Consider the following 144179-nt stretch of genomic DNA (forward strand, 5'->3'; position numbering starts at 1 on the left):
AGATCGACAGTGGCACCTTCTGTGAGCGGCACAGGTAAAGGTGTAAATAGTACTGATTCTTCCTACTTAAGTAGTTACTCAAGTACAAGTAAGTAATACATAAAACACTGAAGTACAAGTAAAAAGTAGCTCAATTAAATAGTACTCAAATTAAAAGTAACTAGTTACTTTCACCCTACATGTTTATTTTTGGTAATAAATCTTGCCACGGTTCCCTTGGGTATACAGTAAATATTTCATATATAAACTTAAGGCAGTGGCTATTCGTACGGTTGCCGTATCAATATACCGACATTCTATCCATATGCAGCACCCCTATTTGGCCAGTTTAGGTCATGTGATAGGTCACGTGACTAAGACTAAACCTAACCCTAACCCTAAAAATTGTTGCGATATTGGGTTATAACCTAACCATAACCCTAAGACGCTACGTACGTGTACTTCGGTAACCATACCAATAGCACCAGGGATTGTCCATACAAATAGACATTTTCTAAACTTAAAAAAGTAAGCAAAGTTTACCTTGCATTATGATACTGTCACAATTCCTGTGTTAAAATGCAAATATGTGCCCAGGGATCATCAGCCTCTCTCTCTTGTAGTGTTTTCTCTTCGGTCAACATAAGCAGCAAAAGGCTATAATTCTTCTTCTGGTGATGGTCTGAGAAAATAACCGTGCATTACGTTTAATCTGATTGGTCGGCTAATGATGTAATGCTTTTGATTGTTGTCTGGTCATGTCATTTTTAGTAGTTTCACAATTGTCAGTTGATCATTTTAAAACAAAAATAATAGTAATTGGGTGTAAAATGTAATAAATTACTGTACTTCTTTAAATAAGTACTTAAGTACAAGCAAAATGACTGATTTAAGTACCCATAATAGTAACTAAATTACACTAAAGTGAGTACTTGTAATTAGTTATTTTCACCTCTGGCAATTAATGACACTGTTAATTATAACATCCACTGATTATTGATGGAAAACCTTAATGATGTGGGGTATGGGGGCGAGGCAGGGGGTGATGTTTAATCAGATTACTGAGTGAATGTGACAGAGGCAGGGGGAGGACTAAGGGGAGGGGAGGGGAAGGGTGGGGGTGCCGGCGGTGACCCGGTGGGGGGTTTGAGCTGGAGATGCGCACGCTCCCACGTAGGACAGAGCAGCAGTGTCAGACACACAGCAGCAGACGTGGGATTCCCCAAATTTCCTTCTGGACAGAAGATTACGCACCAGGTTATGCTTCAAGATATTGAGAAAAACAGAGATACGTGTTGGATTTACCTCTGAAGCGCTTTGATTGGCGCCTTTGCAACTTTCAGATCAACCTTTTCACCCCCCCACCCCCCCACTATTTTACGCATCTTGCAGAAGTTGAATCCAACTTTTACGCACCATGGAAAGATTCCAGTGAAGCAGCCTGGGAGGGCGCAGACAGAGGATGATGTGACCCTGCGTAACTCCACAGACCACCTCCATCGCCCCCTTCTCCTCACACGCGTTCTCTCACACATACACGCGCGCGCGCACACACATACACACACGTGAAGCCGAGCGGAGCTGCGTGCCCGAGCCTCCTGCCAACATGACTGCGTCCAGTGGTTTGCCGGATACTTGTCAGCTGGGTTTGCGGAGCCGCATGGAGCCGGATCTGTGGAAGTAGGACTGGGTCCAGGCTGTCTGGGGGATTGGGCTCTTGGTAAGTCGCTGCGGTGAAGCCACCAGAGGCCACGATGTACGGCACTGTGGCCGCTTTCATTCACTGCTGCTGCGTCCTGCTGCTGGCCCGGGCAGACCAGTGGAGGCTCAAGGACTCAGCCAACTGCGAGTTACACAGGAAAGTAAGTTTCCACCGACTGTCACGGAATGTACATGTAGATACTCTGCAGTTTATAGAGTTGGTCAACATTCTATATGGACCACAGTAGGAAAATGATTTGATGTAAAGCCTGAAACCATTCAAAATCAATTTATGAACCTTATTTTTTTTATTTGTTTATTTTTTTTTTTAAATTCATTCAATCATATAATTTAACAAGTTTTCTCAATTTAGTTTATGTGAGAGATTTATTTTCACTTTTTTTTTTTTTTTTTTTTTTTTTTGGGGGGGATAAAAACAAACACGTCAACAATCTGTTGGACAATAACTACAAAAAACAGCAAGTGAGAACAATAATGTCTTTTATTTTTCAAGTTAAAACATTTTTTTGGGGGTTAAATTCAGAGAGAAGAAAGGTTTGTCTTCTTTTTCCATCTTGTTTTGACTGACTGTGTTTGTGCATCAGTGGTAAATATATATATATAAAAATGATAAACATGTTTTGTTGTTCAAGAGATAATAGTGATTAACACATTTTAATGGGTGCTGTCAGCTGGGATTGGTTCTAGTAAACCTTGTGCAGAATTAAAAAAAAAAAAAAAAAGTATGAAATGTAGTTTACAACCACTAAGAATAATCCCTTAATGATGTAAAACGACTTTGAGTCTCCAAAAAAGCACTATATAAGATTAATATTGTATTTATTATTATTATCATTATCATTCATCCAAGTCCACCAAAAATCTAAAGTTTTAATAAACTTTATGAGCTCAGGTTCAGCTATAGAGGAATAATCCTGCAATTTGTCTCATTATTCCAAGATTACATTACATAGTATTTCTGATTGTGATTCTGATTAGAGAGTATTATATATATATATACCCTACAAGCTTTAAACAGCAGTGGTACTGACAAATCTAAATGTGTTTGTTTGACTAATTGATGAATCCCTAATTGCTTTAGATCATCTTTGTGTATTGAGGAAGTGTTGTCAGCAGGTCTAACACATACAGATCTGTGTATGTATTGCGTATCTGTAAAACTCACACTTTGCCAAACTTCCTTTACAGTTTTCCTCGATTGTTAACACACATTTTCTGAAAGCGTACCTTACACTCTCAGAACTCTACACACAAATCCAAAATAACACACGCTGTGGGCAAAACCCCTCAATTCTCCTGCAAAATGAAACTTTACATTCAAAATAATGTAAATTTTTTTTTTTTTTCTCAAAATGGTATTTTGTTTTCAAATGACACACACGAACCATCATTCGAATAGACATTTATAAGAACCAGTTGAACACTGTTGTGCTCAATGCAAAACATTATGATGAATGGAAAACAGATCTTCTCCATTCATCAGAATGGCTTGGGCATTTTTTTTGTTCAGTGTTACACTAACTACAGACAGATTGTAAAATATTTGAGAATATTGTTTTCATACTCAGAACACACAAATAGACGATCAAATTTATTTAATTTTTCCCACAAAAACACTTTTCTCTGTACACCCCAACTAACACAAACTTGCACATACAAAACAAAATAATGAACTGTATACATTTACAGTTAAAAAAAAACAAAAAACTATGCTGCACCCTCTCTTCTATTTCGGTCTGGCCACAGCACCTCATTTACATCGCAAGCAATGTTGGTTCTGGCTCATGGTGCATTAGTTACTGTACGTGTTGTGGTCGTTGTGTCTCAAGCACCAGTAATTGTGTGTAAAAAAAAAAAAACTGTAATAATGTGTTTCCTTGATCCTTCTCTATACCTGCAGCACAACAGAAGTAGCTACACAGTCACTAGTATGTGTTTTCATTGTTTGGCACTTTGGTTCTAAGTGCTCCTTTAATAAGTCATTATCAGTCTATTAGCAGTCAGACTAATAAACAGAGGCTCACAGCTGCATGTAATGTACTGTGGATGGTATCCAACAAATAAGTGTGAACACCAGTATATATTTGCACAGTGTCAGAAAATGATGTTTCCTTTGGTGCTTTTGTTCTCAAGTAGTGGTCCGGGACCCAGATGTGGGTCGTTCACCTGTTTTCAGGGGGTCACAAACATGTGGGCTGAAAATTGAATAAGATCTCTTATTTTGGAAGGGATTTATTTATTGTTGTAGCTCAGTTTATTCTATTAACAATTGTTGCAATAAATGCAGTAATTTGGAAATTAGTTTTTACAAAGCACAATGTTTTAAAGTATTTCTAATTAAAGTTAATCAAAATGATTTTTATTAAGTCGGGCTAAATACTTTTGAATTTGGTCACTGGTGGTAGAAGCGGTGCATGTAACAAAGTGTCCTTGGGCAAGGCACTTAACTCTAAGGTGTGTGAATCTGAGAGTGTGGCTGATATTGTTAGTAGTGGTGTCCTGATCCGATATCGGATATTGGTCGGATATTAGCCTGAAAACGAATATCGGATTCAAATTTCCGGATTTTCCGATTTTTTTTTTAAAATTTTTTAAAATTTTTATTTAATCTTATTATTTTATAAAATAATTTTGTATTTATTTTGTTCAATTGTAGAATATTAGGTTCAAGGTTAAACTTATGTAACCAATTAGTTAATAATAAATGGGTCAGTTTTTCTCATACCTACTGTTGCTGACTATTGTTCTCTGGTTGAGTGACATCACTTGATCAAGCCTTTTTTAACATTCCACACTACAAAATAAGTAATTATTATTTTTTATTAAAGAAAAGAGAGCGGGAGAGGGAGAAAAAAAAATTATGATTCATGCTGATATCGGATCAATATCGGTATCGGCCGATACGCCATGCTGCAACATCAGTATCATATTGGAAATGAAAAAGTTGTATAGGGACATCCCTAATTGTTAATGGGAAAAAAGCCCCATACGTATAAATCAAGTCCATTTACCATTTACAAATAAATAATGATGGTGGGTGGGGCCCAAAGCCCCACCAGTTGAAGACTTTTCTTAACATCTGTGTTTGGTCTTTTCACTTTTTGGACTCTTAATTGAATCAAAATGGCTTAAATTATCTGAAACCCTTCTAATTTCCTCTGAATGTTCCTCTCTGTTCTCAGCAAACTGACCTGAACTCCTTCCTGTGGACCATAAAACGAGACCCACCCTCATATTTCTATGGTACAATCCACGTTCCCTACACACGAGTCTGGGACTTCATTCCTGAAAACTCCAAACAGGCCTTCCAGGAGAGCAACATTGTCTTTTTTGAGCTGGATCTGACGGACCCTTACACCATCTCTGCACTGACGAGCTGCCAGCTGCTTCCTCAGGGCGAGAACCTACAAGACGTCCTGCCCAGAGACATCTACCGGAGACTAAAAAGGCACCTTGAGTATGTAAAACTCATGATGCCTTCCTGGATGACCCCGGACCAAAGGGGAAAAGGACTCTATGCGGACTATCTCTTCAATGCCATTGCTGGGAACTGGGAGAGGAAGAGACCAGTTTGGGTGATGCTTATGGTGAACTCGCTCACCGAAGCAGACATAAAGACACGAGGCGTGCCGGTGCTGGACCTTTACCTCGCCCAGGAGGCGGAGAGGATGAGGAAGAGAACTGGTGCTGTTGAAAAGGTGGAGGAACAATGTCACCCCCTCAATGGTCTCAACTTCTCACAGGTGAGTCTGGAACTTTAGCGAATTAGCTCCACTGGATTGGCTGATTGACTGTTACACATGACCTTTTTATTGGCTAATTTAGTTTTTTAATTTCTTCCTTGTTTTAAAAGTTGAATGACAATGACCTACTCTATTTACCATTTGTCCTTTATGCATATTTTAATGCATTCATTTATTTCATTATGGCAGGTTATAAGACACATCTTCAATCCTCCAGTGCCGTTCATTTGCACACAGATGTATTTATATTCCTAATGGAAACTAGAGATAGACCGATATGGATATTTTAGGGCCGATGCCGATTTTTTTTCCCATCAGCCTTCGCCGATGACCAATACGGACTGCTGATTTTCTTGAGCCGATATTTGGAGCCGATACTACTTTTGCTTCCTCAATTTACATCAGAAAAATTACACAATCATGATAACAAATGGTACGAGTCTCAATTTGAAAAAAAGGAACATTTATTGAAATTAACAAAGGTGAGGTAGAACGACAACAAGTCAAAAATATTTAACAAATATTAAAAACAGGTGATGTAGAACAAGAACAAGTACAAAATATTTCTGGTCTCTGTAAATAATGCAGATCGGCGAACGCAGCAGCCTGCATCAACCGATACACATAAAAAAACGCAAAAATCGGCAGATAATATTGGCCGGCCGATGTATCGTCTAGAAAACACAGCTTTTGATTGTTTGGTTTTCTATCACTTTATTAACTTTAAAATGATGTGCTGATTCAGTGTTTAGCATAACTAGTTAGGGGTTTTTATTGCGTACAACCTTCTGGCAATAGTAACATTTACATTTTTTTTAGTAACAATACAAAGGATTGCACTCAAAAATGGAAGTGAAGAAAGTTAGCATTTTGGCAGATGTAAATAATGCGGATTGGCGAATGCAGCATCCTGCATCGACCAATGCCGATACACGTAAAAAACGCAAAAAACGGCCGATAACATCGGCCGGCCGATGTATCGGTCTATCACTAATGGAAACCAAGGTGATTCAATAATATGGAGTAAGGTTGCATCGTTTACTGATACTAGAAATATAGCGCAATATCACACCGTTAAAAAACAAACAATACAATGTGTTTTCAGTATTGACCCTTTATGATTGACAGTGTTTTAATCAGAGTGACTAAAGGCTGCACATCAGTAGCTGCGTTTTCAATTTCTCTTGGAAAAGCGCAAAATCTAAATAGCGCAATAAAAACTGGTAATGGACACGCCTGAATTTAAAAAAAAAAAAAAAACACTCAAATATTACTAAAACGTGTTTACACTTTCATGAGGTTTTTCAGACGTTTTGCAATGGAAACACTTTTTTTCCACAATCACACGTCACAGGACGTGACGTACCTGGTCACATGACTACTTCTCCCCGAGAAAACATGGCGCAGTACGTGTAAAAAGAACACTGAGACATTTCTTAGCATTATACAAAAAAAAAATTACTGCCACATTAGTTAAGTATCCTGTCGAATAGTTTTAGGTTTTGCCATGGTATTGTTTCAGTATCGGTACCAAGATACTTTTGGCAGGCATCGTATCCAGGTCATAATTTTGGTGTCGTGACAACACTAATATGGAGTAATTTACATGCAAATACAAATGTCATAGCTTAGACTTTAACCAAACATAGTTTTACATGAGTAGGGATTGTTTGAAACACTAAAGGAAGCTTCTGTTTTCTACAAGAAATTCCTTTAGATGATTTTATGATGCGTCATTAATTTTCCATCGAGGTACACAGGAGGGTCAGCATTTCATAATTACAGCTTGATTGCTTGGCAGGAATCAGCAATAGAACAGATTGAAATGAATTATGTGTAACTCCGAGTCCTATCCAAGAAAAGCACAGTTTGAACATCACAGGCCTAATTTTGATGATGTGCAGATTTGCTTTTGATTTTTTTTTTAGGGTGTGGTTAGATGTAACTTTGCTCTTATGACAGGTGGGGATTGCCAACATGTGTACTGTTTTAGCTCAATTTATGGGTGACTGTGGGGTCATCCTCTGATCAAGAGGTTGGAGGTTCAATCCCAGGGCTATACCTGTCTATGTGTGTAAGTGTTCTTGGGCTAGACACTGAACCCTAAGTTGCGACTGGTGTGTGGTGTCTGGATATTGGCCGACATGTCTGCGGTGTAAACGTATCTCAACGAATCTGAGCACTAACGTGTCTTCTAAGCAGAGGTTGAGACATTTCAAATCTACTGAACTTGATCTGCGTTATAAAGATCATTACCTAAATGTGGGAATAAAGCTAACCTGGCAAGAGCCAGATTGCCCTCCCTCTAACTTGAGTTCTCCACATCGATCTGGGTCTGTGTCTGGTGACTCCTTTCGCAACCAGGGATGGACATGAACAGAATGCTAGAAGCTGATAGGGCGAAGCCCCTGTCCACCATGATTTGTTTTAGCCAATCACACGGTAACAAATGATGTCATCATCGACATGCGCCGAAGAGACGCTGCTACAACAACAAGGCTCCGCTGGTGAAAACTTTCTCTTGGGATAGTAATGCTGCAGTCATTATGTTGTTGAGTGAATTTTGCCGTTTTTGTAACACATGTATGCGAGTTAAGAGCACGTTAACCATCCTCCTGCGTCGACATCTTTCTATTTTGATTCGGAGCTATGCTATCCCCGCAACTGCGCATGCGGCAGTTTTCATTCGGTGCTTCTGCTTTCGTCACACCCGGGATGTCCCGCCCTAAACCACGACACTGCCTCATGATTGGTTCTAACCTATTCGATTTGGATTCAAAAGGCAAAGGCGGGAAGAGTACGAGGCAAGGTTAGAACAAAGTAGCGCGCTCAAGAAATGATTATAGAGCTGTTTGAAGAGTGATGGAGACTCGCACAGAGCAGGTGAAGGATAGCAATGAGAAGAGAAACAGACTTTAAGCAGAGAAGCTGCTCTTCATCAATAACTTAAATATACTTTGTGTTTTCATTAGAGAACACATTTAATTTGACTATCTTTCAGCAGCTCAGTCAGTTATAGGCATGTACATTATTATTTAATGTATACATGAGTTAAACATTTTATTTAGTATTTTATTTTATATTTTGCATTGTTTATTTTTAATGTGTTCATTCTTTGAAGCGTTAATGTTAAATTATGCAATTGTAATGTCTTGTTTGTCCACAGTCACAGCCATTAATGTAATGGTGCTAATACTTGGCATAATCATTTATTTCAGTGTTTTGGGTTTTTTTTCAGCCTTCGTTTCCTCGTCTTTGGTTTCGGCCGACAATTTATGTATTAATGTTTGGTTTCCATATGACGAAATTATAGTTTAGTTTCTATTGGTCAATAAAAATATAAATATATATGATATAGTTTTGTTCAACATGTGTTTTTTAAAAAGCAGTCATAGTCCAGTTATTATCACTTAAACACATAAAGTCAATGAAAACTATGACAGAAACTTTTAGTCAACAAAATTAACATTGTTTTAATACAATTGCACTGACATCAATCTTGCCGCCTTGTGTCATGTGAACAGGGGCGATGCCAGACATTTTCTTTTGCAGGTGCTATGGGGTTGTACTTATGTTTTTAGTCTACAATTTGTTTTATTTATGTATTTATTCATTTTCAAATGATAGATAAATTCTAGTAGTCTAACATAAAAAAATCTCAATAAACCACAGAATTTTTGTGGGGGGTGCAATGGGTGTCCTAGGGGTGTCCTAGGGGTAGCTTCAGCACCCACTCGCCCCTGCCTGGCGCCGTCCATGCATGTGAACCCAAAAGACCAAACCATTGCAATGCCCCGGGTATGTTTGCAGGAACAAAAACCAATACGTACACTAATTTTAGTGCCAACGACAGACGTCAAATGCGGTGGTGCTACTTGATGCAGCTGGTGGATTTTTGCTTTACTTTCAATAGACCTACCCCGGGTAGAATAATTGCTTTAATCCCCTGTAATACACCAGCTGTGTGCAATATGTGTAGTACCAATGTCGAAGAGCAGACGTACATGTTTCTTTTTTTTTTTTTGCAACAGAGGCTGTTTCTCCTCTTTTTTTCCTCCACAGTTGAGGGTGGTGTGGTGTTAATAATCAGCTGTATAAACACTGACTCGCTTGCTACTCCACGTCCTTTGTTATTTAGGAAAAATGGATCGTAATGACTCAAGGCTTGAAATTGCCTAAAAAGGCACCTTGTTCCTCAGACTAGCGCACTTATGTCTCCCTGTCTGCCCGGCTGTCTGTCAGACGGTGCCCCTCGGTGACCCTTTCAGCATTACAAACATGTCTCAAAGGCAGCACTCACTATTAAATCATGTTGCATATTATTGAGGAATTTTTCCTCTCGCTGCCGAAGAGTTTAAAGGATTACATCTGACCATTTAGCCTAACACGCACAAGTGTAAAGTGTTGTTATTGTAGAGAAGGCCTTGTTGGCCTCTTGGACTACTGAGTGTCAGTGCAAACCACCCAGCTGCACTTTTATCACTGTTCTCTAGTGGAAGAAAGGAGGTAATAATGCCAGCAATCACATATTGAAGATTTCATCACTCAGACGCAAAATGTAACTAAAGAAACGACACCTGCATGCAGTGGCAGTAAAATAGGAATTTGTTTCTCTAGGAAGTTGTGAAATTCTGCACATTTTTGCTTTAAGCATTAATATTCCAAGTTCCAGGGTACACATTAACTCTCCCTATTTAGATGACATTACTGGCTATTAAAAATCGTACCAAACATGGTCATAAAACACGATTTTCTGCAATTATTCTTCTTTTCTTGTCCTGTCTTGTACTGTCCTGTTAAGTTCAGGGAGTGTTTAAGAAGTGCAGTCCACATGTTTGCATGTTTCATGAAACAAAGTTAATTAGTCACAGAATTGTTTGCTTTATTGTTGTAATCTGTGCTTTAAAATTTACATATATTTAAAGTTGAAATAAATCTGAAATTGTTTATTATGAAACAGATACATTTATTGCTTGTGTCAATAAATCGCAATCACAATATTGTGGAAAAATGATCGCAATTAGACTATTTTCCAAAATTGTTCAGCCCTATTTAATAGTCAACTATACTGTTAATAATTTTACATGTATATGCTTCAGATGATTACGTCACAATTACGTTAGCCGCACTGCTAGACCCTTTTAAAACACACTTCACATGAAGCTCTGCATTTATTTACAACCACATGATACTATGATGATACTACATGATTACTATTTGATCTGTTACATGTAGCGAGAGCTTTTTAACATGATTATAGGTGGAATTGGACATATTTTTCTGTTTGTCAAACTTTCTAAACATTCAATCATCCATTTTCCTGTCTAAAATACCATGTAAATGCGTAATATTGCCCCAAAACATGCATACAGTATGAGGCACAGGATGAAAAATAAAAACGGGCCAGATTGCTTTCTTGTCAGATTGATTTTTCCGTTTTAGAACGTGAATTCCATTTTTTCCGCCCATTTTCCGCAATCACAGAAAATCCGAGGCGTTATAATTCTTACACCTCTCCGTCGAAAAATTTCTGTGTTTTATAAAACTTTGTGAATTCCATTAAAATGGCTCCATCTGTTATGTGTCATTTATTCATAGTCTAGATTTAGTCAGAATAAAAGTTAACATACCAATGATGACAAAGTGATGGAAATCAACACCAGAAGTCTGTTTCCTTGGGCCAAACACAGAACTTTCCCACTGGAAGATTATCACCTCGCATGGCCGACAAGCCATTAGCTTAATCATTGGATAGTTTTTTTGTAGTTTAATCAGGAAAAAACATCTTCTTTTGCTGTTGCGTGGACTGACTGAGGTGCAACCCGTCCCTTAGAAAATTCTCCAGAGCTGCCAGAAGGCTCAGCAACTGACCTGAGAGTGTCCCCGAAACAACCCCTATCCAGATACCGCACCGACACATGCAGACAGCGCGGCACTCCATAATTTCCACATGCTTTTTCAATCTAATCAACAGCAGCTCCACGGATGCCTTCACCATGCTGGTAAAAGCCCGCCAGCTAAATATTGCTGCAAACCTCTTTCTCTTTTGGCGTCTTTGTTGTGTGTTTGAAAAGGGCAATTTCAATATAAGCCTTTTAGATCTACTCAACTGTAACCGGCCCAGATAGAGAGTGAGGAGTGACATCTACCCGTGCCAAAACAGCACTGCCGCCTAAGATACTATTCTTGAGTAAAAGAAATGTTTAATCAGTTGAAGCGTAGAGGGAAAGACTTGTATTTTTTCAATAGTCTTCGTTTTCACTGGCCATTTGATTCTGGTCTGGAACGACACAATTAAAATATTTCCTTCACTGAACAGTGAAAAGTTTCCTCTTCATGTCTTCCTTGGGAAAAACCAAGAACGCATTTCTATCTACCCACTTATTTCCCGCAGCTCGGATGTTTGTATTTATGGATACAGATAGATTTTGTGGGGATTTCTTGCTGTGGTGAATACAGACATCTTCTTCCCTATTGAAGCATAAACACAAACCCTTTGTACAGCTGATTGGATGAGCACATAGCGGACTGGATCCCTGTCTTTGTTTCTGATTTCCACACTGGAAAATTGGAGTGTTTTTTTTGAGGAGGGGGATTGTGAACTGAAATCTTGTCCTGAAGAAGTCTGAGGGAAATAAACCTTGCAATCATGCCTCATTTTATAACCTATAGAAGAAAAAAAAAAAAACTGTTTCAATGCTTCTTTTTAGATGTGGTTAGTCTTACATTATTTGATATCTTGGCAGACACATCATGAACTTTTGAAAGGCAATTCAGACAGTGGATCCAAGCCCGAAATCAATGTGAATAACGTTTAGCCGTGTATTGTATGTTGAACTTGTACGTTACGGACAGCAAACATGGGAAAAAAAATTGTCACTCTTTAAAAGGGACCGTAAGAAAAAAAAAAAAACCTTGAGAACTACTGTTCTAAACCAAGTTCTACAAAAAAAACAAAAAACTATAAGAAATGTTATAAAGCAAAGGAGTGGGAGATGTTTTATTAGCCAAAGTAAACAACTTAATAAAGCTGATAGAGTTTTATCCCAGACATCAAAACATTCAACAAGTCTATGTTGCAAATTCAGCCCCCGAAAACAACGTTTTTCTTCCACTCACAAGAGGCTATTGATAGGGATTAAGTCCATTTATCTCATTATTTCTAACCACAATTAATTATATATGCTTTTGTGTGTAATCTGGCTAAGCATGGCTGTTCTTATTCTTGCTCGGAGTGCCATTTCCTTTGATGAGCGGACCCGGGCCTGCCCATTACACTAAGTGAGCTTGTTGAGGACAACAATGGTTGCATGAACTCCAGCATTCTGTGACACTGCTGTTGGAAACCCATTGGGATGTTCCTGTCCTCAGAAGAGCAGAACTGCTAATGGAAGTGTTTTTTCCTCCTATCACTGGGAGTAATGGTGCGTGGTGAGGTATTGAATACAGGCCTCAGCTCACGTCTATGAGAGCAGAGAAGGAATGTTTGAAGTACATTCATTTCATTCATGACCAAGAAAACAAGGAGAGTTGAGCTCAATAGAAGGGCTATTAAGAAATGAAGGGATGACTCCATCTTTCTTTCATATCTCAATGTGAGCCTGAGACAACCGTTTAACTCTTGTGTTTGGGGTTTTCTCTTGACTAGAGGTTTAATTAGTGCGAAACAAAACCAATGTTTATAAATTGAAAATGTGGTTAAAAGGTTTTTCATGCCAATGAGAAAACTCAGCTCCGGTTATACTTTCTTTCTCCTTCATCTATCGCCATTGTTTACCTCTTCGGTAGTCCCTCTAGATTAGTAAAATAATCAACAAGCACAACAGTAACTGTCAAAAATGTTGTATTTTATAAGAGCATCTTAGTTCTTCTTGCATCTGACAGTTTTTTTGGTGGATTGTCGTCATAAAGATTTAAAGGTCCCATATCATGCTATTTTTCAGCCATCTCCATTTGTTCTTAGAACCCCAAAAACATAGTATTTGAGGTTTTTTTTTTTCCAGAGTTTTATCCTCTGAGAAGTCACTTTCTGAGCAACTCTACACAAACAGGCTGATTTGTGGCCCTACTTATGCATATTCATGAGTGGGCGTGTCTATAGACGGGACACTGACTTCCTCCTCCCCGCACGGTGACGTAGGGCCAGAGGACGGCCCGCCCTCCTCCCACCCACTCTGTAGCCGAGCTCATGCTGCTGTATGAACATGAGACAGAGCGTGTGGGCGGGGCGTACATACATAGCACTGCGCCGATGACGCTGAAATGCTCACCTTCGTGGGCGTGTCTGTTTACATGTTAATCATGACAGACAGCTTCCTGGAGGCGAGGCTTCTCCAAATTTGTCATCAAAGTGAGAACGCATCATTAAATTGGAGCGAGGTGTTTGGGCTATACCTGCAGTAAGAAAGGAGCAAAAAAACACTCTAACGATTGAGGAAATCAATGAAAAAAACACTTTGGGCATGTGTATGAAGCCCAAATAGCACTTTTATGATGTTTAAAGCACAGAAAAGTCAATTTAGCTTAACATGGGCCCTTTAAGAGAGGCCTCCAATGGTTGCTCACTTTTTATCAAGCCTCCTTGGCTGAAATGTTTGTTGGTTTAGTTAACTGCCTTTTCACACCTCTTTAAAATCAGAAATATTATTTACAAACTCGTTTGAGTTGCAAAGAAGCTGCATCTTCATTCACCAAGTGCAGCAAGTGGCTGACTGGGGGTCTACACAGCATAGAGGCACAGCCAAGATGGAGCTCTGCATGTGTTGAGGCCAATTTAAAACTGACTTTAGTGGACTACCTCTATAGTTGTTTATTTTTCCTCTCAATATGTATATGGTACTGTATTTGTCTTTATTTCAACAAAGATAACTCATTTAACATCTTGCCTACGTCATACTGCTATTGTTTTAGTCTTAGGAGAAAATGTCAAGTAGATATATAATATGCTGATGATTATTAGTCAACAAAATAATACTGATTATATCATCCTCTTTGTTTTGCTGAATGGTTATTGTAAAATATCGGCATTACTGATTATCCACTCACTAACTTAACTCTGTTTAACTACTCGTTTGGTGTAACATAGTGGGACGAGCCAGTTTTTTTTTTTTTTTTTTTTTTTTTTGGTAATTGTGTTGTCTATTCCTCAAAAATAGCTTGTTCCAAAATATTTAGTCTTAACATACTAACAGCTGCCAAATATGTCGGTTATGTAAACTCTATTAAAAATGTAAGTACGTAATGCAGACAGTACAATGGCCATTCTCATTTTCCAGCCCAGCCGGGTTGAGGCTTTGGCAAGCCGCCACTGATTTCCAAAGAGTTCATCCAAAAAGGAAAATCTCTTTCAATGCCCTTCGTAATGAGATTAGTTAGAAAACTGGGAAGGTTATTAACGAGTGCGTGTTTGTGTCTTTTGAATTGGGAGAAAACAAACCAAATGAAGCCCGTCTAAAGAAAAAAGTTCATAAAAGAAGCCTTAGCTACTCCAATTAGTGATTTTTTTTGTTTTTTTGTAGTTTTTATAGTATAAAACGATGGTTAGTAAAAGGAAGTGGTAAACCTGGAAAGAGTCTTTATTGAACTGGGACTGAGCCAGAAAAAAGTGGTATGTGATGTATTTTTTACACACATGCAAAACATCTAATATAAAACATAATATATGTTTTGAATATGTGACGTATAGGCGTTGTTAAAGGTTTTTCTTTACATTAGGACAGTCAAGGACACATTGATGTGTCTGCTTGCCTTTAACATGCTGTTTATAGTTCCATTGTCAGATTTCCAACTTGTGCTGCAGCCTGTTTGGTGTCACTGGTTTTATGTCACGCTGAGGTGCTTGATTTCATTCTAAATGTTGACCAAACAGTCCCATATTAGATGTCTGGTATTTCCTTAGAAACTATCTGTCCATCTGCCCGGATACGTGACACCGCAGACAGCGACAAGTGGCTCCTGTGGCTTTCCTATAACGCCTTTGTTCATCCAAAAACACCACTGTTAAACCACTGTTGTGTTTTTCTCTTTGGACAAACAACAGAATCCATTCATTGAAGCAAAAGAAGGTTTTTCTGCAGACATTTGAAAACTAAGGATGCTGAAAAAGTGAATACGAGGCAGCTGTGACGAAGTTTGAGGATATTTTTCTTTTTTTGTTTATCACAGTAGTATTGAGGGGTGGGAACCTCTGGGTACCTCACGATACGATACGCGATACAAAGCTCACGATAACGATTATCTCATGATATGACGATACTGCGATTATTGATATATTGGTCAGAAATCAAACATTAAATAGAAAAAGTGTCCTATGAACAGTGACACTATTTTAGTGCAACATTTCTGTAAATAAGTGTCAACATATCAATGTAAAGTATCTCCAATAGTGCTTTCTGTAAACAAAAAATAGGGTCGTTCTTACCAGTGACACCATAATAGTGCAATATTCCAGTAAACAATATATTGGTTCCTTCAACAAACAGTGATAACATTTCTGTGAAGACGTAACAGCACATTTTAGTAAAAAAGCAGAAAAAGTTTAGAAAAAATTTAAAATAAAATAAATAAAAATCGATACTTAGCACGAGCATATTGATAATCGATCGTGCGGAAAAATATTGCGATATATTGCCGTATCGAGATATCGTCACACTCCTAGTAGTAATCTTTGTCTCCTGAAAGATAAATAATTTATTTTTCATACAAAAATAGCTTTCCTGCTGCCATATGAATATGTGGAACAGTTTGTGTTGGTGTTTTCTTTTACTGAAAGCAGATTCAGCTGAATAATGTCCACTGTGAGCTAAGAAAAGAGCGTACATCCCTCAAAGCTTGCTAATACAGAGTTTGACTTATTTGAAGGACCGCCACGGGCTCTTCCTGGTTGTGTAACTCAAGCATGTGCTGCTCAAAACGGGGATTTCATTCTTTGTCTTTTTGACTTAACACAACATCATGAACATTAGATGCAAGCTCAGGATCAATCTTATGCCAACATTGCGCTGCAATTGTGCAAATATTTCAAAAAAAAAAAACCTTGGTAGATTATGCAAAGTTAAGCCTGAGAGCTTTAGAAACCTATTCCAAAGAAAACCTGCAGAAAATACCTCTGAACAATTCCATGGGTGTATCAGACAAGCTAAACCACATCTTGGAGAAAATCCAATAATAATGATTGTGGTAATTATGGTGTAATTTACCTAAAGTCTAATTTTATTGAAATTCTTTTATTCTGTGCAAAACCAAATGAAGGGTGGTGCTTTTTTTTGGCCAATATCACAAAGTAAACACTTACAATTATTACATTGAATTTATTTTATCTAATCAAAGATTTAATGACATGACTCCAGGGAAGAAAAAGCTGACCGTGCAGTTTGAAATATCAGACATCTCTTTGATTCAGCATGCAGTTTTCCACTCTCTGCTCCAACATCAGATCACATCTACTGCGAGGAACATTGGCAATTCATTTGTGACGCTGTTGACTCGCAGTGCACCGACAACTTAGTTTGAATAAGAAGAGCTCAGCACCTACAAATGACTTTAACACAAACTAACAGCGCCGTCTCCATAATTAAAGCAAATGGGAGTTATACATAAGGGCTTTAAGGGTCATTACAATGCTAATGTGTACTTGTTTATGGGGCTCATCACTTGCTTCATTGTTGTGTAAGACCCGGCGATCATTGTCTTTTTTGAGCTATGGCCAATCTGCATTCAGTTAGCACGTTAGCATGTGAGTGACCTCAATTCTCTAAATATAATACAGTTTACCACAAAGATTTTCTAAATAAATACGGGGAAATCTCTACACTATTTTTGCTTAAGAATAAGTGTTTGAAGTAATAGTTTAAAATTGTTTCATTGTTAATATATATTTATAACTTTTTGCTTTATTTTGACAATCAAATGAAAGATTTCTTCGTTTAACCTTCTCATTAGATTAAGTGAAAAAATAAATTTTTTATTTTATATCTCTGAAAGATAATAAATAGAAAAAGTGTCCTATGTACAGTGACACTATTTTAGTGCAACATTTCTGTAAATAAGTGTCAACATATCAATGTAAACAAATAAGTGTCTCCAATAGTGCTTTCTGTAAACAAAAAATAGGATCTTTCTTACCAGTGACACCATTATAGTGCAATATTCCAGTAAACAATATATTGGTTCCTTCAACAAACAGTGACAACATTTCTGTGAAGACCTATCTGCAATAAATTAAAAAAAATTAAAAAATCGATACTTAGGACGAGCATATCGATAATCGATCGTGCGGAAAAATATTGTGATATATTGCCGCATCGAGATATCGTCACACTCCTATTAGAAATTATTTACAAAATAATTATCCTCTCTATGCATTTTACCTTAAGCTAATTTCAGTTTAAATCACTTAAAGGAATTTTCTAATTTGATATAAAATAAAAAAAAAATACATCAACAAATTAAAAAGATTAATAACTCCAGTTAAACTAGTAAGTACGAAAGTGTGAAACCTTTTTAATGCAATGATTTTGTCACATTTCTTTTACTGCATTTAATGCTGGTAACAAGCCAACACTTTGACTCTGAAATCCCTTGAATTTCTGCAGAGCAGGCCATCAAAGTCATAAATAGGAAAATAAAACACAGTATTACTATTGTCGTTTCGTGTCAGTTTTGGAAATGCGATTGTGTGTGCTAAATGTAAATTTGCTTTTTAAAGTCATTCATGGCTCTTCACCTCCACTGTCTATTGTTCACTTGACGTACAAAGTGCCAGAACAACAAGGACTTCCTCTTGTTGGCAGTACTGCATCTTGTTGTGTAAAACCACTTTTGAGCCATCAGCTTTCTCATACATAGTCATAACAGACTGGAGCAAACTCCCAACTGAACTAAAGGCCACCACTAATTGTAGAGGTTTTTCCCATAGACAGACAAAAAAAATTAAATCTTGAGAATCCAAGCCTGCCAGCATTGACTCTTCCTCTTCCTTTTTAAGTGTATATGTTGAATGTTTGTGACCTCTTTTAAGTGTGATCCTTTTTTTAAATTTTGTGTCGCTTTTATTTTTATTTCTCCTTTGTCTGCTAAGACTGCAGATGGAAATGAGCGAGAACGCCCTAATCCAGTGAAATATTCTGTGTTTAACTTTTTCCGTGCATGGTCCGTACCAAACTAACTAATATACTAAACTAAACATTTGAGTACATTGAAGGGCGGATTAGCTAAGATCTGAAATTAAGGGTAGTAAACCTAAATCCTTTGGTGGCGCTGTTTCCTCACCTGCTGTGGGGAATTCATCAACATTGCGGCACATAAAGGTGCGCATATAGACGTGGTTGAGACCGCCCCATTTAAATGAAGGTGGAGAGGTGAGTGCACAGAAGCACAAAACGACATTTGAAGAAGTTCAATTGGAGGCTAACCCCTAAACATTTAATAATATAGAAAGCAAAATAAACAAATAAAAATGTTTGTTAAAAAAAACAAACAAAAAAACAACAACTTTAAAACCTCATGTTGTTTTTTCCCCCTAATTTAATGTGGGTACTCCGTCAGTTCTTCGTCTGTAACTTTGCTCTTAACAGACCATGAAAAACAGGCAGATTTGGACAGAAACCGTCCTATTGATCTGTTGATGTCATTGATCTGAGTTATCGCAGCGACACAGGCTGTCAATCATTCGATCGGCACCATTTGAAGATGATCCACTGATCATCATCCAGCAGGTCTGAGCTCCAGTGCAACGCTTGTCACGCGCACTCTCATTTGTGAGCATTGTGCCGTCACTGCGTAAATTGCGGAGCTGATTCTGGCCTGATGCCATCAACACGACACAAGAGTTTGACGGTCAAAACATGGCGAGAAAGACACAGGAGCTCCCTGGAGTGGTGCGTCCGGAGCGACATCCGTGGAGCTCCGTGCACAGCGTCCTCTCTGCACCACAGCCACACCAGACTCCACACGCGCTGCCACCTATAGCTAACTTGAGAAAATGGGTAGCACTTAACTTGAAGTTTTATTCACAAAGCTGACATTAGGCTGTCATTATTATGACACCTGTCATTAGCATGAACGAGGTGTCATTAAGTGTAGTTTGTTACCCTAAACCTTCATTATCCTAACTAGCGGTGTGCCAAAATATCGATACGATGATATATTGCAAAATCTTGTCTTGCCGTACGTTATCAATATACTGCCGTCAAATATCGATATTTAAAAAAAAAAAATTTATACTGCAACATACAAGACATGACAAACAATGTATATATATATACTGTATATATATGAAACAGAGATAATGCAGTACATACACAATACACTGAGACAATAAGTGAGGAGTGGATATTGAAATGGATTCAGTGCAGTCAGTAAATTCTGAACTTCTTCAGTGACACATATCGTAATGTACCGTGGATGATTTTTTTTTTGCAATGTATTGATTATTGCAGAATCGCTGCATCTTGATATTCTCGTTATCATGGACAAAATATCAGGACAGTATCGTATCGCAAGGTACCTGGCGATACCCAGCCCTGCTAACCCTAACCCCACTAGATCCCTCCACCTAACCAAAAAAATGCCAACATAGCTCCAAAGGTGTCATAATTTAACAAAAGGTGTCATAGCCTTCACGACACCTTATTCAGGCTAATGACAGATAATGAAAGCATAATGTCAGCTTTTTGTATTAAACTTTAAATAAAATGTGACCAGAAAATGTCCTGGATCATCTCAGCACAGCCACAACTCAGCAATTATTCAAAGTTTCATATATTTCTTTGCCAAAAAATTACACCTGTGAGAAAATATTTCCCATAAACAGACCGGCTGGTGTCCTGGTGCAGCCAGAACAACCTGGAGCTCAACGATTTAAAGACAGTGGAGATGATAGCAGACTTCAGGAAGAGCCCACCCCCCTCACCCTGGGAGACTCTGTGGAGTACTTCTGCTTCATGGGGACCTTCATCACCCAGGACCTCAAGTGGGAGCTGAACATCAGCTCCCTCATCAAAAAAGCTCAGCAGAGGATGTACTTCCTGCGGCAGCTGAAGAAGTTCAGTCTTCCAACAAAGATGATGGTGAACTTCTACAGCTCCATCATCCAGTCCATCCTCTGCTCCTCCATCACCACCTGGTACGCTGCAGCTACAGCCAAGGACAGACTGCAGCGTATCATCCACTCTGCAGAGAAGATCATCGGCTGCAATCTGCCCTCCCTCCAGGACCATGCAGGAAAGAATGTGGCGACCCCTCCCACCCCGGTCAGAAACTGTTTCAAACTCTCCTCTCCGGAAGGCGGTTTCAGTCCATCAGGACCAGAACCTCCAGACACAAAAACAGCTTCTTTCTCTCTGACATCAGCCTCATGAACACAGCCCCAGTCCTCCAATAACCCCCTCAGCTCCCCTACCACCATCACCACCTCCATAAAGACAATACTACCTGCAGCACTTGTATCCCTCACCCTTATGTCTTCTTCTTCTTCTTCTTCCTCTTCCTCTTCCTCTTCCTCTTCCTCTTCCTCTTCCTCCTCCTTCTTCTCCTCCTTCTTCTCCTCCTCCTCCTCCTCCTCAACTATGCCTGGCAAATACAATCCATTCTGATAATGTGGTTTGTATACCTTTCTATGTAACCTTATTGGTAGGACTGATTGATAATAGGAAGAACTCAAAGACAATGGTCTAATTAGTGACAGCTGGGAGACACAGGTGAAATGAGTAGCACTAATTAGCAGAGCTGGAAGCAGGAGCTGTGAGATGATAATGCAGAATATCACAGTCATGATAAATCAAACTGGCAAACAGGGTGTGTTGCTGTAGAGGGAATATTGTGCCTATTTGATGTATAGACTGGGCATGTCTGTTCCAGGAGCCCCCGTCTGAAAATGAATGGAATCTGTCTAGAGTGGTTCTACAGCACCGCAAAGAGACAGACTTTTTGTGTGCCGTGTGCTTAAACAGTAACTAAACCCCAACAATGCTTTTTTTTCTGCTTGTGTTTGAGGTAGTGTTGTGGATTGATCTGAGCACAGCTCATGACATTTTAGTCAAAGTATTTGAATTTGGCTTATTTTGTTGTAAAACTATAAGAGTGATGGCCCTGTATGGGTTGAAACCACCACTATGTGGATTCTGGAAACTGTGGTGAGTTGGTTGGATTGGGAAAATAGTGAATAGAGCTAAAGTGACTATTGAATAGGTAGGTAGTAGTGCTGTAGTCAACCAAGGAGATGGTTGGTCGATCAGGACTATGGCACGCGTAGCGGAGAAGTAATGGGCAGGTGCAGTGGGGCGACCATGGCTCAGGTGGTAGTGGGTCGTCTTCTGATCGAGAGGTTGGGGGTTCGATCCCAGTACCTGACTATGTGTCGAAGTGTCCTTGGGCAAGACACTGAACCCTAAGTTGCTCCCAATGGTCGACTAGCGCCTTGCATGGCAGTCCTGTCCCACTGGTGTGTGAATGTGAGAGTGATTGGGTGAATGAGCTGATGTGTAAAGCGCTTTGAGACTGCTTCAGTGTGGTGATAAAGCACTATATAAAATCAAGTCCATTTACCATTACCATTTACGAGGAGAAAGAAAAAGACACGTATTTTGTTTTGGCTTTTTGTGGTGCCGATTTGCTTTCAAACACAGACCATTTATGATATCAACACAGGTCCAACAGACATTAGGTATTTGTATCCGTGCCTGATCTGATACCGAGAATTAAAACCAATTTTTTTCTCATACAATTGACATATTTAGGTTTGTTTTTAGTGGTAAGCCTGCTTTTATTAATAAACTGTTCATATCAACATCAGATTAATTCATTCCCTCTCTGCTCTCCGCTTTGAACACTTTTTTTTTTTTTTTTTTTGCAGCCAGCACTCACGTACACTGCTGTTGCTGGACATAGAATCATGTTTAGACAATAAATAAATTATATTTGATATTTAATCCTTTAAACCTTTATGTGCATAACTGCATTGAAACTGATACGATTGCTGGTCGACCAATGAAAATCTTGGTCGACCAATAAGTCGACTAAACGAAAGTTGGCAGCCCAAGTAGTTATCATAGCAAAGATTGTTCTTTGGAGGTTTTATAGTATAGACTGGGCATGTCTGTTCCAGGAGCCCTGCCCATAATCATCCTTTTTTCCTCCATAGTGGTAGGTCAGCCAAATCTTGGAGTTTAGGTATTTGATTCGAGTTACGAAGCCCCAAAGGAGAGGCTCCTTTTATTTATATATATATATATGTTTGTATGTTGTGAGGCAGATGTGCTAGCTTATACATTGTATGTACTGTCTCGCTGGTTCAACTATAGTATACTGCAGGAAACCTTTGGTGTGGCAGACAAATTGGTTCCAATGTTCAAAAAAAGTACAATTTTCTTCCTTAAATTAAAGGGAAGTTTTGTTTCATACAACAGATGTCTGAGAAATGAGCTGAGTGTGCAACACTAGTTGATTTGTAAATGGGTACTGTAGTCATGTGATCTATAGTTTCCTTGAATGCATGTCAGGAAACTGGCAGAAACACCGGTGCCAACTCTTAACAGCCTGCAGTTGTGGACGGTAGATAAAATCTTTTCGGTAAAACACTCCTTTTGATTAATAGATGTTGCCATTTGGACGGCTGACAGATATTGGTCTGAACATTGCTAGAAATGTGATGGTCTACTGCTTTGACTTGTTTTGGATTCATAAAAAGAGAGAAAAGGAGATTCTGTATAAGCCTGTGGTGGGTGGTTGTGCTTGTGTGTGGTGTAGTTTTCTGTTTGAAGTCTGTATGCCTTCTCTAAGCACTGCAGGTACAGGCCCCATTGGAACAACAAGGCCAATTCCTCTTTGCAATGAAGGCATTTGGGTTTAAGATGGGTTTATCAACTTAGAACATATCAGTTTATTTATTAATCTACAACATTTTTAGGCGAACAAAGATAAAGGAACACATAGCCTTGTGAGCCTAAGCCATAACATTACATTGCAGAACCTTTGCTGCTTATCTTTTTATTTCTGTAATTCCATTCTGGAGTGATTTTTATTGTTCAGAGAGGGGTTTGCATCTGAGCTGGGAAATATAGACCAAAAATCATATCTCAATATTTTCTCCTTCAGTGGCCACGGAACATGATGTTTTTTTTTTTTTAAATTCGGAATTAGTTATTCCGAATTAAATCATTCGGAATTAAAGTGTTCTGCTTCGTGTTTACATGGAAATAAATTCCCGAAATGAGGTTTACATAGAAAACAGGTTTATTCAGTTGTAGATAATTCCGCTTTAGGTCTTGGGGTTGGGAAGGCTCTAATTGGACAAACACAAAACACCACACATGAGAACTGTTTTCACCTTTGTTTTGATTGTAGTTTTGAAGTAGCAGCTTGTGTAACACACCGTTTCAGTCTGTACCGCGGAGCGGAAGGGCGATAGGAGTTAATCACCAATAAAAATATTAGCTCCCTGGTAAAGATAGTAGCTCTAACAACAGGTAAAATGATAAACTGGTGATATTACAGCCTGTGAATGCAGTACGGGGACGCGTTTACTCCGCCTCCGGGTCCTAGTGCCAGCCGTCCGGTGAAGCCTGTTCCGTTTACCGAGGTCCGTGTGTGTTTAATAATTCCGTGTGTGTCCATGTGTCCATCCACTCTTTTCATTATATCCATGTCTTTTAAGGCTCTTATTAAATAGTCTAGGCTGGAGTCCAGGCCGCCGCCATCTTGGATTATGTCGTCACCAGTGCGTCGTCGCGCAAACGCAAAACGATCCGAATAAACTTAAAACGGCTTTAACCAAGTTAATTCCTCTTTCTTGTAAACACTTATCTAATTCGGAATTAAAAATGGAATAAACCAGCCACCTAATTCGGAATTAACTTTAATTCGGAATTAAATTAGCATTAGGAATTATGTGTTTGCAAGGTCAGGTTAAAGAAGAATGAACTTTTATTCCGCTTTAAAGAGGAATTAAATTTCCCATGTAAATGTGGCCAATGGCTCTGATCAATTTTTCTTTTTTTTTTTTTAGTGTCAAAATGGTTTATATTCTCCTCCCATAGTCTTTGTTGGTTTATCTTACTAGTTAAAACCTGGACAAGGCATGCAGAGCTATTTAATGTTTGAACAATCAACCTGGGCAATAACAAACACTGGTCAGTCACATGGTCCAACAGTTTTGCGCACTTGAAAAATGGGTGTGCGCTCAAACAAAAGGTGGTATGTTACAAGTTGTTTAACACGTCTAAGTGGAAAATACCTGGAAATAAAAGCTGAAATTCAGAACTCTTGTATGTTGATCTTTAACCAGAATGTATTCAGTAAAAAAAACCCACAAAAGAACTGGCCTTGCCCTTCTAATCCTTTTGGAGTGGACTTTATGTGTCAAACTCAAGGGCCGTGGGCCAAATCCGGCCCGCAGGAGAAAGTAAAAATTACAGAGAAAACAATGATTGCATAAATTACCAAATAATCCAGTTGTAGGTATCTCAAATTCACCAATTTAATGAAACGACAATAATTTTAGGGGCTTGCATTTTTCTTTTGTTTATATCACATTAAATGTATCTTATTTGCAAATTGTGGAAAAAAACTCTCAATATTTCCACAAATCTTGCAATTTCGCCCAAACAATTCCACAAAATTCCTCTAAATTACCTAAAATTTGGTAACAAAATCAGGAATTCGTTAAGTGAATTGAACTGATCCTGAAAACGAGGGAACAAAGTTAAAATTATTCTTTCTCCCCCACATCTATAATCTGTGGCCCACTTGAGATCGAACTGGTCCGTATTTGGTCCCTGAACTAAAATGAGTTTGACACCCCTGGTTTAGAGGTTCAATCGCCAACAAATGTTTTAAATATGAGTTGACTTAATAAAACCGACCGGAATTTAAGTCGGTTCCATTTTGTGTTTGTAAGCTATTTGTTATATTTGATATAATGTTATAACAAGACTAAATCGGAAGACGCTTATGTGCACAGGTCTAACATGTTGACATAGAACTGACTAATATAACATTTATACTGTGTTGACTTTAATTAACCTGTCTAAAGTTAGTGTGGGAGTAACCAGAGGTACTAATCAAAAGACAATCTGTTTTTGCATTTATAGAGTTAACGTTATAGTTTATAATAATCCTGTCTGGAGGAGTAACTATGTTTGAATGGTGATAGTTTATTTTATTTTTGCCCAGTTTCATCTGTTGGACAGAGGCTTTGAAAGTGTCCATTACAACTAGTTACAGTAGTATTTGGAATTTAATTTCCAACCATTGCACAAAGATATGGGTTGAAGATGGATAGGCTGCTATTTGAATTTAACTTTATGTTTTCTTCATCATTGCCTCTGTTCATTTTTCAAAACAACAGTTAATCGTCCTTTGCACAGATTAGGTTGCACACACGATACAGACATTTTGCTCAGATGTTGTGTAGACAACAAAGTTCTGTTTTGGCCTTTTCTTTCTGTTAAGGTCAAGGTTAAGCGTGCAGCATCTCCACTTTGTGTATGGAATAGTGGAATTAATTCAATCTGAGTGTTTATATGCATCCCAAGGTGAACGTACACAGTTGTTTGCTTGTACATGTGCGTGTCATGAGTTCTGTGTGCAAGCAATGCTTTGGTTGCCAGTGTCCGCTGGGCAGTTTCAGGGAATTGCAGATACAGTAAATGGAGCTACAGTATGTGGCTTCTTAATTCATGATGCACATTTTTGTCGGACTCCTGCAAAGTCAAAAATAGAATATTCGTTTTTGGCACTGCTGCTTTCTTAGTTTACTGAAACTGATACCATCATTCTGCTTGGCAAGGGATCTGAATAACAAAATCACGTTCATGTGTACTGCATTAATACAAGCAAAACAACAACTACTACTATCACTACCACTTTACTACCACTACTACTAATAATAATACTAATACTACTAATAATAATAATATTGCCCAATCTAGGGACACAATGACAATAATCAGCATGAAGTTGAATTTGACCAATCGAGCCGTAGGTTAGAATAAGTCCAGATTTACTTTTAGTAGTTTAAACAATAATAATAATAATAATATATAACTGGCACCACAAATCTCAACATTGTTGATCACTACCAAAATATTAATAAATCAATTAATAAATGAACAAGAGGACAAAATCTATAGTGTTGTTCATATCCAAATTATATCGACCAGACACTGAAATACTATTACAAGCTCACTTTTATTAGATAATTTGTTAGTCTAATGTATTTTCCTTTATTTAGGAGTTCTAACTTGAGCATATTGAATGATTTTTTTCCAAGAAAAGTTTGATCGGTAGACTTCTTGGTTGGTTTGGTTGGTTTAGCAAACATTTTGCTATTCAGGGCATTAAAGATAGTTGTGTTGCACGAGTACCAGTAATTCTCTTTTGCATCAATCTCTTAAAGAAAAAATGTTTGCTTTTCCAAATAAATGTTCTTTTCCAATGCTCCAACAAAAGTTGCATTTGTTTGTTGAATGTGTTCATATTTTAGAGTTGTATGTCTTTACTATGATTTAACTTCGAAGTACTGAGTCTTGTCCAAGCAATTTCAAGAATGTTTGAGTTTCAGCAGTCCATTAGTGACCTTTAGTGCATTGACCAATCAAGTGGTCAGTCTCAAATTTCATTGCGCTATTTGTTTTTTTAATGAATTGCTTTTCTGTCAAAAAACATTTCAATCATAAGTTATCAGCCAATAAAACGGTTTATTATAACAAATGTCCCGTAAATGTATAGAACTCGGTAGGTAATACATCATGGCTGACAAATGTGTGAAAAGTTACAGCAACGCTATAGTCTGGATTACAGGCGGTGATGACTCAGACGGCGGTGGCTGCATTACAAATTCTTTGCATGAATGTAGTAAATCTTGATCTAATTTACTCTTTCTGTTTTCGTGAACACACATGGAGTGACACACGCACACACAATGTGAATTCTCAGATGGTCAGTGTGTGTCTGCACTAAGTGCTCGCAGCTGCGCTGGTTTGAATCTCGGCATGACACAACTACACAGTGTTGTTCTTGACTCGTGCTGTTCCGAATTAACAGCACGCCTTCAGTCAACAGACAGTTGTTGAGATTGATGGCTGTTTTCCTTGTGGGTTACTGTGCCCTTTAAAGCTTACTGTTGTTTCTGGGTGAGTTGATGGTCTACATGGCTTGGTTGCTGCTGCGCTGATTAGTTTTGTATATGCATGAAAACCAAGAATAGACATTGGTAGTCATTTTTTATTAGAACTCAACAACAGTCTAGCAGAACGTATCTGGTTACATGAAATATCTGCCAAAATGCAAACTTTCTTCACTTCCATGTTTGAGTGCAACCCTTTGTATTGTTAGTGCTTCTATAAAAAAAATGTAATGCAATAAAAACCCCTAACTAGTTATGCTAAGCATTGAATCAGCACATCATTTTAAAGTTAATAAAGTGATAAAAAGCCAAACAATCAAAAGCTGTGTTTTCTAGTGATAGACCGATACATCGCATTTTTTACGTTTTTTACGTGTATCGGCATTGGCCGATGCGGGCTGCTGCGTTCGCCGATCCGCATTATTTACAGAGAGCAGAAATATTTTTTACTTGTTTTTGTTCGACATCACCTGTTATTAATATTTGTTAAATATATTTTCACCTGTTGTTGTTCTACCTCACCTTTGTTAATTTCAATAAATGTTCATTTAAAAAAAAAAATTGAGACTGGTACCATTTGTTATCATAATTGTGTAATTTTTATGATGTAAATTGAGGGAGCAAAAGTAGTATCGGCTCAACAAAAATTGGCAGTCCGTATCGGTCATCGGCTAAGGCTGATGGGGAAAAAATCAGTCTATCCCTAATGTTTTAATTACCCTTGGAAATGTGTAAAATCTATAAAAACGGGTCATGGAAACACCTGAATTTGGAAAAAAAGTTTTTACACTTTCATGAGGAGGAATTTCAGACCTTTCGATATTGAAATGTGTCACAAAAGCGCTATGGAAACATCTCTTCTGCAAATACACGTCACAGAACATGATGTACATGGTCACATGACGTGACGTACCTTGTCACGAGGGATGGGGATCGAAAACCGGTTCTTTCTGAGAACCGGTTCCCAGTAATCCAATTCCTAGGAATCGTTTGTTTGCTTGCCTGTCAATTCCGCTTATCGGTTCCTGTCACTTTGCAAATACGTGATAATGTCGCACGCAAGCAGTGTGTTGTTTAAACCATAGACTGGTGGCTCTGTATTACGGAGTCAGTGATGCTTTTTTAGCAGGTTAGACGGTGTTTCGGGTGGTTTAGGCGGTGTTTGAAGCTGCCAGGACGGAAGGGGGGCAGGCAGTGCACCTAATGAGCGATCCCCCCCCCCGGAAACATTTTCTCGTAAAAAAACACTCTGGTGACAGCGTTTCATGTCGATTCTGTCCAATTCCGCGTTCAACACAGTGAAATCCGTTTTGATTGGTTTATTCCATGATTCCGTCCATGATTCCGTTAACATGGACTTTATAGGGCCCTGCACAGTCCAAAGAGTGAATGAAGAAGTCCAACTATATAGACGCCTTCCTCCCATCCCAACCAAAGACAGCGCCACCCTCCGGTGGTGGATGAAGAGGGACACATTGCCAATGGTGTCAGCTTAAGCTGAGAAATATCTCTGTGTCCAAGCATCCTCGACACCATCTGAAAGAGTGTTCTCCACAGCTGGACACACCCTAAGTCTAGAACTATCTCGTATCCATCCTGACAAGGCAAACATGCCAATTTTTCTGCACACAAATTGTTTATCTACCACAGTTGATAAGTGCAGCTGTACTTTTAGTTATTATGTTGTTTTTTTTTTTTTTTTTACAGATGAATTATTTGTTTTATGTCGGAATTAGTTCTAGATCAAGTTGTTGAAGTTCAAAAAGAGCACTGTAAATATTCTCAAATGTTTGTAGCCAAAGTGTCATACATTACATATATTATTATCCACCAGGTAAGGCACCAGGTATATTACATATAATGTATATATGTAATATACATTACATATATTATATTATATTATTATCCAGTGAAAACAATCTATACTTGCCTTACCTGGTGGATTAAAAGAGAGCTGATATTTTTGCAGGAAATTAAAGAGACAAAGATAAGATAATAGAGTTAAAGGAAACAAATCCCTTTGTATTATTTAATTCCCTCACCCAATGAGAATCAATAAGTGAATCTGTAAGCAATCAAATCGATAAGCAGTATCGACAATGAAATCGGAATTGCTAAATTCTTATCAATTCCCATCCCTAGTTGTCACATGACCACTTATTTCAGAGAAAACATGGTGAAATACGTGTAGATAGAAGAAGACAAAGTGGCATTTTTTAGCATTATACTTAAAAATTATTACTGCCACATTAGACGTGAAACAACAAAGGAATATGGAGTGATAGAAGGACATTTGGAGCGTCCATCTTCCTGCAGCAAAGTCTCGCGGGATGAGATTTCATCGGAATTACGAGGCGCCAGCCCAAAACAACCTTCAATGGAAACGCATTCGAAGCACAATCATACTTTGTCGACATTTAGAAATATTGCTTTTATTTTGCAAAAATCTGGAGGTAAAGCTAGTGAACCAAGTAAGTTAGCTCTGGTAAATGATTGGTAGCTCACACTGGCTAAGGACTAATTCACATTGGGCAATGATAACAGCAGTGTAAGATTGCTAACATTTAGTAACTTAAGTCTGTCATAGTTAACACTATCATATGCTATGACAAACATACTGTATATGGTTTTTGTCAACTTCAGCTTTTATCAATCAGTGTTTTGTTTTCTTATTAGGTGCTATAAGTAAGAGGTTAAAGGTCATTCAGTTGATATAAAATTAGTCTTTAACTGAATGGTTTGTAGCCGACATTTACCTCGGCTCTAATAAAGAAAATAGTTTTCTTTATTAGTGTTGTAATGTCAGAAATGTACCGATATCTTCTTTCTACATAATAATTGTGCTAGGGATGTCCCGATGCAACTTTTTTTATTTCCCATATGATACGGATATTGCAGCCTTGCGTATCGGCCGATATTGATCCGATATCACCATGAATCATACATATTTCATTTTATTTTATTTAAAAAAGAATTGTGTTCTCTCTCTGTCTCTCTCTCTCTCTCTTTTCCTAAAAAAAAAAACAATAATTACTTATTTTATAGTGTGGAATGTTAGAAAAGGCTTGATCAAGTGATGTTCCTCAAACAAAGAACAATAGTCAGCAACAGTAGGTATGAGAAAAACTGCCTCATTTATTATTAACCACTTGGTTACATAATGTTTAACCTTCAACATAATATATAGAGTATTCTACAATTGAATGAAATAAATAAAAAATGAATTGAAAAAAATAAATAAATAAAATAAAATAAAAATTTCATCCGGTATTCGTTTTCAGGCTAATATCGGACCGATATCGGATCGGGACACCCCTAATATGTGCACAGATTGTCTGCTTTTATTTGCAGTGGATTAGTGCAGAACTCCTTAAATGCGAATGATGTAGTAATACATTAATATGGAGTTGCTGGTTAAAGAAAAGGACATTTCATGCCCGCAATCCTCAATACAACACACACACACACACACACACACACACACACACTTCTAGCCATTTGATTTGAAGCTGATTTCTTGTGACAGCCTAAATATTTGGCTGTGTTTGGGCACCAAGGTAGGGAGAAACCCTCAAGAATGTTTTTACAGGGCGAGAGAAAGCATGAGAAGGGGGAAGATGAGGAAGGATAGAGGTGGGTTGGGGAGTGGGAGTGGGAAATAAACATAGGGAACATGTAGGAAGACAAAAGGGTCTGTGTGTATTATTCTGCACATGTGTGCTCGAAAAAAATTATGCTCAAAAGTTACTCAAATCTAGAAAAGATTTTTTAAAGGTTTTTTACTTTTTATATGAGCATATATGACAATGACATATTGACCTTTTGGGGTATTACTCGGTTTTATCGGATATTGGAATTTTAAAATGTCCCTTCATACTGTACGTATGCATGTACTGATTTTTTACCTTTATTATATCTTCATTAGTTCTCATCCAGGACAATGAAGTTGAAATATCCTTATCTTGTGTTGAGCATAGATATTTTTTGCCCATACTGTTGCACTGCCATGTATTTTCCTACTATAACTGTACTAAAGGCTAATTCAACATTCAGACAAAAGTTAACCAAAGATGGCAATAATCATTGTTCCAACTCAAAATGAATAGTGTTGCATTGCTTTGTGTGCAAATACACAGAGATATTAGAAAATTAAGACTGCTGTGTATTATGGTTTGAATATTTGTCAGTTTATATAGAAATACAACATGAAATGAGTCAGTGTGGCGCTGGTTCCTATCAAAGGAGAGGCTAGATGGGCGATTCTTTCTTTGTCTTTCTTTATTTCTTTTAAGCAAAGGGACATAGGAGGGATTCCTGATTAGCTTAGCTGTTAGCATTCCAAACATAATCAAAGGGATCAAAAGTTAGCATGTAAAACATTTATTGCATTGATTTTAGCTCAGGGGACACATACCGAGCAGTTTAAGCTAAAGTTGGCTGTAGATCACGAAGGAAAGAGCAAATTCAACATAATTGTGCACTATTTTGCACAACATGTATGAATATGATAAATAAAGTATGTAAGGCCATGACAGTATCAAAGCAAAAAGTGACAGATATCAGTCGCTGCTAAATCTTAACCCAAATTTCCTTGATTTTGTGACCAATAGTCATCTAGAGGAACTTTGTGGGAATGTTTGTGAGAAATTAGGGGTGTCATGATTCGATATCGGTCCGAATATTAGCCTGAAAACAAATATCGGATTCAAATTTCCGTATTTATCGATATTTTATTTTTTTAATTCCTTTTTAATTTATTTTATTCAATTGTAGAATACTGTAGATATTATGTTGAAGCTAAAATGTATGTAACCAATTGGTTAAATGGGTCAGTTTTTCTCATACCTACTGTTGCTGACTACAAAATAAGTAATTATTTTTATTTTTTATTAAAGAAAAAAAAAGTATGGTTCATGCTGATATCGGGTCAATATCGGTATCGGCCGATACGCGAGGCTGCGATATCGGTATCATATTGGAAATGAAAAAGTTGTATCGGGACATCCTTATGAGAAACTGCAGGATTAAAAAAAATGTATGGTTATTTCAACAATTTGTGATGAAAAATGCCTGCCATCATGTGATATAAGCATGGAAAACTGTGAGCCCTTAAAATATTGTGGAGTGTCATTGAAATTGTCTATTCTAAGGTGATATGATATCTACAACTGAATTAGTTGGTAATTTACACAATGATTCATGTTTTTCCTGTTTTTTTTAAACTTTTTTTTGCGTGCTGCATTAAAGGCTTTAAAGGGCCACATTTGACCCGTGGGCTTTGAGTTTGACACAAGATTTATAGAATAACTAAATAGTACAGTCTGCACAAAGCTTCACAAAGCACTTTTAGTTTTTAAAGTTTGAAAGGTCAACCATGCAGTGAGTCAGCTTTCTACTATTTAGCATTATCATTGTTATTCAACCACAGATTTCTGGAAAAAAAAAAAAAAAAGGGAGATGATTCTTGAGGTTGTCTGGCCTAATAGGGAGCTAGTCTGAGTATGGGGAGGTCTTATGGTATCAAATGTTGCTTTTGTGCACTGTTCGAAGAAGAAGAAAAAAACTGCACCTTAACTTTCTCCATGTGTGATCAAATTGTTCCAGTTGACATTTATTGCTTGAGCTGTGTTACATCAAAAAGAGCAGAATGCATGAGATATATTGGTGATGGATTTCTTTATCACAGTTTTTGTCTGAAGGTTGATTCCTGTGTGGCATAGCTTCTGTTTTGTATCTACTAGTACAGTGCCCGTCAGAATTATGCATTCATATGGTGAGAGCTTAAGTAGAGTTGTCAGTTATTCGTTTGGTGTATTTTTCTGTAATGTATGTTTTTTGGAGTTAATGTGTATTATTGTATCTTTCTGATGTCTTTTTGTGCATTTTTTGTATAATTATTGTTTTTTGTTGCCTTTGTAGTGTGATTCTGGAGTCATTTTGTGTATTTTTGTATATTTTTTGGTGTAGTTTTGTGCATTTCTGTTGTCATTTTCTGTATAAATATTTAGTTTTGTGTATTTTGAGTCATTTTCATACTTTTTTTGTTGTTTGGTGTATTTTTCTGTAATATATGTTTTTTTGGAGTCATTTTGTGTGTTTTTGGAGCCTTTTTGTATATTATATATTATATTTTTGTGCATTTCTATTGTTGTTTTGTGTACTTTTTGGATAAATGTTTAGTTTTTGTTTTATTTTACTCATTTAGTATATTTAGATTTTTTATTATAAATACTGTGTGCGTGCGTGTGTGTCTACCTCCATCTCGTCCGTGGGTTATATCTCCCACAAGCACGCACGCACGGCGAATCCGTCGCAGGTTGTTGAGAGATAACAAAGAGACCTGGAAGTACCACGAAAAATAAATGTTTTGCCACACCAAAGTCGCAACTCTTTCTCTAAACGGCTCTGTCCGCGACCCGCGATTTAAAGGAAGTTTGGGATCACGGGAATAATTTTAAATAACCATGAATGATTAACTTAAATAACTTTTAGCAGTACAAAAATGTTTTTAATATTGACCTTTTTTTAAACCCAAACAAACTGCGACACAGTGATGTCATATGACCCGGAACCGGAAGTAGCGCGCTCATTACCACGCTCACTACCGAGTGGGAGCCGTAATCTTAAAATTAAAATGAATGTTTTGCAACACCAAATTACTTCAAAATAATGGATGCATACACGTGGTATTTGGAAGCCCTTGAAAAAGTTTCAGGTCAAACTCATATCGTGTCGGGGAGATATTTGCTCTACATGCACACACGCAGAGCTTTTTGCTTTATAGATAGATACATTTCCTCTGTTGTATTGGATTGAAAAACTAATAAAGCATTCATTACGGTTCCATCGGTGATGTCACAACATTTAGCATGCATGCATACGCACATTTGAGACTTAATGAACAAATACAAATAAAAGCACAAAGAAATCTTGGACAGGTAAACACACACGCATGCATGCATGCACACACAGACACGTGCAGTGAGGAGATCATTAGTGACCCGAGGAATGCAGAGGTCAAATCTTAAAAGACCTGGCTGATAGACGGGATGTGTAGGATCAAAGGAGAAAGCGCAGGAAAGATGGATGGAAAAAGAGGAAGGGAGGGAATATACAGGATCAAAGTGGGAGGAAAGGAGGAATTAAATATTGGGTTGATAAGTGTATGACTGAGGGTGAAGGTATTGGTAAAAGAGAGAAGTGAAAGAAAATGTGCTCGGGAAAGAGTTGGAATGAGGGGAAGTGAAGAGAGATGGGGTGGACAGGGAAAAGAAAAGAAAAGAGAGGCAGAGGAATGGAGTGTAGAAACAATACAGATAACTCAAAGTGACAGGTGTGTGCATTTGTGTTTAAATGGTAGGTTTCCAGCCAGAAAGTGAAAGCTTGTGCCGTGCTGAAAGATTTATGTGTGTGCGGGGACTGGGGAGCGTGTGTGAGGGGGGAGTTTTAGCTCATACCTGCTGAACAAAAGAGAACTCATTTTTGCTTTAATACTTATTGCGTACTATACACAAACGTGCTGATTTCTTTACAAATTCATGACAGTATGTGCATGTGGAATAATCAACTACGTAGTGTCTATATTGAGTAGGTTATATGATTTATTATTCCTCTATTGCTGTCACATTCATAGGGAGCATTTCATATCCTTCTTTGCTTGGCGTAGTTTCCCTTTCTGAAAGTTCTATATGGATACAAAGTTCTGTAGAGTTGTTGATTCTCATTTGAAAACACTTTTATTAACCAATTAAGGTGAATATTTTGTTGTAATTATAACGAATGATGAAGTTTTATGTTTTTGTTTGTCTGTAATTCTGTTTTGAAATAACAGTTTGAGTTTCCCTCCAAACGTGGCACTGTTGACTGTGATCTGAGAAATACTGTACCTGTAGGTAGGAATAGGGGATAAAAAGTGAGACTACAGGGTGGAAGAGAGGAAGAAAAGAAATAGAGAGTCAAGAAAAGAAAAAAAAATGGAAAAAAAAAACTGGACGAGCGCAAAAAAGTTAAATAACCTTTATTCAATAGCTAAAAGGGAGAGAATATGACAGAGGTAAGAAAAAAAAAAAGAAACAAAAGCATAATAGTAAACAACAGCACTAAAAGAGCACAAACTTCTGCCAAGCACCAAATTTTTTTTTTAATTTATTTATTTATTCAGTTTATTTCCGACATGGTTGCATTCACAGAAGTTTTGTTATTCTTTTTTTTTTTTTTTTTTTTTGTACATGCCGAAAAAGGAGACGAGAGAAGCAGTTTGCTTATCTAAGTCCCATCCCCTGATTTGTACACAGAAAATTTACATCAAAGCTTGTCTCTCTGGTCAAACAGTCTTAGGTTGTTCTGAACACAATTTCATATTTTTTTTTTTTTGTCCTTTTTTTGTCCTTTTTTATCCTCTTTTGCCAGTTATTGGCAGCTAACTGGTTCAGTGATTCTGATCATGGCACGATGATCAATCACATACTTTAAAGGCTTGTAAGAATTTTCTATCCCCATTAATAATATACAGTAGGTTCAAATGTATGGCCACCCCCATTCCTTTTTTTTTTTTTAATCACAACAAAATGCACAGTCTGGATTCCAGATCTGGTAAGTGAGGAACAAAACCAACATAACTAAGTCCAATTTAATAAATATTGATCAATTATGAACCGAGAGATGAGTTTCTGAAATTTTACCATTCATAAGAGACAAGGATTTTTTGATTTTTAAACCCGCATCCCATTCAAAATGTAATGGAATCATCAATGGCATATGGTTTATCTTTGGTCAAAATTAGTTCCTGTATGTACTTTTGATGTTGTAATGCAAATTAACAAATAGATAAACATCAGTTAAAATTAGGGGTGTCCCGATCCAATATCGAATATCGGTCCGATATCAGCCTGAAAACGAAAATCAGATATCTGTTAAAATTTCAGAATTTCCGATTTTTTTTTTTTTTTTTTTTCCCAATTCAGTTTTAATGGATTTTATTCAACTAGTACAATGCCCGTCGGAAGTATGCATTCATGTGTTTGAAGGTTGGATGTACAAAGAGGTGTACATACTCTGTACTCTGTAGTGTTATAAAAGGGTTTATTTGAAAAATAAAAAAGCGTGTGTGATTTCCCTGTTTTATTTGTATAAAACATATATATGATAAATGTGTTTGTTGTTTTTTTTTAATCATTTTTATTTTTTTTTTGTTTGGTGTATTTTTCTGTAATGTATGGTTTTTGGAGTCGTGTATTTGTGTATCTTTTTTGGTGTAGTTTTGTGCATTTTTGTTGTCATTCTGTGTATTTTTTGTATAAATATTTAGTTTTGTGTATTTTCATATTTTTCTTGTTTGGTGTATTTTTCTGTAATGTATGTTTTTTGGAGTCATTGTGTATTTTTTATCTTTCAGTTGTTTTTTTGTGCATTTTTTTCTGTAATAGTTTTTTGTTGCCATTGTAATGTGATTCTGGAGTCATTTTGTGTATTTTTGTAAAAATATTGTTTAGTTTTTTGTTTTATTTTACTCATTTGGTATATTTTTTATTATAAACGCCGTGTGTGTGTGTGCGCGTGCGTGCGTGTTCCGTGAAATGTTTGAGACGCTGATAACCACACTCTATAGACATTGTAGCGCCAATCAGAAAAACAACCAAACTGCGCAAAACAAAACGTAAAGCTCCAAACTACATGAGTGAGTAAGTAAATGAAAGTATTATGTACAATTCAGCTGTTTTGTTAAAAAAAAAACAGAGAATCCGCAGTTTTCCAGATGGAGAATTGAACGGGTTGGAAACGTGTCTCTAAAAGACTCACCAGTGGCTGACGGTTTCAAATGATGTATTCAGAGAGCTCAATATCGGTATCGGCCGATACGCAAGAGTGCAATATTGGTATCATATCGGAAATGAAAAAGTTGTATCGGGACATCCCTAGTTAAAATAGTTTGTGCTTGGCGGTGGTAATAGAATAAACATATCGGCTGGTTTCATATTTGTAATTCAGTTTTTCAGATGTAGTGCGACACAAAGTTAGTGAATGTTTTTTGGAGCGAGATAAACACCACAAAGTGGTAATAATCTGGAGGTGTCTGAGTACTGAGGGATCGCACTCATAGCTCTGTGAGATCCTGGCAGAGATGCTCTGCTCTGTTTTAGAGCCGACAACATTTCATCTATCAGATCAATCATAAGGGACGTTCTCTCTGCCAGCATCTGTCTGCCTCGGTTTGCCGTCTTAATCAGGGATTTCATCTATAGCATCTGTATAAGTTGTCTTCTTGTCATGTAGGCCCTATCTCTACTTAAACTACTCCCCCAACACACACACACACACACACACACCGTGATGATGTTTGCTTTAGATGTGCACACCCAACCCACTTCATCTCAAGAAGAGGCCATTTCCATGACAAAAGGGAATTATTGACTTTCATGGGCTCTTTTTGCTTTGATATCAGCAAGGGGTGTGTCCGTATGTGTGTGCAGAGGACACAGGGGCGCCGTGGTGTGCTGTGGGTTAGGGGACAGCACAGTGAAGCAGAAGAAGAAGAAGAAGAAACACAGGGAACCTGATGAAAGGAGCCGAGTGGGAAAATGCACTCACTGACCCACTGAGCACTAACAGAAGAGGAGGATCACAGGCGGAGGGAAAGAAATCATTTGTTTAGCTTTTCTTTGTCTCGGTTGTCCTCTCGGCTTTATATCTCTGTTTCTTTCCACTCTTTCGTTGGTTTTCTTCCGTCTCCTCTTTCACTTTTACGTACTTCTTTTTATTTGCCCATATATGAGTGATCCTCCCCCATGCTCCACCCTTCACTACCATAATTCAAGGGGCTGAAAGGCATGGCAAGAAGAGAAAGAGGAGAGGAGAGCGCTGAGAAAAAAGGGGAAAGACCTTTGCAGATGAGGGGCTTCCTTCACTGACATGGCACAGATGTGAGGGTGTTTTTTGTGAAATGAGTCGGGGAGGGGCCGCGATAGGCTAATTTGCGTGGCATAAAGACGGGGCCCTTTTCATATGCAGAGCGCCACTTTGATGCACGGCCGATGAAAGCTGGAGGGAACGGCGAGGAGAGGAGAAGAGAGGGTGACGGAGGGGTTCTTTGTCCCCTGACAAGAAGGCATCTGCTCCACACTGGCCTTCTTCTCCTCCTTTTCTCCGTATACACCAATACACCCATAATGGGACGACCCAGAGGGAAAAGTATCATCGGATCACCTTAAAAAACCGAACACGACCATAAAAGCAGCCGCCATGGCTCGGCCTAGTTTGTGCATGGGTATGCATATCAATCTGAAACACATGAAACAAGAACATGCAATCTGAATACATTAGCATCATTCCACAGCTGACAAAACACATCTCCTCTCTGAATGATTCTCCCTCTGAGAGCTCAATATACCATACAAACTTTCCTCTTTCATGGGAACCGAGATCAATGGCCACCGGGGTGAAAGGTGTCCATGTGTGTGGATGAATGGTGTGAGATCAGAGGGAGACCAATGCGCTTCCTTTCTGTACGTCTCACTGTCACAACGTGCACAAACAAGTGTGTTTCTGTGTGCGCATGTATGAATATGTGTGTGCCTTTGTGGCACTGATCACAGGAGTCGGGCTCACCAGGGCTCTCTCCACAACACTGGCTGATTTCACGCTCACACAAAGGCTGAGAGGGATTTGGCTGGAGCAACTCGGACTGTCGACATTGATGTAGAAGTTTTTTTCATTTTCCGGTACTTTAATACAAAGACTCACTGAACTATTGATTGGACTCTGAAATACAATTTTCAATCTCTCTTAAAAAAGGAGGTAAAAGCATATGAACATAAATTACTTTTCTTTTATCAACGTTTTTACCAGTTTTCAGTGATATGCGTCATCTTGGCCAAAAAGGCATTTAGACCAGGATCCTCCTAATCCATTCATCCATCCTTGCTTTATCCAGATGACGGTCAGCTTATGTTGCAGCGTCTCTCAGCCCAACACAGACATAAGACAGAGAACCCTGTCGACAGGTTTATCTAGAATAGATCTATCAAACAGCCAACAGAGAGAAATTGTCAATCCCAGCCATGCAGCCATGGAAACCTAGACTTGGATTCAATGCTGCTACAATATACAAGTTAAAGACAGGCTTTACTAGCCTTTTCTTTGCAGATCAGTTGTTTCTATGTACCTTTTTCTGAACCAGTTCCACTCATTACATTAAATGCAACACCCAACATCAGTTGTTGAGAGTAGGTTTGGCACCATGTCGGACCTTTAGCTGAACTTGATCATCCTTTATGAGATTTGACAAAAATTGGATCTTCTTTTGAATAGAATATGTGATTACTTGTGTGACTAAAGCAGTGTGGACTTTCTCCTCTAACATCAACAGGATTTTTCCCACAAGAAGCAGAGCTTTCTGTGCATTTTATATTCTTACACCCTTATTTCCAAACCCTAGAGATAGCTGTTTGTGAAACTGATGGTAGATCGGTATGTCACTTCAACTTATCTCGACAATGTTTTTCATTTCTAATACATTAAGTTGCTGCCTTGTGATTGGCTGAGAAATATGATACGTTAGCAAACTGGTGTAAGAAATATTGTGGCAGCTTAGTGAACATTCATGTGGTTTGGATGATGTGCCATTGACAGTTTTCTCTCCACCTTCCCCAGCTTGGTTATAGATAATTATGATTATGTCATATGTTAAGACTGCAACTTTAGAACAATGGAGAACTGCTCTTTGCTCTGTTGCAGAGATGAAATACTCTATATTTCCATATTTATTTCTTCATTTCAACACTGAACTATACAAAGTCAATGAAATCTCTCTGAAGTCTTCTTTTTTGCAACATGGCACCCTAACTAGTGTTGGGCGGTCCAACGTTACTAGTACTGTAACGCAATATTTTTTTAAAGAAATAACACTGTTACCATTACAATAAGGTGTGCTTGTCCGTTACTTTGCTAGCTGCAGTGTACTTCCTGTTTACAGTGACGCTACATATTTTTGCGGGACGCCATGCCAAACACGGTAAAACAGAAGAAGAAGAAGCATTGTCAGCGTGTTTCTGTTTACATCACGTGCACCAATCATGGCAAGTCAATGCGAGAGCAGGATGAGCTTCTCAGAGTGGAAATACGCACATTATTTTTGTCTCCAAAAGATGCATCAGTGAAGCGCTAAGCTAACGCTACATTGGTGGACGTGATGGAAGCCTCTGCACCAAAACAACAGCAGCTGGATTTTAACGGACTGTGACTGTTATCCAGGGACTGATCAGCAAAGCTATTGATCGGTATGTTGTTGTAAGTAAGTAGTCTGTCGCTACTGCTGAGTCAATGCTAACAACAGCTCGTTAGCGTGATACGTTTAGCATTGTGTAGCTGAGAAAAATGCTGTGAATTTCTTTTTCCACATTTATTTTTACAAGCATTTTCAACAGCAGAATGTGCACCTGGAATATGCACAGCTTACTTTACATCACTGTGCTAAGGCTGAAAATTTACTGTTTTAATTTTGGAGCAGCAGTTTTGTGCTTTATATGCACATCATTTATGGGTGTTTTATAGCAGTTTTTGTAAAGCAGAGTTGGTCAAAATTTATTCCGAATGTTAATTCAGGTTGCTTTCATTTATTTATTTTAGAAGGTTTTTTGTGTTTATGTTGAACATTATTGCTATTTTTTGTACTTAAGCTGTAAAGGAACATTCTAAGGCTAAACACAACTGTTTTTATGAAGCTGAAGCCATTTTAATTTTTGATCTTTGATTTTGAATAATATTTAGGTTGTTTTGTGTGTTATTTATTTCATAATTCCTTGTAACATTTTCAGTTTCTGCTGGTTTCAGGCAAATAAACTTGTATTGAAAGATTACTTAGTGTTTCAGTCAGATTGGTGTTTGTAAAGACTAATACTGAGCAGAGTTTAGTTCTGTGAATGTAAATGATTAGAAACTATAGGGTTGGATACAATAACATTTCATTCATCAGAGGCTTTTATCCAAAGCAATGTTAATACAGGAGTACAGTTGATCAACAGTGGATTATTATATTATTACACCACTGATATGAAGCTGTATGGACACAAATGACCCAAAAAATTGTTACATTCTTTAATCCTAAGTAACTCAAAAGTTACTTTTTCCAGTAACTGCATTACTTTTTGGTGTAAGTAATCAAAATAGTAACTGAGTTACTTTGTGAATGAAGTAACTACTTACTTTTTTTCCAGTAACTAGCACAACACTGACCTGAACGCAAACCCTAATCAAGGTTACTAACCCTAAGCCTAACCCTAAGCCTGGGCACATACATGTTGACATAACAAAGACTGGTAGGACTGGGACGATATATTGTCCCGATTCAGTTTAATCAAAATACACGAGTGCCGATTTAATTTATATAAATAATTAGGATTCAAGTATTGAGTTTCCTTATTTTCTTTATCAAAAAAGAAAAGATGAACCATACACTTTTAGAAACAATATTTGAGGCATAGTTCCAAATATAATGCACATCACAAGTCAGTTAGTTGGTCAGTCATTTATTTCTGTCATTTTACTTTATTACAGTATGTACGTTTTCTTTTTTTTAGTGTTTCTTTCTTTTTATTTGCAATATCTCTGGAGTATTTGTAAAAAAAAAAAAAAAAAAAAGTAATATTCCCTTCGGATGAATAAAGTATTTCTGATTCTCATTTCAACTGCACATGAAAGTGCACTACACTACATTTAGTGTTAACCAATGACATGCAGACATGGTATAATAAGAAAAAGAATAGATTTTGGGGAGGAATATTGTTTTTTAAAGTAAAATATTGAAATGTTTTCCCATCCTTAGTGGCTGGTTATTTAAAAATGTGGTTGGTCCACAGGGTGTCACAGGGATCTCTACATCTTCCACATTACTTTTTACTCACACCACATCAAATAAGATTCACAACACAAATGAAAAAATGAAAATACCCAAAAGCTAATTGGTAACAGCTGGCCAGCTGTTATATTGTGTAAGGATGAGTGTTTAGTTTCACTGTATATTGTATTTTGTCCTCCTTTGAGTTCTGTTTGATCATCAACTGCAAGTTTTGTGAGAAACTCTTCCTTTTCTCTAAATATGTTCTCAGTTTTACCTTCATAGTCAGTTTTTGATAGTTTGGTTTCTACCCCAGGTTATTAGGGGCGCTTTACATCTGAACGGATGAAGAAGAAACACAAATTTGAAGCAAATTTTCAAATCTCAAATTTGATTATGTCTACAAATACAAGCTAAAAATAATCCAAAGATCGGAAAGCATGATTGTAAACAGAATTGTGGTTGTTCTTGTTTCATTCTAGGTGATCTTTGCCCTAAACCAGACGTTATTACAGCAGGAGTCTTTGAGGGCGGGGAGCCTGCAGGTCCCGTACACTACTGAAGACCTCATCAGGCACTACAACTGCGGAGATCTCAATTCCATTATTTTCAATCATGACACATCACAGGTCAGACCCTTCAAAACAAAATTCTAATCTCATCTCCTCAGCAACATATCAATTTTCTCCCTACCTAATAAGCTGAGAGTCATTTTGACCCTTTGACCCTTTTTTTTGTTCCTCTGATATGACCCTTGGCCTTTTCCCTAACCCCCTGACCTTCTCCCAGTCTTCTCTGCCACACTCCACTCCTGTCAGGAGCTTCATCCCATTGCCTGTTTAAGACCTTGTAGCAGGCCTGGGCAATATATCGAGATTTCTATTATGGCGATATACAAAATTACAGTATTGCCTGTAACAATATATTTATTATTTTGTGCTAAAATACTCATTTTAGGAGTTGTTTTTTCTCTAGTTCTCAGAACATGAAAAGCTCAGTTAGATGATCTATGAACAAGCCACACTATAGAACTCACTCACACGTGCTGTACCTCAGAGCAGTGATTCTCAAATGGGGGTACGATGGCACTACAGCAGGAGCTTGAGAGAGAATGAGTGAAAAATAAACAAAATCTTGGTCCCACCCCAGGCGTGAGATGACTGGAAATTATAAAAACTATAGAAAAAAAATCTATTCAGGAACCACTGAATCAGTGTTTTTCAACCTTGGGGTCGGGACTCCATGTGGAGTCGCCTGAAATTTCTGAAAAATGTAAATAGATTTTGGAATTTTTAAAAAATTATTATTCTTTTTTTTTAATTAAAACAACACACAATCTTAAACATTTTTTTTTCTCTATACTTTCACTTTGTGAAATATAAATCTAGTTTTACTAAAATGCAGTAAAAACAATAAATATCTGAGTTCAAACATGATATCAAAATGGGTTCACGATCCAAAAAAGTTGGGAACCACCCCAGTAAATACTGTTTATTTACAAAATGAGATTATTTAAAATGTGTGTTGTCACTTTTTCATTCCATCACTATTGTCTATAGTTGTTTTTAAATTGTTTTCTAAGCAAAATTTTATAGTCAAACAAAGGGGGTACTTGTATTCAGAAATAAGAGAAAGTTGTTTGTTAATAGATGCGTCTGTGTGGCATTTTTCATCAGCAAATTTAACCCTGAATTGTCTTTCTGGTAAGTCTTTATTGAGTTTAAAATAGAGATATATATCGTACAGTATATCGCCATTTAGAGGAAAAAATATCTACATATGAGTTTTGGTTCATATCGCCCAGCCCTACTTTACAGTATGAAAAGTTAAGCTATTGTGTTTAATTCAAATATTCTCTATTATTATACCCTCTGCAACCACAGGTCCCTAACTTTAATAATGTGACACTGCCACCGAGTGAGCAGGTGACAGCACAGGAAATCGACAGCTACTTCCGCCAGGAGCTCATCTACAAGAGAAACGAGAGGATGGGGAAAAGGGTGAAGTCTCTGCTGGAAGAACATCCCGATAAGAGCTTCTTCTTCGCCTTTGGTGCAGGTTGGTCCGTAATGATTTTATTAAGGAAACATTGTCAACGAACAAGGAGTTTAAGGAACACCGCAGTTACATTACAACAGCTTGGAAAGACAAGAGATCTTAAAATCTGCCACCTTGTCCCCAAGCTAGATGAGCTTAAACTCATACTCTCTCAAGCCAAAGGGTTAGCATTATGCACATTACGGCTATATCAGAGTCCTGGTTAAATCCATCCATACCTGACTCTTTTATTTCAACTGACAATTATCCATTGTATGTTCAAGAGGGGGGGTGGCTGTTTGAGTGGCACAGAATAATGTGCGTACAGTCTGTTGTTAAACTCTCTACTGAGTCTGAATCACTCCAAATAGTTATTAACTTGACAAATCAGCTGTCCATAACTGTCATTGTCACATACAAGCCCCCAAATGTTAGTCCTGCTACCGATTTACAGCAGTTTTCTGACATAATTAAATCTGTTAAATCTAAGGACCTTCTAAATTTACTCCACCTCAAAAGTCTTCCACCAGCATCTAGCCATGAATGTCAAGGGTTTTTCTTTTTTGAAAGTACACAAAATGATCTTATCAATACACTCCATTCTCTTAATTTTTAATGCCTCACATGCCTGTGACTTAAATAATTTAGATATGAATTTATTGAGAACTCATGCCACCACCCTATTACCACTATTCCACCATGTTATTAATCTGTCTATCAGGCAATCCTAATTTCCTGACACCTTGAAAATATCCCTCATTACTCCCATTTTCAAATTGGACAACCCCACTAATATCTTTAATTATCGCCCCATTGCAGTCCTCTCAACCATTTCTAATGTACTTGAAAAAACACTAAATAACCAAATTGTGGACTGTTTTGAGATTAACAACCTCCTCACAGATTCCAAACATGGTTTCCGACCCCGACGGTCGACCATGTCCGCTCTTGTTCACTGAACACAAACGGACTTCCCTGAACAAGGGGCACAACATAAGTTATTTTTATTTCCATATTAAAACAAAGAAATTAAAATTAGTTAAATGTTATTAAAAGCATTTGAAAGGAAGATGTGGATATAGAAAAAATCACTTCAAGGAGATCTTGGGTTTTCACTCAATTTGTTCATGATGCACTAAGTTAATGAAGCATGCAGGATAACACAGACCTATTTACTGACCTCTAGCAGATGGTTTTCTTCAGCTTTGGATTTAATTCGGTGGGTCTTCGGGAAATGCTGAACAGAACATCCGTCTGAGAACACAGCACTGACTACAAAAAGAGCCAAGACCTGTGTGACCCATTCAAAACGTCAGCGTAAATCCCTGAGCACATCTACATCTATGCAGCGAGCTCTTACAGTATGCATCAGCCACCTGATAAGGTCTGAGTTAAAGCCAGGAGGATGAAGAGGAAGAGCAGAAAAGATTCCATAAAGCTGTCCACTGCTGCATAAATCCACTTTTACTGTGGCGCGTAATCTTGTTTTTCAATTGGACATTGCAGAGTAAAGACATATGATCTTTGACCTGTTGCTTTGATTTAGCTTCTGGCACTTCCATCACAACATTGGTACAGATTGATATTAGTTTTGAAAATAGTCAAAACAACAGAAATAGGTGTTTGAGTAAAAAAACAACTTATAGGAAAAAACAACAACATAACCCGTTTGCATGAATTGCTTGTCATTTGTGTTTTTTATTGTCTTCAGGCAGGTAGACTTGTAAATATTATTTTGGTGAAATCACACGAGACCTACAACCGACCCAATGGTGATTCAGCTTTTTACTAATAAGGTTCATTTAGAATGCACATAAAGAAATTTTGCCAAAACAAAATCCATAAAAGCAGGAAGAGATTCATCACCTCAACTGTCTGAATTGCTTTCGATCACTGGGCCCCAACGCGTCGCTGATGATGTCACACCTCGCACGGCCTCATCTGCACAGTGTGGACGTTGTCCAAAGGCCAACTTCTTCTTGCTGGGTTAATGTTGTCTGAATGCAGCTTCAGATATGAGAAAAATGATTTTGACAAAAGCCCCATTGTGTTGAAGTCAGACCATTTTCAAAACAATAATTCCCAGTCTGCAGTGGTTAATGTCTGTGTAATACATATAGCGCTACCAACAACAACCAACTACACACACAGATGTTGATCACAAGAAACGAGGAGCACCAGTAGAATCCGCGTACTGTTCATTCATTTGGTTGTTCGGTTTTAATAAAATTTCAATTCACCAGTTCATCAGTAATATGACTTATGCCTTGCTCCTTTTTTTGTCCTCCCCCGTCTGTGTGGTGAGATTAAAACATGAAGGTCTCGTCCATAATTACCCCAAAAATATCCAAATATCACTGAAACAGAACAAGATGTAATTTTAAAACAGAAAAATGCTGCGTGTCCGGTTTTTGATTTTTCTGTATTTCTGTTTTGGCTTTAAATCAGTAAAACAAAATAACCACACTGTTTGTTTACAGGGTACATGGATTTACACAAATTCAGTAGATACAACGTTTCATTTCACCAGTACACCAACCATGTGACTTTGTGCGTTGCGCCTATTAGCCCTATTCTACAATATGAATCTGTCTGGAGCGGTTCTACAGTACCGAAAACAGGCAGGATCTGTCCTGAAATTTCAAAATTTTACATACTGTATGTCCAAAATCGCTCCTGACTTGATTCAGGAACAATAAATCCTAACCGAGAACATCACAATCATGTGGCGTGTCTAACTGTGCCTATGCCGTGCCATGCTAACAGATAGATGGGCCAATAATAGTAACTTTGAAAGAAAATGTCAACTTTTGTTATTATGTTATTGATGTTAAATAAAAGTGAACTGTTTTTAATGACATTACTAAAGTTTACCTGTAACGTCGTTGTAGCAACATAATATAGCCAACGTCTTTGTCTCACATCAGGGTCTTTAAATAACAATGTGAGCGCAGTGCTGGGTTGGAATAGGTAGAAACAGTGAGTAGAAAGGTTGCAACTGCAAGAGACCCTCACAGTATGTTGGCAGGAAACAGCTGAGGAAAAGCAGACGCACGAACACACATGCACACACACTACAGCCCTAACAAGGAGTACATTTCACTGGATGTCCCTGTGGAGGTGCCTTTACAAGGGCTTGGTCTCGTGTGTGTGTGTGTGTGTGTGTGCCTTATTAAACCCCATCTCATTCCTCATACACATCGACCTAACCTGCCCTCCGTATGTTGAAGACCGGTGCTTCCGGGCTGATTGGATGTATCACTTTCACCCAGACACACACACGCACACACACACGCACACACACACACACCCAAATTGAACATATATACTCACACTCTCCTGCCTGAAGCCATGCCCAAAAGTGACCTGGGAAAAAAATGTGTCCCTTATTATTCCTGGAGGGGGTCAGAGGACACACAGAGACACACACACACACACACACACACACACACACACACACACACACACACACACACACACACACACACACACACACACACACACACACACACACACACACACACACCACAATGAGGCCCATTATGTCAGCATGTTCAACCTCTGTTACCATAAGCGGTGAGTCCAGTGATATCAGTGACCACCATCTCATGTCCCAGAGTTACCACTAAGGGATCTTTCAGCATATTATTGGTTTGATCGCCATATCCTTTAGGTCCACAGTTCTTCTTCAAATGCTCTTTAAGTGATTGAACTGAAATATAAACCTTATTAAAAAAAAAAAAAAAACAATCTAAAAAGAAAAAAAGTATTTTTTTTTTCTATAATTTGCATTATGACACATTATTAAGACAAACAATAATTAGAAAAAACTCTCTGACTTAAAACCACATGATGCTGCTGATGCAGGACTTGCATGTTCTCTCTTTTGAAGAAAGTTGTTTTTGCTTTCAAAAAGGAACAATTTATTTATCAGTGTATGCGTTGTAATTTGCTCCCTAGTCAGATCGGAAGTGGATCGTGCATCGTGCAAGCACACCTATTACAAGAAACTTGGCTCTATAAGTAGTTTAAATTTACAGTGTAGTCTGAAACTGTGCAGTGACATTAATGTAAGTGGATTTATCCTGCATGTGAAGGCTGAGGCCTGTGGGGTCACAGTGTGCACACCTTTGTTCTGCAGTCTGTCAGTAATAATGGTACAGTAGTTATAGAATGAGGGCTGTGGTTTATTGGGTGTAGTATTAGTATGGTTGGATGATAGATTAGTGGTCTTAAAGAGCAGAACAGTTACATTGATTGATCTCATTTTAGAAACCTTTCAGGAATGTTTTCTGGAACCAAATGTCTGTTCTCCCTGCATCTGCTTTGGTTAGAAGAGTATTGTCACGCCTTGCTATGCTTGATGATAATGTAAGTAAACACCTTGTGAAAATAAACCCCCCCATCAGCGTGTCCTGAATACTACACCCATCCGTCACCATAACCGATGATGATGATGAAAAAGCCCCATATGTTGGGACAGACATGTGGAAGTGCTTATTGCTCCCCCCCCCTCCATAGGTACAGTAACCCGATCCATGAACCCTTGTTCATTTCATAATATCTGCCATACACTGGCACTCGGGAATTCAATAAAAATGATGTGTTTACATATCGCTGAAGGCCATGAGCTCCATCAACGTTTCTTTCCAGACTGGGCTTGAATGCATCCATGTTTCTGAGGCTGAAACATGGATGCTATTCAGACTCTGCTCCAAAACCACAAATTTAAATATTTGTGGCAGTGTAATTGTCAGTGCGGTTGACAGGCTCTAACGGTTACTGTACTTTGAAACCTTTGACTTTTTTCACAGTCAATTAAAACCTGCTTTGGGATCTTTCACTATTTAGCTTGGTAGGACCTGAATATAGTGAATACCCCTGGGTTAGTGAGCTGTTTAGTGTTGAGGTTTGTTCTAGGAATAGATTTCTACTGATCTGTTGCTTCTGGCTGATTGACACAACCTCGAAACTCACACAGAGCTGGTTTGTAGAGAGAAAGTTTGTAACTTTGACAGAGAAAAAAAGTCATAAAAAAAAAGAAATTTTTAGACTAATATTTGCTAGACAACATAACAACACCTAAACCGATGTGCACATGTAGTTGTTTTTTTTTTTTAAAATCATTCCATATGGCATCATCTGTTAATTTTGATCAGGGTTGGGGTCAATTATAATTGTAATTGTGTGATTGATAAGTAATTGTAATCAATTGAAATGTTAAGAATTTGTTGCTGATGTAATTGTATTTAAATTGTAATTGAGTTTAGATAATAGACTTTGTAATTGTAATTGCCATGAAAATTCAATAAAAAATGTCAATTATAATTTAGCGCATAACTGGGGAACCATGTTGCACTTCTATGTACGGACCTACAATTATCTAGTTAACAATTATTAGAATATGTTTCATATCAAGCTTTCTCACATTTTACCATTAAAAAAATGTATGTATAAATATAGGGATATAGTGACAGATCAAAGGCTCAGACGCCCACACCAAAAATTTTAATACCAATATTTTCATTGATTAGGAAACCTTATGCTGTGTTCACATCGGACGCGGCGCAAACTTTCTAGAGATGGGTGCCACGCGAAAGCTTCCGCAGGATCATATGCGCGTTATTCCTTTCTTTCACCATCAATGATGGTGGACCCCAGTGAAATTGATCCTCTTTACCTTCTGTGGAACCTAAAGTGGCGTCAAAACGCTCGACACCGACATTTCTGGATTCACCAGGTTAATAAGTGACGCATCCAACTCGGGGAGTTTCACTGTTTTCTTCAGGAGCTGCGCCAAATCCTTCCTGGTCGTTATTTTCTCCTCTATGCTAAAATGGGTGAAAAGACCAGTGTCCGTGTTGACGACCTGACGTCATTGTCAACAAGGGCTCTGATTGGCTTTTGCGCCTGCGCGTCACACAAAACATTTGCTGGAGTTCAATATCTTCCACTCAGACTAATAACGAATGTCACGAAAATTCGGGAGTGCACATGTTGCGGCCAACGCTCTTGCCGCGCCGATCAAACCGCTTCCCAACAGGAGAAGAATTGGCCTCTTACCGCGTCTATCCCATTAACTTTGTATGTTATCTGGTCGCGCAAACATTTCGTGACGTATCTGGTGTGAATGCAGCATAACAAGGTTACCAAGAGATGAGAAACAAATTAGATGGTAGATATTTGTTTTTAGTGTATTTTACAGCTGATTTAGGACCCGTTACCATAAGAGACGCTAACAGAAAGATTTTTATAAGGCTCAATGATTGTGATTAATTGTAATAAAACTTTAGTGATTGAGAACGTAGTTGTAATTGACTTTCTGAGGATAAAAAATAATTGTAATTGAATTGTAAATGAACATAGGTAATTGAAAATGTTTTTGTTGCTAAAAAATGTATTGACCACAACCCCGATCTTGATTTTATATTGAAGTTAAAATTCCCCCAAAAAAGTGCGAGGTGCGAGCAACACGAACAAAAAAAACTACTCATATTGACACGAATCAAACAGTTACAACAACGCCATGTTCATTGAGAGCTCCTTCTCCTCCTTCTTTTAGAGTTTTTATGGCGGTTGGCAAACTACGATTTAGTGCATTACTGCCACCCACTGGATTGTAAGTGAACCAGGATTTAAGAGGAACACGTTCACGTTCACTGTGGGAAAATGCATTTAAAAAAAAAAAAAAAAAAAACGATCTTTGGAATTTAGAATTAATATGAGAATTGGTACAGAATCGAAAAATTTATTTTTTTCAACACACCCCTAGTCCGGACATTGGTATTTAAACTCTGTTCCTAATCTCCAGGCTAAGCCTTCCATGTACATGCTGCAGTGCACCACACTTTTTTTCTTTTCTCCCAGATGGTGTGAAAGTTAAAAATGGTGGTGCTTTTTCACCGCACCTCACGCTCATAAACAGCCAGTTTACAACTATTTGGGGTAGTCGCTGACATGAGTACACACATGTCGTCCAGCACCATTAAAATCCAGACTCGCCCTACCACACACTAGCCAGGGACACAGGGAGACTGCAGTGGACCATTTGCCAAACACAAATACGGTCCAGAATTTATGCCTCAATCAAAATTTTATGTAAGATGTTAAGGCAAAAACACTTTTAACTTAGTTCACATAGTTTCTCATGGCTAATGCATTCATTTTATAGCACGGCTAGAAACCTAAAGTCAACCCAGATAAACAATACAAACTCTGTAACTGGAGGGATGTCAGGGGCATCTGTAAAGTATCATCAGCACAACTCTGTGTTTTCTTAAAGTCGGATAAAAGGCAGATAATCCTGTCAGACGCTCGGTCTGTTGAGCTCCTGAGTGAAAAGAAACTAACTATAGACATTTTGTTTGCTCTCATCTGGTGAAAGGCCACAGTCCCTACGCTTGAAAGACATACAGTATTTCATGCAGCCCACACCTATCACGGTTTCAAGAAGTGAACGCTTGTCACAACAGCTCGCCGTGATTTATTGAACGACTTGAACTCCTCACCCCTGACCCCATTCAAACCCAACAGTATTTCCTTCTCCACCTGGAACAGGCCCTTTACAGGCCTGCCCAGGGGCTCAGCTTTCATTTGGACCAGAAATACCTCTCTCCAATATGACAGGGGAAAGGAAAGGAAAATTATATCCTTAGTCGGAGAGCAGGAGTGCATCTATTGGCGATTTTTGACTGAAAATTGTTATGAAGGACTATGAAGGAAGCAATAACATACAACCACACACTGCCTGAGGGGAACCAAGATATAAGGAGACAGAGGAAAACATGACTTGTGGCTTCCAGTTACTGCATCTCTTCTTTGGTTCTGACTCCGGTTTAAATAGATAATGTTTCGTTTTGAAAAGCCTAAAAGTGTTACGATATGGTTACGGTTTAGAATTGATTTTTCAAGAGTGCTAAAAGTCAGATAGATGAAAAGTATAGTTTCTGACCCATTAGAGGCGTTATGTTCTGCTAGACATTCATTTCACGCTTTTTAATGCTTCATGGCAGATATGCCAAACCCATGATGAGGTTTGTGTTCAATGTATAGAAATATAGCAAGAATGCAATTTCTTGAAAATAATCCCACTGAATGCTTCCAAATTCCATTGCAATGTTTGAGAAAATTGGTCTCAACGCCACCATCCAGGAGGTACTGAACTGTGTAACTTATTGCTTTTCTAAGTCAATTATATACCGGTACATTTTTACACACGGATCCCCCCTCTTCCCCACTCCCAACTGGGTTCTATGTGACAGCCCTAGTTTATTGAGTTTTTCCACAAACTGCATTTAGATTCTAACATTTACCAATAATTAAAAAAACAACAACAAAGATGAGGTCACACTCATTCATAAATCAAGCAGTTTTCTTGAACCTGTGTAACTTAGATTTCATGTTGACCCATTACCAAAACGCAGGCTTTAGTCTGCTTTTGATTGTTTTAAAGTTTTGTGGTACACTCGCTTTAGTGGGGGGATTACAATTTGAAACACAGTGGTGATGTCACTGAGGTCCTAAAAATAAACACATTGTAAAATCCTGTACACCATCACCAAAATATACATATTCAAGTTGGATGCTTAGTATTGACTATAGCAGTGTTGAATATGAAAACTTCTGTTTCACATCACCAAAGGTCTGGAGGAAATGAGGGAAAAGGCATATTTTGATTTCTTTTTACACTGTTTTTGATGTTTTACTTATTGCAGATGTAAGAACTTGTCATGTGTTGCCGTGACGGCCAAATATTTGCGGCAGGCACGAGACCTAGAAAGAAAAAAAATTGGATTTCAGCAAACTCTGTGCCACTACTGAGTCAGATGGGGGGGGAATAAAGATGAAGCATGAAACTGGCTGAACAGATGAGTAATTGAAGGAGATATACCAATGAAAGAATGGTAACAATGTCTAATCTTTCTTTCATGCCAAGAAAGATAGCATGACAGCCAAATCGAGAGCCTGTTAAAATTTACAAGACTCCATCCTGTGTGTCTGCTCTTCGTTATAACTCTGAGCTAAATCACTGATGATATGCAGGCCTCATTGGATAACTTCAAGATCGTTTGCAGATTACTCAAACTAAATATGCTCAAAATTGCACTCTAAGCCACATGTTTCAGATGGAAGCTGTGTGAGAAAACATCTGAGAAAAGTAAAAAAGGTGAACGGCCCTTTAAAGAGAGTGAGAAAGCGCCGACTCTACACTGTAGCCGATTGTTGGACCTGGAGCGCTTGAGAGGCTGAACAGAGTCGCAGCAGGAGTCCCGCGTTCAAGATGATTGTGTGTTTTTCTTTTCTGTTCAAGGCCGTATTATTCAGTAATAGATATGAATGAAAAACAGTCACACCGCGCAGCTGCAGGACGAAAGAAGGAAAGAGTTTACAGTTGATCTAACATGAAACCTAAGTGGTCATGACATTTGGAAGACTGCATGTATTCCTGACCTCAGTTCAGTGTTTGTAACTGTAGGTAGTTACCATATTAAAGTTTAGGTAGTGCTCCAAGTCTTCGGTGTTTAAATAATATCAAAAAGAACACACACACATTAGTTGATGACTTTGTAATACGCTTTGGTTTTTGCAGCCATGTCAATCAAATTTTTACACCTATTGGAACACAGAGAAGTTGTAAGAACACACAGCATAGAAAGGTTTTTTTTTAAATTGTTGTTCCAGATATTATTCATTGAGATAGATGCATGGTAGGATAGTTGGACTGGATGAATGGATTATTGAATGAGTAAGATTGCTCTTTGTAACTCTTGCGCCATCATTCAGCAACAATAACTTTGATCATTAATAGCAGAATATTACCTGTATGTGGTATATTTATGCTTTTAGACTAAATTAAAGAAAAAAGAGGAATGTTTTTCTTCCTTTCATTTATTCCATGTAATCCAGCCTCAGCATTATAAGGGCCTGTCAGAACACCGTCAATGAAACAGTATACAAGAGTTTTTGAAGGTTTGGAAAACAGTTCCACTTAATGCTGTTTTTAATCCATGCACGTATGAAAACAGGTGAAGAAACCCTTTTATTTCACAAGACTGCCTGCAAAACCTCAGTGTACTTTTGATTCTTTCACTGTCAGTAAATCAAGCCTTTCTGTAAGTTGCAGCAATGTAATGTTCTTCATGCCATTTGCTGTTGTTCCCTGATGGCTGAGAACCACCATGTGTTGTGTTGATGACATTAGATGCATCAAAGGATTTTCTTTAAAAATTAAAATCTAAAGGAAAGGAAAGACAAATATTACCATTGTGTCATTGTGTTCACTGGGTCCGACCTACAGGTGAAGGAAAGATACCAAGACCTCCTAATAACAACGGCCGGTGATCTTTGTTCGCTCGACACACGGCAGTGTTACTGTATGAGTGTCAGTGACGTGCCGCCAGGGTAGGCAAGGTAGGCAGTGCCTACCCAAGGTTGAATCGATATTTTGATTATTTGTTTTAATTATAATATAATTATAAATTATTTATTTTTCCATTTCCAATAGCCTTCAGTACCTATAAGTTTGAAAGTGTCCGCATGGGCTGGAGGAGAAGCCGCCACTGCCGCACTCTTCTCCCCGCCACCGGAGACCCGGTGCTCGGCCCGCCTCGCCGCATCGGTGGTGCTTCCCCCCTACTCCTGGTGGCGGCTGCTCCTCCAGCCCATAGACTGTAGCCGCGGCGCGAGCCCAGCCCCACTTTGCACCCCAGCCCTGAGAGCCAATCCTTATCTCTAAGTTACAGGTCAACTACTGTCTGCATACACAATCAAAAGACGAAGGTAGGCTGGCCCGACTGACTGTTTGTTGATTTTTGCGCTTGCATGAATGTTACCGGTCTAGCGCCCCTAGAGGCCAAAAGTTACACAGTGTGCCTTTAACTACAAACAAAAAAAAGCAGCTCAACATGACATTCATCCGCCCTCTGACGGATGAGTGTCATGACTTGGCTTTCATAAAGTGAGTCATCGTTGCAGCTCTCACTTAAACTTCAGGGCCTGTTGACAAAGCTGCAAATAAATGCAACTAGTTAGATTAATGTTTTAAAGTACAAGAAGCCAAATTGATAATTACAAGTAATGCAAGTTCAAGTGCCATACCAAAGTCATCTTAAACACTATAGGCTACCTAGAGCAGACGGAGATGATGAGGTCTCTCCTGTATCGTCATTGTGTTGCTATTTCTGCCATCATAAAAATGTTAAGGTTATTTGTTCTCTCATGTTGCTAGCTGCAGATTACAAATTACTAACGTGTGTTTAACCATGTGCTTCCTCAGTTTAGAAGTGTTCCCGCCCCTTGCCTTGACAATCGCCGACTCATCTACGCCCTCACAGTCACAAAGATGCGTTTAGGTACCGAAACCTGGTATTGTTTGGTTTTACGTGGATCCGTACTTAGTACTATACAGAATTTGGTCGGTACCTATAATAGTACAGAATTTGGTACCCATCCCTAGTTATGACTGCTGTTGAGTTCATAACAATACAATTTGTAGATCCTGTCCCTTTCCTTATTTTTTGACTGCTTCCGTTCAAAGTCAATGGTAGAAATGCTCTGGTTTTCACAAATGGCCGCGTGACCCGCGACATAAAGCAAATCGGGCTTGCGCCGATTTCAATTGCAAAAGGTTCTATCTAGACGCTGGCTGGCAGGAGCACTTGTAGTTGGCAACACTTGCCTTTGTGTTTTCTAAAGTGTTGGTTTTTACCAAATTCTCTTCCTTTGATCAGATTTAATTTGACCACAGCGAAGGATCTGGTGTGCGTTCACGTGCCATGTTTTCTTGGCACCAGGGGCAGAAGTGAGGAGCACCCTGAGTGAGAGTGAGTGGAAAGACTGTTGCTGGCTGACACATTTAATCCCTAACATGGTTCCAAAGTGCAGTGTGTCACCACAAATTCTGAGAGAGGGTTTATTTAAAAAACAACCTCGCACCACAGAGCTCGAACACAACCTGGTTTTCATTTCATTTATTCTCAGTGTGTCAGTGTGCATTTAAAGCTGCTCATTCTGAGGATTCTTTGGAGCTCTCATACAGTATGTTTAATAATGTACTACGATTATTAAATTGAACAAACCCTGTGAATAACAAATCAATGTCAAATTGAGGTTCTGCAATAACATTTAGTGATGACACTTAAGTGCATTCAGGTTAATTTAAGAATTTAAAGATACACCTGCATTACGCAGTGCCACAGAATTGACTAAAATATTTCAACTTTTACATTTTATATTTCACTTCAGGATTTATCGTCTTTTTCATGAATTAAATAATTTAATAGCGGACCACATGAAGGAAAGTAAGGAACACGTTGCTCACCTGTGCACAAAGTTTAATCATTAATTAAAATACACTGGGAAACTTAAAATGTCACTTTAAATCTTAGATAACAATAAATAATTTTAGATGATAAAATCCAACAAATATTTAGTATATTTTAGTTTTTGTCAATAAATCTAGTTCTAGTTAATTTTGTCTTCTCATTTATAGTTATGCATTGATTTACAACACAAAACATAATCATTCAGTTATTTATTTTCTGGTACTTTGCCAATAAATTGCTGATATTTGCCTTTTTTAATTTCTGTTCAAGACGGATTGTTCCACTAATTCACAATTGTTTGCAAATCAATACAATTACAGTGTTTTAGGCTGAATCACTACATTTTTGTTAATTTACAGTATTCAGTCATGGATTGTTGAGTGATCTCAAACCTTTTATTTTAAATGGTTGGACATTGTGGTATAACATTGGTTGCAGATTTTCATAATCCACACACTTTGACTTCCTCTCATGCTGAGGTTGAAAACCCAACAAAGCCACAGTTTGTCAGTTCCCGAGCTACAGGTGTTTTTTTTTTTTTTTTTTTCGAATTACCGTCTTAAAAGATTTTAGCCAAACTTTCAAACCCTTTTCATGTTCAATGCTGAATTGAAAGTTTGAAAACTGCTTAATAACTTTTTAGAGCTTTGCTTCTTCCCCTCTGTCTGTCCTAATTTAGAGATTTGGGAATAAGAATGACTCCAACTAATTCTTTATGCAAACTTGAAGACCTAACAGGAAGCTCTTATCGTCTATTACAGTCTGGCATCTGACGACTTTATATTCCTGTGTCATTTGCGTGCCTTTGTTTTTATTTCTCTTTTTCGTTTTCCTTTCAAACAGTTACCATTTGTTCCAATTTTGCCTCTCTGCTTGTGTTTTCAGTTTTGTATCTGGTTTTTGTATCTTCCCTGGTGTCTCGTTTTGTTCTCTTTGCTTTTTCATCCCCTCAACAGTCTGTTTATAAAACAGGTAGTCAGGATTGATTTCCCAAGAACGGAGTGAGCTGTTGAAATCGGCCGGTTCCTTTACAGCGTGCAATCTCCGAAAAACATTTTGAAGAACTTTGCATTTGGCTTGACTATGAAAAGATTTATTTCCTTGAAGGAAGGAATGCTTCCAACTTGATGTTTTTGTGTGATCCTGGTTGTCTTTTAAATTTTCACCACCACTGTCTTCTGCCAGTAGTTCTTTTTATAAGGCTATTTTAGTTCATTGAGTAAAGAGAGGAAATCTATTGCAAAAAAGTGCAGCTAAAATTCAATAATCCATGTTTAGACTGGTATGCTATCACAGAGTGAAATATGCCTTTCAATTTAGTACAAATCTGAGTTTTGCGGCCTTATATGCTGACTTGTTTAAACACACACATCTTTGGGGTTTGGCTACCAACTTTCTCCTCTATGCTATTACATGAAGAGCATCCTTATCATGCAGTCGTTTGGGAACAAAATGACAACCTTCACTTACAAGTAACTTTGTGATCAATTGATCCCAAGAAAAAAGCTCACTTTTGAAGCAACTTATTCCAGCCAGTGGTAAAGACTCCCGGTGCCTTGGGTAATATTACATACATTGTGAAGGTTTAACACACATTAAGTGCTGCCGGGCAGTAATTGAATTGCGGGTAAAACTTTCTATGTTGCCTCTTGACTCTTGGCAGGTTTAGGTCTGTGGTTCTAGGATTCCTTCAACCATTTAGAGTAAATATTAAACTGAAAATATACTGGATGTTAACACCTTTATTTACTTAAGTGATGCAGCCAAAAAAAATGATTAAATGCTATACCATTTAACAAGGAGCATTTCATTGAGATTAGAATCTTTTTTTCAAGAGTCTTGGCCATATAGACATGCAGCAATAAAATTACAAGCACACTTTAAATTACTTTACAACACAAGCAACATTAAAATGCATAGATTAATACTAACCATAAATTAAAAAAAAAAAAAAAAAATCAAATTGCTATTACAGAGGGGGTATCATGTAAAAATCTCTTTTTCAAGCTTCATATCATGTTAGTGTATCATTCCTTCCTGAAAAACATACCTCCAGTATTTCTCAGATTGATTCACGTATTTTCGAGTCATCTTTAAATCTCCTGCCAGCAGCCATTTTCCTGCTGTTTTGCTCGAGGGGACGAGGCTCCGCCTAGGGAACGAGGCCCCTCCCCTTCCTATGTCCTCTTTCTATTTAGTTCAGCACACAGCCCCCGCCTCTGCAGATTTAGCTTTTAATTTACTTATTTTAAATACTTTTCTGAGAAACCCGTGGCTTATGGTGTCTGTACTCATTTATGTATGCCTTAATAATAATAAAAATAAAAATAAAAACATTAAGAAAAAAAAGCTTGTTCCCCTCCTTGTCACAGTCTGGAATCCAAGGCAGCAGCCTTGGAAATTTATTTTAAGTTTTTTTTTAATATATTTGCTGTATTTCCCCACAAAAATTGGGTAGCGTATGCTATAGAATGGTATTTGCCTGAAAAAAAACATGATACTTCCCCTTTAAGTAAGGCAAGTGTTCACGTAGGGGACCTTTAAAGGAACACATGAGCCATTGGCACCCAATTACTACAACAGTTCATTGCAGTTACAGGTTTTTAGAGGAACTCCAGACTCAAGGTGACTGCATGTTTTTTACTTCTTCGGCCAGCTTCTCAGTATTGGTCATTTTTGGGAGATACACTACATTTTTATATGAGAAAATGTAGTGTATCTCCCAAAATGTTTAAGAAAAGACAGAGAATGCATTTTTTTAGTTTATATCACCGGAACAAAGGCTACTCTTTTCTTCAGTAGGTGTTGTCGAAAGTTTAGAAACCCTTGTGATCCTATGTTATTTTCCCTAAGATTATATATACGTACATACTTATACATGTATACATATACAGTACATGACTGGCTCATTATATGATTTCTTTGCAGAGATCAGCAAAATGTATACTAGAATGTGTGTAAACGTAAAACATTAACTGTCAAAACACTTTTTAAAACTCAGTGAATCCAAACTAACTTGATTGATGCATGAAGTGATAGAAAAATAGTGTGTTATTGTTCTGCTTTAGAGTGACACAGATAATTTTCTGTAGTTGTAATTGTAAAGTACAACCAACAGCGTTCCTTGTTTTTGTCAAAAATAATTCCTCATGACAGATAATAAGGGAATGCGTTTAATACAAGGGGGAACATACAGTATATCTACCAAGGACACATACCCAGATGACTGCAGGGAAAGGCAAAGGTTTCACTTTGGCAGTGCCGGCCTTTTCAGACACTTGATATGTGTTGGCATTGTTCGAAAAACACCAGGATGGCTAAGAGATATTTATGCCTGTGGGTAACCAGTTATTTTCCTGTTATCCGCCTTTGACATGACTGTCACTTTTATGGTGGGCTGAGTCTCTTCAACAGTTGAAGATACTGAGGTTTTACTTGACTGTTTGTAGCTCGCTAAGCCATGGCTCCCATTTTCCAGTGAAGTCTTTGGCTGGTCAATCCTTCAAAGACCTAAATATGTCAAATCAGAAAGTTATACACTCATGACAGTAGTGTGACTCTCCTTACTTACTTCTTCTGTTTTGTAATGTCTATACACTTCCTAAACCCGATTGTGTGACAATATCTCCACAATAGTAGAAATACTGAAAATGTCTACTGTATATATAGGAGTCGTGATTACAGTTTCATAAAAATAAATACAGAATTCCTCAATATTTAACCCATAGCAAGACTTTACACATGATGTTCATCAATAAAAGACGCTATTCAGTAATGCTAACGACGAGCTGCTGTAATATTTGTAGATAAATAGCTCGAGGGACTTTAGAGAGCAGAATGGTCTCTGAGTTGCCCGTAGCGTTTGTTTATCCAACATGCTGTAATGTTATGAGAACTGCTGCTTGAGCCCTAGTAACATGCTGTAATGTAAATACTGATGTGTATGGAAAAGTAACACTATTTAAGGCTTACCATGTGTTCAAATAACCCCAGCCCATTGATTGTGGAGACTGGATTTCTTTTTAAACAAGAGACTCGTCTAAGAATGAGAACATTTTCGCAGAGAGAAAAGCATGTTCTTTTGGAAGACTGCGTAGCTTTAAACTTTGAGAAAGTAACATACACTGGTTATTAAAACGTAAAAATGATATACGTCATGGAAGACAATGTAAAGCTAAATCTAAATTTCCAGTTTTGTTAATCTTTTAGTATCGATATTGCCTTGCAAAACAAAAGGAAATGTATCACCAGTTGAAATGGATGCCAGTTGAGCCATAACACCATCGTGCTAAATCAACTTTTTTTTAGCTTTTAACCTTGTTACAATGTTATTTCCTTGTCAGACTTTTGTGACATCACTGAAGTCTGAACTGCCCCCTCCAGGAAGTGCCTGCTGCTGGCTGCGACTCCGCAGTGAACATACACGCCCACTCTCTCGAAGCTAAAGGCATGCGAGCTACCTACACAAAATGTGTTCCCTGCATCTCCCTGAGGAGCAGTGGGCAGCAACGGTGTAGCATCAAGGGAGCAGTTCCATTTTTAGTATCCGTTATATGGCCTCGTATCGCTTTTGACTTGATCTTTGTTGAACAAAACAAGTGATTATCACCTTAAATGCACTAATCCTGTAGTTGATAGAGCTAAGGAGGAGAAGAAAGTGACTTAGCAGCTAAACACACATAGCCTGAAGCGCTAAAACGGACTCACAATAGCCGCTTAAATAGCCATGTGTTTTACTGTAATATGCAGTATTTTGGCTTAAAGAAAATTACTTTGGTGATCACTGATCTGCCTTGCAACTGTGGTGGGCAGTGGTGGCCTAGTGGTTACAGAAGTGGGCTTATAACTGGAGGGTTGCAGGTTCAAATCTACTGTGGGCCATCACTGTGGGGCCTTCAGCAAGTCCCCTAGACCTAATTGCTTCCAGGACTCTCTTGAAAAAGAAGATTATTAATCTCAACGAGACTTTCCTGGTTAAATAAAGGTAAAAAAAACAATGAGGCATGAAGTCAGCGTCTACAGACATACATGAATATGCATAGGCAGGCTTCCAAAACAGCCCATTTTTAGAACTGCTTAAAAAGTCACTTTTCTCTGGAAAACAGGCAAGTTTGGGAAAATAAACCTCAAATACTATGTTGTTGGGGTTCTTAGAACAAATGGAGATGGGTGAAAAATAGCGTGATATAAGAATAAAAATTACTTCTGATTTTATTTAGATGTCCAAAGAATATGTTGAAACTACCTCTTTGAGACTGTATTCGTTACTTTAGGTTTCCTTTGTTAAATTATATAAGATTTGCAGACTCCTGCACACATTTTTATCTACCTATTTAATACAGAACCGCACTTTTAGTCAAAATGAGACCTTAAGTTGGATACATGTTAAAATGTTTTTTCTTTATGTCAACCTAGAGTGGGCAGCGTCTCAACTGGCTCTAACTCGGGTTACCTTTCTAAAAGAAACTAAGTTAGCTATTGGTTAAAATTAGTATACAAACATAATATTACACTAACTAACCTAATCAAACCACAGTAAGTTGTTAATATATCTGGGTGTTGAGTAGAATATGTACTGAAAAGTCAAGCACCCTGATGGTTTTAGTCCAATTGTGTTCGTCTAATCACACACCAGCCTTTTCTATTTGGCAGCATCCATACAGTCAAAGTTTAGTAAGGTTTTTTCAAATCTGCAACCTGTGCGTACGCAGGACTGTCCCTTTTGCCTGCAGCCAACATGATGACATCATTGTGACACGAATGGTCAGTAGATGTACATGCATAAACAACTAGACAATGGAATATGGAAGTAAATCTATGCCATTAGAGTTTGAATTGGTATTTTTAAAGTATTTCTTTTTTTAGCATCAAAATCATCTTTTATATTCCTGACACTTATTTTTAAAGTTTTAAAAGACAATTAATTGTCAAAAAATTCAGTGTCAAAAAAATTCTGTGTAGATATATATTGTTTAATATGTTCATGAGTGGGTATTTCAGGTGTCAGGTAACATTTATGTCTAATTCTTATAAACACAAATTGCAAACGAAGTAAACAATGTTACCGAAGCTCCACCTATCCTGTTGGCCGATATCGTTACTTTCTCTTCCAGCGTCGGCGTCATGTGACCAATGAAGCGTAACTTGATTGGCTGGATGTTGTATAATGAGGAGGGGATCTATTGCTTTTCCTTGGTTAGTTTTCTTGGACTGCAGTCAAATTTTTTAACACTGAATTTTTTGCAGGTGAATTTTGGACACTAAATTATGTTGATTTTTTTTTTATATTGAATTTTTAAAAACTTTTTAAAACGTAAGTGTCAGGAATAACAAAGCATGCTAGAAATGTCATGGTTTTGAAATTCAAAGTCTGATTTTGATGCTAAAAATGCAAATTCAAACTCTTGATGGCACAGATTTACTTCCATAATGGAACAAAAAATTGTAGAGTTGTCAATATTAAAACTAATAACAATAATCTAGAAACTTTTGAAACATAATATTCATTATGAGTGTATAAAAACAACATAACTTACCGTAGCTACACATTTAGGGGACTTTTTCCCTTGTGACCTGGTCATTCAATAAAAGTATTTTTTATATTTTGCCATACTAAGTTGATATAGACTTAAACAGGGTATTTACGACTTCTTTTTTAGAGAAAACCTTTGAATGTTCCCTGGTCACAGTGTTAGGTTTGTCCACCCCAGCACCCTCTCCCCGTATCTCCTCCCCAGTTAACCTCTTTGCTGGTTTGATTTGGTGTGACGTCATTATTATTTAGTAGTTTAAATTAAGACTACACTCAGACTTTTTAGTTCGTATTTTCTCATTTTATTTTGGTTGACACTGATATGAACTGTGCAGTAACCTAAAACACAATGATAATTCCGTTTTGGATCTAATTCATGACCCTTTTACTCTACGCTTCATTTTTTGTGTGTGTGAATGTCAGTGCATGTAAGCATTTCTCTGTGAATGAAAGCTTTCAGAGCCTTTATCATCACCATCTCCCCACCCTCAGTCCCACTAAAACAAGTGAACATATTGTGCTTCGGCCTACATGCTTTGGCTTATGCCATTGACTTAAAATGTATAAAATTGGCCTGCATGAATAATTTGTGGAAATATAATGTCAGGCGTCACACGTGTTACTGGAGAAGTGGGTTTGGCTGTATAGTGGATTCGAAGGCCTGTTTCTCTACAAAATGGATATGCACACTGCAGTTTAAACTCGTAAGAAAGAGGAGACACATTTTGTACTGTAGCACACTCCACCTCAATGCAGAAACACTTAACTGTTATTTCTCAAAGTGAGATTATAGTGTATTAAAACAACATTGCATACAGTATATGCAGCTGTTCAATTCTCCAAAAAGAAAACCAGATCGTGTCAGTCTTTATTGAAAACATGCAATGAAAACATTAAAGAATCCAACATGGGATACATTTGATGTCATTGCACAGTAGAAAACGATGTATTACACATGTTGCTCACAACTAGTTTGTATTATATGATCCTTTTTGATTGATTGATTGATTGAATTTTATTTCAAACATGAACACAACAACAATGTATCTACCGAAATTTAAAAAAAAGTGATAATAAAAATTTAAAAAATAATAATAAATCAAACAAAGCAAAGAGAGAACAAATGTTTACAAAATCCTGTTTGTAAAGCTTGTACATGTTTGAAAATGACTAGAAGGAAATATAAACGTATTTGATCTTCTTATAATACACACGTATTTACACTATAAATATACCTATATACAGTATATACACATAATTCATTGATATATATCTATATAATTATACAATTAATGAAATCCACTATACATTCATCTGTTCACACATACATAAGTACCGTATATACACACCTATTTACATTTTTTTACCCTTTAACACTTATGCTTGAAGAAGATGAACTTTATGTATTTGTGTTTAAATTGCTAAACTGTTCCACAACCTGGTAGCACTTACTGACACACAAAAGCTTTTTTATGTTGTCCATGCGTGTAGTTCATTTTGTCTCTTAAGTCAGCAATTCTCAACTGGTGGGTCGGGACCAAAAAGTGGGTCAAGGACCTGTACTGGGTGGGTCGTGGACAGCTGGTCAAAAAACAACAAAAACAAAACTTGTCTCTCATGTTGGACTTGTCTTTTATCTTGAAATTCACTTTTCTTTTGACAGCCATGCCGTGAAATGCATGTTGCACAGGGAAATATATAGATTTATGTTTAAAAAAAAGAATCTGTGTGTTTTCAAGAGCTATTTTTTAAAAACCAACCAAATTCTAAGAAAAGTGGGTTGCGATTTATTGACCGTGGCAAAATGTGGGTCCCAGGTTGAGAACCCTTGTCTTAAGTTATAAGTCTAAGCTTTTTCAATAAAAGGTTTCTGAATATTTTTAGGGAGACGTTTTTTGTTGTGCTTTAAATGCTATTTCACGTGTTTGAAATGCTACGATTTCTGCTATTGCAAGTCATGTTAATTTATTGAAATTCTATTAGATTTATGATCTTTTAGATAACTTTAAATTTTGTCAAACGTGAGAAAAAAAAAAGATGTTTATTCATATGTTCAGGTCATGTTCACAATGTCTCACTGTACACTGTCTGTGTGGCAACATTTCCTCAATGGAATGTGTTGAAGCATAAATCATCTCCGTAAAAAACATGCAAACCAAAAGATGTGACACAAAACCAACTGGAAAAAGACTGTCATTATTTATTTTAGTTTTGGTATTTGACAAAAGCCTTAACAAAAAATCATAAACTCTTAATGAATTAGGTGTTTTGTGAGTTTGAGCTACAGATGACATCAGTGTGTGGCTCCTAACAACAGACAGTTCATTCATTTCCCTGCATTAAGGAAAACTAGAATGATGCCTTGCTTGGTGCCAGTCATTGGCAGCATGAACAGAGTCATCTGCCCTAAATCACACTTTATTTTTCAACCACATACAGGTCATGCCACTTGCCAAAGTCTACATCATACAAGGAGCCTAATTTCAGTGAAACACCAGCTCTTTCAAACTTCATTTTCTTTTCCTACTTTCTGCCTCCTGCATGACATCAATCATTTTAATCAAATACGTCTACATTTGGTTTTTCTTTGCAATATCGTGGCAGCAGCACAGTCTGTAGGATTTGTTTCAGTAAAAAGATCTCAGTGCTGTATTTGTTTCATAATAAAACCGATATTTTGAAAATCTTTCAAATCTGGTCCCGCTTGAAAAACAATGTAAAATAGTATAATTCGATATAATGTATAGAAAATATATAAAACTTACAAAAATATGAGTAAAAGATTGTTAAAATTCTTTGTATGGTCAAAGTTTGACATTAAATTAAATGCAATGAAAGACTTTATTTTTGTTGAAATCCCTTTTTTCTGTGGGAATAAAAATACTCCCACGCACTGTTTTATGTCAACACTACCAAAAACTCACAGCCCCTCAAACAGGCCAGCCTTTGGGGACTCAGCAAAATTGATCCCCGTATACCTCCTCAACATTTGCGTGTGCGTTCACATTTCTGTGCCCGTGCGTGGTCCCCTTTGAAGTTTTGGGGTCCGCCCTCCTCTCTTCAGTCCCACAATGTGCTCGACAGCTCCATTTGTCCCACCTTAATCCCCTGACGTAAACTCGCATAAATCATGCTCTGTTTCTAAACATGGGGCATCTGGGAAACTTTAGGTTACTTTGCTAAACTGAAATTAAGGTTTTTTTTTTTTTGTGAATGTCCAAATTTACCCACTGAAGGGGCAGTTTTTCTACCTTCTTCTATGGATATCAGAACTTGTGGCACACTTTTAAGGGACATCTTGTCTCAATGATTTGAGGCAACATGGCAGCACCCAAAGTGCATGTAGGCTAACCTCCGCTCTATCGATGGCTCTGGGCCAGATTAAAGTGCTGGGGCTCATTGTTGACACAGCTCTGTGGTGCCACGGCTGAGCAGGCCCAAACAATGGGCCCCTGCTCGCTTTTGTCAGAGTGAGAGGAAGAATGGAGACCTCTTGACATGGCAACCTGAAGCTTCAATGCCCCCACTTCACCTAGCTGAGAGGGTCACAGCAAGAAAGAAAGGAAGAGGGAGAAGAGGGGAAGTTAGAGATAAGAAACAAGGAGAACCAGGAGAACAGAGTTAACTGGATGAATTAAGGATGCAGGAAGAAAGATGCTAAAACAGAATCATTGATATTGAAAAAAAAAGAAGTGTAGTGAGTTACACTGATGATTAATGGGAAAACTACATTTTTTTTGCATGGGACAACACTGGAATGCTGAAATTGCAAGTTGAATGTCAGTTCTCATTACCTACAACATAATTCTTCTTCTTCTTAATACATGTTGGTGTCATTCCTCTTTTTTTTAAGGTATTAGCTTTGGCTGTTTTCTGTTGTTTTTGTGTGGCGGCTTAAAACTCCCAACTTGTGGTTATGCAAAGTACGATGACAGAAAGATATTAGTATTAGTACTGGAGCAGATGCAGTGAAGTGTTAGATGTGAATGTGTCTGAGTAATGGAAATATCAGCATTTTTGTCACTAGGAGTTATTTTATCATATGTAAGAATCTGTTGGTTACTATAAATAATCTTTACAGGTTAAATTGTGCCTGGGAATAGTCTCTTGGATATGAGGCCACAGCACCTAATAATTTCTCATACACTGTTATATATGTGGACCAAATAAATTTAAAAAAAACATCTAAAAATGTATGTTGTGATCCATAAATCTTGAATAAAACACTCAAACATTTCAGAAATGACCAACTCTACATCTCTCAGAATGAAATTGTAGCAGCTCTAGATTTGATTTCAGATTAAATAACAGTATAATACCAAAATGTACCAGAAGTTAGTTAGCCACTGTAGCATTTTATTATTGTGAGTACTGAAAAATCACCAAAGGTTGGTGTGTTTGTCTATCATTTTGATTCTCAACCATTTTTTGGCCCAAGTACATTTTCCTCAGATTTCTATGAAAAATCAACTGTAGACCATAATGATGGAATAAATGAGTTTTAACACACATTTTGTAAATGGGTGGAATGAAACAGTATTTAGTGCATCCTAAATAGATTTATTTCTAGAGTTTTTATCATTTTCGTTCATCTCCTACCTGGTGTGGGACCAAGACTGACTCTTGTATTTTCAGTTCATTTTCTAATCAAGATCATTTCCATCATTATTAGGATTATCATTTTTTAACTAAAATAAACATTATAAAACCCCATATTTTTAATGCTTTTGTTGGTTCATTCTTCACTTTCTCTCTCCTTTAAGAACCCCTTGTAGTGAAATTGCATACCCCCATTTGAGAAACACTGATTTCATGGATCATTGGTTGTCAGTTTTTGGCCAAACCATTGTTCTACCTATTTAACCTTACTGTCAAGGTCAAGTGAGAAATTCTCCATCAGGAAGTCTTGACCCCATGGAATAAAATGTTGCTGAAGAAAGCAACTCTTAAAGAATAGACGATGCCTGCCTAGTAAAAAAGATGTTAGCGATGATCAGCGGCTAGCTGTAAAGACTTGATCTCACCCAAACTTACTGTTGCCACTACTAGCCAAGAAGAGCTATATAGTTGCTCTTTAAAAAAGCTAATCAGACAAATGGCAACTAATCCAGGGCAACGGCCTCCTTGTTGCTTCTTCGTGAGCAGGCAATCTCCTGGTAATAAAGCAAATTAGGCAGTTTACGGGGGAATTAAATGTCTTGTTTTCACAAGCAAGCTCATTATCAACTTTTTACAAGAGGGAGTAATAACTTTTCTTTTCCTCGGTCACAGGTCACTTTCTTGGCAACAATACAGTCATTGATGTACTTCGTCGCCAGGGATACGAGGTGGAGCACACTCCCGCTGGGCAGCCCATAAACAGGTAAATCAACTGGTCAGAAGCCATTTAACAGATGCACATCATCAAGTGGCACCATTGGCGGTAGTTCTGTGCACAGGACTCTAGCATTTCATCTGCTGCTTCCACATTTTAGATTATATTGCTGATAACACCCACTCCCCAGCAGCCTGCCGGCCACCAATGGTGGAGTGTTGAAAAGGCCAACTTAGACAGGGCTCATACCTCCTGCTGTGAAGCATGTAGTGCACTCTACCATGGTGCGCCGCGGGTGGCTATCTCATCTGAAATCTGTGTTCTTGTTCCTGTGTGCGATTGAAGGAGTGAATCTAGTTTAACACAGGCCCTGCGTTTGATGACGGATTAGGAGCCCGAGATGAACCTCCATTTGAACCATTCAGTCCTGACTGCTGTCAAGGGCTGACAAAGACCTGGATGTGCATGCGCCACGGCTATTCAAAAGCAATTATACCTTCAAATATACATCTCCGAAAATGTTTTATTGTCCAGTGTTGGGCTGGGTTGTGTGCTTTCCCTCATATCGCCTCAGATTTTATACCCAGTCATTGTGTTGATTCACTGAGGTTTTATGGGAGTGTTTTTGAGTCTGCATGTTAAGTGCTTTGTGACTATTAGGGGTTTGATTGACCACTTTAGAGATGGCCATTGGCTCATTACAAGAACACTTTTTTAATCATGAGTTTCTTTTCTCTTCTTGGTTCATTTTAAATTGTTCACTTCTTTTATCAACAATTATCTTTGCACTGTATGAACCCCTTTATGCAATTGTTCATTTAGCTAATGCACTTGCTTTATTTTGCAAATTACAAAGAAATACTGAAGAAAGGAAAAAGTTTGAAGATGTCATTTTAATGTCAATTATAAATAGTTTTCCAGTTATGCACACAGGAAGCAATAAGGTAAACTTCCAAAATGATACAATTTTGCTATCAAATTCCATATTTTAGTGCATTAGTGAACTTCATTGACCCAGTCATGGATTCCTTTAGATTACTCTTATCATTGCACTCACCCCTAGCCTACCACTGTAATGAATGTTAGCTTTGTTAGGGTGTACGATGATATACCGCAAGGTTTCGTCTTGCGATACGTTATCGAGTCACTGGCGCCAAATATTGATTTTTTTTAATTTATTGATTTATTTATATTGCAACATACAAGACATGACAAAAACAATATATATATATATATATATATATATATATATACACACACACACACACGTGTGTGTGTGTGTGTTAAGAAAAGCCACTGTGCAGTGTACACTTTGTTTTACTTGGCTCTCATTCATGTGAAAATGATTGACAATGTTTTGTAATTCCTGTGAAATGGATTCAGTGCAGTCAATGAATTTTGAATTTCTTCAGTGACACAGATATCATAATGTATCGTGGATGAAATTTCCCACGATATATCGATTATTGCAGAGTCGCTGTATGGCGATAATATCATTATCGTGGGCAAAAATATCACGATATATCTTATCGCGAGGTACCTGGCGATACCCAGCCCTGTTGCTTTGCATTGAACCTCCATAAAAGCTGCAGTTTTACAAACTCTCTGACTCCTGCTTTTCCATTTTGATGCTCATCAAGTTCAAGTTTTTTTTTCTTCCTGCCTCAAGGACAGAATCTTCATTACTGCCATGAGAAAGAGTTGATTCATTTTGTGTAAATCATCTCTCAGTGGACGTAATATACTGATGGATTGGTTACAATTACCATGTCTGATTTCTTAAACTGAAACAAAACACAAAGGAAGACCTGAGATAACCTGCAAATGTTGATACTTGATGACTGCTAAAAAACTTACCATTATAGTTTGGCATTTTCCATGAATGGTTTTATTGGGGATTATCTTTTGTTTATTTACTTATTTATTTAACATAAATTTCATACATTATGAATGCCTTGGTTAATCGGAATTTTTTTATTTTATATATTCTGATATCTGTTTTAAGTTTAATTTTTGCTATATTTTTATCATTAATTGCCAGGTTTTCATATTTCCACCACATATTTCCACTAATTTCCTTTATAGGCTATTAAATATTTGTTTTTTTGTGCTTTTTTACAACATTCGATTATGTTATTATATCCAGATCTTTAATTACTCTCTATTTAATTTACTATTTCATTGAAATAAATCAATTTAATTATTTATATTATCAATGAAAATTTGAAACCAAACAAAGGAGCCTTTTTACCCAAATCTATAATTTAATCTATAATAAGATTAATGCTGTAGTTCCCAAACTGGCCTTGCCAAATATTGAGCATGTAAAATAGACATGTTTTTTTTTTTTTTTTTTTTTTTAACTCAAATAACTTTATTATTACTGTTCTATAATATGTGATTGTTGTTCTTATGAGTTTTTAAGAACAGTCAACATTTTTACTTTTTCAATAAAGGTTCATTTTTGTACTTATTTTGTTGGATTGTTGTCGTAATGAAATAAGGTGAAAATGTTTTATTCATCAAAGCAGGCACAACAGAAAAAAGTATGGGAACCACTGAAAAAATAGATAAATGGTTTGGGGGTATATTGATTGATTGATTGATTGATTGATTGATTGATCATTGGAACATTTAACGGACACAACAAAATAAATGTAGGTCATTAGATACTATGCAGAGCTTCTATTATAGAAATATGAAGTTTGTGTATGGGCTGAAATTTCAGCCACTAGGAACTGAATTTCAGTAGTTTGTATCGAATTTGAAAGTAAGAACTTGAAATTGAATTTGCTGTTTTGAAATTGAATTAGCACCTTGAAATTATATTTGTTCCTGTTTCCTGTATATATGGTCACACCCTCAATGGAGTTTGTGTTGATGTAAACAGGAGTTCCATGAATTAGTGATTGATTGCTCAACCTCACGGGCCGCATGTGCGTCTCTGTGTCGGGAAACTGAATTTGAGAAGCAGAAATATATTGAATCTACGAATATGATTATTGTTTTTCAAAAGGAAAAAAAATACAAATTCAAGTTACTAAATCAGTTTCAAAACAGTAAATTCAATTTCAAGTTGTTACTTTCGAATTAAATACCATCTATTGAAATTCAGTTTCTAGTGGCACAAATCTCAGCCCATATCTGTGTCTTTCATTACAATATTTTCTCGTAATGAACTTACAGAAAGTTTATAAATAAACATGAAACACATGATCATGAAATACATTGTTTGCTTTCTCGCCTGAATCCTTTGTGACATGTATCGCACAGGAAGTCACCAGAGTCCGATGACCACCACGACTACTCCCTACCCCTGCAGCCTTTCCTTCATGAGCTTGCCCACAAGGAGGAAAATCAGGGGGATCCTCTGGAGGAGGATCTGTTACCTCACATGATTCTACCGCCGGATAGCCTGGAGCTGCTGGAGAAAGCAGAGAGAAAGATGATGAAGAAAAAGAGACGGAATAAGCAGAAAAAAGAGCGTCACCGACATTTTAATGACCTCTGGGTTCGCATTGAGGAGAGGTAAGACAACAAGTGTTGTGTGCCAACAACAGTAGACTATAGTAGAGAACAAAAGGAAGTGAAAGGATATAATTATGATAAGTCAGGGTAGACAGACAGAAGATGACAGAGATGAGAGTGGAAATTGGTGGTGTCTAATTCAGACTTGCCTGTAGAGGGAAACTGACACTTCCTGGTGTGGTGCTGCAGGCTCAGACTGCCTCCATATCACATCTCCATACCATGCACATTGATGCACATACACACTCACTGCCTTCAATGGGGAATGGGTCTAGACTAGTTCAACACAGGTGTAAGTGACTTGGATTGGGAAATGGCAACCGGAGAGCTCCTGCTAAGTATCCGGCCTCGCTCTCACAGTCGCTCCAGGCAGGGACTAACCGGTCAACAAAACAAGCTCACCTTTCACATCAGGTGTGGTTTACTGTTTTGACACATTTCCGATTTGTGGTGGCGGAAAAATTAGGTTTTAACAAGTATGATTATGCACTTAACAAAGAAGATCATTACAGGAAATTATGTTTTTTTTTTTTTTGAGTTGGGAAATCAAAGTCCAACAGCTTTCATTTACACAAACCGGTATTTAACAGCTTATAGTTTCTGTTCACTTAAATATATAAATACGCAAAGAAAATGTGATGAAGTAAACTAGGGAAACACAAAGTTTTTGAATACAAGATTGAAAAAACAGGATTCAATCACTCAATCAATGAATCAATCTTTATTTATATAGCACAAATTACAACAAAGGTCATCTCGTAGCGCTATCAAAATATGAAATTCATAATAATAAGGAAGGATTGCGTGGTAGTCCCATTGAAGTCAAACAAAATAACTTTAAACATAAAGAACATAGTTAATGTATTTTCTGTGCCGACCTAAGCAAAAAAACAGCTATTTAAAGCACAAAATTTCAACCATTGCCAGACAATACTCGGCGCCTGGAGGCAGCCATTTTTAAACTCTCTACGTAAACACTTCACCATGTCATCAGTTCATTTTACAAAATATGATTTCGTAAGCTGGAAGAAAATCTGCTGGCACCAACCTTGTTTGTTTATTATTCATTTCTGTACTTTCTGCAATCAAGCATGAGGTCGGTTCAGATTCAGGAAGTAGTGCCTTCCTACATGCTAGTGTTTTGTTCAATGCGTGGCCCATTTTAATATACATGTCATCACAGAACGAGTACGCCTTAAAATAATACAACTGTTAACTATTCACCTCCGAACAGTGCCTAGCAGCCAATATGTTAGCGTCGATTATACTCTAGCCACTGACTTAAAAAATAAATAAATAAATACATTTAATGCTTATAGGTGTAAATTGGCACAGGACTAAATGTGAAAATAAATTACATTAATTATGTTCTTAGTCACAAGTTAAAAGAATGTAATATTTGACTATCTTCTGATAGTCATTCCTAATGACAGCTCCCTAATCAAGGATGTGCTAAATCAAATGAATGTTTTAAGGTGTTACTTCTTACCTGTACTTTACTCAGTCAACAGACGAGCATGTGTTTACATTGTAAATTTAGCACTCAAAGAGATGGTGGACAATAATTAAATTAAATTCATATTATGTATAACACAGAATTTAACCCTCAAGATTCATATAGTATAGAATGTTATTTACATTGGAAATCCATAAAATGTAGTGCCTATCTGTTTTTTTTAAGAGGGTTGTTCTTCTCATGAGTGTTTTTTCTCCTGAAATACAACATTTTTAGCTTCAAACTCAGAGGTTTGCTGACCCACTATGACACAAACATAATACAAATACCCCTAGAAAACTCTCTGCAACTAATGGTAGTTGTTCCAATGACAGACTTTAGCTTCCTTAACCTGTAAAGTGGTCGATAAACCCTGAAAGCAGTATATTCATGCAAATGTTCTTGACTCAAATTCACCCATTTTTCTCTTAACACTCCATTTAGTTCCTTTGTGGGCGATGACATTGACCTGTTTTAGTTGCTAAGCTATAGCTAAGCAAGGGCATGGTTAATTGCTATTGGCAATAGCATTTCAGGGCATTTTAAACCTTGTTTTAAATGAACTCCTACATCCATGTGTCCGGGAAAGGTAACAGGAAATTTAGTTAGAGCTTATGTAAGCCTTATGTGCAAATACTCTTCAGGGTATTTTACAGAAAATGGTAAAAATATTGGTAAACATTGGAGTTTTATTTTATAAGTATTAGCTTAATAAACAGTTCATGCTATTACTTCTGAATTTTGGCTTAATTTGATTGAAATAATTCCTTGCAGACATATGTAACTCTATGTGGATGATCTTGTAGGGATTTTTCCATCTACAGTATTCACTATTCAAATTCAGCACTGGAAAAATGGCTCCATCCAGGCCTGTTCTCCATAAAAACAGAGGAGGTTTGTGAACATTTGTGTACATTTTGTCTGCAGAGATGTGTTTTTCTTCTTCTCCGAGAGCCTGCATTTTCAACGGAACGGAAACAGACTGTTTGTGTATGCATGCTACAAAGTGCAGTCGCTGCGTGTCTTTGTATATTTTAATGTCTGAAAAGGTGGCCCAGAAAAGAGAGGGGCGAGGCAGGTACCTGGAAAAAAAGAAAAAAACAGGAGCTGCCATATTTCCACAACTCACTACATCACTATATGACGCGTGGCCACACAGCGATGTCACACCTGGTTTCCATACAACTCTTCAGAACTTTAAATCTTGAGAAAATTGGTTGAGTTGAAAAGGAATAATTTTATTTTACAAACTTGCCTCAACAGTTAAAGCTGATATCTGGAGTTTCTGAGAAATCTATGTTTATGTATCATTCTTTTGAATGTGAAAAAATACCTAACTAGTGTTTTACTATGGGCTGCTACCGGTCGTCATTCATATACATTAATGTATTTAAGTTCCTCCTTTGTCCTATTGACCCTTATACAAATAGAAACGATCGCCGACTGTGCCCAGCCAATAGGCTTTGACTTCCTGTTTTTGAGTCTGTCAATCAAAGTGAATGCGTTACTGTGCACGGAAACAAGGCCGCGCGTCACAACAGCAAACAGGTAAATATGATTTTGGCTCTTACCTGACCTACAGTATAGACCTATATCAATGCGACCTTGTTATGTTCCACGATGCACGTGCAGAAAAGTAGAGGCGTGGCTTCTGCTAGATTGCAGAGACATTGGGAGGAAGTGAGGCTGTTTAGGGTGGGACATCAAGACGTTTCTCAGAAACTCCGGATATCAGCTTTAAGCAAAAGAACACTTTCCTTTTAGCCGTTCATTAAATCAGATGCTTGAAAATATTGCACATTTAGAAAATATTCTAAATATTTAGAAAATATTCTAAATGTGCAAACTGCTGGTTTAGAGCATTTTCTCATATTTTAGTTAGGCCCGTTCACCTGCACACTCCTGCGCAAACTTCGGCCAAGCACCAAATATCCTCTTTGCTGGATATCGGCAGCTAGGTGGATCAGTGATCATATTATCATTCACACTTTCCGAAGGGCTACCAGTTAGAAAACAATTTCTTAAATACTAAATATTCACAGTTTCACTTTAATTAGAGGCTAAGATAATAAGGAAGGCTAGCAGTAACTTAAAAAGGTAGGAAACATTTATTTTTCAACATGCAACACTTTCTTTTTTGTTTCATTACCATCTTCCTATTTTACTAGCTACTAACAAACAACATTTAACTGATCGTATAACATGTAACATAACATTTGTCACATATAATAATTATGTCACGTTTTTAAAAATACATTATATTATATATAACATACCACAACCCAAACACCAAATCTGCAGCACTTAAAGCCGCTCTACTTATCCTTGAACCATGACAGGGGGGCATGGCTGAATTTGAACCGTAACTCCCGCCCCCCACTCTGATAATCCCTCCCAGTCTCCTCCTCTCTGGAAGTGCACGAAATCGCGTACGAGACCTGAACGTGCACTACTGGTAAAACACGTCACCACGCCTAAGGCACACCTGTGCAATAATCATGCTGTCTAATCAGCGTCTTGATATGCCACACCTGTGAGGTGGGATGGATTATCTCTGCAAAGGAGAAGTGCAGATTTAGACAGATTTGTGAACAATTTGTGAGAAATAGGTCTTTCGTGTATATAGAAAATGTTTTAGATTTTTTAGTTCAGCTCATGAAAAATGGTAGCAAGTAAAAACAAGTGTTGCGTTTATATATTTGTTCAGTGTATTTTTATTTATTTCTTTTATCTTAATTATTATTGCTATTATTTATTTATTTACTGTTAAAGGGATTGATTTCTGTGTATTAAACTCATTTGTGTATATGTATCAATATGCCCATCGCAAGGGGAATAGACTTATGGGATAAAAGGGGGGGATGTGTTCATGATATAACATTGTAATTAAGAAATTAGACTGTAATCACTAACCAAATATGAATAAATAGTTGATCACAAAAAAAAAAAAAATTAATCTTGTTTTTTCTTTGTTGTCTTTACAGCTCTGTGGTCCAGTCCCCACCTCCCCCAATGGTTCGAATCATCAACGGTTACATCACAGTGCAGCCGCCTCACAGAGTGCAAGACCACTACCACCATATACCTTCATCATCACCATCACCATCCTCCCGCTCCTCATTTTCCCTCATCTTCGTCAGCTTGCTGCTTATAGTAATTTCACGGACATGGACTACGCTCCTCTAGCAGAGAACTTGTGCTTCCTACTCTGTAAATGCTTCAAAAGACTGAAAATGAAGAACACAAATTGACAGGATGGAAATTGGCTAAAAAAGCAACCAAACAGTTGTGTTAGTCGAGAAAATGTCTTCCAAACTCAGGCTTTGATGATGAGTTTGTTAAAGCATGTCTCATGAGGTTTTCCAGAACATGCAGTCTCTGTTTTCTTAGACTTCACAGGAAGAGAGGACAGGAAGGAAAAGTGATGGAGGAAGTATTATTAGACATCTCCAAGAGATTACACAACATCAGATGCCTGATGGATTACACTGTCACAGTAGACTCATTATTCTACGTTTAGTTCCTCAGAGGATTTGTGATCCTACTGAAGTCAGCCTTCAGCAAAAGAAAAACCGAATATCACAACCATTGCTGGATATCAAATACCTTCCAACTGGAACCAGATGTCCTTTGTGCAAGTGTGAGTGCAACAGTGTGTGCGTGTGTGTGTGTGTGTGTGTGTTGGATTGTGTGTGCTTGACAAACTAAAGTCTCATGGCTCCTATATCCCTTGGGCTTGCAAACACAGGTGTTCTTCTTCAGACTTTTTTTATTTTTATTTATTCTTCCATTTTAGAAGAATTTGTTCATTGTTGCATTCAAACCTGCTGCAGGAGAAAAATATGTACATTTTGTTTCTAAATATTAGAGATGTATTTTAGGATAATAAAATGAGAAATATCTAAAGCAATGTTCTGTTGTTCATAAAAGTATATTTTTAGATATGCAGTATATTTTAAAAAAAGAAAATCAGGTGAGAACAACCACCATAGCCTGCGCCATGTGTATCATGAAAGTGACGGGTTTTTTTTTTTTTTTTAAAGGGAGGATTGTGTGGTTGTGTTTTAGCGTTATCACCCACTTTTTTTTTTCTTTACATTGTCATCATCAGTTTAATTTATTTAGCCACAATAGTTTATCTGTAACCTCATAACACACAACAAACATTCAAAAATATAATTTTACATGCTAATAATAATAATAATAATAAAAAAATGTATTTAAATATATTCTAAGTGAAAACGTGCAGCAATACGTTTTAAGTGTTTCATTTATGGCATGTCGTGATTGTCATACTGTTACCATGGCAGCAATAAAATCTAGATTACAATCTGACTTTTATGCTCATTTATTTATTCATCTAATTTAGATGGCAATATTTTTCTGACAAGCCTTTTTGATCACTATTTACTAAATGCCATTCTGTAAGCCAATGTTTATTTTTACTGAAACGTGACTAATTATTCAAAGTGTTGCAGATCTGGTGTATGGTCAGTGGTATGTTATATATATATGGGATCGAACCCCCAACCTCTCGATCAGAAGACGACCCTCCACGACCTGAGCCACGGTCGCCCTTAACCTCTTAACCTCTAATTACGTGAACATTTAGTATTTAGGACAGGGTACCCAAATTCTTTTCATTGAAGGGCCAATAATTAATTGTGGTAGAGGGCTGCGGGCTAACTTGAACTAAACATTCAAGTTGCAGGGCCTGAAATGAGATATGCCGATAAGGTAACAAATAAACACACAGGGGCAGATTCCCAAAAGGTTTAGGGGTATTAAAACGTGTGCAACGTCACTCCACGCACTAATAAGGAAGACAAAGCCCAGGGAATCAGGACTGTGCGTTTTCAGCACCTCAGAATGTGCCCTCATTCTATTTAGCGCATTTCCCTCTAATTAATATGCATAGTAGGCGCATCTCCCAGGGGGAGCAAAATATGGGAGGAGGAAATGCAAATAAATGAATACAGGGGACGCAATGCGATTCATAAAATCTGGAACTGTTTGCGGTGAGAGTTTAAGCAGTTGACAGAAAACACAGCGGAGAAGGAAAAAAGGCTCCAGTTGTGTGTGTGTGTGGACGTGCGACCCCGGCGGCTGTGGTGCAGATGGTCCCTGTGGGCAGATTTTTTTTCTTATAAATCATTGTACTGTATTACATACATTTTTATAATTTGAAATATATCAAAAAATAAAATAACAATTTCAAGCGGGCCAAAACTAATTGCTTGAGGGCCAACTTTGGCCCCCTTCTTTCTAGTATACAGTGTACCTATGAAGTAGCTCACAGTTTCAGAAAGGTTGGTGATCCATGAACTGGACTATGACTAATTAGAAAATATACAAATATATTGATATGTTTTACAGTTAACAAAAACTAAACTATTATATACAAATGGGACAAAATCCAATCAGGAATAAGTTTCTTTTTGAAGGTATCTAATCATAACTACTTTTGTTGCGTGGAAGGCGGGAAAAACCGGTACGTTTTTGGGGACGTAAGAAGACGGCTCATGCGGTCTTACACATTAATCACATTCAATTAGTCTGTGTGTATTTAGAAACATTAATACCATTCCATATCAGGTTGATAAATAGTAATCATTAAAATAAATGCATAAACTCATGCTTTATATTTGAGTCAACTATATCTGTAACCGATTTAGTCGACTAAAATGTTAATGTCAGTTAGTTGACTAAAACTAAAACTGAAATAATCCTGATGATTACATTTTGACTAAAATTAAGTTAAATTTTATTCAAAAGACTATGACTAAAACTAAATAAAAAGACTGCAGTAAACTGAGTAAATCTCTTGGTAAACATGGGGTGCAAAAGGGATACTAGCCGCCCTTTCCTTTTTCTACTTGCTTATTCACATGCCCACTGACTTTATATCCTGGGATTAAATACATCAAAGTCTCTGTATTTCCAAAGCATGATGTGGAAAATCAAAACAAAGTAGTTAATGGGTGCTAGCACACACGTCTGCCTTTATCCGGGGTTCACGGCATGTTTCTGTGACATTAATGTGCTCTGATAAGACTCCCGTTTGATGTGTGCATGTGGTCTGGAACAAATAAGACAGCTGTGTTGCTGCAAATGGTGCTCATGCAGGAAACAAACCGGAAATCTTGAGTTTAACAGATCTTTTACAAGAGATGAGAGTTAATTGATTTGTTGTTGCTACGGATTATGCCCACCTGGAATGTCACTTCTTTGTGTGAGGTTGGAGGGCGATGTCCTCTTGATGTATCAATGAAACATGTCAATTATAATACGATATATCCTGTTGTCTTTTCAATTGAGTTGTAAGTCGCTGGAAAAAGATCGAGCCTTGAACAAAAAAAAGGAAAAAAATACTATTTCACCGAAATACAACGTTGGTAGGCCACTTAGAAAAATGGTAACAGTCCCTGGCATCAGAAATACTACAAACAGAGGTGTAAAGAGTACTATCCTACGGAAGTAGAAGTACTATTACTTGATTAAAATTTTTAAGTACAAGTACAAGTAAGTCATACATAAAAAAACTTAAGTACAAGTAAAAAGTAGTTCAATTAAATAGTGCTCAAAGTAAAAATTACTAGTTACTCTTGTTATCTCATGTATAAACTTAAAAAGAAAGGGACCAGTTGGAACTTTATTCTTTATATTAAAGCTGATATCCAGAGTTTCTGAGAAACGTCTCGATGTCCCGCCCTCAACAGCTCCACTTCCTCCCACTACCTCTGCCAATCTACCAGAAGCCACGCCTCTACTTATCTGCACGTGCATCGCGGAACATAACAAGGTCGCATCGAGTCGTATTGATATAGGTCTATGGGTCAGGTAAGAGCCAAAATCATATTTACCTGTTTGCTGTTGTGACGCGCGGCCTTGCTTCCGTGCACAGTAACGCCTTCACTTTGATTGACAGTCTCAAAAACAGGAAGTCGAAGCCTATTGGCTGGGCGCACTCGGCGATCAGTTCCATTTGTATAGGGGTCTATAGGACAAAGGAGGGACTTATATACATTAATGTATATGAATGACCACCGGCAGTAGACCATAGTAAAAGACTAGACAAGTTTTTTTTTTTCGCATTTCATATATAAACAAAGATTTCTCTGAAACTCCAGATATCAGCTTTATTACAAATCATCCATCCATTTTCTGACCCGCTTGTTCCTTTTTTCAGGGTCGTGGGGCTATATATATATATATATATATATATATATATTATATTATTTTTTGTACTTTCACAATGTCCTTTGATCATTTTAAAACAAAAAAGTAATAATTTACTCTGTAACGGTTGGGTGTAGAAATATAACAAATTACTTTACTTCTTTTAAAACATACTTAAGTACAAGTAAAATTACTGATTTAGAAATAAAATCAAAAAAAGTACAAGTACCCATAAAAGCAACTCAGTTACAGTAACATGAGTGCTTGCAATCCTTTACTTTCACCTCTCACTGTAAAGCATCTGATTATAAAACTGAAAAGCCACATTTAATTAGGGCTAGCTCAACTTAGTAGCATCAACAAATACAAACTCGCAATAAGGTCAGTACCTTAATAATCATGATTTAGCTTAGGGCCGATAGCTAAAAAGAGCAATACAAAATTAGCATTGTTTTGAAAGCTAAGATAAGCATACATTTTAAAAGTAATTTAGCATCTTAATCTATTTTTACGATTCAAGAGTTGATTCAACTTTGCCCATTAGCTTATTTACAGATAGCTTACAACACATTTCAGGTTCTGAAAACTGGGAAAACTGTCCCCCCCAAAACAAATGCTGCGTTCACACCGAATGAGTCTTCTGCGGCGCCGCATGAAACGTACCGCAGGGTCCGCAGGATAAAAAAAATGTCCCCATTCGCTTCATATGTACGTCTGAAGCAAAGCACCGCCCACCAGCACCACATCCAACTCTGTGAGTTTCACTTCCTGTTACGAATGGTGAGACTCAGGTGCAGGTCAACAAGACACGACTTCAAATTGCATACAATAAGTTTTAATAAACAACCAGCCAAAATACAAAAACAACCAGAAACAAAACAAATGCTATACTACACAAAAATATCCTAACAAAAAACAACTTCAATGAGCGAAAAGTACCAACTGAATAAAAAGCTTAACTGGGGTGCAGCAGAGTATGAGGGAAAGGAAGTCCGGCAAATGTCAGTGGCAGGTGGATTGCTGACGGGGTGATGGAGGGTGAGTGGTGAAGCTGCGGAAGTCCGGGTGTAGGGATCCAGGGAGTTTGCAGGGGTGCAGAGGGGAAGGAAATCCGGAGTTTGTCCTGTCTTGTCCACAGAGGGTAGAGGAGGGTTTGGAGGCCAGAGTGTGCAGAGTTCCAACTGAGAAAATAAAGATAAAGGTAAGCTTTGGCAACAGATCTACAAACAAACTGATTTTTGAGGTCAGACACTGACGATTCAGCTTTACAGTCCGACGAGGAACTGAAGTCCAGAGTGAAGCTTTATTCAGTGGAGAAGATCAGACCCAGGTGCACTTCATCAGCTGATTGGTAGACAATCCACCTGCCAAGCTGCCACCCACCTAGAGAGAACAGAGACTGCACTACCTGGCTTCCGAGCCAGAGGGCGTGACAGTACCCCCCCTCCTACGTGCACCTCCAGGTGTACGAAGCAACCGGTCAGGATGCCGCTGGCGAAAATCCCGGACAAGGGCAGGATCCACAATAAAACGCCGGGGTACCCAGCTCCGCTCCTCCGGACCATACCCCGCCCAGTCCACCAAATACTGCAACCCACGACCACGTCGCCGGACATCCAACAGGCGACGCACCGAATAGACGGGACCACCGTCCACCATCCTGGGTGGAGGAGGGGGATGGACAGGGGGGGCCAGCGGGCTCTCCTTAACCAGTCTAACCTGGGAGACGTGGAATGTAGGATGGATTTTCATAGAGGCAGGTAGTGTAAGGCGCACCGCACTGGGATTAATGACACGCTCAATAATAAAGGGACCCACAAACTTGGGAGCCAGTTTCTTGGATTCCACCTTAAGCGGAAGATCCTTAGCCCTAAGCCAAACCTTTTGTCCAGGGGAGTAGACAGGAGCGGGAGATCTACAACGGTTGGCTTGCTCCTCCATCCTCCGTGAAGCCTTCAGCAGTGAAATTCTGGCTCTTTTCCAGGTACGCTCACATCTGCGAAGGAAGGACTGAAGCGAGGGGATTGCAATCTCCCGTTCTTGGGAGGGAAACAATGGTGGTTGGTAACCTACAGAGCACTGAAACGGAGAGAGACCTGAGGAGGCATTAGACAAAGAGTTATGGGCATATTCAATCCATGGTAAGAGACTGCTCCAGGCAGAGGGGTTATCCGAGGTCATGCATCTGAGAAATGTCTCGAGGGATTGATTAGCACGTTCTGTCTGTCCATTAGATTGAGGATGGAAACCCGAAGTAAGACTAACTGATGCTCCAAGAGCAGAACAAAAGGTTTTCCATACCTCCGAGGTGAACTGGGGTCCACGGTCCGAGACTATGTCAGCTGGGATGCCATGGAGCCGAAAAACATGGAGGATGAGGAGGTCAGCGGTCTCTCTTGCAGAGGGCAACTTTGGAAGAGCAATGAAGTGAGCAGTCTTAGAAAAACGATCAATAATCGTGAGAATAGCAGTGTTGCCGTGAGATGGAGGGAGTCCAGTAACAAAGTCAACTGCTATATGCGACCAAGGGCGATGTGGAATAGGCAGGGGTTGGAGATAACCGGAACTGGGCTGATTTGGGGTCTTATTAGTGGAACAGACGGTACATGCAGCCACAAACTCACGAGTATCCTTTTTCATGGATGGCCACCAGAACCTTTGCCTTAACACTTCCAACGTCCGAGTGGCTCCGGGGTGGCAGGTCAGACGGGAGGCATGAGCCCATAAAAGCACCTGGGGACGAACAGAACCTGGGACAAACAGGCGATTAGGAGGACCCCCGCCAGGGTCCGGATGTTGCTCCTGAGCTCTCCGAACTTGGGATTCAATCTCCCAGACCAAGGATCCAACTACACATGATTTGGGAAGAATGTGTTCTGGCTCACCTGGCGAGTCCGGGACTGCAAACTGGCGGGACAGAGCATCAGGCTTGACATTCCTGGATCCGGGTCGATAGGTGAGGGAGAACTTGAAACGTCCAAAAAAGAGTGTCCAGCGGGCCTGGCGGGCATTTAGACGTTTGGCAGAACGAATATACTCCAGATTCCTGTGATCTGTCCAGACTATGAAGGGTTGTTCTGCTCCCTCCAGCCAATGGCGCCATTCCTCCAATGCCATCTTCACTGCCAGTAACTCCCGATCGCCGACGTCATAATTCCTCTCTGCAGGTGACAAACGCCGAGAGAAGAAAGCACATGGATGTAACTTTTTATCTGAGGGAGAACGTTGAGAGAGAACCGCCCCCACCCCTGTGTCAGAAGCATCAACCTCCACAATGAACTGAAGTTGGGAATCGACTTGCGTGAGGATGGGAGCGGATACAAACCGATCTTTCAGATCTTGGAAGGCTTGATCTGCCTCGGGTGTCCAAACAAAAGTCCTCTTGATGGAGGTGAGCGAAGTCAAGGGTGCAGCTATCCGGCTATAGTTCCTGATAAAACGTCTGTAGAAGTTAGCAAAACCAAGAAAGCGTTGCAATTGCTTACGGTTTTCCGGAGTGGGCCAGTCCTTGACAGCGGTCACCTTCTGGGGATCCATCTTGACCTCTCCTGCAGAAATGATATAACCAAGAAATGAAACAGAGGATTTGTGGAACTCACACTTTTCTGCTTTGACAAACAAGCGGTTCTTGAGCAGCCGCTCTAGAACCAGGTGAACATGTTGAATATGTTCTTCGGGGTTGCGGGAGAAGATGAGGATGTCATCCAGATATACAAAGACAAACCGGTTCAACATGTCTCTGAGGACGTCGTTGATCAGATTCTGGAAGACGGCAGGAGCATTGGTGAGTCCAAAAGGCATGACCAAATATTCAAAGTGGCCAAGTGGAGTGTTGAAGGCAGTCTTCCACTCGTCTCCTTGTCGGATACGGATGAGGTGGTAAGCATTACGCAGATCAAGCTTGGTAAAGATTGTAGCACCGTGCAAGGGGGTAAAGGCAGAGTTAATCAGAGGTAGCGGATATGTATTTTTAACAGTGATGTCGTTAAGTCCCCGGAAATCGATACAGGGTCGTAAGGTCTTATCTTTCTTAGCCACAAAGAAAAAACCAGCCCCCACCGGCGACGATGATGGTCTGATAATTCCGGCTGCCAGAGATTCGCGGATGTATGTCTCCATGGCGGCTTGTTCGGGCTTTGACAGGTTGTACAGTCTGCTGGTAGGTAATGTCCCCCCCTGTATCAAGTTAATAGCACAATCATAAGGGCGATGTGGTGGTAAAGACAGAGCCCTTTCCTTGCTAAAAACTGGTGCTAAGTCATGGTACTCACTGGGAATCAAATCCAACTGAACTGGAAATTCCGGAGTCAGTGGGGAGATACCAATGGGGGTCAAGGCAGACTGGAGGCAGGTTTCGTGGCAGCGAGGATCCCATGTGGTGATTTCTTTTCTTTTCCAGTTGAATTGGGGGTTATGTGACTGGAGCCATGAAAAACCTAATACCATAGGAGGTTGGGGATGATCTATCAGATTGAATGTGATAACTTCTCGATGATTACCGGCTAAAACTAGCGTAACAGGAACGGTCTGCTGCTGTACCTGGGCGAGATGCAGACCATTAAGGGCTCGAACTTCTAAAGGGGTTCTAAGGGTGACCAGAGGAATGTCCATCTGCTTAGCAAGACGTCGATCCAAAAAACTCTCTTCGGCTCCAGAGTCAATCAGGGCTTGAACCGGAAGGGACTGGGACTGCCAACAAAGACATGCGGAAATTAGAAGAAGAGGTAGGGAGTTCATGGTTGTTTGGCTCACCCATATCTCCCCGACTACCGATGAGCCTGATCTTTTTCCTTCCGCTGGGGACATGCAGCAATGAAGTGACCGGCCCTGCCACAATACATACAGGCATTCGTATCTCGTCGATGCTGCTTCTCCTGGGCAGAGAGTTGTGTGCGGCCCAACTGCATAGGCTCTGGATCAGGGTCAGGACGAGGAGAGGAAGGGAAGACCGGTGACTTGAAAGCAGGAGAGGACCCGGACGCTTCTGAGCGCCGATTTCTTTCTCTGCGTCGCTCCCTCATGCGGTTGTCCATCCGAGTGGCCAAGGCGATTAACTGGTCCAGATCGGCAGTTTCATCTCGGGTGGCAAGTTCGTCCTTAATGGAATCATGGAGGGCTGCATAGAAGGCTCCCTGAAGAGACTGGTCGTTCCATCCACTGCTGGCCGCCAGGGTGCGGAATTCCACAGAGAGCTCAGCCACACTGCGATTTCCCTGTCGGATTGACAGTAGCCGATGTCCCGCATCCTTCCCTTCAACAGGGTGGTCAAACACTTTTTTCATTTCATTTACAAAGGACTGATATGAATTGCAGATTGCGTCTTGTCTATTCCAAACTGCTGTCCCCCAGTCTCTAGCTGACCCAGAAAGCAAACTGATCAAAAAGGCTACTCTAGACCTTTCTGTAGAATAAGATGAAGGCTGGAGATCAAATACTAAAGATACCTGAGTTAAAAAAGCTTGGCAAGAGTTAACATCCCCGCTAAACCGTTCGGGAACCGGAACAAAAGGTTCACGGGCAGGTGGAGTGACAGCAGGACTAGCAACAGGTGCAGAATTAGCTACAGCACCCACTGACTGAGAACCACCGCCTAACTGTGCTACTTTTGAAGTGAGCAGTGAAACCTGCTTCAACAAAGCATTATTGCTGTCCACTAGGGTGCGAAGCAGCGTCTCGTGCTGACCTAAAAGGGTTCCCTGATCAATTATAGCCTTCTGTAAAGGACTCCCCGATTGTGCTGCTTCAGTGCCGGTCTCGTTGCCTGCTGAGTTCATCATGGTCGGACTGTACTGTTACGAATGGTGAGACTCAGGTGCAGGTCAACAAGACACGACTTCAAATTGCATACAATAAGTTTTAATAAACAACCAGCCAAAATACAAAAACAACCAGAAACAAAACAAATGCTATACTACACAAAAATATCCTAACAAAAAACAACTTCAATGAGCGAAAAGTACCAACTGAATAAAAAGCTTAACTGGGGTGCAGCAGAGTATGAGGGAAAGGAAGTCCGGCAAATGTCAGTGGCAGGTGGATTGCTGACGGGGTGATGGAGGGTGAGTGGTGAAGCTGCGGAAGTCCGGGTGTAGGGATCCAGGGAGTTTGCAGGGGTGCAGAGGGGAAGGAAATCCGGAGTTTGTCCTGTCTTGTCCACAGAGGGTAGAGGAGGGTTTGGAGGCCAGAGTGTGCAGAGTTCCAACTGAGAAAATAAAGATAAAGGTAAGCTTTGGCAACAGATCTACAAACAAACTGATTTTTGAGGTCAGACACTGACGATTCAGCTTTACAGTCCGACGAGGAACTGAAGTCCAGAGTGAAGCTTTATTCAGTGGAGAAGATCAGACCCAGGTGCACTTCATCAGCTGATTGGTAGACAATCCACCTGCCAAGCTGCCACCCACCTAGAGAGAACAGAGACTGCACTACCTGGCTTCCGAGCCAGAGGGCGTGACACTTCCTGCTGAAGCGAGGAGCTGTGCTCCTTTTTCTCCTCTCATAAACATAAACCACCAGTGAAAAAAGCCGGTGTGATTAGCGGCTAATGCTAACCTAGCTCAGTGCCGACTTTCAAAGATGAAAACTACAGAGAGAACTTTTACCTGCTTCTACCACCTCCTCACTGATTCTCCTCCACGCCAAATCCTTCTTCGTCCGGTCCTGGTTATAAAGGCTATGTTACAGCTCCAGGTGGTCACACACAGTTTCTACTCCATGGTTGAATGGGTGAACAGACCGGTATCCGTGTTGACGGCCTGACTTCATCGTCAACAAAGACTCTGATTGGCTTTTGTCATGCGAAACAGTCACAAGAGTTTAATATTTTCAACTCTTGCGGATGTGTGGATATGCGTAAAATCAAGAGCGTGCTCGTACAACCAATGTGCGGATCGGGCAGCACCGCCGCACAGGAAAGATTTTGCATCTGGGAAGCATCTATCCATTGACTTTGTATGGAATCTGGACGTACGGACATTTCGTGATGCATCCGGTGTGAATGCAGCATTAAACTTACAACACGTCCATATCCTAAAATCTTTAGCTCTCTAGAATAGTGCCAACCTCAACTCTTGGAATGATATTAAACATTATGATAACTTCAATAAAATCTGCGTGTCCCGACAAGGGTCCATGCATGCTGAAGCCTTTCAGAGCAAGACACCAAGCATTCACAGTCCATTGCAAACTTATACTTAGATAAAATTGGTTAAGAAAACAACAACAATAAATAAACACATTTTAAAGCTGCTACCACCGCTAATTTTGTATTAGATAAGAATTAAACATTATTCTTCATGAATCAATGAATCGAATATTATCCAAAAAGAATGGAAAAAGGTCCAAATTTCCACTCCTCCAAAAACATTCCTGTTGACATTTTTGCACATTGCATTATGGGATGTGTTGTCACGGAGACGGATGAATAGCCATGTCTTTCCTTCATTCTCACTGTGACTTCTTTTTTTTTTTTTTTTTCACTGTGACTTCTTGTTTTTCTTCACCAGACAAAAAAGCCAGTGATTTTTGTTCTAGTTTGTTCACATATTCCCCATGATAGTAGAATGAAGTAAAAACACTATGGACCCGTCTTTGTGACTCCACATCCCGCAATGCAATGTGTGAAAATTTCAATAAAGGTTTTTGGTGGAGATGAAAAAACATTCTAATGAATCCTTTACAGCACAATGAGTAGAAGTTGAAGTACTGTTACTTGATTGATATTATACAATAGTACAAGTACAGGTAAGTCATACATAAAATACTCAAGTACAAGTAAAAAGTAGTTACTTAAACAGTACTTAAAGTAAAAGTTACTAGTTACTTTTGGTTTTTTTTTTGGTAATAAACGGTTCCCTTGCATACAAACTTAAAGGAAGAGACCAAATCTACCCCAATTAGAATCTAATTTATTTTCCCGAAATTAACACCAATGAATTAAATTCAAAATAAATAAAAAAAATATCTGGCTCTAAGTGTAGATGCATTTATGAACTCTAAAACAGTTTCCTGCCAAATCTACCATGTGGGTAACAACACAATATAATATATAATATAACATAACAGGTAGAAACCACAACCTGAACTATAGAAAGTGGCTTTGATTAAAAACATATGGATTATGTTCAATGTGCCATGAAACGGAAAAAAAATAAATAAATAATAATAATAATTTACTGAGCAACGGTTGGGTGTAGAAATGTAATTAACTACTTATTTTAAAACGTACTAAGTACAAGTAAAATGACTGATTTGGAAATATACTCAAAATTACACTCAATTACAGTAACATGAATAGGAACAAGCAAAAACAAAAAACTAAAAAGTGAAATCAGCTTCAAAACATGAAACCGATGCAAGAGTTAAAACTAGCTCTGAAACAGTACTTCCTCCCTGCTCCGTGAAACACAAAACTTTCAAAAACAACAGACCATGTAAGTCACTCAGGCATTCAATGTAAGCACAAACAAACAAAGGTGCAGGTCACTTCTCTAATTGCCTCTTTAAGTGCTTCTGCTGACAGATGTTAAGGCTCATTTACTATTAGACGGGTAGCATGAAGAATGGTGTGAATTTCCTGAGTCCAACTTAAGGCTGCAGTTCGAACAAAATCATTTCAAGACATTAGGAACCCACGTTGAACCCTCAGACATGAACATCAATGGTGCTCAGCCAACCATTACACACACTTGTAATCTTTTTTCTTCCTTGCAATTGCAAATTCCTCATGTAATTCAAGCCTGTGAAGGCTGTTGAATATCAGGGACACCAAACTCTAGATTTAGACCTAAACTCACTTCCTATAAACGTGATAGGCATCATGGCTCAGTTTATGGTTGGCGTTACACCGGCAGTACTAAGTTTCATATAGCGTGCATACATCTAACATTTATATCCACATATAGGCTCACACATGCATAAGCACCTCTTTACCTGGATGGGTGAAATTTGTTCCATCAGAGCGAGCTTGCGGGGGATTTTTTTTCCTCCCTTGTCACACACTTATTTATCACAATATGAAAAAACTTAATGGCCAGATCTTAAAACACATTCAAATGGGTCTTATGAAAACACACCACTCAGGACTTGAGGTAGGGTTGCCAACATGGACAATGCAAACCTGCACGAATTGAAAGCAGATGTCGGAGTAGACGTCTGTTTCCTGTAAAATAGAAAAACTAGGGATACAAATAAAGACGCAGTATCAAAAATCAAAGGTAATCCATGTTGACCCAACAACTCTTTTAAACTAGATTTGCCTTTCTTTTTTTTCCCTTTTTTTTCTTTTTTAGATATAATGTCCATTTATATAACACATTTTTTTAAATAAAAATTTGACTTCTTTAAAGCATCTGTCGAACTGTGTCCCTGTCACATCTCATAATTCATACATTTTTGTATTTTTTCCCAACATTGTTTTCTTCATCATGCCATATATAAATCCAATGTTCAGTTCAAGTGAAATCACTTGAGGTCAAATCACTTTCCCTTTGTTAAAACAAGCACAGTGTGTGATTGTTTATCTGCTCAAGCTTTGGTCAATCTCTCAGAGTCTTACATAAATAAGCCAATGTGTGGATTAAGTCTCCTTGTAGCTAGTATCACCACATGTGTCTATGAAGCATTGTGAGTAACAAAATGGATTCATGGCTATGTCCTCAGTGTATTTTCTTAGTAAATCTCTGTTGGGTTGTACAAAATATGTTTTTAGAGTGTGCTAGTGAACTTAGAAGAATGATAAGTTACTACATTGAGTGCAGTGACTATCTTGGAGGAGAGCCTTCTGGAGACATGCTATAGTAAATAATATTTACAACTAAAGGGAAGCAATCTCTATTTCAAGAGTACTCATACATGTGGATAAAAAAAAAAAAAAAAATCCTCCTCCACCCCCAGAGGATTGTATGTTTGTCTTCCTCAAGCCTGAGTCCTCAAGTAGAGGCACTGGGAGTTTGACGGTTCTGCTTCTGAGCTAAGGCTTCAGTTGTTCAGTTTGTGGGTCACTGCCCCGAGTACTCCTACAACCATGGGGACCACATGGGCTTTGACCTTCCACATCTGCTCCAGTTGTTTTTTGAGCCCTTGGTACATTTCAACTTTCTGTTGTTCCTTCTTCCTTATAATGCTGTCAGTTGATCCACATCATGCTTGGTTGGTTAGCCAGCAGCTGTTTGTCAGCCTGGAAGCTGAAGTCCTAGGATGTTGTTCTCAAACACCTTTGGTGATTTAGGAGTTTCCAGTTTCAGTTTAGTTTATTTCAATATTTCAATAGTGCAATTTAATAAAACACATGATTAAACATGAGTAAAAAAGCTAGAATTAGCCAAGGAGGCTCCATGGTGTTAAAAAAGCAAATAGAATATATTAACATGACAAACATACATGATAGAAAAAACAAATCAGGACAACACTAACAATAAGTTCACACATTAGACAATATTATTAAAAAAATAAATAAAAAAGCATATGAACACGACAGCTCACAGTTAATGATGGCAGGTGTAAGTGTTCACCAGCCATTTCCTCAGGTGGTCTGTAAAAGCCCTGTATGTGCTCCTCTGTTTAAAGGGTCCATGTTACGCTAAATTAACTTTTCTGTGCTTTAAACATCATAAAGTGCTATATGGGCTTCATACACATGCCCAAAGTGTTTTTTTTCATTGATTCCCTCAATCATTAGTTAGAGGGTGATTTGCTACTTTCTTACTGCAGGGTGAGCACAAACACCTCGCTCCAATCTGATGACACGTTCCCACTTTGATGTTGAATTTGACGCGGCACTGAGCTGGAGAAGCCGCGCCTCCAGGAAGCTCTCTGCCGTGATTGACATGTAAACAGACACGCCCACAAAGGTGAGCATTTCAGCGTCCTTTACGCAGTGCTATGTATGTATTTTCTACAGTCTATGTACTGTATGTACCAGCAAACGCCCCGCCCCCACGCTCTGTCTCATGTTTATAAAGCAGCATGAGCTCAGCTACGGAGTGGGTGGGAGGAGGGCGGGCCGTCCTCTGGCCCTACGTCACCGTGCGGGGAGGAGGAAGTCAGTGCCCACTCATGAATATGCATAAGTCGACCGCAAATCAGTTTGTTTGTGTAGAGTTGCTCAGAAAGTGACTTTTCAGAGGCTAAAACTCTAGAAAACAGGGGAGTTTGGGAAAATAAACCTCAAATACAATGTTTTTGGGGTTCTTAGAACAAATGGAGATGGGTGAAAAATAGCATGATATGGGACCTTTAACAGTCTGTGGTTGTGAGTTCCACTCTGGCTCCTTTAACGGACTAGGCAGACTGACTGAAGGTGCTCTTACGTAGACTTCATACTTGGTACAGATGTTCCCGTACACTATCCAAGCCACTTGGTTGTGCCTCTCCATGTAGGTGTTCCTGTGGTGCCATGTATTTGCCTCTGTGCTATCTGGTAGTCCAGATTTTTTCAGTCTCTGGCAGGTCTTCTTGATACCAATCACTTCCTCTATCTGATGGTGGTATGCTCCATGCAGGGGTTAGTCTCCCCATATTGCTTGCTCCTCTACCAAGTTGTTCTCATCTGGCAATTGTCGGAAATATTCACTGAGCAATTTATCCTTTGAAGCATCTTCTTGATGTGCTCCAATGACTTTGGAAACAAATTTTATTTGAAAATACCTTTTAAAAATGGTCCCAATTTATGATCACAGTTTATTAGATATTGATATCACATTTATTTAAATCATGTGAGGTATACAAACAGGGAAATGTAATTTCCCTCTGATGAAGAGGACACTAAGGCTCATGAGGTCTGCCTATAGGCAGAAACGTCTATGAGTGTGCTTCTCTGGTTTTTCCAGTCTCAGATATGTTCTTTCTTACTTTTTGTTGCTGCACGTAACTTCCTTATAGAAAAAGCTAAAGCAGTGTGTAGCACTGTAGCAAATGTAGCACCAGTATAGCATCAGAGATGATCAAACACATTAAAAAAAATGTGTCAAAAGTTCTTGTTTTACCTCCTTAATGTTGCCTAATGTACATGAGTAATTTTTTCAAACAATAAGACATTGTAAAATTAGCTTAGCATGCAAATACAGTTCATACATGGATGGTAAATATAGGAAGTCGAGTATCGGTAGTAGTTTTTTTTTTTGGCTGAGAACATATAGGCTGTTAAATGTGACTTTTTTTTGTTAAAATCCTAAATCTGTACAAAGTGGCCCATTCGTAACAGCCAAAACAGTAACGTCATTTAGAGTTTTAGACTCCTCCATCTCCATCCATGTTGCAGCACACAATGATTTTTTATGCCTGTTTGGTGTTAAATTTTGTTCAGTACATCTCAGCTAATGATTTGTCACTGTATAAACAAGTGACTCATTTTTGTGGACCATGGGGTGTCACTCATTTGGAGAGTGGGTCAATGGATCCCATTCACAAGAAGACATTTTTCTCAGTAATGTTGTGGATTGAAGGAAGGCCACACTGGGAGCTGGAACCTACAGCCATGTCTGCGCACACACACACACACACACACACACATGGTCGTACACTGTGGGTTACAAAAACACAAACGCGCACGCTGACATGTTGCACCACCAATGCTCACTATTCCAATGGATAACACACATGACGAGGAGAAACATAATCGGACCCCATACAGAATGTGAGTGAAACCAGCTGATATCAATCTTCTTATTGACTCTGAACAGTGACCTCCTGCAGAGGTTCTCAGATATATAGACTGTATATGTGCATGCGGTCAGGACTGTTAAGAGAAAATAATTGTGACCATGAAGAGCAATGCTAATCCCTCCACTGTAACACTATGTGCAATGCTGCCCTCTGCCTGTCAGTTCTATAAAAGCAGTCCAATCTCAAAAATTGCCAGGTCAACGTAGTTCTTGGCATGTTTTAGCATTTGTGTTTTGGATGTTTTTAAAAGGTTTTTAATGTTTTATCATTGTGATAGTTGCATTGGTTTTCAAGTGTCAGTTCATGCTTTTAATAAGTATGTAGGTTCTGCCTAAATGTAATGTCAACAGTTAAAATGCTGGGCACTGTGATGAAGTGAGACTGTTTTTGTGAAATTGTAACAAAAAGCTCATATACAGTCATAAATAAGCTTCCTTGCATCGTGCTGTTGTACAGTGTACAGTGCCAAATGAGGACTTTGGTAATCTGACAAAATTATTTTGTTCGACATATCTTTTTCAAGAACTAGAACCAGGGCCCAGTTTTTTCAAAAGGTTTAATCCGGATAAAATTGATCCGGTTTGGGTAATCCTTTTTTTACAAAGCAACATCAGCTATAAATACAACACTATTCAAACAAGGTAAGTGTCCGACGCAATTTAAGTCGCTTTTCTGCTTGTGTCGCATTGAGTTTGTGCGTAATTTTTAAAATTTTTTCCGTGTTTGTGTTACAGTAGAATAACATGCTTAGGCATTGGAGCCGTTTCATTTCAACACACGTTTTCAAGTGAACTCAAACGGAAAAATGTGAAAATGTCGTTTATATTTCATCAGATAAGTTAAACGTGGTCCAGAATCAGTGCTACACAGTGTGTGTGTGAGCTAGCGATGTTAATGATGGTAAACAGCTACAGTATAACAGTGTTTATCACACACATAGTGTGAGGAAGTTTTGTGTTCAGACACGTAATTATAGATTTATAGTTTAAATGGCCTTTGCATACATATTATTTACAGTTAAAAAGCAGTCACATTTGTTCACTAAATTACTGGAAACCATTGATCTACAATCTCACAGTTTGTCTTTGGGCTTCACTCTCGAAGTTATACATGTTGTACAAATGTTTGAATTAAATGATCTTTGTTTTTATTTCAGATGTCATTGATCAACTGAAGCAGACGATTAATGCTGTAGCTTCCAGTGGGAGAAGTGCTCTCACAGCTGTGTGATACACAATGGATCAAAGTTTACTATCAGCCTGTTGTTCCTTTAAATAAATTACTTTCTCATCTGCCTTGCTTCAGTTAATTTGGGGCCAACAGTGTTGAATTGATTATCACTTAGATTTAGAGAACGTATGTAGGTCAAACATTGTTTTGGGTTGTACATGTGAGTGTACTCCATCCATCCTGGAGAATACATACATATATATATATTTTTTTTTTTTTTAAAAAAAAAAAAAAAAAAAAAAAATGTAATTTTTTTTATTGTCATTCATATACATACACTAGAGATGGGCGATATTGACAAAAAAATTTAGCCCGATAATTTCTAGTATTTATCACGATAATGATAAAAATCGCGATAAATAAAAACGATAAAGAAAAAAAATAAATTAAAAAAAATCACAACTTAGTGTAAACAGGCTCCATACAAACACAAATACATCAACACATTTAAAAAGGCTACAATATCTGTTGACTCAAACTGATATTTTATGGAATATGTTTGTGCATGTGGATTACTATTAGTGTTACTGTATGTAATTCATTTATTTCCTCACTTGAAATACAATTATTAAAAAAAAAAAAAAAAAAAAAAGCACATTAAAATGCACAAATAACTTCAATTGTGTTTTTACTGCTGATGAAATATAATTAAAAAATATTGCGTTACACAAATTGGGATGAATAAATAGTGACATTAGTTATTATGCTAATATTTATTTCACACAACGTGTGACATGTTTAGCTGTTATTCTTCCATACAAGTGTTAAATCTGACCATAAACAAATTAGTGGCTCTCTGTGGCTTTATGACAGTAAGACGTGTTCTTTTTATTTGGTCTAATATTCCTTATATGGAGTGGTTAGTGTTAGCACTTAGCTCAGTCTGTGTGTCGGTGTGTTAGCTTAGCATTGTTAGCTTTAGTTGAGTTTCCAGTTCATAATCGTTGCTACAGGTTCATCTCTGTCCTCGTGTTTGTGCAACTTTGGGTGGACATGACGGAGGAACTTGAATGGGTTCCCTTTGTTGGATGGTTGTCTGGTTTTAACCAAGTAACGGTCCATGATGTATCGCAGCATAGTAGCTTCCGGTAGCCATGACGAACACCTCACACACACAGGTGTGTGCGTGGGGCGGTCGATGTGCACACTGTGCAGAGCTTTCGTAAACAACGTTCCGCTCCAGAGAATAATAAGTTGTTGACCACAAACAGGGGCAGTTTTGGCCCGTGGAACACGGTGTTTTTGGGGCATTCTTGGCTAAATTGAGGGACAAATGGCCCGTGGCCCTCGCTAATTTCCCGCATGGGAATTTATCGTTTATATCGAGGGATGACATATTTTTACCGTTGAGAATGTTTGTGACGATAAATCATGAACGATAAAATATCGCACATTCCTAATTTACACCATAGGCACATACAGAACAAAATTCTCCACATAAGGCTTGACTGGCTTTAAAAAACAAAAGCATAAAAAACACACTATAAAAAGTGCTGCTACAGGATTATTATTAAATTATGGCACTGGTTTGTAATAAGTTATAGATTGTTAGATTTCATTGCAGTTTAAAAGTCTTATAGCCTGAGGGATGAAGCTGTCGCAGAACCTTGTTGTTCTGCACTTCGTTCCAATATTGATATTGGATATCAGTCCGATATCAGCCAGAAAATGAACATCGGATTTATTGGACTGCATCTAAAATCTCCGATATAAGTGCTCCGATAAGTGTTTGTTGTTTTTGTCCCCGCCCTCAGTTGTTCCCACCATTTACAGACAGTAAAAAATAACTGAAGTGAACTTAAATTGTTGACCACTGTTCTCTGTTTGAGTAACATCAAGCCTTACAATATAAGTAATAAAAGTACGTATGATTCGTGTTGATATCGTTTCGTGTCGATATCAGCCAATACTCAAGGCTGCAATATACAGTAGGTATCGTATTTACAATTTACAATTTCAAGTTGCTAATTCAGTTTCAAAACAGTAACTTCAATTTCAAGTTCTTACTTTCAAATTCAATACCAACTATTTCAATTCAGTTTCTAGTGGCACAAATCAGAGCCCATACCTGTATTATATTTCTATTAATTTATTATCTACCTGTCTAAAGTGTGTGTGTGGTGTCCTTATAGATTATCTGTCTCCTCCCCTCAGGTTCTTTTCAGTCCACCCTTAGATTGACAATAAATGAGCAAGTCAGTAGACACACAGTAATAGCCGTTACTGTGCTCACTGACATTTGCAAAACGCCATTGTTCAAATTTGTTTGCAGAAGGTGCATTCATGAACTGGATTCTGAGATATGGTGTTCAAAACATCACTATAAATGTTTCTCTTGCCCTGGCATCAGACAAGCACGCTATATGTCAAACAAAGTCTTGAGCTGACAGATTACCACACTTCTTGCTCATTTCTGTCCTTCAATTTAAGGCACTTCAAATGGAAATAAAAAGTGACATATTTCATCTACTTTTCATTTAATTGCTGTGGTTGAGTAACTATCTGTGTTTTTCTGCTCCCAAAGGTTATATGCAATATTAAAGGGCACTGCACTTTGTTTTCTCTTTTCATGGTAACTTACTTTCCTTTCCGACAACTTCTGTCCTCATTTTCCTTTTTTTGTTTTGTTTTGATAATTGTTCCGTGTCTTTTACCCTCTTTCTCTCATTGGCCTCCTTGATGCAGTCCCCCCAGGAGCTCCAAGAGAACAATCTGTTTGGAGACTTTTGAGATTAGCAGCTTGTATGACCACCAAGTTGTAACGGCAACACCCTGGTCAATTCCTAAGCCCCAGGCTTGTGCTCTTGTTAGCAGGCCTGAGGAGGTGGTCCTGGCAGCTGATGGTGTCTTTCCTCACCGCGGAAGAAGGTGCTGTTGTTTTTCACATCGTGGAGGAGCTTACAGTGGCTAATCCCACTGCTGATAGTGTTCTCTATTGCCTTCAAGACTTTACGCTCTAATACCTGTCCCATCTTGTCCAGGCTCCCTGCTGCTGCACTCCAACCACCCTACTGGCTCTTCCCTCCTCTACTGATGCCTGAACCTCTTCCTGCACCTTTCCATGTGCTTTATCGTGGAAAGGTGCTGCAGTCCAGACCAGATTTTCCTCTAGTCACTCCTCCCAACAAAACCCTGGGCTGACAGAGGCTTGGGTTAGTCCGAATAGTCCCTCCTATCTCCTTTCCTAACCACTTTTCCTAAACCCCCAGAAGTATTTAAGTAGCGACCAAGGAGTGTTCAAATTCTCTAAAAGCTAAGGAAAGGAGGCTCAATGCTTCCTTTATAACCTCCTTAAGCCTATGAAACACTGATGCATCCTTGACCAAAGGAGACTAGATAATGCTGCCCCACAATTCTTTGCGGCGACAACATTTAAAGGGACCCGCTCATCCCAGCGTTCACAGAAACTCACGAAGACTGAAAATGTAAGTTACCAATGCAATACAGTATATGCCTCGAACAACTTTAGATAATCTAAAACCCTCATTTTATGATATGTAAGCCATATTATCAGATTATATCTGACATAAAACAGAGCAATCTGTTGTTCAAGAAAAGAGATCAGAGGAATTTTTAGCCACAGTATATTTTATTCAACATTTCATTCACTTAGGAATGCTTTATGTGGTCGGACCTTCACCGCCGTGGGATTATTACGTCACCTAGTGCACTTTGTTTTTATGTGTGCCTAGTAATATTTTTCAGCGTTAATTAACAAACCACACAGAGGTTTATCCTTTCACTTTACTTGAAATGTACATTTGCTTGTGAATCATTTAAAATGGAAACCTGTGTTCCTTTGCTCTGACCTCAATAAATGTGGTTCAGAGGTGATTAAATACTCAAGTCATGTTAGAACGATCCCCGCTAGGAAAGGATGGCAAGGATATTTACATTTGTCAAAGTAACTCCCTTTACATGGTTTGATTTCCATTTAATCGTAAGTGTAAAAATTTTGATTGCACTTACAATGACCTAAGTGCATTCAAGAATCGGTTATTAATCAAAATTGATACCTACCGTGTGAATAATTCAAATGGCCGAGCCTAATGGACCCGTCCAAGTCTCATCTGACACCCAGAAAACTGAGACTGACAAGGCAGAGCTGAAGCAGATGAACCTCATCAGCTCCAGACGGCATCACTGATCAAAACCCAGACAGCACTAAAGAGAGAGGATGATGATTGACAGTACTACAGGAAAAGGAATAACAGAGCTGCAACATTTCCATGCCTCTCAAACTGATCACTTACTGTATTATTCAGTTGTGGTGGATGTCCTAAAACATCTTTAGAGACTTGCAAGGTGGAGCTAATTGGAGTTTTTACTAAACAATAAATAAAGGAGAAGTAGAAATATGATGTTGATGTTGTAAAGTTGGAGCTGAGGGTTAATGAAGCATCGGTTGAACACTAGATGGCAGTTTGACATAGACAAGGGTTTCTACAGTCTTCACAGCTAAAATCATACTGTGCTTTTGATTGGCATTTCTAATTAGAGCTGGGCGTCTCTGTTCTTACCATATCCTGAGTCTTATTTGTTTTGTTTTTTTCCCAGATCATTGCCTGTGAAATTAATTTAAGTTAATATGGATGCTCGACATCAATCATAGCGGGAACACATAATCAGTAGAAGCGCCTATAAACTTACCAGCAGTAAGGTATAAAAAGTTTGGAGAAGGATTACAATGGTGGTCTCCAACAACCGGTACCAGGCCACGAAGAAATTATATTTCTGTATGTTTAAAAAAAAAAAAAAAAAAAAAAACAACAACAACAAAAATAAGAAATTCTGCTTTGATGCTCATCAAGAATAAACTTGTTCAACATCGTACATATGTCGTGGTGTTTAAAAAACCTTGAAGATGTTTATGACGTTTGTGAAGGACTATTTGAAGACAAAAGTAAGACAAAGGTACCATTTCTCTTTTTCTCTATACTGTAATAGCTACTGTGCCATGCACCAACCCCGTTTACCTTAGCCCCCCCTCCTGAAAGGTTCCAGGTCCAAACATCTTGGTACTCCACAGAAGCCCCAAACACAAGGTTTCCCTGCTAAGAGTTATGTGCCTTATAATGGTAAAATAATCTAAACTTATTCAATTGGGAAATTGAGTGGGTCAATTTCAGAAGTTTCGATTTTTCAAATGATTAATTATTCCCCCTTTACATAAGATATACCAAATAAAAATGAATGATAATTTTCCCTCCAGTAACCAAGTGCTTCTCATTTATTTTCTGTTACGCCCCGCCAGGAAGAAGAAAATATTTTGTCTCTCCCCCACTCTCTCTGCTGCGACTATAAATTTTGTAATTTGTCTATACAATTGTTATAAGTACACCTCTGCATAGCACTGTATCCTTATTAACATTAAAGAATACAAAAAAGAAATAAATATATGGATCAACTTACATTGTATTTTTTGTTGTAAATTTGATCATGTTTTTTTCTTTTTAATAATATGTTATGCCTTTTTTAATGTTTATTTTTTATTGTGTACAGCACTTTGGCCAACTTTGGTTGTTGTTGTAAAGCTCTTCAGAAATACAACTTGATTGACTGATTGATTGATCAAAAAATTACTTTAACATAGTTTTTTGAGGCTGTTTTTACGCTGCTGAAAACAGAGCGTATAGGGGGTGTCGTAGGGGAGTGAAATTACAATGTCAGGGGCCCCTACGCTCAACAGCGCTGGTGAGAACCCTGGTTATTCAATTTATAAATATATACATATTTATCCATTTCTAATAACGTCATGCATCCAGTGTGTTCAAATTCTTATTTTTTTTCCTTCAGATGTACCAAGGACATTTGACAATGTCATAGATGACTAAACTTGTATGGCTGGACTGAAGGACGTATGGTGCTTTTTTCACTTGCGTTGGTTAATGCTGCTTTTATAAAGTACCACCAGAAAAGCACACTATTTTTGGCTACATTGTTTCCTTGTGCCAACTGCAATTGTTTAAGTTGATGTGTGTTCATTACTGCAATTTTAGTATTGTTACGTATGTTAAATGGGGAAGTTTTGTATGTCAATAGTAAAACTTTTTAGTCAGAAGTATTTACACTAAAAATAATACTGAGCCAAACCACCACTAGAAGGCACTTTAAATGTATCTCTTTCTTTTTTGTAGTGCATGAAAGTCTTCAAGCTCTTTTAGTTCAATGATTGTTTGGTTTGTTTGGGCTAAGCCTTTTATATTTATCTTGTTTTTTGTGCAATGTATTTTCAACCTGTTACTAAGATGTATATTTAAATTGGCTTTTATTTACTTGTTTGTGTTCTTTTATATGTGTATGTGAAACCCGTTAATCAAAATAATAATAATAATAATAAAAAAGTAATTTATCTCATGTTTTCTCCTTATGTGAAGCATCTTTGTGGGTATGATGAGGTGAGTTTTGGGGCGACTGTGGCTCAGTGGTAGAGTGGGTTGTCTCGCAACCGAAGGGTCGAGGGTTCAACTCCAGCTCTATTCGAGTCATTGTCGTTGTGGCATGGCGCTTCACCTTGTATGAATTGTGCATGAATTTTGGTGGTGGTCAGAGGGTCCGTAGGAACGAAATGGCATGAGCCACGCCTCTGTCAATCTGCCCCAGTGCAGTTGTGGCTACATCGTAGCTTACTGTGTGTGAGTGACTGGTGTGAATGAATAATGGTTTTCTGTAACACACTTTGAGTCTCCATGAAAAAAGCGCTATGTAAATCCAAGCCATTATTATTATTGTCCCCAGCAGCTTTAACATCAAATGACCATGCTTCAGAGTTTATAGGAATCACATGGGTAAAAGAAGGTTTTTCTATATTTTTAATTTTTAATCAGTTAATATTTAATGTATCTGTGATGCATCAGAAAAAAGTGGCATAACTTCAAATTATTGCAGAAATACGTACATAAGAAAACTACGGTACTATATTTGCTCTTGATAATGCAAAACCAGTTCATTATTCCTCACAATGACTTTTTTTCTCCAGCAAAAAATGATCTGATGGAGGTTTTAGTAACCCTAAACAAACACACAACACATCTTTTGCCCGAGCAAAAACAGAATTCGAAACATGTCGAGCACAGCATAGGTTTTAATAAAGTCTCAAGGTAAACTCTCACAGAGGTTAAGAGAACTCCAACGACACTTCAAACAAGGGGGGACAAAGGTCCCCACAAACAAAACAAAAAAGTTCTTTCCATCATCGCTGTCAGAAACAGTCAGAGCCTTCTCAGTGAGTTCGCCCTCTCCCACATGATCAAACGTCAGCTTCGTCTGTTCAAAATCATCTCTGGCATTCAAAGAAGAGGAAGGCTTTGAAACAGACGATCACAGGTAACAAAGAACAATGGTACTTAAGTAGTTTGTTCTGATATAGATAGATAGATAGATAGATAGATACTTTATTCATCTCCAAGAGAAATTCACAGTTCCAGCAGCTTACAGGTATGGGAACACAGGGGCATGCAGGGAAAGTACAATGTAGAAATTTAAAAATTTAAAAATTAAGAAAAAAATTTAAAACAGTGCAAAGAAAGTACTAAGGTAAAATATAATGGTATAATATCGAAATACAGTATAGTGTGTGCCAGTCCAGTTGAAGTGCAGTTGTGCAGATGACAGTGTGCAAGATACAGTAGATGTGTGTGTGTGATAAAGTGCGTGTGTGACAGAGTGTGCATGGTGTGATTAGCATTAAGTCCAGTGTTCTATGGTTGATTTTATCGCCCCCCCCCAGAGTTGTTAAAGAGCCGCATGGCGTGGGGGAGGAACGATTTCCTCAGTCTGTCAGTGGAGCAGGACAATGACAGCAGTCTGTCACTGAAGCTGCTCCTCTGCCTGGAGATGGCGCTGTGCAGTGGATGGTGTGGATTGTCTATGATGGACAGTAGCCTGTTCAGAGTCCGTTTCTCTGCCACAGATGTAAGGCTGTCCAGCTCTGTGCCAACAACAGAACTTGCCTTCCTCACCAGTTTGTCCAGGCGTCCAGCGTCCTTCTTCTTGAGGCTTCTGTGTTTTACTTCAGTATTTATTTTTTTGGTGACTTTTTACTTTTACTCCTTACTTTTTCAAACAAATATCTGTACTTTCTACTCCTTTAAAAATGTGCTTGTTACTTTTAAGACCTCGTCACTCAAAATAAACAAGCCACCACCCGCTTCTGCTGCTTGTGAAAGGCTTTTCAGGACAAAACGACTCATTTTCACACCTGTTATGCAGATCTCTTAGTTTTACAGTTAATTTTATTGTTTTTTAAATGTTAAATTCAAATTCAATTGTAAATAGTATCTATAATGAGTTCTGAATAATAGGTCTATGGGTCAGGTAAGAGCCAAAATCATATTTAAATGTTTGCTGTTGTGGCGCGCGGCCTTGTTTCCGTGCGCAGTTACGCATTGACTTTGATTGACAGACTCAAAAACAGGAAGTCGAAGCTTATTGGCTGGGCACAGTCGGTAATCGTTTCCATTTGTATAGGGGTCTAAAGGACGATGGAGGGACTTATATACATTAATGTATATAAATGACCACCGGCAGTAGACCATAGTAAAAGGCTCATTAGTTATTTTTTCGCGTTTTAAAAGAATGATAGAAACTCTGGATATCAGCTTTAAATACATTTAGTAGCATGTACTTTTTTACTTTTACTCAACTAAGGGACCAACTTCAATACTTGCACTTTTACCAGTCATTTTTTTTTTTATTAATGTATCTATACTTTTACTTGAGTACTGAGGACTAGTACTTTTGACAACTCTGCAGATGCAACAAACAGCCCCTCCCCCCCAAAAAAAACCAAAACAAAAACATGGTTTATACACTTCCTAATTTAAATTTGTAAACTTCTATGAGTAGAAGGAAGTTATCTAAATAGCTAAAGAGAAACAAAGCCCTTCAAAAGGGAAATAAAGGTAAATGTTTATACAGTTTCTATCAGATATCTGCTCCTGTCAGGCTCTGCATTATGTTTCTTTTTAGCTTTTGTCGAGTTATTTCAGTAAGTATTAGTTTATTTATTTCTGTGAAGTTTCAGTTTCTACTCATTTTCATTCTTGTGTTCCCAGGTCTTCTTGCTCGTGTCTCCACCTCTCTGTGATGTCAGCGTGTTTGGGTCGTGCGTGATCAGCACCCTCCTGTTTAGCACTCAGGTGTGGCCCATTACCAATCAAGCCTTCCACACTATTTAGTTGAGTGTTTGGCCACAGAATGGTTGTTGCTTCATTGTTGTAAAACGTATTTTTTCCTCCTCCCGTAGTGTTGTCTGGGCATTTTTTACTCATTTTAAGCCAAATGACCAAGCTCTGTGATGAATGATGAGGTCCAGAAGAAAGCATGATGATTTCATAAGATTATTTATTTTAAACCAAATAAAAAACGGAGTACAAATGGGATTTCCCTCCTGCGCAGGAGGGATGTCAGCCAAACTAATGGAAACAAACCCAACTAGTAATACATTATACAATGCTAGAAATCCCACCCCAATGGAGGAACAGAGATGGCAGAATGACTATAGGCACAGGCGCCACTGTTATCAATGTTATCTTAGTGTAGCCTTGGCAGACCAGTACCAACTGGAACAATATCGTACAGTGTGTGTGTAATCATGACATCGTACCCTCTCCAAGGGAAACAGAGGAAAAACACACCTCAAGAAAGGAACAATATCTATATGCAAGCAGGAACACGAATAATGAGTATGATATATCAATTTGGCCCCATCAGTGTTTTCCCTCTATCCTGTTTTCCTTGAGCCTGCTTATTTGTTGAAGTTTTGAGTTGCAATAAATGGACATCTACAATCTACTGAGGGGTATTCCATAAAGGAGGGTTAACAAACTCTGAGTCTATCCATAAACTCTGGGTCAACATACCCCGCGATGGGAAACTCTGGGTATCTGATTCCATTTCAGCTGGTATGAAGTGGGTCAATCAACCCTGAGTATGTAAACCTTGGGGTACTGACGTGCACGCGCGCAATAAAAAGCCATCATCAATGGATCAGAGATTTACTCGAGCTGCCATGGCAACCACCTGGAAGAGAGTGATTTACTCACCCTAATGGGTGAAATATGCCGGTGTTTGAGGAATATGAGCCTGTTCTAAAGGTGTGTTCACACTGAACTCACCTTCAGTGACTATAAGGGCTTAAATCATCTGTAATTAGTTACACTTTTTGGTCGCTTCATCACTTTATTGATTCAGTGACGTGACAAGCGGGGAATAATATGAATAAAATGTGTTTGAGGAGACGTGGCAGCAGCATAGGATGTCTGCATAGAGAGTTCTCCCGTTACACTGGCTATAAAGACAGAGACTGCCGCTTCATATCTAATCATTTATATTGATTTTTAATGTAATATTGTTGCCAGAGTCATCTCAATGTCCTAAAAAATGTCATAAAAAAATCCCTGAAGTGGGACACGAACCCGTGACCCATCGCTTCCAAAAGCAGCGTCACAATTCACTGGGCCATCATACTTTCATCGATGCAGACTGTTATACAGATTTAACTGTATAACAATATAAATCAACAGTTGCGCCTTAAAAGTGGATTCATTTAAATTGTCATCTCCTCCTTTATATTATCCACAGGTTTGTGTTCAGGGAACTTTACTACAGACGTCAGTAGATGTTTTAATGCAGATCAACCTCTCAGTGTCTGTCACTTAATGATCTGTATCCACAATGTTATAAAGAAAACTACCGTTTTGCAGAAAAAAAAAAAAAGACGTAAAGCAACACAACATTAGTAATGATGTGAACACGTCTGTGGTGTGTGATGTCACTAATGTGTTTCAGAGAAGAGTGTTAAGGTACATTAAAGTGAAACGGTGTTCAGGTGGGCGGAGCCAGGTAGAAACCCAGGGTTTCTTTGATAAAACCTGCCAGCGACCAGGTTTAGTTCACGGACAATGTTGCCATGGTAACATACCTCGCGTTTAGGAATGGGATACTCAGAGTTTCCCTCATTTGAGCCTGAACATACTCAGAGTTTGAACATAACCCGCTTTATGGAATACCCCTCTGTAGTCACTTCAATCGCCTGTGATGAGTCGCTTGAACATAGTGGCGCTTTTTGGTCACTCCATCGCTTCATCGCTCCAGTGACGTGATGACCACGTGTGTGTGTGTGTGTGTGTGTGTGTGTGTGTGTGTGTGTGTGTGTGTGTCTGCGGAGCCCATGACAGAGGAGAGAGAAGGCTGAAAAGTTCAAATTTTTCAACTTTGAGCGACTAAGTCACGCAGGATCTAGTCCCCGGAATCGCGCAAGTCGAGTCGCTTGAAGAGAGGTCGCTTGAGATTGCGTCATTTACATTGATTTTGCATGTAATCTAGTCGTCTCAGTCGCGTTCGGTGTGAACGCACCTTAACTCCCACCTGCTCCTTTGTATCTGAGTCCGTCAACACACCTCAGCCTAGGGCTGGGCAATTTTGCTTTAAAAAAAACCTCAGATTTTTTCAAAAGAAAAATTTGAATTTCAATTTGATTTTTGATTTTTCACTTAAAAATGACTGCAGACATCAGATATATTGTCAAAAGTGCAACTTTATTGCTGTGGTTGTCCTCAAGAGTTAAAATACATAAAACAATCCCAAAATAAAAAGTAAATGAGGAACTGTCATTCAACATTTTTCAAGCTTTAGGATTTAAGTAGACCAACTAACTCGAAAAATAAGAAAATAAAATAACTAAATTGTCAGGGCAATTGATCACATATACGATAAATAAGACTAACTGATCCATAGTAATGTTGCACTGATATCTTCCTTTCTCTGATTGATCACCATTAAGTAGTTTTTTCCCTCTCCTCTCTCTGCTCCTGCACTGTTTGCTTTGCCTCTGTTACAATCTTTCCCATTATCTCTGTCTCTTCTTTTTCCTTCTCTTTTCACTGCTTCAGCATCGCTGATGTCATTAAACCTTTTTACTTTCTCCACTTTCTCTGCTTTCTTCCTTATTTCACATTTTCTGTCCAGAACTCGTTGCTCCCCTCCACAATTGCTACATTTGGGCTGCACACCTTCACTGCGTTCCTCCAACTTTTGTTCCTCACTGCAATCTCTGGCTACTGTAACCCACAGAGAGGGAACGCGAAAAAGTCCGAAAAAAATGTGGTGGAAAAAAGAAACTCGAATTTGCAAAATAAGAAATCGTTTTTAGCGACAAATTCGATAAATCGATGAATTCTATTTTTTTTTGTCCAGACAGCTCCACTATTATACGCTGTGTGTTTTAAGCATTTTTTTATCAGTCACTGAATTGTTTCCTCTTTGAGAACAGAAGAAGATGTTCTTGTACTTTATCAATAATACATTTAGCAAAAGGTGGCTCACAGTCCATTTAGACAGTCCTCAACAAAAAAAACAACCCCAGGCTTTACTCCAGTAGCTCATATCAGCAGGCAGAGAGCTGAAGATGGTTAATATTTTACAATTTGACATGATTTAAATATAAAAGTTACTTTCAGGCTGCGACAGACTGACGTCCAATGCAGAGGGACTGAAACTCATCAAAGATAAATGCATGTTAATTTCTTGCTTCCATACATTGTGTTATTGCAGCACTATGTGTCCACTTTTATTGTAATATTTGATGAATTTTTCACGACTGCTTAGTGAGTGACTGGACAGAAAGTTGCGAGACAAAAAACAGATTAAGTTAAATAATTGTTTAATGGACATATACACCATATATGTTGAGAAATATCCCATCATAAAAGAAACAGATAATTATATTCATATATTACCTACTATATAATCATAAATAATACATACTGTATTACCAGTTCAAACATTTAATGAAATTGTTAATTTTCAAGCTTGTTTTTTCATGTTCAGGGTCACAAGGGTCTGCTGGTGCTCAGGTGCAGCTCTCTAGGCCATCAGTGGGGGTTCACCACCAAATGACTAAAATAACACAGTACAACTACAAATATACACAAAAAATAGCAGAAAAATGAAATACAATGGCAACAAAAGCAACTCCAAAATTTCAAATGACAAAAAGTGACCCCAAAAACACACAAAACGACCAAAAGAATTTGCATAATTTACACAACATACACACAACAAAACACACTAGAGCACAAAATGAGATGAAAATATACAAAACGAACACAAAAACGTTCCTGTACTATTGCTCAGATTGGTCATTTTTCTAAATGCTCACATGAATATTGATAATATGGCCCTGTGATAAATGTTGCCTGTCCCATGACACGAGAATATTGTTTTAAGTCCAATATTATGTTAATTAAATGTTTAAGGTAGCCCATCCACTAATTTAAAGTTGATATATACTTATAGTAGCTTTTGTCTGCTCAGTGTCCACATCAAATCAGATGTTAATCGAATCTCTTAGTTTAAATAAAAGAAAAGGTAAAAAAAACCCCCAAAAAAAGAAGATACTAATCATACATACATATTAATCCAGTGTGAAATAACAGAACATAATATCATACACCAAAACATATGCATTTAAAACAGAGAAGATACAGTTTAAGGATCAGGTACAAATAAATTCATCTTCTTCGAGGTTATTGGGAGAAACATGGACTCTTGAGCCTGTTGGTGGCAGTGTTGCTGCTTGTAGTTTTGCTAGAAGATAAACGTTGGTGAATTCCTACCACACACGTTTCCTCTCTGATGAATGAAAAGGAGCTAAGAGGCGGAATGCTCAGGACCGACTGACCGGACACATCAGGCTCAATTTCATTTGTGGCTCTGAAAACCTTTCATTTTATGATGGTGAAGGACAAAATTTATAGAATTATTTTCTCACTCTATTGAAAGCATAATCATGAATAATAAAGGCTTTCTGTGAGTGCACAAAGACAATCACATCCCCCAGTCTGCTCCTTTTCCCACAGAAGTGTAGTGAACTGACCATCTGGATGGAAGCTTTCCCCAGTGGGCCACTGACCCTGTAGAGAGTCTAACAATGCTTATAAGAATGGATTAAATTGGGCTGTAGACTTCCTGGATGACTGTGCCCAGTTGTGTGTGCAGAGGAGCTGTAAGGATGACATCTGTAGAGACTGCTTCTCTTTGCCTGATTTTCTCCTCCTTAAACAGCAAATTGAGAATGATGGACAGATCAAACTGGCTGTTGAATTTAACATTAAACTGCCAAACGTAACCCTTGTGAGCACTTACTTCTACTTTCTTTTCTTCTAAAAATTCTGTTAAATGTCAGATACATTACATTCAAAAAAGGTGTCTGGTCGATTTTTTTTAATATTAAATCAGTAGATTTACAGTAAATGTAATATCCAAGCAAGGAAATCTGCCTAATCGTCAGTATTACTCCATAGTTTAAGGAAGGTCAGTGTGATTTGTTTATCAAATGCCAAATCAAAGCTACGGTACGTTCAAAAGGTTCATTTTTGTTACAGTCTGATTAAAAAATGTTATTGAGCTTCAAATAGATATTGTGTTGTTTTGTTTTAATGTGGAATATACTAAACTTAATGGAAATAAAAAAATTAAAAAAATACCTGGAAAACAGATTCAAACAAGAGTATTTATAGAGTGCAAACCTCTGCAAAATATCCTCTTCAACAGATACTGGCAGCAGTGAGAATTTTGTTGACTAAAAAGTGACAAAAAACGATTATGACTAATAAAAAAAAATACGTGTGAACACAAACTATATAAAAATATATTAATATTTACGTCAACAAATAAAAAGTAAACTGTAAAGTGAACATGGGGTCTTAAACATTGATCCCATCAATTGTGTGTATTTACAAATATTACTAATATGGATAGTATAATATCATGTTTGTGCCGTTCAAACTGTCTTCAACAGATCAGATTTGGGTCACATTAGCCTTGAGTCTGAACATATCCAGTTAACTAAAACTAGACTATAACTGAAATAGTCCTGATGACTACATTTTGACTAAAACTGTAGCATTTTAGCCAAAAGACTAACACTGATCGAGAATCAGTATATTAATCCAGCTCATCACCAATATCCAGATAGCATGCATGCGTCTCGCCGATGTCGGCATTCTAGTCCTAATGCGTCATTTTGTGGTTTTTTTTTCCCCCAAATCAGTGATACCAACTATAAAATAGTTGAACTGTAAAATGTCACTTCCATGAAGCTGTTTTTGTGCTGGGGCTGTTTTGGTTATGCTGCTGAAAATGTATTTATGATCATGAATTGTGTCTTTCTTTATTTTGTCCACACATAATAAGCTATTTAGTATTAGTATATTGTTTTTTGTTGTTGTTGTGATATTGCCATATTCCTATCAGATTTAAGTCAATAATTGACTATGGATATGGAAGCATTCATACTAATTGAGTGATCCGAACTAAATAAAGGTTAATATAAGCTGTAGCGAGGCCAATCGTTCAAACAACGGCCAAACTGGGCAGATGTCCGTGACATCTGCCCAATGAGCAAACGCTCGCCATAATATAATACTTCTCGCTGACGCAACTTCATTCATCGTGCCGACGTCGACGAGATGTACGTGTGCTATCAGGGTATCTAATCACTTTTTCCTTATTTCATCAAATACATAAATGAATATGTAAACACATTAAATAATGCCAGTTAAAACGTAACCTCCATGGCGGAGGTAACATTGAGATGAAACCCTGACTGAAAGCGAGGGAAAAAGAGTTTCTAAGCCTGTGCAGTCAGTGAGATGAATATGATGTTCCAATGGTTTGTGAAATAACATTGAAGAACTGCTACGCAACTGTGCCAATGCAAGTCGTGTCATTGAATTTTGAATAAAAGCTGTACACAAGGACACTTTCAGGCTGGCTGCCATAAAATACCGTCATTTCAGAGCCTGTTTGCGTAGACATCCGAATGAGAAGGGTAATAAACATCTTTCTTGTCTCATGTGACAAAACAACGACATGACTGAAAGACAAGTGTTTTAGAAACACCTTGTGTGCTTTCATACAGCATAATTGTAATATCACCACCACATCTGAAACACTTTCTAAGATGGGAATGAAGAAACTCTTAATATGATTTCTTTTCGACCATATAGAGCCAGCAGGAACAAGAATGTCGATCCGAGCACACGGCTCATTTCTCAAAGGAACTTTAAGTAACTCAGGGGAATGTTTATATCTAAAATAAAAACCAGTGGAGAAAAACTAGAAATTACCCTGGAGCCCAGTACCCAATGTCACATTACATTACATTTACAACCAAATATTTTAGTACAATGACACTTTATATCTAAAGACCTCTTTATTATTCCTATCTTTTTTTGCACTCATATTTTGACATTGCTATAGGCCTATACGGACCCTGGACTTGATATGGTAAAAAATAAATTAAATTGTGGGCACTAAACATTACACAACATGTGAAAAAATACTAACTAGAAAAATATCTTTTGCCACGACAATGCAAGTGGGAATACGAAAAAGACTGGCCAACTCTTTTGGCTGTATATGTTTATTGTCAATGAGCACATGTTTGTACACATTACCAAAAGCTTAGATATTTGTCGGCCGTATTTACAGAAAATGAACAGCATGATGTTAACTCATTGAGCAGTCACGGAGAATTTAACCAAAAATGTTTAAGAATCAAGGTTACAAATACTTTGCAGGGCAAGATTAAAACTGGGCTCCACTTGATGATTGCTTGACGCAGGCTCTGATCCCACTGAGCCAAAGCTGCACATCAAAGTCTGAGGTTAAAAATCTTACTTGTGGAAAGGTGTGCTAAGCATTCCCACTAAAAGAATCATTTTAAGAAAGAAGATGATTGTAACAACATTTTCAGCTATACATTGTAGCTGTAGAATTAAAGCTTTAACAGCAGTTTTCCTAAAAGTAAATAAGCAACAGCTGACACACTCTGGCAAACCTACTCAACTCAGCACTAAGGATTGCATAAGCAGCTACAATTGCATAAAATATTTACATTAAAAGTAAGAGAGTTTGCATTCTACAAGCTAGGTATTATTATTGTCTCTAAGGAGCAGAACAATTTCAATGGTGTAAATTGGTTAAGATTTGCATTAAGCAAACAGGGTCAGTTAAAAAAATCATAAATTTATTTTGTCAGAATGCATTACTTAAAATTGTAGATTAGACAGTGGACAACATTTTGGTGGTAAAATTGTGCCTGAGCTAAACATTTACGGCAATATAGTAGTTTACAGTAAAAGCATAAAACCTAATATTACACTAAAAGTACAGGTGTTAGCATCTCACAAATTATAAAGCAGCATTGTCACTAAACATTTTGACATTTGAGAGGTATAGATAGGTTAAGAATTGGCAGAGTAGTAGCACGCCAAAATATAAATGGAAGAATACAAAAAAAAAAGAAAAATGTTAGAGAATGGAAAAAAAAGAATGATTTTCAAAAAATGTTTTTTGCCACAAAAATGCAAATGGGGATGCAAAAAAAGAATTACCATCTCCTTTGGCTGTATATGTATGTTTATAATCAGCACAAGTTTATACACATTACCAACAACACATCAAAGTCTGAAGGTAAAAGCTGTACTTGTGGAAAGGGGTGCCAAGCATTCCCACTAAAAGTATCATTTTAAGAAAAATGTAGCTGTAGCTGCAGGATTAACAGGTGTTTTCCTAAAAGTTCGTGAGCAACAGCTGTCTCAATCTAGCAGACCTAATCAAGCCCTCTCAGGGTTGCAAAAGTAACCCAATATACATAAAATCCTAAATTACATTAAAAGTAAGAGAGTTAGCGTTTTACAAATTAGATATAATGTCACTAAGCAGCAGAACATTTTGGTATTTGAGTGGTGTAAATCGGTTAAGATTTGCATGTAGCGTGACAAACAGGGTCACTTTAAAGGTTAACATCAATTCATTTTGTCAGAGTGCAAGTAGACAGATTTGTAGATTGTGGCAGGTCAAAATCTGGTGGGAAGAATAAGAAGGAATTTTAATGCTTTGCATTCCCACAATTAATAATATTAATATCATTCCTGGTGGCGAGTGTGTCCAGTTGCTGCAGCAGTGGTAAATGTTGTCAAAGAGGACTATGGAGCTGAGCTTCCCTCCTTGACGACATGTTTCTTTTATTAATGTTGCACAACCAATCAAAGTGTTAATATGCAAGTGTGTGTGCAGCTCTGTGTGTGTGGATGCATCACATGCACAACACCAGGCTTTTTGGTGCAAAGTGACTCACCTGGACTGTTATGGGTTTTCGCACGATGTCTCCGCTATGTGTTCTTGTTGTATTTTACAATTTACGACCTGTATCATGTGATTAAACAGTAAAACAATGAACACGTCTCATTAAAAAAAGGAAACACTTTAAGTTGCTTCAATGGGGGGGGGATTCAATTGTATGTGTGTGAATGGGTGAATGAGTTGATATTGTAAAGAGCTTTGGAATGACTTCAGTGTAGTCAAAAGCGCTAATATAAATCAAGTCCATTTACCATTTACCATGTTTCAGGTGTCTGAGCTGATGAGCAGAGTACAGCAGTTGTTACAGTATAAAATGACCATAAAAAGCTACAGATGGACTGATATGCAGACGTGAGGGGGTGAGTTTTGTAAATTGAATCTCATTCAGAATACAGTGAATTTACGTAACAACCCAAACGGAGTATCAAGCCCGGCTACCTGCACGTTCTGATCAGCTGAGTCGTTTTATAGACACCCTCATGAGCCAAAATAGGGCAAGCTAATAACAGAGCCACTGTTTTTACTGGTTTAAGAAGGTGCCAATAGTCATTGTACCAAGCATGATGCATAAGTATGTGTATACAATGAACAACAGCAGCACAACCTCAACATGTTGTTGTTTTCTGTCTTTCTACTCACTGTTCACAGTCATTTTTTTAACATTTTAACATTTTATGCAAGGCTTCCACTAATGACATATAATTATAAATATTTATTTATTGTATACTTAAAGCTGCAGTATGTATGTTTTTTACGCTTCATTTGGTCAAAAATCTATAAACACCTATGAGCATATTGTAATTCAAAGTGAAACGGGACATCTGCATCTTCTCTTGGCTCTGTATATGAGGTTTAGAAATCCAAGGCAGCTTTAGCTCACGGCAGCAGCCGCTGCTGCTTTGGAGGACAGTAACTCTCTCCAATAACACAAGATAGAGTCCCAACATTTGTCACTAGCCTCTATTGAGGAAAAAGTCGCTCAGGGCTCCACAGTTGTGCGCGTTCACAAAGATACCAGTGAAAAATGACAGAGAGGGGAGGGGGAGCGTGGTTCTTTCTATACAAGTCTCATGATTCTACAGCTTTACCTTTTTATTTTTCATAACGACTGAATTTCAGCGTTGTGGGATTACTAAAGTAGAAATCATTTAATCAATCAATCAATCAATCAAATTGATCCATAAACACTATCCACAGACTGAGTGATGATTGCCTATGTACCTACAGGGTAAATTAAGAAACGGGAGAGTTAAGTAATAAGTAGTGAAGTTACTTTTCAAATGCAGTAACAAGTGAAGTAATCTAACTACAATTTACTGGATTAACTAGTAATTCATTTTTTTTTTCAACGCTGCCAATATCCTCAAAAATGTCATTTATCATGACGTTGAATAGAAGGACACTACAAACGCTTTCCTGAGGGATCCCGTTCTCAACCAGAAATGTTGAAGAAAGATCCAACTTTCGTTTGAATTGTTCTTTTACGCGGAAAGTTTAATCATTATATAATTTACCAGCAATTTTAGGTTCTCACATTTTACAAAGGAGCCATTCTTTCCACAACATTTCATCAGATTTTTTAATATCAAAAAGAACAATTTCTGATCCAGGTTAACGAGTGGATTCCAGAGCTGTTTAGAGAGAGAGTTGTGACAACGGAAGTTCGAAATAAACTCAAATAGTTCACAAAACATCAGGTCCATATGAAGTGCGATAAGTTAGCACATCGAAAACAGTAAGAACACTTCTCTGAGCAATACATTTATTGAACACTGAACTTGTTGCTTTTTTTTTCTCCTTCAGATCATATTTATTTAGTGAGTTTGTTCATTTGTCGGTCATAGACTGATGGATTTTGTCCAGTATAGATTGGTAACATGCCGTACTTGCAGCATGTTGCAGCTAGCACTGTCCGAGTGTCCTAGCTGCAAGATGTTTAGCATGGAGGTGGTAGCGGGAGCTTCAAAGCTCCGGTGATCGGCAAACTTTCTTGCACAATTTGAATTTGCACACACCAACAAAGCACAGCAGTCTACCGTCTTGTATTGTCATGTGTGCATCAGTATTATGGGTATACTGGGAACTCTTGAAATGAGAAAGGTTCCCCCGCTGTTTGGAGTGCAAAAAAAAAAAGCGTTTAACAGCATTATTTTTTGTGTGTGTTATTTTTCTGTAATTAACTAATCACAATTAAAGTCCCAGCCCTAGATATAGACACACATACATTTATACAACCACAAGTGAGAAAGTGAAGAAGTTTTGTGTGATTGATTTGTACTCTGAGGGGTGTATTCACTAAGAACTGAAATAAAGGCTCGTAAACCAGGTGCAACCCTAATTCTTTTGGTGGTGTGTTTGCTCACCTGTTGTAGGGAATTCACTAAGATTGCGGCACTTATAGCTGTAGTTGAGACCACCCTATTTAAATGAAAATTTTCTCTTTTGACGTGGAGAGGTGAGTGCACAGAAGCACAAATTTACATTTGGAGGTAGGGGGACTTCTCTGTCTGCTGCACAAACATCTAATAATGTAGAAAACAAAATGAACAACTATAAATGCTGTTTAATAAACTTTAAAACCTAATGTTATTTTCCCAGCCTAATTAAATGTGGGTGCTCCGTCAGTTCCTGTAACCTTGCTCTGATCATGGAAAACATCATCCAGCAGGTCTGAGTTCCTGAGCAGCAACATGAGAGTATGACAGTTAAAACATGTAGAGGAAGACACAGGAGCTCAGTGGAGCGTCCGGAGCGATATCCGTGGATCACTGGACTCCAGCTGTTTCTTTCCCTCACACACACTCTACTCTATATTTTCTTTCAGTGGCAATAATATTGAAAATTGTTTTATTTAAATTGTTTTCTTACACTAGAAAGGTTAACTGGAGCCTTTTTATTCCATCTCTGATGTGTTTTGTGTCAACCTTCAGTTCAGCCGTGATCTCTGTGTGTGAGTTTGCACCTGCTTGTGGGTCATACTATTATTGGCGCAGAAACAGTCACCGCAAACAGTTCCAGTTTGATTGATTGCATTACGCCCACTGCATTCATTTATTTGCATTTCCCCCTCCCATTTTTGCGCCTTTTATGAGATCCATACTCTACATATTCATCAGAGGGAAAAGCGCTAAATTAATTGTGAATCCGCCCCAAAATATGTGAGGAAAATTGTAATAGGGAGGATGGATCTTATCTGTGGGAGCACATTGACCATATTAACCAATTGCTTAAAGCAACATCACTTCTTCAATGCTTAGGCATCTGGCTAAAGACAGCCACACACCAAACAGATCCAGCTTCTCCTTTTACTGCTACAGTACCTCGACAAGGTGTGCATACGAGAACCTTTGGAGGTTGAACTTAAAAATCAAATCCCTGCCATGATGAAGAAAAATCTGGGAATATTTGAAATGCTGAAAAACTCAAATAGATTAAAGGCTTGCTTTGTTCCCTGGGGTTTGAGGAATTTTAAGAGTCTTGTAATTGTATTATTGCATTTGAATGAATAAGATTTCAGTAATACGGTAATCAATTTCAAATCTTCTTTTGTAGAACAGGAACAATTCTAATTGACCACTCCCAATGTGCTCCCAATGATACGAAGCAGGATGTAAGCCTCAGACTATGCACATTGCTGCTTAAAGGGTTTAAGATATCCACATCTATTTGACAAGAGTTGAGGGATTTGGAGTGGTTTACACGCGTTTTCCTTTTTGGTTTGATATTCTCTGCAGGTTTGCCTCATGCCACTGGCTATTCACCTTTATCTGCTCCACAGGAAACAATAGCACTATGAGCAGTGACAACACACCATTCCAATTCACGCTGCCAGGGAAGGAAAAATCACAGTGTGTGAACTCTATTTTATGAAAGTCACTTTCTGCTCTGTTGTCTTTCTGGCTTTTATTCACATCCATCAGTATTTGAGTGGTTTTCCAAACGTTGGTCAGGAGAAGGTTTGGCGATACTGTGATGAATGACCCACTGTGTGATTAAATGAATTGAGGCAACCCTTCTTTTGATTAAATTACACCAACAAATGTGAACGCATAGAAATTCAAATTCCACCCCAATTCTCCTCTAAAATTATAATGACGGCCTATTTGGTTGATGGAGCGACTTTAGAACACTATGGCAGACTGAATACCCAGAAAGATCAATCATTATGGAGTTGACAAATCCATTTCAGTTGGTCCTGATAATGTGTGGCGAGAAAAGACTCCAGTCTATACATAAAAGTGAAAGTTACACTTGCAATAGAAAACCAATTACCACCATAACATTCAGTTATAATCAAATGTATAACATGAGGGAGCGGCTTCAACTTACTATTTTTAAATACTTGGATAAAGTCTCAGTGATTAGTACATTGGTGAACTTTGCTACTCTAGGTTAGCTTTATCGAATTGGCAGTGCTTTCTGTATGCTACCAGAACTAGCCTGTACCATTTAGCATGCACATTTGATAATTCCTATAAGCCAAAAGACTTTTCTATTCAGTCCTTGATGATATAACTTGTAAAGATTTGGCACAGTGATATTTATTTATGTCTTGTGTAGCTGTATCAATTAGCTTTCAATCCGGTGGCATATCATGTTAAAAACTCGGCTCACATTTTTTTTTACAAGTCATATCTAATTTCTCATTTCTACAAAACTATAAAAGCTATTAAATATAAAGTTGATGCTTCACTTTTACACGACACTTGGAAACCCATTTCTATTTGCAGAGGAGTAACTGACTACGAGCAAAGACCAGGCAGACATCACTTGTCACTGATGGGTGTGAGATTGTGCTGCATTGACGGAGGACTGGCTGTCATTTAGTGTCGTGTGTTCATCATGATTAGGTGAAGTGACAGCGAACCAGCAAGGTGTTTGTTTCCTCGTTCCAGGCAAAAATCAATGTTTTTTTTTCCATTTGCGGTTGTGAGATGTGTTGAAGGTGGTCAAGTGACTAATTCCACTTTAACGTTTTGTTATACAATACATACAAAAATAAATATATGTGCATATACAATCTCAGTACAATGTGAACTCAGATCATGACACTGGGCTAAAAGACTCTTCTTCTTGTTCTTGTTCTTGTTCTTGTTCTTGTTCTTGTTCTTGCCTGGGGGCCCACCCCCCATTTCCAGTCATTTCCAAATTAATGGGAACATAGTCATGTTGTATATCGTTTCAAAGGTAATTCAATGTAGATTATGATTATGTCTCACACAATTCCGATTAGGGGCCTGGGGGCCCACCCCATTTTTTTGTAATTTCTAAATTTATTATCCGCAGGCCTGGCAATAGTTAATCCAAACTTATTTTAGCAGTGCCTTGGACATGTTTTCATAACAAAACAAAAAAAAACACTTATATATGAAAGTCCAGTGTTTAATTTGTAGAGAGAGACAAAAATGTCATGGAATAATTTTTTTAAAGCACCTTTTGCTAACTGTGAACACAAATAACCTAAATGGTTAACAAAAGAATGATAACTCAGCCTTAAAGAAGCACGGACAATCACTTTTACGCAGCAGGTCTCTCACTCTGAGTGAGACGTGCAACATCTACCATGGTTCAGCACCAAGGACAGCGCAAAATAAATGCTAAATTAGCCAGGACACCAAAATTTTAGAACACAATAAACCACAAAAACAGAATATTTACAAATTTTTACACCGATAAGGCCATAACTCTAATGAATCAGCACCACAGCAGAAAATGAAAATAAAAAGTGTGCTTGCCACTTGCCCAAAAAACTGCCACGGAGCCTTTAAAATCCTCGCAACTTTTTTTCTTTTATTACATATTTCACAGACGAGGCTTGCCATGTCTTTCATAAGCCAAGAGTAGCAGCTCTTCTCGGCTTTGAAATGTCTGTCCAAACTTCCTCAATGTCCATAACAGAAATTTAAACGTTGTCTCCTTCCCCTCCTCATGTCTCCTGGATAGTTCTAATCCCGTGTCCTGTCTGTTGGAGGCACAAACTGCTGCTGTGCTGCTTTGTGATTTCCACAGAAACAACTTTTACTTCAGGCTTAGCTTCACTTATTGGCTTAAAAAAAGCTCTTTAAATCCAACTGCCTTTTTTGCGAAATTGCGTGGGCATGGCTTGACTTTTCCCTCTCTTCTTCACTCGCGCTCAGGTTTTACATTCAATTTGAGGTTTCTGGATCCAATCAAACAAGTGCCGGTCAATATGTGGAAGGTTCCAGATCTTACTCCCGCAGGATCCGGCCCAAATTAAGCTCTGTGAACCACTGTATCATTTGAATTGCCAAGTGGTGAATGCAGAATACCTAAGCAGGCAAATTGATAGATCTAAAAAAAAAAAAATAAACTCAATGATTTTGCAAACAAGCACAATTCACAGTGTCATTACTGAAGATGCATCCAATCATCTAGTTAGCAATGCATATGAACATATTTGTTGAACGAAGGAAAGGTTTGCTACTGGTAATCTTTCATAATAAACCTGACCTATACTGATATACGATGCACTGGCACGCCTTGGGATGTGGGATAAAACTCATACTGGGCTTAACCTTAGACACGTTAATCCCAAATACCTGCTTTAGGTACGACCATTCACTCATTCCCTCTGTTCACAGCCACCACCATTATAGCTAAGTTTCACACTTGTCACCATACTGGCTGGATTACACAACATAATAAGCACAATATATTCTACAACCTCACATCTCACCCTCACTGCAAAACAGTCTATTCTTCCCCACCTTTTCTATTTCCTGCCTTGAGTCTCTTCTCCCTGCTCCCTTTCCCTTCCCCCTCCCCCTCCACTTAGGTGTAACACTGCTCTCCCTTTTTATATCCTCCCTATAATAAAATATTTCTTACCCTTCCTTAGGGAGGGCTGGTGATGGTCACAATTAAGCAATAAAATAAATCAATGTATTTTATTGCAATAACAAAATATGCATTGCTGTCTCATAATGATTGCACTTCCTGTGGTGTTGACCTTTGACAGCATGTGCAGACAAGTAAAAAAAAAAAAAAAAAGAATGTTATGAAGTTATTTTTTTTCCAAGCTTTGGTGGGAAACTAAAAACTGTGAGAGACAAAGTTTGCTAGTCTACTCAACTGTGAAATAGGAATTAAATTGTGCATAATTGCTGCATAATGAGCTCAGTACAAGAGCCTTACAATCACATTGAATTAATTAAAATTTTAATTACCGAATCACCACAGGGTGTGGTTGAATGTTTGTTAAAAACTATTGAAAAGTTTTGGTAATCAATATCAGTTATTGCGCTCATATAGCAAATAATACAACTTTTTTTTGTTTCTTAACTGACATTGTAATACTTTCCTAACATCAGGTCCAGTTTAGGTGCTAGATTTATTGATAATCAAAGATTTTTATGAAAATTATGTATTGTACAGCATGGACAGGTCAGTCCAATAACACAATTATAAACAATGATATAATAAAACAAACAATAGCACATAAATTTAGAGGTCGCCATATATCCAACATGATGTTGAATGGTTTAAAAAGCTGAAGAACGCTGTGAGGAACACTGGTGTCCTTTTTCTAACCTTGTGAGATGGAACAGTCTCCTCCATGTTATTATTTTACCTGCTGTGGCCTATGACTTTTAGCAAGCAGTAACACAGGTAATGAAATATGTTGAAATACACAGAAGTTATTGTTCAATAAACAAGCAAAAGACTTTTTTTTTTATTGTTTGGCCTTTCAAAATGACATTCACAAAAAGAATAAAAGAGGAATACATAGTCAAACGAAATGATGTGGCTGGAAACTTTGGGAAAATAAAAAAAGACAGCATCACAGTTGAACATTAGGATTCTAAACATTGAATAATTTGTATAAATATTCAGTACAAGGCATTGGAATAACCAATGGGTCATGGTTTTGTAAAACGTATTCAGAAATTACAATTCTAATTAGTTGTTATGAAGACACACAATAAATAAAATAATAAAACACACAATTTAACCTTAAAGTGCAGTGATTCGTGGTGCCACGCTCCCATCTGCGCCGTCTACCCTCTCCGGTGGCCCGCCATTGTGGACGGGCCGGGCTCATACCAGACAGGCCTCCTACATGGACACTTCACTTCACTCACTACCAGCTGGTCTGGCTCACCCACTTGATGCACCACACACATATACCCAACCCTTGGGGGGCTGGATGGTGGGGCTAGGGGTGGAGGGGGCCGCCGCCTGTGCTACTAAGTAGTGGCGAGGGGGTGGCACTCCCACCTCTGGTTGCCCTACTAATCCCTCCAATTTTAATTACACCTCAATACATCACCCCCCGGCGGGTGGCACCACCACTTCCACCATCCGGCGCTATTGCACCACATACACATATATACACATAGGTTGGATGGAGAGCACAGCTCTCCTCCATCCACCTTTTTTAATAGCACTTAATATATTCACTAAACACACACATTCACTCGGGATAGGGAAGTGTGGATAGTTTCACACATTTGGGCCTGTCGGGTGGGGGCCCGGCTCCTCTGTTGATGGCTGGGCCGCCGAGTAGAGTATAAAAACATCAGGATGGTGCAGTCGGGTGTGGCGGTGGGTCTCTGGGGGGTGTGGGGGGGGGTGTTGCTATCGTCTCTCTTTGCAGGGTCTCTCTGGGCAGTGCTGGCCTGGCGGGGCGTGGGGGTGCCTCTTCTCTTCGGGTGTGGCTTGGTGCTTGTCTCGTCTCCTGGTTGCCTTGGGGGCACTCCCCGTGGTGTGGGGGGTGGGCACACTGGGGGGTGCTGGCGTCTGTGCCGGGGTTGGGGCGGGGTTGCTTGGCGCTCCGGGATGATGCTGTTTGCTGGGGGGCGGCTCTAGCTGTTCTGTTGGTTGAGGCTGGTATTGGCCGCTTGGTAGGTCTGTCCTGCTATCTGCTGACTGGTGGGTGGGTCTGGGGCACCTTTGGCTGGGGCCTGTTACTCCGCACCAGATCTGGAGTGCGTCCTTCCCGCGGTGGCGGCCACCGGTCACTCAAGCGCCGGTGGGGGGCATTGCCCCGTGACTTGCGCTGTCCGGTGGGGTGCGGGGCTTGGGCTGCTGTACTTGCGCAGGCTGGGGCTATGCAGTCCTGCTGGGCTGTGGCTGGTTCGTGGGCTGGGGTGAGGTGCCCCCCCCGTGGGGACTTGGCCCGGGGGCTCGCCCTTGCGGGTTTACTGGCTGCATCTACGGGCCCGGGGTGGCGCCTGGGTTTGCAGTAGTGGTTTTTGCACATACACTGGTCTACAATGACACTGCCTAAATACCTGCTTTAGGTATTACCATTCACTCCTTCCCTCTGTCCACAGCCACCACCATTATAAAAAAAAAGAAAAAAAAGAAGAAAAAAAAAAATGCAGTGATTCAAGATTTCAAGTTTTAAACCAAATGTGGTACAAAATGTAAAGCGCATTATTTTATTGTATTTAAATATGTAATCATTTAGATATTTGTTTCTGTACTTTGCACTTTAATTTACTTTCTGAAATGGACACTTTTGTCATGATCTTTACTCAACACAGCTTCTCTCTGGGTCTTATTTTTCTCCTAACCAAGGCTTAGAGCGATGATTACTTTGTTATTGACAAAATGGCCATTTGTACCAGATCTAATAACAGACTAAGCAGGCTTATGAAGGTCCCAGGCTTCTGTCTATAGTTTAGTGGGGAAAGCTGATAAAGTGGGGAGCATTTTCTGTTTTATTTTGTGTACCGATATCCCCCCTGATCAATAAATCTTGGACGAAGGGGATTAATTGTAACATAAGCTGTTTCATTTCAACATTCTCTGAAACTCAGACTTCAGAAACAGATAAAACCGTCCTCTGCTGAGAGCAATTTCCTTTTGTTTTTTTGAGATAATGCTTCATGGTTGTCCTCTGGAGAAATGACCAGCCAAGGTGTGACTGAAGTTAACATTTTTGTGATCAAAAGTAAGCCTGTGCTCACCTATTGGGTGTGAAGAATTGCATGTTTTTGCAGGTGTGTGTGTGTGTGTGTGTATTTTTAAATAAAAAGCATGAATATTAATTTTACAAAATTTATTTACATTATGTACAATTTACATGATACATGACACCAGTTGGATGGACCATCAACTCCACGAGAGTTTAAAGATCACAGATCATTCATGGAGGAACAAACTAACTTACCCGTTGACCGAGGAGTTTATTGACTGCAGCGCTCGTCCTCACACCCAGCTCCTCCTCTGCAGACTTCCTGTTTTCCTTCAGGAAGAGCATGAAGGCGTTGAGGGGCTTTTTGACATACGGTCCCTGTGCCACCTTCTTCTCCTGAGGCTTCTTCACCTTTCTGAAGGAACAAAACATAAATACGCAGTGTAAGAGCACGATCCAGAGTCAGACACAAGAAAGACATGTAGGATTAAAACAACTCACTGTGAGACTGGGGGCTTCACTGGGGACACTGTCTGCACTGTGGGCACACAGTTATTCCCATTCCTACAAAGATGAACACACACTGGATCAGAAATAATGTCATGTGAAGTAACGTCTGTATTTGATCTCGTCTGTTTGTTGGCTTTTATTGTCACCTGTAATTGATTTTAGCCTTAAAGGGGCAGTATAATGAAAATAATTTTAGAATGATTTTGCTACAGTGATATACATTCTTTTAGCCCCATGATAAAGCCCAAAGTCAGCTCTAAACGGGCGATATGGATTTTTACAGCAATGTAACGTCATAAGGCGGAAACTCTTCCGCACAATCCTGGCTCCTCCTACCGTATATGAATGTGAGCTCCTCACTATCAAACTATCTCACAGGTAAAACAAACAAGGCAAAGGCAGGGAATCACCACTGTGGTTTAACCCGTGTGACATTTTTGGTGTTTTTATTTTTTTGTCTATTATTATTCCGGTCATTTTAAGGCTAGCTGTTTGAATTTTTTCCACAACTGTTTTTTCATGTTTAATTGCTTAATTTCAAAGCCCCGTTTATTGGAAGTGTATAGAAAAAGAGAGATGCATCATACCGACACTTAGTAACATCTTGACCAAATTTACCCCATTGACTCCCATTGTAACCACATATTTTCAAAACACTGCAAACATGACATATTATTAATGCTTTTTCAATTAATAGCTAATAAATCAAAGCCCAGGCCTTCAAAATAAAGGGAAAACATGTTTGAGGTGTAATGACCCCCCGACCAACCAGAGACCATCGCATAAAGTTTTAGGGACATTTCAGTGAAGGCCTGGGTTTCTTATCTTGCAAAATGCATCGCAATAACAAAGCAGAACATCATCAAATTATTTTGGTATTTTAGTACTGATATAAAATAGTGATGTGAATATGGTTGAGAAAAAATAAAAATAATAACCGATCCCTTTTGACCATATATAAGTATAAGTAGCTCAGTTAAATAAAAGTATTTGCATGAATAAACCCACCAAATTATTTGTTAATAATGGTTATTAGCATAATTAGCATGCTTGGAGGAAAAAATGACGGTGGGTGTTGTATTCCTTTAAAACCGCAACGGATTCTTTGTAAATATTATGGTATACAGCCTTTGAGCAGAAAAAGTAAAGACTATATCAGTACAATGAAAATGTTGTCGTCATCCAGGGATTCCACGTTCAATCTAAGGAAACATCCAAAGATAAATTTGCCAAAACACACAGAAATACAGTAGGTAGGATAAAGTTTAGCTTTGTTAGCTTGCTAACCTGTCTCTATTTTTACTGACTGCTCAAACAGTAGGACGGATTGGACTGTACTGTAGTTGCTGAAGCTTGTACGCAAAAAACTTAATCAACCAGCTTATGTTGTAACATCTGTACGCCACTGCATTGCAAAGCCCCCCCCCAATTTTTTTTAAGTAACCTCAGATTGCTCCACAAGTCTTAAAAAATATCCTAAGTTGTTATATTGTGGAGTGTATTATTTATTATGATTTATTTATTTTTGTTAATTTAGTTTTGGACTATTGTTTTGAATCATATTTGATATATTTTAGGTCAGGCACTGTGTATGGATGACCTGAGGCTACTGAGGCACTTGAAAGCGGTCGTCATAGAAACCAACTTAAACTATAAATTTCTGTGCTCCATAGAACCTGCATTAACAAACCAACTTTTAACTGAATAGCAGCAAGACATCAACCTCTAGCATAGAGTTCAATCTTTCTTCAGTTTTCCAGCTTTTAAAGACAAGAAAATCACCCTTTATATTGTCCATCAGACGCTAATATTTAAAATACGTTTTTAGTTGTTCTTTTTTTTCAAAGCATCAGCAGCAAAACTTTAAAAAAGTTTCCAGTCAACTCACAGTAAGTGTTTTTAAACTTAATATTTATTTATTTATTAATATATATATTTTTTTTATTATTATTTATTTATTTTTGTTAATTTAGTTTTGGACTATTGTTTTGAATCATATTTGATATATTTTATGGCAGGCACTGTGTATGGATGACCTGAGGCTACTGAGGCACTTGAAAGCGGTCGTCATAGAAACCAATTGAAACTATAAATTTCTGTGCTCCATAGAACCTGCATTAACAAACCAACTTTTAACTGAATAGCAGCAAGACATCAACTTCTAGAATAGAGTTCAATCTTTCTTCAGTTTTCCAGCTTTTAAAGACAAGAAAATCACCCTTTATATTGTCCATCAGACGCTGATATTTAAAATTAGTGTTTTTTTTTAAAGCATCAGCAGCAAAACTTTAAAAAAAGTTTCCAGTCAACTCACAGTAAGTGTTTTTAAACTTAATATTTATTTATTTGTTAATATATATATATTTTTTATTATTATTTATTTATTTTGGTTAATTTAGTTTTGGACTATTGTTTTTAATCATATTTGATATATTTTAGGGCAGGCACTGTGTATGGATGACCTGAGGCTACTGAGGCACTTGAAAGTGGTCGTCATAGAAACCAACTTAAACTATAAATTTCTGTGCTCCATAGAACCTGCATTAACAAACCAACTTTTAACTGAATAGCAGCAAGACATCAACCTCTAGCATAGAGTTCAATCTTTCTTCAGTTTTCCAGCTTTTAAAGACAAGAAAATCACCCTTTATATTGTCCATCAGACGCTGATATTCAAAATACGTTTTTAGTTGTTTTTTTTCTAAAGCATCAGCAGCAAAACTTTTTAAAAAGTTTCCTGTCAACTCACAGTAAGTGATTTTAAAGTGAAATAATGTTTCCAAACTTAATATGACAGTAGCCTGATTCTTTTGGTTTCTACATAATTATTATAAGTGCTATCAAATATACATCATTTAATTATTAATTAATTTATCAATACAGAGAAATGCAATGAAACAGTGATATGACTGAGATGTCTTTCATCTCTGCCATGGTTAGCATGTCGTGTGGTAAAATGTTAGAAACTGTTTGAGTTTATTTTATTTAAAACAGGGACAATACACATAAATGAACATAAACATGTAAATATGAAAGATTATAGCCAATGGCTAATTTCCATCTTTAGTCCTTTCGGCAGATTGCTGTCAATAACATAAGAAAATAAAATCAATAAAACAACAGTAACAACAAGTAAAAGAGCTTGCCTTCATGGCCAGTATGAGCAGGAGTAATAATTACAGAGAGAGAAAACGTGTCCTTGAAAACACAATAGGACAGAAAATAAAAAAGAAAGCAAGAATAGTGAAACAGTATAGTGGGTCATGAACCATACAGGCCAAGAGTCAGGGAACCATACTAAAATTAGATATCAAAGACCTGATTAAAGTGCAGAGTGCTAGAGTGTTAAAGTGTTAGGTGAGTATTATTATTGCAAATTGCCCGATTGCACAGTAAATAAACTGTGAAGTGGTATTTTAAGTGCACAATACTCAGTACCTATTACATTAAATAAAATACCAGCAATGGCAATTATATGATACTAGGAGTACCCTTTTTTAAGAATATAAAGTGCGTCTTGCCTTGCTCGTACCCTGAATACCTAAAAGGTAAATAGAGATGTAATACATTTTGAAAATATTAATGGGAAAAAGGGAGTAGTAGTAATAATAATAAAGGAGTGATGTTTATGTATGTACTCAGTAGAAATTGTGGATGGTACCCCAACAATTAGCTAATATTAAACAAATATACAAGTTTGTTGTTTTTCCAATAGCCAAGCTTTAAGATGTTTGGTAAAAGAGGTCAGAGTCGGTAGTTCACATATTGTGTTTGGTATTGAATTCCAGGTGTGAGAAGCACGAACAGAAAAAGATAGCGTCAGTGTGTTTAACAGTGTTGTCCGAGCTTAAGGGCTCATGTTTTTTTTTTTTAATATCTGACAGTGATGGTACGTTTTTGGTTTTTTATCCAATATTTTCAAATCTTGTTTATAAACTGTTTCAATTGGCTTTATTGTCGTCTTACAGGACGATGCCCAACTTGTTACGCAATAGGACATGTGTGACATGATCATAGTTTCAAAATACAATTTTGCTGACTCAAGAGTTAGATTGCTTCTAATAAACCTAAAGTTGGACAAGGTGAACTTAATTCTCACAGTGATCAATGGTGTTATTGATGTTTGGTTAGTTTTATTATTACATTGCAAAAGATCACAGTTAATATGTATTAATGTTACTATTTGTATCAGAATAAGTGTATAAAAATAACTTTACTCTTTGTTACGAATACATGTTGCTGATCTGCTCACTGAACCTCTTTCCTCTCTCAGATTATGGAGTATATTTCATTCCCTAATGATGAGTGGATGCAGACCAGAGAACAACAGGGGTTTGCTCAGCTGGTAAGAACCTGGACAAGCCCCCTAATTTTCTACTTAATAAATAATGTTGATGTGTTATTGATGGTTCCTAAAACATGGATGTCCTTCTGCTTTTCAGGAACAGTTTCTTTTTCACTGGCCTGAAGACCTGGGGTACGGGGATCAACAGGATGGAAGCCAGTACGGGGCTGAACAGAATGGGGGCCAACAACATCAGGGCTCCACAACTGATGATAATGTTTTGTATGGGGCCCCAGACACTGAGGAAATCAGAAGCTTCACCACCTTGTTGAATGTTGATCACTGGTCCTTAGAAAATCCTGATCCCATTCCTAATGTGGCCCCACAATGGACTGACCTCCAAACCTTCACCCCCCCGGCTAATGCTGAGCATGCAATGACAGTAAGATCTTTGTTTTAAACACGTCTTCATGTATTTCTGTAGATCTTTGTAATAACACCATGACAGGGTGTCTAACATTTACGTGTTTTTGTGTCTCCAGTATGATGGAATCCCAGTGTACACCCTAGAGTGTAATACAGCCTCCATTTTTGGAGAAGAGTAAGTAAATCCAACAAACAGACGAGATCAAATACAGACGTTACTTCCAATGTGACATTATTTCTGATCCAGTGTGTGTTCATCTTTGTAGGAATGGGAAAAACTATGTGCCCCCAGTGCAGACAGTGTCCCCAGTGAAGCCTCCAGTCTCAGAGTGAGTTGTTTTAATCCTACGTGTCTTTCTTGTGTCTGACTCTGGATTGTGCTCTTACACTGTGTATTTATGTTTTGTTCCTTCAGAAAGGTGAAGAAGCCTCAGGAGAAGAAGGTGGCACAGGGATCGTATGTCAAAAAGCCCCTCAACGCCTTCATGCTCTTCCTGAAGGAGAACAGGAAGTCTGCAGAGGAGGAGCTGGGTGTGAGGACGAGCGCTGCAGTCAATAAACTCCTCGGTCAACGGGTAAGTTAGTTTGTTCCTCCATGAATGATCTGTGATCTTTAAACTCTCGTCGTCAGTGTGTGTGACTGACACTTTTCCTGTTGTCCATCCACAGTGGAAATCATTGTCCGCCATGGAAAAAAAGAAGTTCACTGCTGGGGCCAAATTGGGTTATTCACTCCACTCTGCTGAGAATCCTGACTGGTCCAACAAACTGAATTATGTAAGTGTACTCTGCAGACATGTTGATACATCAACCTTAAAGGTGATGGTGAAAGTGTTTTATCAGCTGACTCAAAGTTTAATGTTTTTGGTTTTAGGGAAAAAAGAGGAGACGAATCCGATCCAAACCATGAAACATGGACACCAACAAATGACACAACATCTTCCTGAACTGACCTTTGTTTTGATGGAGTTGATGGTCTATCCAACTGGTGTCATGTATCATGTAAATTGTACATAATGTAAATAAATTTTGTAAAATTAATATTCATGTTTTTATTTAAAAATACAAACATGTGAACTCATGCGCACACACACACACACACACCCACACACACACACACACACACGCACACACACACACACACACACACACACACACACACACACACACACACACACACACACACACACACACACACACACACACACACACACACACACCTAAAAAACATGCAATTCTTCACACCCAATAGGTGAGCACAGGCTTACTTTTGATCACAAAAATGTTAACTTCAGTCACACCTTGGCTGGTCATTTCTCCAGAGGACAACCATGAAGCATTATCTCAGCTTGGAGCAATGTAGGATTCAGGGAAAGAATACCTGCCAGACAGAAAGGGACCTTGCAACTTGGGGTGAACAAAGAGGAGGAGGAAGAAGAAGAGGAGGTGGAGTATGATACCTCTTCAACCTAGGAAGGGACATCTGTATTGAACAGGTTATACATGCCCTCCAATCCAGAGAACTATGGCCTGAACATTTGGGCTCCGTGTGACGTTGTACTGGAGCTGACGGATGAGCTTGAGGGCCACCATGTCCCTACAAACAACTTTTTTACATCTTTTCCTCTGGCTGATGAGCTGTAGAAGAGGAGGACAAAAAACCTGAGCTGTCCCTGCAGCTGCTCAACACCAAACACAGGAAGGTGCTTTCCTCTGTTTGCCTTCACACACAATAAGACTAATGTGTCCTTTGTGCAAAAGAGAAGGAAAAATATCTTTACATTTTTATTGCACTTCTATGAGATCGACTGTTTGCGTACACAAGGATAAAGAGAGTAAGATCATTTTAAACTCTCCTTGTGCCAAAAATAATAATGCATTAAAATGAATTCTGCTATCAATTATTGTCATGGTCAAGGGTGTAATAACAACATTACATGTATTTCACTTTGCACCACATTTTTGGAATTGCTGCATATTTAGTGATTTTCCAGTCGAAAAAATTGGGGTTTCTAATGACAAGAAGTCCATACAAACATAAGCAGTTGAAAATTATAATACATTTTATACATTTTGGATAATTCTAAAGTAGTTGAAGAGATCGGATGCAGTGAAAGTTAAATATAAATATTCATGAAGTACATTTTTATTGCACTTTTACGAGACAGACCTTTTGTGTACACAAAGAGTACAAGTGTATGTAAACTTAAAGGAGTTCACAAGGGTTAATATTATACATTATTGTCATATATGTAAAGCTACATACACTAAACTTGTTCTCTGCATTTAACCCCTCCCTGAGGACCGGTGGGCAGCAACGTTGTAGCGCCCATGGAGCAGTTAGGGTTAAAATAAGGGACTTTTCAACATCCCACAGTGATCGACCTGGAAGACTAGAACCCGTGACCCTCTGATTACAAGCCAGCACCCTTAACCACGAGACCACTAACGCCCTTTAGCCACCGTTAATATCTTTAAGTTCAGTATCGAGATTTATAAACCAAAGGGCAGCACGAGCACTCACAATCAGTTTCACTTTTTTCAGCTTTATACCGCCTCATATCACCTTTGACATGATCTGACATATTTGTGACCCAATGCGATGCAGCGGCTGGACAACAAAAATGAACTATCACCTTAAATGGACTATTGCATTGGTTAGAAGAGGTGAAGAGGATAAGAAAGAAACTCAGCAGTTTCAGTGAATGTTTGAAACAGCCAACTGAGCTGCTGCTGTGATAAACAAAACCCTGAAGCAGCGTTTGTTGGACTCACAATCACAATAGTCGCTTATATAGTCATGTGTTTTACTGTAATATGCAGTTTTTTGGCTGAAGAGTGTGTGGATAGCAAAAGACAATCGCGATGGTAATCAGCTGTGGCATCGACAGACAAGCCTACTCATGCATATGCATAGAGCCCATAAAACAGCCTGTTTTCAGATAAAGAAGCTCCGGAAAACAGGCGGGAAAAACTCCAGAAAACAAGCGAGTTTGGGAAAATAAACCATATGTACTATGTTAAATACTATGTTATTGGGATTCTTAGAACAATTAAAGATGGGTGAAGAATAGCATAATACTGCTAACACGGCCTCTCACAGAGACACACTAACATAAACGTATATGAATGTGAGCTCCTCACTATCAAACTATCTCACAGGTAAAACAAACAAGGCAAAGGCAGGGAATCACCACTGTGGTTTAACCCATGTGCACGCTTTGGTATCAAAAGTGACATTTTTGGTGTTTTTATTTTTTTGTCTATTATTATTCCGGTCATTTTAAGGCTAGCTGTTTGAATTTTTTCCACAATTGTTTTTTCATGTTTAATTGCTTAATTCCAAAGTCCCGTTTATTGGAAGTGTATAGAAAAAGAGAGATGCATCATACCGACACTTAGTAACCTCTTGACCAAATTTACCCCATTGACTCCCATTGTAACCACATATTTTCCAAAGACTGTAAAAATGACATATTATTAATGCTTTTTCAATTAATAGCTAATAAATCAAAGCCCAGGCCTTCAAAATAAAGGGAAAACATCTTTGAGGCGTAATGACCCTCCTACCAACCAGAGACCATCACATAAAGTTTTAGGGACATTTCAGTGAAGGCCTGGGTTTCGTATCTTGCAAAATGCATCGCAATAACAAAGCAGAACATCATCAAATTATTTTGGTATTTTAGTACTGATATAAAATAGTGATGTGAAGATGGTTGAGAAAAAATAAAAATAATAACCGATCCCTTTTGACCATATATAAGTATAAGTAGCTCAGTTAAATAAAAGTATTTGCATGAATAAACCCACCAAATTATTTGTTAATAATGGTTATTAGCATAATTAGCATGCTTGGAGGAAAAAATGACGGTGGGTGTTGTATTCCTTTAAAACCGCAACGGATTCTTTGTAAATATTATGGTATACAGCCTTTGAGCAGAAAAAGTAAAGACTATATCAGTACAATGAAATTGTTGTCGTCATCCAGGGATTCCACGTTCAATCTAAGGAAACATCCAAAGATAAATTTGCCAAAACACACATAGCTTGCTAACCTGTCTCTATTTTTACTGACTGCTCAAACAGTAGGACGGATTGGACTGTACTGTAGTTGCTGAAGCTTGTACGCAAAAAACTTAATCACCCAGTTTATGTTGTAACATCTGTACGCCACTGCATTGCAAAGCACCCCCCCCAATTTTTTTTACGTAACCTCAGATTGCTCCACAAGTCTTAGGAAATATCCTAAGTTGTTATATTGTGGAGTGTATTATTTATTATGATTTATTTATTTTTGTTAATTTAGTTTTGGACAATTGTTTTTTATCATATTTGATATAATTTAGGGCAGGCACTGTGTATGGATGACCTGAGGCTACTGAGGCACTTGAAAGCGGTCGTCATAGAAACCAATTGAAACTATAAATTTCTGTGCTCCATAGAACCTGCATTAACAAACCAACTTTTAACTGAATATCAGCAAGACATCAACTTCTAGCATAGAGTTCAATCTTTCTTCAGTTTTCCAGATTTTAAAGACAAGAAAATCACCCTTTATATTGTCCATCAGACGCTGATATTTAAAATTAGTGTTTTTTTTAAAGCATCAGCAGCAAAACTTTAAAAAAGTTTCCAGTCAACTCACAGTAAGTGTTTTTAAACTTAATATTTATTCATTTATTAATATATATATTTTTTATTATTATTTATTTATTTTTGTTAATTTAGTTTTGGACTATTGTTTTGAATCATATTTGATATATTTTAGGGCAGGCACTGTGTATGGATGACCTGAGGCTACTGAGGCACTTGAAAGCGGTCGTCATAGAAACCAATTGAAACTATAAATTTCTGTGCTCCATAGAACCTGCATTAACAAACCAACTTTTAACTGAACAGCAGCAAGACATCAACTTCTAGCATAGAGTTCAATCTTTCTTCAGTTTTCCAGCTTTTAAAGACAAGAAAATCACCCTTTATATTGTCCATCAGACGCTGATATTTAAAATACGTTTTTAGTTGTTCTTTTTTTTTAAAGCATCAGCAGCAAAACTTTAAAAAAAGTTTCCAGTCAACTCACAGTAAGTGTTTTTAAACTTAATATTTATTTATTTATTAATATACATATTTTTTTATTATTATTTATTTATTTTGGTTAATTTAGTTTTGGACTATTGTTTTTAATCATATTTGATATATTTTAGGGCAGGCACTGTGTATGGATGACCTGAGGCTACTGAGGCACTTGAAAGTGGTCGTCATAGAAACCAACTTAAACTATAAATTTCTGTGCTCCATAGAACCTGCATTAACAAACCAACTTTTAACTGAATAGCAGCAAGACATCAACCTCTAGCATAAAGTTCAATCTTTCTTCAGTTTTCCAGATTTTAAAGACAAGAAAATCACCCTTTATATTGTCCATCAGACGCTGATATTTAAAATTAGTGTTTTTTTTTAAAGCGTCAGCAGCAAAACTTTAAAAAAGTTTCCAGTCAACTCACAGTAAGTGTTTTTAAACTTAATATTTATTCATTTATTAATATATATATTTTTTATTATTATTTATTTATTTTTGTTAATTTAGTTTTGGACTATTGTTTTGAATCATATTTGATATATTTTAGGGCAGGCACTGTGTATGGATGACCTGAGGCTACTGAGGCACTTGAAAGCGGTCGTCATAGAAACCAACTTAAACTATAAATTTCTGTGCTCCATAGTACCTGCATTAACAAACCAACTTTTAACTGAATAGCAGCAAGACATCAACCTCTAGCATAGAGTTCAATCTTTCTTCAGTTTTCCAGCTTTTAAAGACAAGAAAATCACACTTTATATTGTCCATCAGACGCTGATATTTAAAATACGTTTTTAGTTGTTTTTTTTTTAAAAGCATCAGCAGCAAAACTTTAAAAAAGTTTCCAGTCAACTCACAGTAAGTGTTTTTAAACTTAATATTTATTTATTTATTAGTATATATATATTTTTATTATTATTTATTTAGTTTAGAACTATTGTTTTGAATCATATTTGATATATTTTAGGGCAGGCACTGTGTATGGATGACCTGAGGCTACTGAGGCACTTGAAAGCGGTCGTCATAGAAACCAATTGAAACTATAAATTTCTGTGCTCCATAGAACCTGCATTAACAAACCAACTTTTAACTGAATAGCAGCAAGACATCAACCTCTAGCATAGAGTTCAATCTTTCTTCAGTTTTCCAGATTTTAAAGACAAGAAAATCACCCTTTATATTGTCCATCAGACGCTGATATTTAAAATTAGTGGTTTTTTTTAAAGCATCAGCAGCAAAACTTTAAAAAAGTTTCCAGTCAACTCACAGTAAGTGTTTTTAAACTTAATATTTATTCATTTATTAATATATATATTTTTTATTATTATTTATTTATTTTTGTTAATTTAGTTTTGGACTATTGTTTTGAATCATATTTGATATATTTTAGGGCAGGCACTGTGTATGGATGACCTGAGGCTACTGAGGCACTTGAAAGTGGTCGTCATAGAAACCAACTTAAACTATAAATTTCTGTGCTCCATAGAACCTGCATTAACAAACCAACTTTTAACTGAATAGCAGCAAGACATCAACCTCTAGCATAGAGTTCAATCTTTCTTCAGTTTTTCCAGCTTTTAAAGACAAGAAAATCACCCTTTATATTGTCCATCAGACGCTGATATTTAAAATACGTTTTTAGTTGTTCTTTTTTTTAAAGCATCAGCAGCAAAACTTTAAAAAAAGTTTCCAGTCAACTCACAGTAAGTGTTTTTAAACTTAATATTTATTTATTATTAATATATATATATAAATATTTTATTATTATTTATTATTTTTGTTAATTTAGTTTTGGACTATTGTTTTGAATCATATTTGATATATTTAGGTCAGGCACTGTGTATGGATGACCTGAGGCTACTGAGGCACTTGAAAGCGGTCGTCATAGAAACCAACTTAAACTATAAATTTCTGTGCTCCATAGAACCTGCATTAACAAACCAACTTTTAACTGAATAGCAGCAAGACATCAACCTCTAGCATAGAGTTCAATCTTTTCTTCAGTTTTCCAGCTTTAAAGACAAGAAAATCACCCTTTATATTGTCCATCAGACGCTGATATTTAAAATACGTTTTTAGTTGTTTTTTTTTTAAAGCATCAGCAGCAAACTTTTAAAAAGTTTCCTGTCAACTCACAGTAAGTGATTTTAAAGTGAAATAATGTTTCCAACTTAATATGACAGTAGCTTGATTCTTTTGGTTTCTACATAATTATTATAAGTGCTATCAAATATACATCATTTAATTATTAATTAATTTATCAATACAGAGAAATGCAATGAAACAGTGATATGACTGAGATGTCTTTCATCTCTGCCATGGTTAGCATGTCGTGTGGTAAATGTTAGAAACTGTTTGAGTTTATTTTATTTAAAACAGGGACAATACACATAAATGAACATAAACATGTAAATATGAAAGATTATAGCCAATGGCTAATTTCCATCTTTAGTCCTTTCGGCAGATTGCTGTCAATAACATAAGAAAATAAAATCAATAAACAACAGTAACAACAAGTAAAAGAGCTTGCCTTCATGGCCAGTATGAGCAGGAGTAATAATTACAGAGAGAGAAAACGTGTCCTTGAAAACACAATAGGACAGAAAATAAAAAGAAAGCAAGAATAGTGAAACAGTATAGTGGGTCATGAACCATACAGGCCAAGAGTCAGGGAACCATACTAAAATTAGATATCAAAGACCTGATTAAAGTGCAGAGTGCTAGAGTGTTAAAGTGTTAGGTGAGTATTATTATTGCAAATTGCCCGATTGCACAGTAAATAAACTGTGAAGTGGTATTTTAAGTGCACAATACTCAGTACCTATTACATTAAATAAATACCAGCAATGGCAATTATATGATACTAGGAGTACCCTTTTTTAAGAATATAAAGTGCGTCTTGCCTTGCTCGTACCCTGAATACCTAAAAGGTAAATAGAGATGTAATACATTTTGAAAATATTAATGGGAAAAAGGGAGTAGTAGTAATAATAATAAAGGAGTGATGTTTATGTATGTACTCAGTAGAAATTGTGGATGGTACCCCAACAATTAGCTAATATTAAACAAATATACAAGTTTGTTGTTTTTCCAATAGCCAAGCTTTAAGATGTTTGGTAAAAGAGGTCAGAGTCGGTAGTTCACATATTGTGTTTGGTATTGAATTCCAGGTGTGAGAAGCACGAACAGAAAAAGATAGCGTCAGTGTGTTTAACAGTGTTGTCCGAGCTTAAGGGCTCATGTTTTTTTTTTTTTAATATCTGACAGTGATGTACGTTTTTGGTTTTTTATCCAATATTTCAAATCTTGTTTATGAACTGTTTCAATTGGCTTTATTGTCGTCTTACAGGCCGATGCCCAACTTGTTACGCAATAGGACATGTGTGACATGATCATAGTTTCAAAATACAATTTTGCTGACTCAAGAGTTAGATTGCTTCTAATAACCTAAAGTTGGACAAGGTGAACTTAATTCTCGCAGTGATCAATGGTGTTATTGATGTTTGGTTAGTTTTATTATTACATTGCAAAAGATCACAGTTAATATGTATTAATGTTACTATTTGTATCAGAATAAGTGTATAAAAATAACTTTACTCTTTGTTACGAGTACATGTTGCTGATCTGCTCACTGAACCTCTTTCCTCTCTCAGATTATGGAGTATATTTCATTCCCTAATGATGAGTGGATGCAGACCAGAGAACAACAGGGGTTTGCTCAGCTGGTAAGAACCTGGACAAGCCCCCTAATTTTCTACTTAATAAATAATGTTGATGGTTCCTAAAACATGGATGTCCTTCTGCTTTTCAGGAACAGTTTCTTTTTCATTGGCCTGAAGACCTGGGGTACGGGGATCAACAGGATGGAAGCCAGTACGGGGCTGAACAGAATGGGGGCCAACAACATCAGGGCTCCACAACTGATGATAATGTTTTGTATGGGGCCCCAGACACTGAGGAAATCAGAAGCTTCACCACCTTGTTGAATGTTGATCACTGGTCCTTAGAAAATCCTGATCCCATTCCTAATGTGGCCCCACAATGGACTGACCTCCAAACCTTCACCCCCCGGCTAATGCTGAGCATGCAATGACAGTAAGATCTTTGTTTTAAACACGTCTTCATGTATTTCTGTAGATCTTTGTAATAACACCATGACAGGGTGTCCTAAACATTTACGTGTTTTTGTGTCTCCAGTATGATGGAATCCCAGTGTACACCCTAGAGTGTAATACAGCCTCCATTTTTGGAGAAGAGTAAGTAAATCCAACAAACAGACGAGATCAAATACAGACGTTACTTCCAATGTGACATTATTTCTGATCCAGTGTGTGTTCATCTTTGTAGGAATGGGAAAAACTATGTGCCCCCAGTGCAGACAGTGTCCCCAGTGAAGCCCCCAGTCTCACAGTGAGTTGTTTTAATCCTACGTGTCTTTCTTGTGTCTGACTCTGGATCGTGCTCTTACACTGCGTATTTATGTTTTGTTCTTTCAGAAAGGTGAAGAAGCCTCAGGAGAAGAAGGTGGCACAGGGACCATATGTCAAAAAGCCCCTCAACGCCTTCATGCTCTTCCTGAAGGAGAACAGGAAGTCTGCAGAGGAGGAGCTGGGTGTGAGGACGAGCGCTGCAGTCAATAAACTCCTCGGTCAACGGGTAAGTTAGTTTGTTCCTCCATGAATGATCTGTGATCTTTAAACTCTCGTCGTCAGTGTGTGTGACTGACACTTTTCCTGTTGTCCATCCACAGTGGAAATCATTGTCCGCCATGGAAAAAAAGAAGTTCACTGCTGGGGCCAAATTGGGTTATTCACTCCACTCTGCTGAGAATCCTGACTGGTCCAACAAACTCAATTATGTAAGTGTACTCTGCAGACATGTTGATACATCAACCTTAAAGGTGATGGTGAAAGTGTTTTATCAGCTGACTCAAAGTTCAATGTTTTTGGTTTTAGGGAAAAAAGAGGAGACGAATCCGAACCAAACCATGAAACATGGACACCAACCAATGACACAACATCATCCTGAACTGACCTTTGTTTTGATGGAGTTGATGGTCCATCCAACTGGTGTCATGTATCATGTAAATTGTACATAATGTAAATAAATTTTGTAAAATTAATATTCATGTTTTTATTTAAAAATACAAACATGTGAACTCATGCGCACACACACACACACACACACAAACACACACACACCACACACACACACACACACACACACACACACCTAAAAAACATGCAATTCTTCACACCAATAGGTGAGCAAGGCTTACTTTTGATCACAAAAATGTTAACTTCAGTCACACCTTGGCTGGTCATTTCTCCAGAGGACAACCATGAAGCATTATCTCAGCTTGGAGCAATGTAGGATTCAGGGAAAGAATACCTGCCAGACAGAAAGGGACCTTGCAACTTGGGGTGAACAAAGAGGAGGAGGAAGAAGAAGAGGAGGTGGAGTATGATACCTCTTCAACCTAGGAAGGGACATCTGTATTGAACAGGTTATACATACTGCCCTCCAATCCAGAGAACTATGGCCTGAACATTTGGGCTCCGTGTGACGTTGTACTGGAGCTGACGGATGAGCTTGAGGGCCACCATGTCCCTACAAACAACTTTTTTACATCTTTTCCTCTGGCTGATGAGCTGTAGAAGAGGAGGACAAAAAACCTGAGCTGTCCCTGCAGCTGCTCAACACCAAACACAGGAAGGTGCTTTCCTCTGTTTGCCTTCACACACAATAAGACTAATGTGTCCTTTGTGCAAAAGAGAAGGAAAAATATCTTTACATTTTTATTGCACTTCTATGAGATCGACTGTTTGCGTACACAAGGATAAAGAGAGTAAGATCATTTTAAAACTCTCCTTGTGCCAAAAATAATAATGCATTAAAATGAATTCTGCTATCAATTATTGTCATGGTCAAGGGTGTAATAACAACATTACATGTATTTCACTTTGCACCACATTTTTGAATTGCTGCATATTTAGTGATTTTCCAGTCGAAAATTTGGGGTTTCTAATGACAAGAAGTCCATACAAACATAAGCAGTTTGAAAACTATAATACATTTTATACATTTTGGATAATTCTGAAGTAGTTGAAGAGATCGGATGCAGTGAAAGTTAAATATAAATATTCATTATAGTATAGTATTATATATTCAAGTACATTTTTATTGCACTTTTATGAGACAGACCTTTGTGTACACAAAGAGTACAAGTGTAATGTAAACTTAAAGGAGTGCACAAGGGTTAATATTATACATTATGTCATATATGTAAAGCTACATACACTAAACTTGTTTCTCTGCATTTAACCCCTCCCTGAGGACCGGTGGGCAGCAACGTCGTAGCGCCATGGAGCAGTTAGGGTTAAAATAAGGGACTTTTCAACATCCCACAGTGATGGACCTGGAAGACTAGAACCCGTGACCCTCTGATTACAAGCCAGCGCCCTTAACCACGAGACCACTAACGCCCTTTAGCCACCGTTAATATCTTTAAGTTCAGTATCGAGATTTATAAACCAAAGGGCAGCACGAGCACTCACAATCAGTTTCACTTTTTCAGCTTTATACCGCCTCATATCACCTTTGACATGATCTGACATATTTGTGACCCAATGCGATGCAGCGGCTGGACAACAAAAATGAACTATCACCTTAAATGGACTATTGCATTGGTTAGAAGAGGTGAAGAGGATAAGAAAGCAACTCAGCAGTTTCGGTGAGTGTTTGAAACAGCCAACTGAGCTGCTGCTGTGATAAACAAACCCTGAAGCAGCGTTTGTTTGGACTCACAATCACAATAGTCGCTTATATAGTCATGTGTTTACTGTAATATGCAGTTTTTTGGCTGAAGAGTGTGTGGATAGCAAAAGAACAATCGCGATGGTAATCAGCTGTGGCATCGACAGACAAGCCTACTCATGCATATGCATAGAGCCCATAAAACAGCCTGTTTTCAGATAAAGAAGCTCCGGAAAACAGGCGGGGAAAAAACTCCAGAAAACAAGCGAGTTTGGGAAAATAAACCTTATGTACTATGTTAAATACTTGTTATTGGGATTCTTAGAACAATTAAAGATGGGTGTGAAAAATAGCATAATACTGCTAACACGGCCTCTCACAGAGACACACTAACATAAACGTATATGAATGTGAGCTCCTCACTATCAAACTATCTCACAGGTAAAACAAACAAGGCAAAGGCAGGAATCACCACTGTGGTTTAACCCGTGTGCACGCTTTGGTATCAAAAAGTGACATTTTTGGTGTTTTTATTTTTTTGTCTATTATTATTCCGGTCATTTTAAGGCTAGCTGTTTGAATTTTTTCCACAATTGTTTTTTCATGTTTAATTGCTTAATTCCAAAGTCCCGTTTATTGGAAGTGTATAGAAAAAGAGAGATGCATCATACCGACACTTAGTAACCTCTTGACCAAATTTACCCCATTGACTCCCATTGTAACCACATATTTTCCAAAGACTGTAAACATGACATATTATTAATGCTTTTTCAATTAATAGCTAATAAATCAAAGCCCAGGCCTTCAAAATAAAGGGAAAACATGTTTGAGGCGTAATGACCCTCCTACCAACCAGAGACCATCGCATAAAGTTTTAGGGACATTTCAGTGAAGGCCTGGGTTTCGTATCTTGCAAAATGCATCGCAATAACAAAGCAGAACATCATCAATTATTTTGGTATTTTAGTACTGATATAAAATAGTGATGTGAATATGGTTGAGAAAAAATAAAAATAATAACCGATCCCTTTTGACCATATATAAGTATAAGTAGCTCAGTTAAATAAAAGTATTTGCATGAATAAACCCACCAAATTATTTGTTAATAATGGTTATTAGCATAATTAGCATGCTTGGAGGAAAAAATGACGGTGGGTGTTGTATTCCTTTAAAACCGCAACGGATTCTTTGTAAATATTATGGTATACAGCCTTTGAGCAGAAAAAGTAAAGACTATATCAGTACAATGAAAATGTTGTCGTCATCCAGGGATTCCACGTTCAATCTAAGGAAACATCCAAAGATAAATTTGCCAAAACACACATAGCTTGCTAACCTGTCTCTATTTTTACTGACTGCTCAAACAGTAGGACGGATTGGACTGTACTGTAGTTGCTGAAGCTTGTACGCAAAAAACTTAATCACCCAGTTTATGTTGTAACATCTGTACGCCACTGCATTGCAAAGCCCCCCCCCAATTTTTTTTACGTAACCTCAGATTGCTCCACAAGTCTTAGGAAATATCCTAAGTTGTTATATTGTGGAGTGTATTATTTATTATGATTTATTTATTTTTGTTAATTTAGTTTTGGACTATTGTTTTGAATCATATTTGATATATTTTAGGTCAGGCACTGTGTATGGATGACCTGAGGCTACTGAGGCACTTGAAAGCGGTCGTCATAGAAACCAACTTAAACTATAAATTTCTGTGCTCCATAGAACCTGCATTAACAAACCAACTTTTAACTGAATAGCAGCAAGACATCAACCTCTAGCATAGAGTTCAATCTTTCTTCAGTTTTCCAGCTTTTAAAGACAAGAAAATCACCCTTTATATTGTCCATCAGACGCTGATATTTAAAATTAGTGTTTTTTTTAAAGCGTCAGCAGCAAAACTTTAAAAAAGTTTCCAGTCAACTCACAGTAAGTGTTTTTAAACTTAATATTTATTTATTTATTAATATATATATATTTTTATTATTATTTATTTATTTTTGTTAATTTAGTTTTGGACTATTGTTTTGAATCATATTTGATATATTTTAGGTCAGGCACTGTGTATGGATGACCTGAGGCTACTGAGGCACTTGAAAGCGGTCGTCATAGAAACCAACTTAAACTATAAATTTCTGTGCTCCATAGAACCTGCATTAACAAACCAACTTTTAACTAAATAGCGGCAAGACATCAACCTCTAGCATAGAGTTTAATCTTTCTTCAGTTTTCCAGCTTTTAAAGACAAGAAAATCACCCTTTATATTGTCCATCAGACGCTGATATTTAAAATTAGTGTTTTTTTTAAAGCGTCAGCAGCAAAACTTTAAAAAAGTTTCCAGTCAACTCACAGTAAGTGTTTTTAAACTTAATATTTATTTATTTATTAATATATATATATATATTTTTATTATTATTTATTTATTTTTGTTAATTTAGTTTTGGACTATTGTTTTGAATCATATTTGATATATTTTAGGTCAGGCACTGTGTATGGATGACCTGAGGCTACTGAGGCACTTGAAAGCGGTCGTCATAGAAACCAACTTAAACTATAAATTTCTGTGCTCCATAGAACCTGCATTAACAAACCAACTTTTAACTGAATAGCAGCAAGACATCAACCTCTAGCATAGAGTTCAATCTTTTTTCAGTTTTCCAGCTTTTAAAGACAAGAAAATCACCCTTTATATTGTCCATCAGACGCTGATATTTAAAATACGTTTTTAGTTGTTTTTTTTTTTAAAGCATCAGCAGCAAAACTTTTTAAAAAGTTTCCTGTCAACTCACAGTAAGTGATTTTAAAGTGAAATAATGTTTCCAAACTTAATATGACAGTAGCCTGATTCTTTTGGTTTCTACATAATTATTATAAGTGCTATCAAATATACATCATTTAATTATTAATTAATTTATCAATACAGAGAAATGCAATGAAACAGTGATATGAATGAGATGTCTTTCATCTCTGCCATGGTTAGCATGTCGTGTGGTAAATTGTTTGAGTTTATTTTATTTAAAACAGGGACAATACACATAAATGAACATAAACATGTAAATATGAAAGATTATAGCCAATGGCTAATTTCCATCTTTAGTCCTTTCGGCAGATTGCTGTCAATAACATAAGAAAATAAAATCAATAAAACAACAGTAACAACAAGTAAAAGAGCTTGCCTTCATGGCCAGTATGAGCAGGAGTAATAATTACAGAGAGAGAAAACGTGTCCTTGAAAACACAATAGGACAGAAAATAAAAAAGAAAGCAAGAATAGTGAAACAGTATAGTGGGTCATGAACCATACAGGCCAAGAGTCAGGGAAACATACAAAACTTAGATATCAAAGACCTGATTAAAGTGCAGAGTGCTAGAGTGTTAAAGTGTTAGGTGAGTATTATTATTGCAAATTGCCCGATTGCACAGTAAATAAACTGTGAAGTGGTATTTTAAGTGCACAATACTCAGTACCTATTACGTTAAATAAAATACCAGCAATGGCAATTATATGATACTAGGAGTACCCTTTTTTAAGAATATAAAGTGCGTTTTGCCTTGCTCGTACCCTGAATACCTAAAAGGTAAATAGAGATGTAATACATTTTGAAAATATTAATGGGAAAAAGGGAGTAGTAGTAATAATAATAAAGGAGTGATGTTTATGTATGTACTCAGTAGAAATTGTGCATGGTACCCCAACAATTAGCTAATATTAAACAAATATACAAGTTTGTTGTTTTTCCAATAGCCAAGCTTTAAGATGTTTGGTAAAAGAGGTCAGAGTCGGTAGTTCACATATTGTGTTTGGTATTGAATTCCAGGTGTGAGAAGCACGAACAGAAAAAGATAGCGTCAGTGTGTTTAACAGTGTTGTCCGAGCTTAAGGGCTCATGTTTTTTTTTTTTTAATATCTGACAGTGATGGTACGTTTTTGGTTTTTTATCCAATATTTTCAAATCTTGTTTATAAACTGTTTCAATTGGCTTTATTGTCGTCTTACAGGCCGATGCCCAACTTGTTACGCAATAGGACATGTGTGACATGATCATAGTTTCAAAATACAATTTTGCTGACTCAAGAGTTAGATTGCTTCTAATAAACCTAAAGTTGGACAAGGTGAACTTAATTCTCGCAGTGATCAATGGTGTTATTGATGTTTGGTTAGTTTTATTATTACATTGCAAAAGATCACAGTTAATATGTATTAATGTTACTATTTGTATCAGAATAAGTGTATAAAAATAACTTTACTCTTTGTTACGAATACATGTTGCTGATCTGCTCACTGAACCTCTTTCCTCTCTCAGATTATGGAGTATATTTCATTCCCTAATGATGAGTGGATGCAGACCAGAGAACAACAGGGGTTTGCTCAGCTGGTAAGAACCTG

The 144179-nt window shown here is 37.9% G+C and overlaps 4 protein-coding genes across 5 annotated transcripts in view; all 4 read left to right on the forward strand.

Moving 5' to 3' along the window:
* The first annotated feature begins 1178 nt into the window (after positions 1 to 1178).
* trabd2a (TraB domain containing 2A) lies at positions 1179 to 77640 on the forward strand. 2 transcript variants are annotated; one of them, XM_028462923.1, is made up of 7 exons: positions 1179 to 1841; positions 4884 to 5444; positions 42880 to 43026; positions 44281 to 44455; positions 68561 to 68651; positions 71877 to 72131; positions 76611 to 77640. In XM_028462923.1, exons 1-7 carry the CDS (start codon positions 1734 to 1736, stop codon positions 76810 to 76812), a joined length of 1539 nt encoding a protein of 512 aa, XP_028318724.1. In that variant the 5' UTR covers positions 1179 to 1733; the 3' UTR covers positions 76813 to 77640. The 2 variants fall into 2 exon arrangements, with proteins under 2 accessions (XP_028318724.1, XP_028318725.1); XM_028462924.1 differs by lacking the exon at positions 71877 to 72131.
* A 47371-nt stretch (positions 77641 to 125011) lies between these two features.
* Positions 125012 to 128865, forward strand: LOC114473709 (transcription factor 7-like 1-B). Its single transcript, XM_028463479.1, has 8 exons — positions 125012 to 125133; positions 127518 to 127589; positions 127687 to 127971; positions 128072 to 128130; positions 128222 to 128284; positions 128371 to 128530; positions 128625 to 128732; positions 128830 to 128865. Exons 2-8 carry the CDS (start codon positions 127521 to 127523, stop codon positions 128863 to 128865), a joined length of 780 nt encoding a protein of 259 aa, XP_028319280.1. The 5' UTR covers positions 125012 to 125133; positions 127518 to 127520.
* Positions 128866 to 137115: 8250 nt separating this feature from the next.
* LOC114473711 (transcription factor 7-like 1-C) lies at positions 137116 to 138029 on the forward strand. Its single transcript, XM_028463482.1, has 6 exons — positions 137116 to 137133; positions 137236 to 137294; positions 137386 to 137448; positions 137535 to 137694; positions 137789 to 137896; positions 137994 to 138029. Exons 1-6 carry the CDS (start codon positions 137128 to 137130, stop codon positions 138027 to 138029), a joined length of 432 nt encoding a protein of 143 aa, XP_028319283.1. The 5' UTR covers positions 137116 to 137127.
* Positions 138030 to 141671: 3642 nt separating this feature from the next.
* The window catches only part of LOC114473712 (transcription factor 7-like 1-D), a 3773-nt gene continuing 1265 nt past the window's right edge, over positions 141672 to 144179 (forward strand). The window contains exons 1-2 of the mRNA XM_028463483.1: positions 141672 to 141720; positions 144097 to 144168. Coding sequence (XP_028319284.1) covers positions 144100 to 144168 — 69 coding nt within the window. The 5' untranslated portion in view covers positions 141672 to 141720; positions 144097 to 144099. The remainder of the gene's footprint in view (positions 141721 to 144096; positions 144169 to 144179) is intronic.

Source organism: Gouania willdenowi, chromosome 12, assembly GCF_900634775.1.
Source record: "Gouania willdenowi chromosome 12, fGouWil2.1, whole genome shotgun sequence".
NCBI lineage: Eukaryota > Metazoa > Chordata > Actinopteri > Blenniiformes > Gobiesocidae > Gouania > Gouania willdenowi.

Bases quoted from the DNA above. Each gene is read 5' to 3' on its own strand.
- trabd2a (XM_028462923.1), top strand. From the start codon at position 1,734: ATGTACGGCACTGTGGCCGCTTTCATTCACTGCTGCTGCGTCCTGCTG. The intron at 44,456-68,560 runs GTTGGTCCGTAA...CCTCGGTCACAG, and splicing joins CTTCTTCGCCTTTGGTGCAG to GTCACTTTCTTGGCAACAAT. The intron at 72,132-76,610 runs GTAAGACAACAA...TTGTCTTTACAG, and splicing joins TGGGTTCGCATTGAGGAGAG to CTCTGTGGTCCAGTCCCCAC.
- LOC114473709 (XM_028463479.1), top strand. From the start codon at position 127,521: ATGGAGTATATTTCATTCCCTAATGATGAGTGGATGCAGACCAGAGAA. The intron at 127,590-127,686 runs GTAAGAACCTGG...TCTGCTTTTCAG, and splicing joins AACAGGGGTTTGCTCAGCTG to GAACAGTTTCTTTTTCACTG. The intron at 127,972-128,071 runs GTAAGATCTTTG...TTGTGTCTCCAG, and splicing joins ATGCTGAGCATGCAATGACA to TATGATGGAATCCCAGTGTA.
- LOC114473711 (XM_028463482.1), top strand. The intron at 137,295-137,385 runs GTAAGTAAATCC...TCATCTTTGTAG, and splicing joins GCCTCCATTTTTGGAGAAGA to GAATGGGAAAAACTATGTGC. The intron at 137,897-137,993 runs GTAAGTGTACTC...TTTTGGTTTTAG, and splicing joins GGTCCAACAAACTCAATTAT to GGAAAAAAGAGGAGACGAAT.